Source organism: Prionailurus bengalensis, chromosome D4 (assembly GCF_016509475.1).
Source record: "Prionailurus bengalensis isolate Pbe53 chromosome D4, Fcat_Pben_1.1_paternal_pri, whole genome shotgun sequence".
Lineage (NCBI taxonomy): Eukaryota > Metazoa > Chordata > Mammalia > Carnivora > Felidae > Prionailurus > Prionailurus bengalensis.
Window position 1 is genome coordinate 56,121,718 of NC_057359.1, and position 144,179 is coordinate 56,265,896.

General features: G+C 40.7%; 2 protein-coding genes and 1 long non-coding RNA gene across 5 annotated transcripts in view; 1 reads left to right on the top strand and 2 right to left on the bottom strand.

The window, feature by feature from the left end:
- Positions 1 to 24,741: 24,741 nt before the first annotated feature.
- Positions 24,742 to 25,933, bottom strand: LOC122474901. The gene is made up of 2 exons (XR_006295041.1): positions 25,600 to 25,933; positions 24,742 to 25,167 (listed from the first exon to the last, which is right to left on the bottom strand). It is a non-coding gene; the product is annotated as an uncharacterized LOC122474901 (long non-coding RNA).
- UBAP1 (ubiquitin associated protein 1) lies at positions 25,910 to 87,298 on the top strand. Of its 3 annotated transcripts, XM_043566246.1 has the most exons (8): positions 25,923 to 26,137; positions 28,627 to 28,669; positions 59,481 to 59,521; positions 69,709 to 69,833; positions 74,883 to 75,818; positions 84,591 to 84,773; positions 85,498 to 85,599; positions 86,188 to 87,298. In XM_043566246.1, the coding sequence occupies exons 3-8, from the start codon at positions 59,488 to 59,490 to the stop codon at positions 86,326 to 86,328; spliced, it is 1,521 nt and encodes a 506-aa protein (XP_043422181.1). In that variant the 5' UTR covers positions 25,923 to 26,137; positions 28,627 to 28,669; positions 59,481 to 59,487; the 3' UTR covers positions 86,329 to 87,298. The 3 variants fall into 3 exon arrangements, with proteins under 3 accessions (XP_043422180.1, XP_043422181.1, XP_043422182.1); XM_043566245.1 differs by lacking the exon at positions 28,627 to 28,669 and having other exon boundaries at positions 25,910 to 26,137; XM_043566247.1 differs by lacking the exons at positions 28,627 to 28,669; positions 85,498 to 85,599 and having other exon boundaries at positions 25,942 to 26,137.
- A 949-nt stretch (positions 87,299 to 88,247) lies between these two features.
- Positions 88,248 to 144,179, bottom strand: part of KIF24 (kinesin family member 24) — a 74,939-nt gene continuing 19,007 nt past the window's right edge. The window contains exons 2-13 of the mRNA XM_043566244.1: positions 137,389 to 138,037; positions 131,354 to 131,543; positions 126,254 to 126,351; positions 122,216 to 122,431; positions 118,280 to 118,367; positions 109,567 to 109,688; positions 108,576 to 108,681; positions 100,630 to 100,701; positions 97,815 to 97,924; positions 91,423 to 93,630; positions 90,179 to 90,272; positions 88,248 to 89,206 (exon numbers count right to left, since the gene is read on the bottom strand). Of these exons, the coding sequence (XP_043422179.1) occupies positions 89,066 to 89,206; positions 90,179 to 90,272; positions 91,423 to 93,630; positions 97,815 to 97,924; positions 100,630 to 100,701; positions 108,576 to 108,681; positions 109,567 to 109,688; positions 118,280 to 118,367; positions 122,216 to 122,431; positions 126,254 to 126,351; positions 131,354 to 131,543; positions 137,389 to 138,011 (4,068 nt within the window). The 5' untranslated portion in view covers positions 138,012 to 138,037 and the 3' untranslated portion in view covers positions 88,248 to 89,065. The remainder of the gene's footprint in view (positions 89,207 to 90,178; positions 90,273 to 91,422; positions 93,631 to 97,814; positions 97,925 to 100,629; positions 100,702 to 108,575; positions 108,682 to 109,566; positions 109,689 to 118,279; positions 118,368 to 122,215; positions 122,432 to 126,253; positions 126,352 to 131,353; positions 131,544 to 137,388; positions 138,038 to 144,179) is intronic.

Here is a 144,179-nt window from a genome sequence, read left to right on the forward strand (position 1 = left end):
GAAGGGCAGAGAGAGAGGGAGACACAGAATCGGAAGCAGGCTCCAGGCTCTGAGCCATCAGCCCAGAGCCTGACGCAGGGCTCGAACTCACAGACCGCGAGATCATGACCTGAGCTGAAGTCGGACGCTCAACCGACTGAGCCACCCAGGCGCCCCATGAGAGTCCCTCTTTTTTAAAAATAATTTCTAGGGGCGCCTGGGTGGCTCAGCTGGTTAAGTGTCTGACTTCAGTTTAGGTCATGATCTTAGGGTTCATGAGTTCGAGCCCCGCATCGGGCTCTGTGCAGTCAGCTTGGAGCCTAGAGCCTGCTTCGGATTCTGTGTCTCCCTCTCTTTCTGCCCCTCCCTCTCTCTCTCTCAAAAGTAAATAAACATTAAAAAAAAAACACAATAATAATCTCTAGGCCCAACATAGGACTAGAACTCACAACCCCAAGGTCAAGAGTCTCATGCTCTAAGGACTGAGCTAGCCAGGTGACCCCAGGGAGCCCCCTTATTTACTAGAATAAGCCACAGGTTCAGAGTTCCTGGTTGGTTAGGGCACAAAGTACATTAAGGAGGACCTTGTCCTTCCTTCTGTGTTTTATGAGAAATTCATTTTGTTTCTGAGTGTAATGCCCCCAGGGAATCAGCATGAATTCACAGTTTTTCCTTCCAATTGCTCTCACTAGTTGGAAATGCTCCTCCTTTTCCTGGTAAACCTTCTGGCCTGAGTTACAATCAGGAGAGTCACATTCAGTCACCTAATAACTAGGCTGCTTCTGGGGCCCAGAGGTACAGTGGCAAAGACCTCTATCCTCTGAGGAATTGATGTCTGAAGTACTCTGCAAAGCACTGTACAAATGTTAATTTCAGGTAGTTTTTAGGAAACAATTTGGATAACACAGAATTGAACTCTTTGTGTAACATAGAACTCAGCCCTTTGTCTTGTCAGTGGAAGCAGAAATCAGAGTTAGAAAGGCCTTTCAGAAGTAAGCAAATCTGACTCCCTTGTTATGTCAGTGAGAAAACAGACCACCTCCTCTCACCAAGAGTGGTTGGCAAAGTGAAGGTCCTCTAGCCTCAGTCCAAACACGGCAGGAGAACTCAGTGCAGCATAGTGGTTTAGAACACCAGTTTTGGAATTAGATGGACTTAGGCTTGAAAGCCAGTGATACTGGGCAATAACTTCCATTCTCTAAACCTGTTTCCTTCACTGTACATTTGGGTTAATAATATTGTCTATCTTATGGACTATTAAGGGAATTAAATGCAAAGATGGATATAAAGCACTATGCTTTGAACATATTAAGCATTTGAGGGGTGCCTGGATGGCTCAGTTGGTTAAGCATCCCACTCTTGATTTCAGCTCAGGTGATAATATCAGAGTTGTGGGACTGAGCCCTGAGTCAGGGCTCCAAGCCCAGCTTGGAGCCTGCTTAAAATTCTCTCTCTCCCTCTGTCCCTCTTGTGAGTGTGCTGTCTCTCTCTCAAGAAAAAAAAAAAAAAGAAGAAAAGAAAAGAAAAGAAAACAAAAGAAAAGAAAAGAAAAGAAAAAAAGGAACATGGGGCACCTGGGTGGCTCAGTCGGTCAAGTGTCTGACTCCTGACTTCGGCTCGGGTCATGATCTTACGGTTTGTGAGTTCTAGCCCTGCATTCTGCGCTGATAGTGTGGAGCCTGCTTGGGATTCTGTCTTCCTCTCTCTGCCCCTCCCTCGGTTGCTCTCTATCTCTCTTTCAAAATAAATAACAAAGACAAAAACAAAAAAAGGGAACATATCAAGCGGGTGAAAAATGGCTAATATCTACTTCATCGGACTATTTCTTTTTCTTCTTCTCTTCTAATCAATGATAGAAGAAATAAAGGGAATAGCTAGCCACTCACTTCCAAGAGAGCCCTGGCTACTCTGCAGACCTGTTAGCTTGGATAGCCAAGCCACTCAGGAGACCCAGAGCAAGTAGTTACTTCTTTCTACTCATGGGAAAAGTGAGGAATAGTAGAAATTTAATCTTCTACCCAGTGGAATATTGTGGTGTAACAGAAAGGGCAGGGATTTTGAAAGCAAGATTTTGACCTTAGGTCAAATGCTGGTTATACTGCCTAGTTGCTTCACGAGCTTGGATAAATTACACAATCTCTTTGAGCCTTTCTGAGAGATGTTAGAATCTATCACATAGGGTTATTGTGATGAATAAATGAGACAATGTATGTGTATGCCAAATGCATGCTAAGCTGTGGTGGAACCTACTGTTTTTGCCAGTACTAGTATTGGATTTCCGTCTTCCTAGTAGCATATTTCGATTTTTCCTTTGGGAACTACCTTTCTCCGGCGGCATACTCTAATGGTAGATCTGTCAGTCAAGACGCCTTTCTGTCCTGGTTGAGTGGGCATATGACCCAATTGAGGCTAGCCAGACCATTAATTCCTAAATTTGCATTGTTTGAAGGGTGAATCAGAGATGGACAATGGTTGGAGTTGATTCACGCCAGGAGGCAACCTGAAGAGACCATCCGATAGTTCTTGTCATCTAGATTCCTGAAGCCATCTGGTTCTTGTGTTGTTTAAGGCCTGGTGATTCAGCTGTTCTTTCAAGACTGTCAGCACCTGTGTTTCCTTCCAATGACTTCTTTTTTTGTATCACATTAGACAGAATCAGTTTCCGTTACTTGCAATGTCTGAACACTACCGCACAGATGATACAGAAATGTTAGTTCTCGCTTACATGCCTACCTCCTCCTGGCAATCCCTCATACTCTCATGTTACTAACACATATAAAGTATTCCAGTGCTTCAGGACAACCTAAACTATGGACTTTTGTTGTACTTAGCCTGGAATCAGGTCTACATTGGTTGATTCCAGCTAATGTTTCAAATCTATCAGCAAATCTTACCAGTTTTATAACTATTTTTAATAAATAATTGATTAATTAATTAGTTATTTTAGAGAGAGAGCACAAGTGGGCGGGGAGAGGGGAAGAGGGAGAGAGAGAGAGAGAGAGAATCTTTTGGTTTTTTTTAATGTTTATTTATTTTCAAGAGGAAGAGAGAGAGACAGAGTGTGAGTAGGGGAAGGGCAGAGAGAGAGGGAGACACATAATCTGAAGCAGGCTTCAGGCTCTGAGCTGTCAGCACAGAGCCCGATACAGGGCTTGAACTCATGAAAATTGAGATCATGACCTGAGCCGAAGTTGGATGCTTAACCAACTGAGCCTCCCAGGTACCCTGAGAGAGAGAGAGAAAGAGAGAGAGAGAGAGAGAGAGAGAGAGAGAGAGAGAGAGAATCTTAAGCAGGCTCTATGCTCAGCACAGAGCCCAACATGGAGCTTGATCCCATGATCCTGGGATCATGACCTGAGTGTCCCAACATCTGACTCTTGATTTCGGCTTAGGCCATGATCCCAGGATCGTGGAATCAAGCCCTATCTCAGGCTCTGTACTGAGTGTGGAACCTGCTTAAGATTGTCTCTTCCTCTCCTCTGTCCCTCTCCCCTGCTTGTGTTCTCTGTCTGTCTCTAAAAAATAAATAAATAAATAAATAAATAAATAAATAAATAAATAAAATAACATCAAAGTCTTTCTATGATCTTACAAGACTCTGCATGATCTCACTCCTGGCCACTTCTTCCATCTCTTCCCTTCCGCTTTCATTTTCCCTCACTGTTTCTCACCAACACTGGCTTTGCTACTCCTTGAACATATTAAGCATATTCTTTTTTTTTAATTAAAAAATGTTTATTTATTTTTGAGCGCGAGAGAGAGAGAGCATGAGCAGGGAAGGGGCAGAGAGAGAGGGAGACAGAGAATCCAAAACAGGCTCTGAGCTGTCAGTGCAAAGCCTGACGTGGGCTTGATCCCATGAAATATGAGATCATGACCTGAGCTGAAGTCTGACGCTCAACTGACTGAGCCACCTGGGGAACCTTCATGTTAAGCATATTCTTGTCTTAGACCTTTTTATATTTGCTGTTCCCTAAGTGTCCTCCCACCCCCATCTACTTGCATCCATCTCTGTGCATAGTGGATAGATAGCAAAAAAAGAAACAAACAAACAAAAAACCTTGTTGAATTAATGAATGTATAGAATTCTGATACATTAATAAAATGGAATACTATGAAACATAAAGAATAAGGTAGAGGTACTTGGGTCTGTCAGTTGGTCAAGTGTCCAATTCTTGATTTTGGCTCAGGTCATGAACTCATGGTTTGTGATTTTGAGCCTAGTCAGGCTCTGCACTGCCAGTGTGGACCCTGCTTGGGATTCTCTCTTTCTCCCTCTCTCTCTTCCCCTCCACCTATTGCTCTCTCTCTCTCTCTCTCTCTCAAATAAGCAAACTTTAAAAATAAATGGGGGAGGGGTGTATGGTAGCTCAGTCAGTTAAGTGACCAGATCTTGATTTTGGCTCAGATCGTGATTTCATGGTTCATGAATTTGAGTCCCAAGTCCAGCTCTATGCTGAATGTGCAGAGCCTGCTTGGGATTCTCTCTCTCCCTCTCTCTCTCTGCCCCTCCCCTGCTCATTCTCTCTCTCTTTCAAAATAAGTACATAAACATTAAAAAAAGAGAGAAAAGAATAAGGTAGAATGTCTTAATATGTAATAACTCTATGATACAATGTAAATTAATAAAACAGAAAGAAAAAATACAGTACATTGTATGTAATAGGCTTTCATTTGTATAAAGTTTACATAAGAGATTTATAATATCTGGGACGCCTGGGTGGCTCAGTTGACTCTTCATTTCAGCCCAGGTCATGATCTCATGGTTCCTGGGTCTGAGCCCCAAATCAGGCTCCGTGCTGACACTGCAGAGCCTGCTTTGAATTCTCTTTCTCTCCATCTCTCACTGCCCCTTCCCCACTTGGGCTCTGTCTCTCTCAAAATAAATAAATTTTATTTTATTTTATTTTTTCTAAAAATTTTTAATTTATTTTTGAGAGAGAGGGAGAGACAGAGTGTGAGCAGGGGAGTGGCAGAGAGAGGCGGAGACACAGAATCCAAAGCAGGCTCCAGGCTCTGAGCTGTCTGCACAGAGCCTGACGCAGGGCTCGAACTCACAAACCGTGAGATCATGACCTGAGCCGAAGTCGGATGCTCAGCCCACTGAGCCACCCAAGTGCCCCAAAATAAATAAATTTTAAAAATTAATAACATCAGTTAACTCTGAGGATTCAGGGGTGTCTGCGGGAAGGAGACTTACTTTTCACTGTATACCATTTTGTACTACGAATTATTTATTTGTTTATTTATTTATTTAAATTTTGAAATGTTCAGTTCTTCTCCCCTGGGAGGATGCTTTTATTGAACAGTAACTTGATCACACCCCTGAGACATTTTCATCAATTCACTTCCATGTAAACACAAAGCACTAGCCATTCATCCCAACTTTTGTACTACAAATTTTTGAAATCAAATTCATGATACAATAACTTCTTCAATAAAATCTAGTAATTAAAAAAAATCAGTAGTGGAGGCAACTGGGTGGTTCAGTCATTAAGTGTCCCATTCTTGGTTTCGGCTCAAGTCATGGTCTCACAGTAGTGAGATCAAGCCGTGATTTGGGCTCTTCAATAACAGTGTGGAGCCTGCTTCTCTCTCTCTCCCTCTGTCTCTGCCCCTCCCCAGTTTGCACACGTGTGCTTTCTTTCTCTCTCTCTCTTAAAATAAATAGATAGACTTTAAAAAAAGAACTAAATTTAAAAAAGATATATACAGTATGACTGTATTTATATAAAGCAAAACTAAATAATATATTACTTAGGAAAACATACCTATGTGGTTAAAAGCATTTTAGAAAGCAATAATAAAAATCTGAACTATAGTTTCATTTTGAAGAGGAGAAGATGAGATTATGGAGGAATATACAAGTGTATTCAAAATTATTGTTTTGTTCTATTTATTAATGTATTTTATTGTACATTTTGTTATTTTTTAAACTGTACAAATATGTCAAATATTCCTCTGTGTACATGATCTATATCTCTAAAATAGAATAAAAACAGAGATTGCCTGAAAAAAAAACAAAACAAAATAAAAACATGTTGACCTATAGCGTTCCTTTCATAACTTTTAGTTCATTTAGATATGGTGAATATTAACCTACAGTGACAATATGGGTCAAAAGTAAATTTAATCAAGAGCACACTTCAGATAAATTTGCATACTTTCATAGTACTTTATTTAATTTAAAATAATAATTTGAAAAGTATAAATTTAATTTTGTAATTTACCACTTTAACCATTTTTTAAAAGTTTTTTATTTTGAGAGAAGGAGAGAGAGAGAGAGTGCAAGTGGGACAGGGGCAGAGAGAGGCAGAGAGAATCCCAAGCAGGCTCTGTGCTGTCAGCTCCAATCTCACGAATCCTGACATCATGACCTGAGCCGAATCCAAGAGTCGATGATTAACAAACTAAGCCACCCAGGGTCCCCACTTTAACCATTCTTTTTTCTTTTCTTTTCCTTTCTTTTCTTTTCTTTTCTTCTTTTCTTTTCTTCCTTCCTTCCTTCCTTCCTTCCTTCCTTCCTTCCTTCCTCCTTCCATCTCTCCCTCTCTCTCTCTTTCTGTTCTCTCCTTTCTTTCTTTTTATTACCCTCACTTGTTAAAGAACCTGGGCCAGTTTACCTGTATATTGTCCCATTTATTGGATTTTTCTGATTGCTTTCAGGAGCTGTATTAAATTTGTTCTTCTATTTCCTATAAGTAGAGGTTAGATGTAAAGGCTTGATTAGTTCAAATTAAGTGTTTTTAAATTTTAAGTGTAATTGACATACAATAGCCATACAGTATTAGTTTCAGGTGTACATCATAGTGATTCAACATTTTTATACATTAAGAAATGACCCCTATGATAAGTCTAGTTAACATCTGTCACCATACAAAGTTGTTATAATATTATTGACTATATTCTTCATGCGGTACTTTGCATTCCCGTGACTTATTTATTGTGTTGTATTTTCACTTGCCCCACTAAGCCATCCCCACTATGGTAACCAATAGTTTGTTTCCTAATCTATGAGTCTGTTTCTGTTTTGTTTGTTCATTTATTTTGTTTCTTAGAGTCCACACAGAAGTGAAATCATAAGGTAATTAGTACTTGCCTTTCTCCAACTGACTTATTTCACTTAAAATAATACCTTCTAGGTCCATCCATGTTATTGCAAATGGCAAGATCCCATTCTTTTTTATGGCTGAGTAATATTCAATGGTATATATATTATATATATATGTATAAATATGTAATATATATACCATTTATTCTCTATCCATTAATCTGTTGATAGATACTTAGGTCAAGTTAAACATTTTTAACCAACATAGTTTATGGGTGATGTTGTGTATTTTCTACCCCCTACCACCTAAGGAAATACATAAGACTGGTTTGTACCACCATTAATGAAGAGTTAGACCTTGCTAATCACTGGACTGAGTGAAATGATAGCTTGATCCCTCTACTGGAAAATTATATTTTTCTTCACCTTGCCACTAGGAAGTCATCTGAGTGGGGTTGCTTTGGACATACAAATGTCCAGTTCCCTATTAACCATTCACTAAATGATTAGTACCAATTAATAATAATTTTTTAATGTTTATTTTGAGGAGAGAGAGCAAGCAAGCAAGCAGGGGAGGGACAGAGAGAGAGGGTGACAGAAGATCCAAAGTGAGCTCTGCAGTGACAGCATCGAGCCTGATGTGGGGCTTGAACTCACGAAATGTGAGATCATCACCTGAGCTGAAGTCTGATCTCAACCAACTGAGCCATCCAGGTCACCCTCCCCAATTAATAATCTTTTAATTAAGTGCTGGAAAATGATAGTTTTTCAACTATTTTCATTATGTATACCTTTATTAGCCAGTCATCTTTGATAAAGAAGAATATTCTCTTCTCAACTTGGGCAATTAAGTTTCTTTCTTTTCTTTCTTGCTTTCTTTCTTTTCTTCTTCTTCTTCTTCTTTTTTTTTTTAATTAAGTAGGCTCCATGTCCAACGTGGAGCTTGAACTCACAACCTTGAGATTAGGAGTCTCATGCTCAGGGCGCTTGAGTGCTCAGCTGGTTAAACCTCCAAGTCTTTTTTTTTTTCTTTTTCTTTTTCTTAATTTCTTTTTGAGAGAGAGAGAAACAGACAGTGTGAGTGTGGGAGGGGCAGACAGAGGGAGACACAGAATCTGAAGCAGGCTCCAGGCTCTGAGCTGTCAGCACAGAGCCCAATTGGGGGCTCCAACCCACGAACCGTGAGATCATGACCTGAGCTGAAGTCGGATGCTAAACCAACTGAGCCACTCAGGCACCCCAAACCTCGCAGTCTTGATCTTGGCTCAGGTCATGATCTCATGAGTTCAGGCTCACATCAGACTCTGCATTGGTACTGCAGAGCCTGCTTGAGATTCTCTCTCTGTCCCTCCTCCACCTGTGTGCATGCACAAATAAATAAATAATAACATTTTTATGTTATTATTTCTCAAAATCAATAAACATTAAAAAATAAATAACATTAAAAAAAAGGGTATTGCATGCACTACTGATTGAGCCAGCCAGGTGACCCTCGGGCAATTTAGTTTCAATGAAATATGGTTCCTAATGAAAAGATAAGATATTTAATTCTTTCTACTTGATTTGTAGCTATTTCAAAAGGTGAAAAATATTTTTTTTCTGGCTTTGTCTCTTTGAATACCATTTGCAGGTATGGGTTTTTAGAGATTTAGTGTGTTTCATTCAGTAGCAATTATCATTTTTTTCAGTTCTCAAGTTGATTTAGCTTGATCGGTAGGAACACCTTCAAGATCAACTTCTGTGAACTTTTGACATAACTTCATCGGTGTTTGAAAGCTTCTTTGATTCTCCACACAACATGCCCTAAGTTCATCTTGTAATCTCCTTGCTACAAAAATTTAATCAGCTATTTTTCTCTGTGTTGTTATGTTTTTTAAACATATTTATAATGGCCACTTTGAAGTCTTTGTTGGTTAAATCTCAAATTTGGCTACTCTCACAGGCAATTTCTGTTCCCTGCTTTTTTCTTTTTTTGGTTCTCTTTCACTATCTCTTTCTCTGATCACACACAGCAATTAAGCTCCACTAATTGTCCACTGATAGCTATATTTTCAACAGTACTAGGGCATAAATTGCCTCACAGAGAAATCAAATCAAATTTGGGCTCCCTGAAGTTATAGTTTCTGAAGTCAGTGTTCTAACCCCAGGAGGGATGGTTCTTTCTTTTTTTTTTTTTTTTTAGTTTATTTGTTTATTGAGAGAGAGTGAGAGAAAGAGAGAATGACTGGAGGAGGGGCAGGGAGAGAAGGGAACAGAGAATTTGAAGCGGGCTCCTTGCCAACAGCAGAGAGCCCAATGTGGGGCTCAAACTCAAAAACCATGAGATCATGATCTGAGACAAAGTCAGATGCTTAGCTAACTAAGCCACCCAGGTGCCCTGAGGAGGGATTGTTCTAGGTATATCTTTCCCTATTTCTCTCTGGCATTATAGCTAGCATATATTTTAGCGTATATTGTCAATGAAACTATCAATCCCCTCTCAGTAGCCTTTTGCCACAACTTCCACTGTTTTTGAGGGTGCTTTTAGGATTCAATTTCTCCATAGTCAGTTGCAAATGAAGTAAATTCCTTCGGGGAATGATTGGAACTCACAGTTCTATAGTTTGCTTCTCCCCTTGTCAAAATCTCTGAGCCATGACTCTGGTGCTGGGGGCAAGCACAGTGGTATACTTCTGAGTGACATCTCCACTTTAAAAGCTGAGTGCTTGGTGGATGAGGGAAGGAAGCAGGCCCACATCTCCTTCATTTGCCTTTCTGCCCAGAACCCCTGTGCATGAGCCACAACGGCAATCTGGGTCCCAGTAGTCTCATCTGTACCAGATCCAAGGAGTGGTGGCTGGGCAGAAGAAGGGAATCCCCCCTCTATTTTCCTGCTCTCACCCAGACCTTAGCACTGGCAACATCTGTTGGGAGCAGAATGAGAAATGCTGGTGTGCTGTCCCTTCCAAGAAGATAGCCCTTTGATTGGGAGCTGGTGTATGAGGGGACCTTTTTGTTCTTGGCTGTACCAGTTTAGAGAAGAGTTTCTGTCTCACTAAGCTGGGAGTGGGGGGACAGAGGGTGAATTTTTTTCTTTCTTTTTTAAACATTTATTTATCTTTGAGAGAGAGTGCACCAGCAGAGGAGGTGCAGAGAGAGAGGGACGGAGGACCTGAAGCAGACTCTGCACTGATCATGACCTGTGAGATCATGACCTGAGCCGAAGTTGGATGCTCAACTGACTGAGCCACCCAGGCGCCCCTCTTTCTCTCTCTTTTTAAAAAATGTTTATTTATTTATTTTGAGAGACAGAGAGAGAGAGAGCACATGAGCAGGGGGAGGGGCAGAGAGAGAGATGAGAGACAATCCCAAGCAGGCTCCAACCGTCAGCTCAGAGCCCTATGTGAACCTTGATCCCACAATCCCACAAATCGTGAGATCATGACCTGAGCTGAAATCAAGAGTCATTTAACCAACTGAGCCACCTTGGTGCCCCGCCCCATCTTGGCTCAAATACCACAGACTGTCACGGTTTATATAGAGTTTTAGCAGATTTTCTTTAATAAATGTTTCTTTGCTTAAGCTCTTACAGCCATTTCCAGAGATTTTAATATTGTTGTTGGTGTTTTAAAATAATTTTCACCAGTTTCCACTGAAATCTTCATGCTTTCATGCCGGAAGTGGAAACTCTAGACCATTAATATTCAATGTAATTACTGATACGGTTTAAACATACCTTATTTCTCTTTGTCCTCTATATTCTCTGTTCTCCTTCTTCATTTCCTTCTCTTCTTTTTTTTATGGTTAGTTTTTAAAAGGTTTTATTTTTAGGTAATCCCTACACTCAACGTGGGGCTTGAATTTACAACCCCAAGATCAAGAGTTACAAGCTCTACCAACTAAGCCAGGTAGGCACCCCTCATTTCCTTTTCTTTTTGTTCTTTCTATTGTTACTATACTACATTTTTTTCTACTTATGTTATAAACTACAAAGTATATCTTTACTGGGGCACGTAGCTTAGTTGGTAGAGCATGTGACTCTTGGTCTCAGGGTGGTGAGTTGAAGCCCCATGTTGGGTGTGGAGTCTACCTAAAAATACATTTCTATATTTTTAAATTTTTTATGAAAAAGTTTATTCGTTTTGAGAGAGACAGAGACAACATGGGAGGGGGAGAGGCAGAGAGAGAGAATCCCAAGCAGGCTCCACAAACCCACAAAACTGTGAGATCATGACCTGAGCTGAAACCAAGAGTTGTATGCTTAACCAACTGAGCCACCCAGGTGTCCCTCTATATTTTTTATTTAAACAGTTAATTATTGGGGATCCTGCTTGGGATTCTCTCTCTCTCCCTCTCTCTCTGCCCCTCTCTTACTCTCTCACATGTGCTTGTGCACACTTTCTCTCTGTCTCTAAAAATGAATAAACACACTTAAAAAAGATAAAATAAGGGGCGCCTGGGTGGCTCAGTTGGGTGAGCATCCAACTTTGGCTGAGGTGATGATCTCGCGGTCTGTGAGTTCGAGCCCTGTGTCAGGCTCTGTGCTGACAGCTTAGAGCCTGGAGCCTGCTTCAGATTCTGTCTCCCTCTCTCTCTGCCCCTCCCCCACTCATGCTCTGTCTCTGTCAAAAATAAACATTAACAAAAATAATAATAAAATAGAATAAAATAAACAATTATCAGGCATCTGGATGGCTCAGTCAATAGAGCATGTGACTCTTTTTTTTCTTTTGTTTTAGAACATGTGACTTGATCTGAAGTGTTGTGAGTTTGAGCCTCATGTTGGATGCAGAGATTACTTAAAAATAAAATGCTAAAAAAAATGAACAATTATCTTTTATTTTTTATTTTTAAGCCAGTTGTCTTTTTAAATTTTTATTATTTTAATTTTTTATTCTTTTGAGAGAGAGAGAACAAGTGTGAGCAGGGGAGAAGGGCAGAGGGAGGGAGAGAGAGAAAAAAAAAAGAATCTCAAGCAGACTCCACGCTCAACACTGAGCCTGATGAGGGGCTCCATCCTATGACTCTGGGATCATGGACTGAGCCAAAATTAAGAGTTAGACACTCAACCAACTGAGCCATCCAGGTGCCCCAACAGTCACTTATCTCTTAAATATATTTATAAATTATGTATCTTTTGTTTTTATCCACATATTTACAATTTCTGGTTCTCTTTTTCATCTGGTATCATCATATTTTTGTCTAAAGAACCTTCCAAAAATAAAGAAATAAAGAACTTTCTTAAACATTTTTTGGGCAGATCTGAGGGTAATAAATCTCTCAGCTTTTGTTTAGCTGAAAAAGTATTTTTTCTTCATTAAAAAAATTTAATTTGGAGTCACCTCGCTGGCTCGTTTGGTTAAACGTCCCACTCTTGATTTTTGCTCAGGTCACAACCTCATGGTTTGTGAGATCAAGCCCCAAGTGGTGCTCTGTGTTGACAGTGTGGAGCCTGCTTGGGATTCTCTCTTTCTCCTTCTCTCTGCCCCTCCCCCAGCTCATGTGAGGAAGCTCTGTCTCTCAAAATAAATAAACTTTAAAAAAATAAATAAAATGCCCATTCACCTCTGTACTGATCAAAGTTGAGTTCAATTCATACTGGATTCTCTTCCTTATTGCAATAGTATATTACTGGTTAAGATCTGTCCTTACCACTTTAACTAGTGTCTGACTTTGTTTGTCTTCGATAAGTTCTTTGACCAGGATCAACCTTCTGGAGTTTCACCCTATTCACATGCAGCTTGAGCCTATCTTCTTTGTTTTCCTACCCTAGGGGTCATAGTCCCACACTGCTTGTTAGTGCAAGGTCTGAAAATAGTTCTTTCATATATTTTGTCCACTTTTCTGGTTCTTTGTCACCAGAAGGCAAGTCCAGTACCATCTATTCCTCTGGTAGAAGTTAGAATCTCTTTTTTGATAAACTCTTTAAAAAATTTTTTTTTAATGTTCATTTTTTTTTAATATTTATTTATTTTTGAGACAGAGACAGAGAGTGAACAGGGGAGGGTCAGAGAGAGAGAGGGAGACACAGAATCTGAAACAGGTTCCAGGCTCTGAGCTGTCAGCACAGAGCCTGACATGGGGCTCGAACTCACAGACCACAAGATCATGACCTGAGCTGAAGTTGGATGCTTAACTGACTGAGCCACCCAGGTGCCCCAATGTTCATTTATTTTTGAGAGAGGGAGACACAGGATCAGAAGCAGGCTCTGCACGGACAGTAGAGAGCCCAATGCAGGGCTTGAATTCTTGAACCATGAAATCATGACCTGAGTTGAAGATGGATGATTAACAGACTGAGCCACTCAGGTGTCTGTAGATAAACTCTTAATCCATTTAATTTAATTAGGTAGGAATAAAAAAAGGAAAAAAAAGACATCATTAAACTTAAAAGGCAAATGATATTTTTTTTTATTGCATTTAACAGATAATTAATGTATAGAATATGTGACAGCTCTTAAAAATCCAGAAGAAAAAGGGGAGGAGCTCTCACTCAGTAGAGCATGTGACTCTTGATCTTGGGGTTGTAAGTTTTAGCCCCACATTGGGTATAGAGATTACTTTAAAAATAAAATCTTGGGGCACCTGGGTGGCTCAGTCGGTTAAGTGTACGACTCTTGGTTTTGGCTCAGGTCATGATCTCATGGTTTCATGAGTTCAAGCTCTTCGTCAGCCTCTGCACTGTAAGCACAGAGCCTGCTTGGGATTCTCTCTCTGCTCCTTCTTCGCTTGTGTTGTCTCTCTCTCTCAAATAAATAAACTTAAAAAAAAAAGAAAGAAAGAAAAAGGGAAACAACTGCATATAAAATGGGCAGGAACAATAGCAAACAATTCACAATTATCAACAAATCAGATGATTAATGTTGTCACCAGCTAGACCCCAAGACCTGACCTTTACTCCCCTTTTGCTTGTACTTACTGACCTTTGCCCCATATTTCTCCTTAAGCTCTTCTTTCCAGCTTATCTTTTAACTCAGGCAAATGGAAAGCAAAAGCACCCTTGAAACAAACCTGACGAGACCTCCAGCTGGCCCAGACCACCCAGACCAGTTTGAACTTAAACCCGGACTCATGCCTGTGCCTGAAGTGTCCTCTAGAATGACTGACAACTACCTTTGTCTCATTATAATACTAAAATCTTTGCAGAAGGAGGGGAGCACAATCCTCATTTACATAGCATACAATGTGTGTATGTTTTCTTAAGGCTCACCTGCAATCTTATGTCTGCCTCTATGTACAGTGACAAGACTTCCCTAAGTAAATAATCATCCTAAGCCTAAGTAAGAGGAACCCATCCACCACTGCTTGGGGAGTCACAGCTTTGGAAGCTATTTCTCATGATCTCATTTGTTGCAAATGAAGTTTGTGTGACAATTCAACCTGGTGCAGTTTCTGACTCACCAAGGAGAGAACTCACTTTGGTTTAGTTACAAATTATAGAATATATGACAGTCTTACAAATCCATAAGGAAAAGGGGAACAATCCCATAGTAATATGGGCAGGAGTAATAGCAAGCAATTCACAAATGGTCAAAAAACGTAAGAAATACAAACACAAGGAAATACAAATTAAAATCCAATAAAGTCATTTATCCCCTCTCTGGCAAAACCTAAAGATTGGTAATTTAAAATGTTGGTAAGAAAAAAACTAAAATGTTGGTAAGAACCTTCATACACATTGGTTTTAGTGTAAATTGATGAAATTTCTTTGACAATTTGGGGAAATGGGAAAAGCTTGGTGAGTGTGAATCTATGCTGTTGGACTCATGAAAAGTCCCACTATGGTTACTTTATGGACCATTGTACCTGCTCTGGAGTGGTCAATGACAGACTGACTTATCAAGTGACTGAGTCATTTTGTTTACTTGGTTGTTCTGTGACTCTTCTGTGGTGTCTCTCTAATATGTATTAACATGTTGTTATGGACTGAACTCCCCCTGCTCCCCCGCCAAGTTTTCCATGTTAAGGCCCTAATCTGCAGTACCATGGAATGTGACTGTATTTGGAGATACGGCCCTCAAAGAGATGATTAAGTTTACAATGAGGCTGTTAGAATGGGCCCTAATCCAATTTGACTGGTGTTCTCATAAGTAGAGAAAATTTACACATACACAGAGACATTAGAGATATCTACGCACAGAGGAAAGGCCATCTGCACGCCAAGGAGAGAGGCCTCGGAAGAAACCAAACCTGAAAACACATTGATCGTAGCCCCTAGACTGTGAGAGAATAAATTTCTGTTGTTTAAGCCATTCAGTCTGTGGTGTTTTGTTATGGCAGCCTAGGAAACTAATACACATGTGATATAAAGATCTTTGTACTTCATTCCCCTTCCCATAGGTCCACCCAAAAGCTTCTCCCTTAGACATTTTTTTTCTTTAAAAAGATTTTATTTTTGAGTAATTTTTACACCCAATATGGGGCTTGAACTCACAACCCTGAGATCAAGAGTCACATGCTCCAAGGGTGCCTGGGTGGCTCAGTCAGTTAAGCATATGACTCTTGACCTCAGTTCAGGTCTTGATCTCAGCTCAGGTCTTGATCTCAGGGTCATGAGTTCAAGCTCCTTGAGGAGTCTACTTAAAAAAAAAAAAAAAGAAAAAAAAAAAAAGAGTCACAATGCTCCAGTTGCTGAGCCAGGCCAGGGCCCTTTTCCTTAGGCCTCCTTATCCCTGATTTACAGTCGTTTTCATTCAAGGTCTCTTACTAGCCAGCAAATGCACTCACAACTATTCATGATTCTGAAACATCTGAACCTCAGACCCTTTCTCTTTTAACCAAAGGAGCTGGTACATCTCACTCTAACTGCAGGACCCTAATGATGCTTTTGATCCCCTATAATCAATTTCATCTCAGACTTCTGAATTCCTGTTGTCTTAAAGTCCTTGAATCCCTTGGATAGGAGGGATTGAAGGAATCATTGCTATCTTGTACTTGCCATGGTGTTATAGGGCCCTTCTTCCTGGAGACCTGGTCTCTCCATTAGTCATTCGTTTCCGGGTCTGGAAGCTGGTTCTAGTCCAGAAGCTGGGCAATAAATCATGACTCAGCCCCTTGATCTCCCCACTTTGATTTATTTTAATTGCTATGTTGGCCATCTTACCTTTAGGAACATTGTGTACTATCAGCCATCTCTCTGCAAGTCAGGCCCTTCTGGCTGCCATTCCAACCTCATAGTTTATTACAATAATTGCATTTACATTGCTTCTGATGGTTAAGCACTACCATCTGGCCTATATTATTTTGCGATCCTATCATTCTCATTTGCTATCAAGGAACCCTATTCTTTTTGAGAGAGAGAGAGAGAGAGAGAGAGAGAGAGAGGAAGAGAGAGGAGAGAGAGAGAGAATCCCAAGCAGGGTCCATGCTGTCGGTGCAGAGCCTTATGTTGGGCTCGAACTCAAGAATAGTGAGATCATAACCTGAACTGAAACCAAGAGTCGGATGCTTAATCAACTGAGCCACCTGGGCATCCCCAGAATGTTTCCCTATTAATAACCTCTCCTTCATCCAATTTTAGGTTCAACTTTGCCCTAGTTAGATCAAGCCTCAGAGTTCTCAGAGTGTAGTCCCATGTATATGCTCCTGGCCTCTGTCAATATATATTGGCTATGTTCTATAGCTCTGTTGGACACAGTTCCTTCCTCCTTTATCATGTCTTGGTCATTCATGTTGTTACTTAATCCCAGTTATTGGTCTAATGGCTAGGTTGAGATGATGGGATCCAGATGGGGAGGCACATTTTTAATAGGAGAGAGAGTTCTCCATCATCTTCAAGCAAGGGGGAAAAGTAATCTTTAACAAGAAGGAGTTGGGGCGCCTGGGTGGGTCAGTCAGTTAAGCATCTGACTCTTGGTTTTGGCTCAGGTCATGATCTCAGAGTCATAAGATCAAGTCCAGAGTCAGGCTCCACACTGGACATGGAGCCTGCTCGAGGTTCTCTCTGTCTCCCTCTACTACTAGTTCTCTCTCTCTCTCTCTTTCTCTCTCTCTCAAAATAAATAAACTTAAAAAAAAAAAAGCCTCAGTCTATTCCACGTAGAGCATTGGAGCTAGGATGGCCCTGCAGAATTGTCCCTATTTGGGGCCAGGGTAATCAGGCCTTTATACTCTTGCACTAATCAGTCTTTGAATGTAAGCTGCCCTGGGGAAGAGGGCATGATTTGAAAGCAAGCAGCTCTTCTCAGGCAAGGTTGCCTGGAGTGCTTAACTGCAAGCTATCAGCCACTAACATTCCCAGCAGCTGGAGAAGTGAATGGTTCAGTTTTGAAGGGTGGAGATCTGGGGAGCACACCACGGCAGTACTAAAATACATCTTCTATCATTTGAACCATTTACAATGGAAAAATATTTATGTGTTTTGTGTAGTAAAAATGTTTTAAAGCATTTTAATTGTTTAAATGTTTATCTATTAAATTTTTTTTAATGTTTATTATTTTTGAGAGACAGAGGGAGACAGTGCAAGTTGGGGGGGGGGGAGGCGGGTTGCAGAGAGAGAGGGAGATACAGAATCTGAAGCAGGCTCTAGGCCCTGAGCTGCCAGCACAGAGCCCAATATGGGGCTCAAACCCAGGAATTGTGACATCATGACCTGAGCTGAAGTCAGACACTTAACGGATCAAGCCACCCAGGCGCCCCTAAAATATTTATTTATTTTTGAGAGAGAGCGGGGGTGGGGGTAGGGTGGGGAGTTGGGGGGTAGGGTGGGGGTAGGGTGGCTGGTCACTTGGGGGGGCAGAGAGAGAGGGGGACAGAAGATCTGAAGTGGGCTCTGTGCTGACAGCAGAGAACCCAACGCAGGGCTCAAACTCATGAACCACAAGATCATGACCTGAGCTGTAGTCAGACATTCAACCGATAGCTACCCGGGTGCTCCTAAAACATTTTTTCTTTAAAGTTTATTTATTTATTTTGAGAGAGAGAGAGAGAGAGAGAGAGAGAGAGAGAGAGAGAACAAGCAGGAGAGGGGCAGAGAGAGAGAGGGAGAGAGAGAAACCCAAGTAGTTTCTGCACTGTCAGTGTGGAGCCTGACACAGGGCTCAAACTCTCCAACCGTGAGATCATGACCTGAGCCAAAATCAAGAATTGAATGCTTAACTGACTGAACTACCCAGGTGCCCCCTAAAGCATTTTTTAAAAGACTTTTAAATTTTAAGTAATCTTTACACCCAACTGTGGGGCTTGAAGTCACAACCCCAAGATCAAGAGTCCCATGCTCTACCAACTGATCCAGCCAGGTTCTCCTAGAGCACTTCTTTTTAAGTTTATCTGTTTATTTTGAGAGAGAGCGAGAGCGAGAACCAGAGTGAGAGTGAGATAGAGTGTGCAAGTGGAGGAGGGGCAGAGAGAGAGAAGGAGAGAAGGAGAATCCCAAAAGGGCTTTGCACCTCGATGCAGGGTTCGGACCCAGGAACCATAAGATCATGACCTGAGCTAAAGTCAGACACTCAACCAACTAAGCCACCCAGGTGTCCCCCACCAGGGCATTTTTAAATAAGCAAACAGAGGGGAGAAATTACAAATTACCCATAAGCCTTCCACCAAGAGTTAACCACTATAATATTTTGGCATATGTCCTTTCAGAATTTCACATTGAAAATTATATTGTGTGTATGTGTATAATTTTACAAAAATGAGACCATATTGAATATATGGTTAGTAGCTCTTTTTAACTTAGCAATGTTTTACAAGCATCTTTTCATATTTACATACTTCTATAACATCCTTTTTTTAGACTTTATTTTTTAGAACTGTTTAAGATTTACAGAAAAAATTGAGCAGATAGTGCAGAGAATTCCCATATTCCCCCAACCCCACCAGCTTCCCCTATTACTAACACCTTGCATTAATGTGGTACATTTGTTACAATTAGTGAAGCAGTATTGATGAATTATCATTAGCAAAGTTCATAGTTTACGTTAAGGTTCGCCCTTTGTATTGTATAGTTCTATAGATTTTGACAAATGTATAAGGTCATGTATTCACCATTATAGTGTCATATAGAATAATTTTAAAGCCCTAAAAAATGCTGTGTATCTCACCTATTTATCCCCCTCCCCTAACTCCTGGTAACCGCTGATCTTACTGTATCTACATAACATCCTTTTATAACATCTTTTTTTAAAATTTATTTATTTGAAAGAGACAAAGACAGCACGAGTGGGGGAGGGGCAGAGAGAGAGAGAGAGAGAGGGAGAGAAAGAGAATCCCAAGCAAGCTCCATGCTGCCAGCACAGAACCCAATGCAGGGCTGGAACTCACGAAACAGTGAGATCATGACCTAAGCTGAAACCAAGAGAAGCTTAACCGACTGAGCCACTCAGGTGCCCCTATAACATCCTTTTTAATGGCTGCATAACATTGTCTCATGTGCATTTATCCAGCCAACCCCCTCTTATGGGACACTGATGCTGTTAAAAGAAAAGACTAGAATGATAACATCACAACAGCAAGTCAAACTTTGCTGACCTGGCACAGGATTCACTTGCCCACATGCTCACAATTAACTCATTCTAATATTTCATTACCTTTGGGCAAAGGAACCTTTTCGATCTCACACACTATCTTGGAAACCAGAAGAAAACATCTGGCATTCACTCTGATGGGGGAACCAAGGCAAAGCTGTAAACACCATCTGTTAATTTTTCCTTCCAAAGGAGTCTTTCCAAATTTCCAGAGGGTTCTCTTTGCAAATTCCTTGTTACAGTTAGTAGCACCAGAAGCAAATGAAATCATTGTGTTTTCTAATGAAGTTCTGGGCTGAGAGGCTGGGCTTCCAGGCCTTCCTGCTGCATAGGTGGGTACACATCCTCACAGGCTGCCTCTGATCTCCTCCATTGGTGCCAGTCTCTACCTCCTTAAGCAGGGCAGCTATGTATGGCTGTGTACTTTGTGCTCATAAAAGTGCTTGGTTGAGGGGTCCAGAGAGGGTTAAAATTCAGCTGCACTCAATTTGCCAAGCTTTATCCCTGGCATAGCATCCACTCAGAAAGGATGATTTTTTTTTTTTTTTTTTTCACAAAGCCAGTTTAGCATAGTGGCTGGTCTTCAAGCTTGCTGACATTATTATAATTGTATGTTTATGATTGTCTTCCTCCAAACATTCTTGATGACTGAAACCTGGTATTATTTAATCTTTGTTCCCACTGTAGCACTGGATTTGGTGTATAGTAGACCTCGGTGTATCAGCTGAATGATTATTAGAGACAGGGCTCTTTTATTTTTATTTATTTATTTATTTATTTATTTATTTATTTATTTATTTAAAATATATGAAATTTATTGTCAAATTGGTTTCCGTACAACACCCAGTGCTCATCCCAACAGGTGAGACAGGGCTCTTTTAACTGAGGGACAGGATGGTCTACTCACACCATTTAAACAAATTTGATACAATTATCTTTTACTATTACCACTTACTATTAAGGAATTGTCTTTTATAACTCTTTCACAGGTGACTCTTACCAGGCTTCTTGCTCTTTTTTACTAGGTTTTCTCTTGCTTTTCATATCTGGTTCTCCATCTCTCTCTTTGATTCTGTGAACCACTCAATAACTTTTTGAGGTTGGTCATTATGTCTCTGTTTTGGGACCCATTCTCTGTTCTGAAAACTACATTTCCCGGCTCCTTTTGCCAGCTGCTAGCTAGATTCCAACGGTGAGAGGCAATGGCAGGAAACTGGAGGGCTGGAGGAAGGGAGAAGTCAGGGCAATTCTTCCTCTCTCTCTCTCACAGCTGTGACTTCTTCCAGTCACATCTTCCAGCAGTGACTGCGACCTTCTCTCTGGTTTCCACTTCCCCCACCTCCTTGTTTCCAAGTCCTGCTGCCCACCCCCTTCAGGCATGTCCTGCTCCCTTCAGAGCCACAATAAGAGTTTGGTGTGTATCTTTGCACTCTGTTATCTATGTTAAAATATCTAAATCTACATTTATTTTTTATTTAAATAAACTCTATGCCACATGTGGCGCTTGAACTCATGACCCCAAGATCAAGAATCACATGCTCCACCAACTGAGCCAGCCAGGCATTCTTCTAAACCTGTACTTATATCTATGTCTATATTTATATCTGTATGTCTAGCTGTTTCTTTTTTTATAAAAATGGATACAATAAGCATTATTCTATAACTGGCTTTTTACTTCACAATGTATTGTGATAGTCATTGCCATGCTGCTCTACAAAAATGGTTTCATCAATTTGTACTGCCCTCAACAGTGTATAAATATGCTTATTTCTCCATCAGTGACAGCACTGGATATAATTAATCCTTTTATCTTTTTCCAATTTGTTAGGTGAAAAATGGGGCCTTTTCCCATTTTTAAAAATTATCAGTCATGTTGGCTATCTTTGTATATGCTCACTAGCTATTTATTTGTTTCTTCTTTAGTGAATTGCTTCTTGACAAGTTATACCCATGTATTTTTTAAAAAACTTTTATTTTGTGAGAGAGAGAGAGTGAGCATGAGTGGGAGAGAGGGGCAGAGGGAGGGAGAGAATCCCAAGTGGTCTCCGAGCAGTCATCGCAGAGCCTGATGCAGGGCTCAAACTCATGAACTGCAAGATCATGACCTGAGCCGAAATCAGGAGTTGGTTGTTTAACCAACTGAGCCACCCAGGTGCCCCTATACCCATGTTTTTCTATTCAACCATTTAATTAATTTATTTATTTGAGAGAGAGAGAGCGAGCAGGGGAGGGGCAGAGGGAGAGGGGCAGAGGAAGAGGGAGAAAGTCCCAAGCAGGTTCCAGGCTGTCAGCCCTGACTTGGGGCTCTATCCTACGAACTGTGAGATCATGACCTGAGCCAAAATTAAAAGTCAGGTGCTTAACTGACTGAGTCACCCAGGTGCCTCAAGATTTTATTTTTAAGTAATTTATACACCTAACATGGGGCTTGAACTCACAACCCCAAGATCATGAGTTGCATGCTTTACTGATTAAGCCAGCCAGGTGCTCCAAGACTTGAGTCCTTAATTGTTATCTTGAGCTTCTAGGGAGGGGCAAAGGGTTTCAACCTGACCCCCATGATTCTAAGGATTTATCCAGACTTTTCTCTTTAATTTCCCAGAAGAAAAGCTTCCAGTGACTTTATTTATAGCCTTAGAACTATTAAACCCAAGCCACGCCTCTTCGTACTTCCTCTCTCCAGCCTTATTTTCCTCTGCTCTCCTACATATACCCATACTGATTCTGAATTTTTGTGGAGCTTTCTTGAATCCATGCCTGTGCCTAAACTGCTTTGTTCTCATTGCTTTGGGCACCCTTCATTCTATCTGTTCTTTAAGGTCTAGCTTAAATCCTTCAATTTTCCATACAGTTCTCCTTTGTTTCTCAAGTCTACTCAGATTCTCTCCCCTCTCTACTTCTGAGGTATGCAATGTACTGCCTTGGGAACTCCATACTTTTCTGCCAGATACTATCATTTTCTGTACACCTGTCTGATTCCTTCACTTGACCTCCTTAAGAGTATCTCTGCAGACTCATGGTGTCTGGCATATGGTCTGACTAAGTAAATTCTGGATGGCTAAAGATTAAGAGCTGGTTGTCTTTCCTGTTTCTGCTCTTAGACATCCCAAAAGCCTCATTTATGAAGTGAAGGAGAAAGAAAAAGAAAAGTGGAAGGAGTGCAAGCTGAGGCCCCTTGGCCTGGAGTGCTGCTTCTAGACAGCGGGTGTGCTGGCACCATCTAGGTGCATTGGGAAGGAAAGACACAGGGCAGGGGGAGTGGAGGACTGGTATCTTATTCAACCTCTTCTGACCCCAAGAGAATTACCATCAGCATTCACACATGGAAATTGTCAAGTATGAGTCACTTCTAGGAAGGTGAAGTATTTGTTTCTCCAGGAAATGTCCTTACTTCATTTCCATTTCTTAAGAAGGGGTTGTGTCTGGGGCACCTTGATGACTCTGTCAGTTGAGTGTCCAACTCTTGATTTCAGCTCAGGTCTTGATCTCAGGGTCATGAATTCAAGCCCTACATTGGGTTCCACGCTGGGTGTGGAGCCTACTTTAAAAAAATAAAATGAGTTGTGTCCATGGGGAACAGGCACAGAGCAGGCTGGCTCAGGAGTAGAACACTGATCAGTGTTTCTCAGGGATCAGAAACCTGATCCCTACTTAAAGCAAGAAGGGAGAGAAGGAAAAATTATTGGATCAGGAGACCTAGGCTGGTGGGGAAATCTCAGGAAGTCCTTATCTGATAGGGGAGGCATGTCTCTGGTCTCAGGGAGTCCTACTGTAAGAGGCACAGGCCCAGACCTCCAAAGGTTCTTCCCTTCCTAATCCTCCATGACACCACAGTCTTTCTTTTCTTTTCTTAGACATTTAAAATTTTTTTTAAAGTTTATGTATTTTGAGAGAGAGAAAGCGTGAGAGAAAGCCTGCACAAATGGGAGAAGGCAAAGAAAAGGAGACACAGAATCCTAAGCAGGCTCCATGCCATCAGCACAGAGCCCAATGGGGGGCTTGTACTCACTAACTGTGAGATCATGACCGGAGTCAAGATTAAGAGTCAGATGCTTAACTAACTAATTTAGCCACTCAGGCACCCGGCACCATAGTCTTCTAATTCCTTTTCTACTCCTCTTGTCACTACTTTTCCAAATCCTTCCCTGCTTCGTCTTCCCATGCCCTGTCAGTGTTCCAAAGGGTCCTATCCTCAGAAATTTTAATTAATCTGATTTTCCATTCTTCTAGCCAAACCTGTAAGAATTTGAGGTCAAAAACCTTAAAGTCATTCTTGAGTCCTTTCATTTCCATCGTGCATCGAATCTGGGAGCAAATTCTTACTGCGCTACCTTCAAAGTGTACCCAGAACCGAACTATTTCTAATCAGTTTCACTACTACTACAACTGTACAGTCCTACTTAGGACTATCATTTCCTGCTTGGAATACTGCGATAATTTTTAAATGGTCTTTCTTCTTACACTCTTGCCCTTCTTTAGCTTATGCTCAGTGAGTAGAGTGATTCTGCTAAAAAGATCATTTCCCTTCTCTGCTCACAACTTTCCAATGGCTTTCAGCTCACTTAGAGTGAAAGCCAAAGTCCTTAAAATGATCTAAAGGACCCTGTGTGATTTAGTCCCCTGTTACCTCTCTGACTTCATCTTCTCTTTGCTTACTCCATTCCAGCTACACTGGGCTGCATACTGTTCCTAGAACATAGAAGGTGAGATTCCACTTCAGGATCTCTTATTTGGTGTTCCCTTCAGTTGGCATTTTCTACTCCTAAATATCTGCAAATCTTTCACTTCCCTCTTTTTAACTCAGATATCACCTTTCCCTGGCCATCCTTTATAAATTTCAACCTTGGATACCTTTTTATCTCCTTTCCTCTGCTTTATTTTTTCTTCTTAACACCTATCACCATTATTATTAGTCATTTTCCTCTCGAATATAAGCTCTGTGAGAGCAGGGATTTTTTGGGGAGGGGTCTCTTTTATACACTGCTCTATCCCCAGTGCATAGAACAGTGCCTGGTATACTGCAGGCAGTCAGGAAATGCTTGTTGAATTATGAGTGAAAAGTTTAATTGCTCAAGAAGTATCAGTATACTACACATATATACTCCTTGCCTCTTTTTAATTTCCAAGTTTACATTCCCTCCTGGACATCTCTCTGGAAAATTTGCCATCATCTTAATTTGGACAGCTGAACTCACTATTATCTCCTCTAGCACTTCAGTAAACCTTACTTTTTTTTTTTTGTTTATGTTTAAAAAAGACCCCCAGAACTTGCTTTTTCTTATGATTTATTCTCCCATGATTTATTCTCCCTCCCATTCTCTACATGGGAGTGTTGTTGAGTTAATCCCTTCAATCTTGGTTCAGTTCATTCCCTGGTCTCCATCCCTGCTGTCTCTGCTTTACTTCAGGTGTGAATCTTTTACTCAGTGCAGAAGTCTGCCCTGTAGTCTGCAGTCCATTTTATTCACTGCTACCATTTAAATTCTCCTGATGAAGAGCTTTGTTCCAGTAGTCTTCCACAAGCCTTCTGTGGCTGCCCATTATTTGTTGAATTAAGTAGGCAAATAATCCAGAATCGACGATTTGCTATTCTCTGCTTATTTTAACTTCCCCCTTCTGGAATGCCCACTTTCTTTCATTGTGAGTTAAAACTGCTGCACCCTTCAAAGTACAAACGGTATCTTCTCTGGAGCTCTGAAGAGAAAACAGGGCTCAAGAATTAGGTATGAGAGCACACACATTCTTTATGTACCCAGAAAGTGTAGAGATGTGAACCTTTTCTGATCCTCCAGCCAAAAGCCATTTTGTCCAGAGCAATTAACGCACCTGTTAGGCCATTATCACTCTCTGATTTTTCCTCGAGTTAACTGTGCTTCTATTTTTCTCACCAAAAAGGAACTTTCGGGAACAAAGATTCATCTCACGCAGTTATGAATCCTCCATGCACCGAATTTCAAGAGACATCCAATAAATGCACAAGGCAGTCAATATTTGGGATTGGATTACCTAGTTTGAATCGTTGAATGTCACAATTGGAGGAAGATTTAGAGGTCATCTTTCAACCCAATCTTTGTAAATGGGGAAAGTGAGGTCCGGAAAGGGTAGGACTTGTACCGGGTCACTGACCTGCGACCAGAAGCCAGACATTCTCATTCCCAAGTAGGTCTCATTGGTAAGTCTTTTTGCGTCCCTTCACGATTCGAGGCTCTCAGATTCCCTCCAGGGCCGCTTCTCCAGCCTCTACGCCTTAACCTCTGAATGACTCCCCCCACCTCCCTTCCCTTTCTCCCTTATGGGTCAGCAAGGTCCACTCGTTCCAACTGCAGCGGTCCAGGCAACTAGAGTTGTTTGGCAGAAGAGAGATTAGTTACGTCACCGTCGACTCCTCCCATTGGCCCAGGGAGGGTGGAGCGCGGCGCCTTGACGTCCGACGCCCAAAGGGGCGGAGTGGTGAGGGGAAGGAGGAGGGAAGTAGGACTTCAACATGGCGGCTGTGGTACTGGCAGTGGCTACGGTGACGGCCTGGCCCCGGGCGGGCAGAGTTGGAGGTGGTGGCGTTCGCTCTCCCTAGAGGCCGTCAGGAGCTCAGCGGGGACCGAGCCTGGGAGGCCGGCCGGCGCCAGCACCTTTCGGCTTCTGGGACGGCGGCGGCAGCGGCGTTCAGGTGAGGGGGGCCTCCCGCTGGGAGAAGGGGAGAGGGGCGGAGTTGGGGGAGGGGACCGGTACCGGGAGACGGATGGGGGAGGGTTCCTTGGGAAGAGGTTGGAGGCCGAGCCGGAAGAAAGGAGCTATAGCTGAGGAGTGGGAGGGAGAAGGGGCTAGAAATTGGTGACTTGGGAGGATTCTGGGAGAAAGGTCGGAGTGAGGGGACCCGAGTTGAAGGGGCGGAAGGCAGATGGGATGCGGAAAATGAGTTCGGATTAAGGGAACTAATACCTTACTGAAAGACAGGCGCAGTAGATGTCTATCTGGCTGGAGTAAGAGCTCTGTGGGAATTAGAGGATGTCGGGGAGGAGGATCCAGGTTTTAGTAAAGAAGGTGAGTGATCTGGAGTTGAGGGTGAGCTGGGGAAGTGAGATGCAGATTTACTTCTCCCTGAGCCGTTGAGATTAGGGAGAAAGGGAGGAAACCAGAGCCTGGGTGAAGGGCCTTTGGGGATATCTTTGACATTGTCTGGTCTTCCCCAGTATATTTGTCTTGCCTCTTTTGTTTATTTCTTGGGTGGAGACTTACCTGTATAGTCCACCTGGGCCTCAGAAACAGTCCCAAATCTTTCCTGTGGAACGTCAAGTTATACTTCATTTATTTGATCTCTGTCAGGGATCTCTGACTTTGGATTGTCTTCACACGTACTTGTTTCCAGGCTGGTCTTTTAAAAGTATGGCTGGGCATGAAAATGCATTTTATATTAAACTGAAGTGAAAATTTGAGAGTTTTAAAATAACATGCAGTGTTAGAAAACCAGATTGGGCAATTTAGTTGACTATTAAATACTTTCTGTTCTAACCCCACTTATTAGTGTTTTCTCTCTTTCCTCAGTTATAATTATTAGCATTTGAGAAATTGGATAGACATGATGGATGTTTCTCTTTGGAATTTTGTCATATTTGATGGTGGGAAAAACAGGGTACTTAGTCTTTAGTGATAGCTAGTTCTTTCTTGTTACTGTCCCAAACTAGTTAAACTGAAAGTTTATGTATTGTGTTATAACAAAAAATGTGAAGTGTTCAAAGTCTAAAAGAATTACATTCTCTGCATTAGCCTATAAAGTGGAATTTTAGAAATTAAATTTTTATTTCTAATCCATTCTATTTAGCTTTTCTGTTATTCATTTAACATTTAATGCGTGCTCTGTGTTGCATTAAGAGTCATTCTCATTATGGAAATGGGAAAATTAATGTTTCTCTAATGATCATCTCTATCACTGCACAGCAAATAACTTACTTGCTATGGCCTCATTGGAAGAAAAGGGTTACTTTAGAAATAAAGACAGTGGAAGAAAATTAAGAAGTTTCTGAATTTTTCTTTGGTTTAGAATTTGACTCATGACCTCATCATGACATTTTGTGTGTATCTGAAAGATTTTATTATTTACATTATTTTTATTGACATAAAAAAATCCTTTTTAAAAGTAGTATCTATGCAAATGTGGGGCTTGAACTCACAACCCTGAGATCAAGAGTCTCATGCTCTACCGACTGAGCCAACCAGGTGCCACTGAAAGATTTTATTTAAAAAAAATTTGTTTTAAAGTTTAATAGAGTGAGCGAGGTGGGGTGGGGCAGGGGGCGGGCAGAGAGAGGGAGAGAGAGAGAGAAAGAGAGAGAGAGAGAGAATTCCAAGCAGGCTCTGCATTTTCAGTGCAGAGCCCAACAGGCTTGAACTCATGAACCATGAGATCATGACATAAGTCAAAACCAAGAGTTGGACGCTCAACTGACTGAGCCACCCAAGCACCCCTGAAAGATTTTATTTTTTATTTTGGTTTTGAAGGAGACAGTATCCTGAAGTGATAATATTAGGTCTGTAGAGAGTCATCACTGGTTATTCCTATTTCTCAGATTGGCAAGTGTTAAGTTTATTTTGTGCATCTTTTTTTTTACATCTTGAATGTGGTAAGGTGTTTAAAATGATGATTCCTGAAATTTAATTCCGTGACTAAAATCCTCTTGGGTATTTTCAGCATTACAAATGTATTTTCATTATCCCAGAGTGTAGATGGCCTGTATTATAAATTTCCCTGATCTCTAATTAAATTGAATAGTTTGAGTTTTTTTTTTTTTTTTTTTAAAGTAAGCTCTATGCTCAAGGTGGGGCTTAAACTTGAACTTGTGACCTTGAGATCTAGAGTTGTGTGCCCTACTGACTGAGTCACTCAGGTGTTGCTGTTTTGAGATTTTCTTTTTTTAAGTTTATTTATTTTGAGAGAAAGTGTGAGTGGGGGAGGAACAGAGAGAGAGGAGAGAGCCAGAATCCCAAGCAGGCTGTGGGCTTTCAGTGTGGAGCCCAGTGTGGGGCTTGACAAATCCATGAACTGGGAGATCGTGACCTGAGCTGAAGTCAGATACTTTAACCAATTGCCACCCTTCTGCCCCTCCTGTTTTGAGATTTTTAACATGTAGATTATTTTAACTGTAAACTTTTTTCCCACAGGCAAACCAAAAAATCCCAATACCATCAATTCATCATTGATCAGGTAATTTTTCTTTAGACAGGCTTTTTCAGGAAATGTAAAAAGTGGTATGTAGTACCTTAAATATTAAATAGCTTTTATTTAGAATCAAAAACTTGAATTAAATCTTAGAAATCAGATGAGTTTATATTTTGACATAACTTGGGAATCCCTGCTTCTATATCATGAAGATAAGTGAAAATCTATTTTTTCCATAATCTAATAAAGGAAAGAGCCTTTCAAAGGTTAAAGGAAGACGTAGGCAGGTATTCCTCTTTTAACCAGTAGTGCACAATTTTGTAATATTGGAAATGATTTGAATTAAGAGTAATATTTTCCTATCAGTTGAGAGTTGTAATTCTAGGTTTTAAAATTTTTAGGTGAGATTAGCAAGATTTATAAAGGGAAGTGTGCTAACACTGGGCCTGTGCTAATGAGGTAGGCATTGTTAAACACTTGACATAATCTCTTAATCTTTGCAATTTGCAATCATCTCTAATCTTTGATTAGGTAGGCAGTTTGTGATACACCTACTTTTTAGGTGTTGAGGAAATTGAGGATCAGTGAAGTTGAGTAATTTAAGGTTACAGCTATAAAATGGTAGAGTCTGGATTTGGACTCAGATTTGTTCAACTTCAATGCCCAAACTACATCTGCTACACTTTCATCCCTCTTAGGCAGTCACAGGGCCATTTCATTTCCTATAAAGTAAATTTAAAGTATAGCCACTATTTTTATTTATTTATTCATTCATTCATTCATTCATTCTTTAAAAAAATTTTTTTAAATGTTTATTTTTGAGAGAGAGAGAGACAGAGGATGAGCGGGGGAGGGGCAGAGAGAATGAGACAAAGAACTCAAAGCTATTTAAAACTACTTGTTCTCTTTGTAGTATAGTGTAACTGGAATGATAAATAGTTCATTAAAATTTTAGTCATTAAGATGTCATTAGTACCTGAGGAGGAAATGAATACTGAATATTTTGTACTTAACGAAATAAACTGGATAAACTGGGTAAGAGGCTAAGTTTTCTTATTTCTATTGTTGTGTCAGGTTGGATTCAGTTCATTAAGGGCCAAAATTTGTATCTGGCAGTAGTCCGCATGTGTTCTCATAATTCTGGATTGGTCATTATCAGTTGCTTAATTGCTTACCAAACACTTTTAATGTTTGAGTCACTGAGTTGGCTCATGGTATTTGTGCATCTTGTGGTTACTGAGTCAAGAGCCAGCAGTATGTGTTTTGGTTTCCTCACTTCCTCCACAACACTTGATATTGTCAGACTTTTAAATTTTTTTCTAATCTGGTGGGTTTGAAATGGTATCTGTTTGGTTTTTATTACGTTTCCTTAAGTTGAGCCTCCTTTCATATATTCATTCATTATTTGTGCTTCTTTCATGAAGTGTGTGTTCAAATTCTTTGCCAATTTCTTGTTTCTCTTTTTCTGATTGACTTTTAAGACTTCTTTATATATGTAATTTTGTATACTAATTATTTGCTAACTACGGGCTACAAATAATCTGTCAATTTGTGACTTTTCATCTCTTTATAGTCTTGGTATTAGAAAAGTTCATAATTTTAATGAATTGAAATTTTCAGCTTTTTATGGTTTGTGCTTTTTATATCATATTTAGGAAACCCTTCTCTGCCAGACATGCTATATGTTTGTAATTTTTTTAAATTTTTTTATTTTAAGTAATCTCTATCCCAGCACGGGGCTCAAACTCATGACCCCTAGATCAAGAATTACATGTTCTACAACCTGAGCCAGTCAGGCACCCTAGTGCCTGAAGTATTTTAAAGCAAATCTCAAACTTTCCTGTAAATACATTGTTACGAACCTTTGTTAAGGCTTTCTTTTAAAAACATAACCATCATGCTATTATCACATTGAACAATTAGTAATTCCTTAATATAATGTCATCTATATTCAGATTTCTCTTATTGTGTTAAAAATGTCACTTTACAGGCAGTTTGTTCCATTCACAGTTCAGATAAGGTCTGTATTTATCACTTATTTGGCTTTCATGTCTAAGGGTTTTTTATTATATGATAATTATCCCCTTTTCATATGATTGATTCATTGGAGAAACCAGGCCATTTGTCCTGTAGGTATCCTATGTACATTCTCGTGTTTCTTTTCACTTGCTCCTCTATTTTTTGTAAACTAATAGAAGCTTGATTTAATTCATGTTTTTTATTTTTATTTATTTATTTAAACAATTCTTTTGTTAAAAAAAATGTTTTTAAATGTTTGTTTATTTTTGAGAGACAGAGCATGAGTAGGGGAGGAGCAGAGAGAGAGAGGGAGACACAGAATCCAAAGCCGGCTCCAGGCTCTGAACTGTCAGCACAGAGGCTGATGCAGGGCTCGAGCCCACAAACTGTGAGATCGTGACCTGAGCTGAAGTTGGATGCTTAACCGACTGAGCCACCCAGGTGCCCCTTTATTTTTATTTTTTGACAGTAAGGGGAACAGCACATAGGTGGTGCTCTGTACTTTCGTTTACATCACACAAGGAGGTATATAATGAATGGTTGTCCCACTTTTAGTGATTTTAGTGGTTTAGTTGTTAGTTGTTCAGATGGTGTCAGTGTGATCCTTATATTATAAAATTCCCTATAAATCTTTACTTAATAGTTTAGAATTCACTGATGATACTTGAATCAGTTATTTAATTAGAAGTTTTGAAATTGTATCATCATGCTATTTCTGTCATATTTATGTTTTTGAAGTATTGTTCTTTTCTAAAGAGCTTTCCCTTAGTAGCAGGCTTATGCTGAAATTTAGTTCCTATCAAAAGGGGTGGATGAGCACACTTACCATGATGAGCACTGAGTAATGTATTGAATTGTTGAGTCACTGTATTGTACACCTGAAACTGATATAGCACTATGTTAACCATACTGGAATTAAAATAAAAACAATAAAAAGAAAAAAATAAAAAGGACAAATGCTTTGTTCTTTTAATTACCAATTTCAGAGTAAAGAGTTAGTATAACAGGGGTGCCTGGGTGGCTCAGTTGGTTAAACCTCTGACTTTGGCTCAGGTCATGATCTTGCAGTCTGTGAGTTCCAGTCCCACGTCGGGCTCTGTGCTGACAGCTGTGAGCCTGGAGCCTGCTTTGGATTCTGTGTCTCCCTCTCTCTCTGCCCCTCCCTCATTCATGCTCGCTCGCTCTTTCTCTCTCTCTCAAAAATAAACATTAAAAAAAGTTAAAAAAAAAAGATTATAACAGTAGTCTCTTACGGTAGGTTATTTTTGGGGTTTTCAATTTTTTTTGACTGTTGGTTTTCTAAGGATCTTTTCTTTGATTATTATAAACTTGGGGATTTATACCATGTGTTTGAAATAGTTATAGTCATTCTTTTTTTTTTTTTCTTAAGATTTTGTTTTTAAGTAATTAAAAAAAAAAGATTTTAAGTAATCTCTATACCTGGTGTGGGATTTGAACCCACAACCCTGAGATCCAGGAGTTGGATATTCTACCTGTAGCCATTTTGATGTACAAGTTGTTTCATCTTTGATCAACCCTAACCATTTCAGGTTGGTGGCTTTTTCATATGAACTGTAATTTTTTTTTTTAAAGTTTTATTTATATAAGTAATCTCTACACCCAACATGGGGCTTGAACTCATGACCCCAGGCGCTTCTGCCTGAACCAACCAGGCGCCCCATGAACTATAAATCTTTGAAAGATAGAGGTGCCTGGTGGCTCTGTCGTTTGGGCGTCCAACTTTGCCTCAGGTCATGGTCTCATGGTTCGTGGGTTCGAGCTAAGGGCTTGACTCTGTGTCAGACTCTGGGCTGACAGGTCAGAGCTTGGAGCCTGCTTTGGATTCTGTGTCTCCCTCTCTCTCTCTCTGCCCCTTCCCCACTCGTGTTCGGTCTCTCTCTCAAAAATAAATAAACATTAAAATATTTGAAAGATGGGGCGCCTGGGTGGCTCAGTCAGTTAAGCGGCCGACTTCGGCTCAGGTCACGATCTCGCGGTCTATGAGTTCGAGCCCCGCGTCGGGCTCTGTGCTGACAGTTGGGAGCCTGGAGCCTGTTTCAGATTCTGTGTCTCCCTCTCTCTGACCCTCCCCCATTCGTGCTCTGTCTCTCTCTGTCTCAAAAATAAATAAACGTTAAAAAAAAAATATTTGAAAGATGTCTTTCATACACAACAGATGACCCAGGTTAATCTTACAAATTCTTCCTGTACATGTGAAAATAACCATTTCTCTAAGAATTAATGCAGAAATGATATTGAGAACTCAAAATGTAGATGCTAGGGATGCTCAACGATAGTGTCTTTTTGCTTCTACATTTTTATTTATTTTGAAGTTAAAAAACTTTATTTTTTTAAGTAGGCTCCACACACTTGAATTTGCAACCCTGAGATCAGGAGTCACATGCTGTACCGACAGAGCCATCCAGGCACCCCTACAGACATTTTTTAAATAACAAGTTTAGGGGCACCTGGGTGGTTCATTTGGTTGAGTGTCTGACTCTTGATTTTGCTCAGGTCATGATCCCAGGGTTGAGCCCATATCCGGCTCCGTGCTGAGTGTGGAACCTGCTTAAGATTCTGTCTCTCTGTCCCTCTCTCTCTCCCCTGCTCCCCCTCTCCCCATCTCTGCCTCTCCCCCCCCCCCCCCCCCCCCCCCCCCCCCCCCCCCCCCCACTCTCCCTCGAATCCGTGAACTGTGAGATGGTGACCTGAGCCAAAGTTGGATGCTTACCCAACTGAACCACTCAGGTGCCCCGTGAGTTCTCTTTATGATGAGGTTGTAAATTACCAATCTAATTTCTTTAATAGGTATAGGGCTATTTTTGTTTCTTTCTTCTGTAGTGATCTTTGGCAGTTTGTGGTTTTTATGAAATTGGTTCATTTCAGCCAGATTGCCAGACTTGGCATAAAATTGTTTTGATATGGTATTCTGTTTTAATCTTTGTAAATGTGTATGGTCTCTTTCATTCTTGATAGCAGTAGTTTTCTTTTTTTTTCTTTTTGCTTTTTTTTTTCTGATAAGCCTTGCCCAGGGGGTTTATCAATTTAATTAACCTTTGTAAAGAATCACCTTTAGGTTTTAGTTTTCTCTTTGTTTTTCTTAGTTTTATTTTAATATTTTTAAGGTTTACCCATTTATTTTTGAGAGAGTGCTTTTGCATTTCAGGGGAGCAGGGCAGAGAGAGAGGGGGACAGTGAATCTGAAGCAGGCTCTGCATTGACAACAGAGACCTTCGTGCTGGCCTTGAATTCAGAAACCACGAGATCATGACCTGAGCCAAAGTCAGACGCTTAACCAACTGAGCCACTAAGCCTTATTTTATTTTATTTTTCTTTGAAAGAGAGAGAGGGGGAATGTGTGAGTGGGGCAAAGGGGGAGAGAGAGAGAAGAGAGCCTTAAGCAGGCTCTACATGCAGCACGGAGTCTGACTCGGGGCTTGATCCCACAACCCTGGGATCATGGCCTGAGCTGAAATCAAGAGTCGGTCATTCAACTGATGGAGCCACCAAGTGCGCTTCTGTTATTTAGAAATGAATTGGTGCTTTCTTTTTTATTTTTTTATTTTTTATTTAAAAAAAAAATTTTTTTTTTATTAACGTTTATTTATTTTTGAGACAGAGAGAGACAGAGCATGAATGGGGGAGGGTCAGAGAGAGGGAGACACAGAATCTGAAACAGGCTCCAGGCTCCGAGCTGTCAGCACAGAGCCCGACGCGGGGCTCGAACTCACAGACCGCGAGATCATGACCGGAGCGGAAGTCGGCCGCCCAACCGACTGAGCCACCCAGGCGCCCCACGGTGCTTTCTTTTTAAAAAAAATCATGTATTTATCTGTTTTGAGAGAAATAGTGAGTGAAGAAGGAGCAGAAGGAGATGGGGAGAGAGAGAAACCCAAGCAGGCTACTGCTGTCAGTGTGGAGCCTGATGTGGGGCTTGGCCTCAGGTTTTAAGGTTTATCCATTTATTTTTGAGAGAGTGCATGAGTGTAGGGGGAGGGCCCAGAGAGAGAGAGCAACAGTGGATATGAAGTGGGCTCTGCCCTGACAATAGAGATCCTAGTGTGGGCCTTGAACTCAGGAACCATGAGGTCATGACCTGAACCAAAGTCAAGAGTCAGATGTTTAACTGACTGAGCCACGCAGGCACCCTGTATTTATTTATTTATTTATTTATTTATTTATTTATTTATTAAAAAAAATTTTTTTTCCAACGTTTATTTATTTTTTGGGGGACAGAGAGAGACAGAGCATGAACAGGGGAGGGGCAGAGAGAGAGGGAGACACAGAATCTGAAACAGGCTCCAGGCTCTGAGCCATCAGCCCAGAGCCTGACGCGGGGCTCGAACTCATGGACCGCGAGATCGTGACCTGGCTGAAGTCGGACGCTTAACCGACTGCGCCATCCAGGCGCCCCACCCTGTATTTATTTTTGAAAGAGAAGTAGAAAGAGCACTCACCAGTGGGAGTTGGGGGAGGGGCAGAGATAGAGGAGAGAGAATCCTAACCCGCCTCTACTCAGGGCTTGATCCCATGAACCATGAGATCATGGCCTTAACTGAAATCAAGAGTTGGATGCTGAACAAACTGAGCCACCCAGGCACCTCAGAATTGATGCTTTCTTATTTGAAGTCAGTGGTGTTCTGAGTTTTAATGTCGGCCTAATCAACTATGGTTTTGTTGTGCTACAAGCAGGTTTCCAAACTGCCTGTGTTGCTTTTGGTGCTAATATTTCCCACATTCCTGGAAATCATATACACCCTTTACATTATAGGTAAGTTAGCTGGATTGTACATAGTTGGATAATTTATGCATTGTGTTAGAGTTGACAAAATTGTTACAGAGGTGAGAAATTTTAAAGATTTATGCTTACATTTATATTGGAAGTAATTCTATACGACATATAGTCCACATGTTGAACTTTCATATTTGGAATGTCTTTTTTTTTTTTTAAGTTTAAAAAATTTTTTAAAAATGTTTATTCATTTTTGAGAGAGGGAAAGAGAGAGAGAGAGTGTGAGCAGCAGAGAAAGAGGGAGATATAGAATCTGAAGCAGGCTCCAGGCTGTGAGCTGTCAGCACAGAGAGCAACATGGGGCTTGAACCTACGGACTGAGAGCCCGACCTGCATGAGCCGAAGTTAGATGCTTAACTGACTGAGCCACCCAGGTGCCCCTTTAATGTTTGTTTATTTTTGAGAGAGAGGGAGGGAGACACAGAATCCGAACCAGGCTCCAGGCTCTAAATTGTCAGCACAGAGCTTGACTCCAGCTCAAACTCTGGAACCGAGAGATCATGACCTGAGCCGAAGTCGGATGCTTAACCAATTGAGCCACCTAGGTGCCCCCTTTTCTTTTCTTTTGAAAACACAGGTTTGCCTATTTTATCTATCTATCTATCTATCTATCTATCAATCAATCAATCAATCAATTACCCAGGCACCTGGGATATTATTAAGTAACTTTGTTCCAGTAATCTGGTAAGATTTGATTCTCTATTTGACATGGATATGAAAAGGTTGTACTGTATATGTATATATTTTAAAATGGACATAGTCCACTATATTGAAGTTTTAGTGATGTGCTGTGATTTTTTTTTTTAGTCTAAATTAGTATATATACCAGTATCTTCATTCTTTTTAAAAGTTTATTCAACTTTTAATGATGGTGGGAGAAGAAACTTAGTGAAATATATTTTTTTAAATGTTTGTTTATTATTTTGAGAGAGAGACACAGAGTGTGAGCAGGGGAGGGGCAGAGAGAGGGAGACACAGAATCCGAAGCAGGCTCCAGGCTCTGAGCTGCCAGCACAGAGCCCGACATGGGGCTTGAACTCATGACCCATGAGATTATGACCTGAGCAGAAGTCAGACGCTGAACAGACTGAGCCACCCTGGCACCCCGGAATATTTTCTTATTATTTGAAGGATGATAGACTTTTGATTATTTTCCAGGAGAGTTGCAAAAGATTTAGTACATAAGTATGCTGAAATCATATATTTAACCTTTATAGAGAATTTTCCATTTGATTGCCAGGGACTCATAAGTCAATATAAAAATAAACGGGTTTGGGGTCACCTGGATGGCTCAGTTGGTTAAGTGTCTGGCTCTTGGTTTCACCTCAGATCGTGATCTGAGTTATGGGTTCAAGCCCCAAGTTGGGCTTTATGCTGGCAGTGTGGAGCTTGCTTGGGATTCTCTCTCCCCCCCCACCCCTTTTTCCTCCCCTCCCCCACTCACGTGCTCTCTTGCAAAAATAAATAAATAAACAAAAATAAATGGGTTTCAAAAAATTTAGAAAAATGAGTTTCTTACTGTAGGTGATGGTCTTTTGGAATCACCTTTCTTTGTTCTATAGAGTAAGTACAAGCCATTGAAATGTGGCTTTATTAAAATAAGATTTAGGAAGGTGAGGAGGTGTCAGTAGACGCTGGTGAGTAACTATTGCTTGTATTATGTTATTTAATCCTTATAATAACCCTCCTTAGATTCACTCCATTGTACTATTTAATTTCTAATATTAGAAATCTTTTTTTTATTTGTAAGAAGAATATGTTAAGTTTTGTTACCAGATAGAAATTACAACCTATTTTGATAACTATAAAGTACCTAAGATTAATGAAAAGATCTGTGTGTTTTTTGTGTCTTTTTATTAGAAATCATTTCAGATTAAGGTTTCTCAGTTGTAAAATAAAGAAGGAAGATTCTGTTGTGTACAGTGGTTTCCTCCCCCACCTGCCATCCACAAGGGGATATGTTCTAAGACCCTCAGTGGATGCCTGAAACTGTGCAGTTGTCCAGTTTATATACAGATGGTCCCCAACTTATAATGGTTTGATTTACAATTTTTTGGTTTTATGATGTGAAAGCAATATGTTTTCAGTAGAAATCATACTTTGAATTTTGAATCGTGATTTTTTTCCCAGGTTGTGGTATGATACTCTCTTATAATGCTGGGCAGTGATAGCCAGCTGCAGCTCTCAGTCAGCCATGTGATCATGAGGGTAAACACCTTATATGCTTATAACCATTTTGTACCCATACAGCTGTTTTTCACTTTCAGTACAGTATTCAATAAATTACATGAGATATTCAACACTTTATTATAAAATAGACTTTGTGTTACATTATTTTGTCCAAGTATATGCTAATGTAAAGTGTCGTGAGCACGTATAAGGTAGGCTCAGCTAAGCTATGGTGTTCAGTAGGTTAGGTGTATTAATTGTATTTGTGACAGGATTTTTTTTTCAATTTATGATGGTTTTATTGAGATGAAACTCCGTAAGTTGAAGAAGATCTGTAGTAAGGTTTTTCTTATACATATATATGTATGACCAATTTTATTTATTTATTCATCTTTTAAAAAATATTTTAAGTTATCTCTACACCCAACTTGGAGCTTGAACTCATAACCCTGGATCAAGAGTTTCATGCTCTACCAACAAAGCCAGCCAGGTGTTCTATGTATCTGGCTAGGTATGATCAGTTTTAATTTATAAATAAGGCACAGTAAGAAATTAACAACAATAATAAAAAATAAAATAGAACAATTATGTGAATGTGGTCTCTCTCTCTCTCAAAGTGTCTTATTGTACTGTACTCCCCCTTCTTGTGATCATGTGAGATGGATAAAATGCGTGATGAAATGAAGGGAGGTAAGTGTCGTAGGCATTGTGACTTACCATTAGGCTACTGATGAGGATCATCTGCTTTTATGAAGTTGTGCCATCTTTATATTGTTTGTTCCTTTGGTACTGCACAATATTCCCTTTGGGGTATAAGTTCTTGAGTTTGGTGAACAGAGCTCTGTTCTTTGTTTCCATGGGAAAAACCTTTCAGATTTCACATGACTCTAACAGAATGATGTAATCCACTGAGTATGAAGACTGTTGGAGGAACAGAAAAATTATGTTTGTGATTATTTCTCTCGGGTCAGATTCATAGCCCATGGTATGATGTTTAGCTTCCTTGTATAAAATACAAGTCAACCAATTATATTGTATTGGCTACTTGTAGAGTGAAATAGGGTTATTAGTGTTAAATAGTAAGCATTTTCTACTTAAAAAAGTGAGTGTGGACTGTGTGTACATACTGAATCATAGGCTCAACAAGTGATTACATGTGTTTATATGCTGTCATAACTAAGAATTTGAATGAAGTCTTGCATTATTTTTATTATAAGAGCATAAAAGCTGCTGAAGTCCATAGTTATAAAAGAATATATCCAGACCCTTAATTCTGAAAAGGTTGTCAGAGATCATTTGTTCCAGGCTTCCTCTTTTTATAGAAGCAGTCCTGAATTCTTCTTTTCCCCCCAAAGATTTTGACAGGCTCTAAACCATCCCAAAGTGATGGAAAAATTAAGGCTAGAACTCATGTTTTTAACTGTCTGGAGTTCTCTTTCTCTCTTACATTCTGGCATGAGTTGTGATACGATTTTTTTTTTTTTTTTCAGAGAGTGTGAGAGGGTGCAAGTGAGAGAATCCCATGAGGGACAGAGAGAGAAAGAGGGAGAGAAGTGGGGCCCACCCAAAGCAGGGCTTGAGAGGGCTCATGGTCACCTGAAGGGGGGCTCGAACTCACCTGATGTGGGAATTGAACTCAAGAACTGTGAAGTCATGACATGAGTCAAAGTCATATGCTTAACCGACTGAGCCAACCAGGCTCTCCGTGATGTGATTTTTGAAAGAGTTGGGGAGGAGATGACATTTTTGCTTCAGTTACTTCTTGAAATTATTTTTTTCCCAATGTTAATTCACAGTTGAAAGAATTGAATTGATAAGTTTGTGGCTGAATTTCCTTTTGGGACATTATACTTTTATTTTCCCCTTTTTTCCTTTTTATATTTTATTATGTAAGTGCACATATATATACGTATATATATTAGGTTCCATGCCCAACGTGGGGCTTGAACTCATGACCTTGAGATCAAGACTAGTATACTCTACTGACTGAGGCAGCCAGGTTCCCCTATTTTTTACATTTTAAAAATTTATTTTTATTTTTAAGTAATCTCTATACCCAGCATGGTGCTTAAACTTATAACTCTGAGATCAGTTGTTGGATGCTCCACTGACTGAGCTAGCGAGGTGCCCCTGCAACATTGTACTTCTACTAAACTCTAAATCATGTTGAAGAAAATGTTAAATGAGGTGTAATGAATTGGTTAAGATACTGATTAAAAATTTCTAATTAGCTAATGCTTTATGTTATGACTCCCCATTCTAACTTGTAACTGTCAGCACTTTCTTGTTCTTACATTATGTTAGTCTCATAGGCCTTATGATTTCAGACTATTGGTGATTCTTAACTTTTTCGTTTTAAGGGCATTGTTTTGTTTACTCATATTTATAAAATACATATTAGTTAGGAATATTATAGAATTATCCTATTTTCAGAAAGTTTAAGGGAAGAGAGCAAGGGGATATGAAAAGGCCTCCCTCCCTGCTAAAGATTAGATATGCTAGATGCTTGTAGAATTAAGAGGAACCCAGAGTTGATTCAGAGTTGAGGAAATCCTTATTTGGATTTTTCCTGACCCATTTTGAAATTAGTTGGAGTTCGTTAATTTTTAATTTTTAATTAATTTTTATTTTAGAGAAAGGAGCAGAGGGAGAGAGGGAATCTTTTTAATTTTTTTATTTTGAGAGAGAGAGTGTGAGGAGGGCAGGAGCAGAGAGAGAGGGAGGGAGAGAGAGAGAATCCCAAGCAGGCTCCGTGTTGTCAGTGCAAAGCCCAATGCAGGGCTTGATCTCATGAACCCTGAGATCATGACCTGAGCCAAAATCAGGAGTCGGACACTTAACCAGCTGAGCCACCCAGGCCCCCAAGAATTAGCTAGAATTCTTAACTGCAGTTCTCATGAAAACAGATTGGGTCAGTAATTTACCTTGACAAATACTATATTTTTATGTACTGCTAATTGCTTTTTAAATTTTAGCAAGTTGATACTCAGCTATAACCAGTTTGTATTAAACTATGTGAAATGAATTTTGTGGGGAGCCTGGATGGCTCGTTTAGTTAAGTGACTGACTCTTGATTTTGGCTCAGGTCATGATCTCAGAATTCATGAGTTTGAACCCTGCATCTGCACTGTCAGTGTGGAGCCTGCTTGGGATTCTCTCTCTCCCCCTCTCTCTCTGCCTTTTCTGTACTTGGACATACACATGCTTGCTCTTTCTCTCAAAATAAACTTACCAAAAAAAAAAAAAAATGAGCTTTGTGTCACTAGGTGCTCTTATAGCCTCAAGTATACCATATGATTAATAATTGGTAAAGCATCATTTTCAAATAATTAGAAAACTTGTACATTACAGCAACCTGTCTTTAAAATAACCTTCATTTTCTGGGGTGCCTGGCTGGCTCAGTTGGAAGAGCATGAGACTCTTGATCTCAGAGTCATGAGTTTGAACCCCATGTTGGATGTTGAGATTACTGAATAAAAAAATAAACAAAAAAATAACCTTCATTTTCTAATTTTTTTTTTTAAATAAGGTAAGCCTTTTGTTGAATTTTGAGTCTCAGAAAGTTATTTTTGCTCTGTACCTTTCTATGTAGAATGAAAATAGGATTGATATATTTGGGTAGTTGCATAATGTTACTACACTTTTGATCTGGAATCTGTTTGGGGATGGAGTATGAGGTGAGCCTCTAACCTTTTTCTAAGTAGCTACCCTGTTGTTACATCACAAGTTTCCTTCCTTCCTTCCTTCCTTCCTTCCTTCCTTCCTTTTGTCACTTTCCTCACTTTCTATTTTTTAAGATTTTATTTTAAGGTTTATTTATTTTTGAGAGAGAGAGAGAGAACAGGGGAGGGGCAGAGAGAGAGAGAGAGAGAGAGAGAGAGAGAGAGAGAGAGAATCCCAAGCAGGCTCCACACTCAAGCAGAAAGCCTGATGCAGGGTTTGAACCTGCAAACTATGAGATCATGACCTGAGCCAAAGTTGGACACTTAACTGACTGAGCCACCCAGGCGCCTCCCAAGATTTTATTTTTAAGTAATTTGTATACCCAACATAGGGCTTGAACTCATGACCCCTTGGGATCAAGAGTTGGACATTCTACTGACTGAGCTGGCTGGCGCCCCCATCATTTCACAAAATTTTAAATGGCAGCTTTATTATATACCACATTTCCAAATTTGGGTATTTTTAGGGATTTCTGTTCTGTTCCACTGATCTCTTTATGTGCCAGTATGGCACAGCTGTAAGTGTTAAATCTTACAATAAATATTTTAATATCTGACTGTCTAGTCTCCATTATTTTCTTCACAGTTTTCTTGGCTGCTGTTACTTATATTATTTCCATATGAAAGTTAGAATCAGCTTTTCTAGTTCATAAAACAGAAGACTCTAGTTTTCACTTTTATCATGACACATTTATAGAGTAGCTTAAGGAGAATCAATCTTAATAATGTAATGTGTCCTATCCAAGATTTAGTATATGCTTTTCCAATTACATAAGTCCTCTTTTCTGTTGCTCAGTAGAGCTTTAGTTTCTTCCTTTGTATCTTAAGTTTATTCTTGCTTCTTACCTCTGTGGCACATTGCATGTTTCAATTATATTTTATCTAGTTATTGTGTATATGAAGGGCATTTGTTTTAGAATATACCTTGGAGATACTTTGGCTTTGGTTTCAGACCACCAAATAAAGTGAACAATGAAGCAAGTCAGATGAACCTTTTGGTTTCCCAGTGCACATGAATGTTATGTTTGTACCGTACTGTAGTCTATTAAGTGTGCAATAGCATTGTGTCTAAAAAAACAATGTACAAGAACAGCTGGGTGGCTCAATTGGGCGTTTGACTTTGGCTCAGGTCATGAACTCGCAGTCTGTGAGTTCGAGCCCTGCTTTGGGCTCTGTGCAGACCGCTCAGAGCCTGGAGCCTGCTTCAGATTCTCTCTTTCTCCCCCCCTCCCCTGCTCACACTCTGTCTCACTCTCAAAAATAAACATTAAAAGCAAAAAAACAATGTAGCAGGGGCACCTGGGTGGCTTAGTTGGTTAAGTGTCTGACTCTTGATTTTGGCTTAGGTCATAATCTCATTGTTTTGACAGCATAGAGCTTGCTTGGGATTTTCTCTCTCCTTCTGTTTCTTTCCTGCTTGTGTGTGCACTCTCTCAAAATAAATAAAAAACCTAAAAAATGAAAAAACAATGTACATACTTTAATTAAAAAGTACTTCATTACTAAAAAATGTTACCCATCATCTGAGCTTTCAGCGATTTGTAATCTTTTTGCTGGTATAGAGTCTTGCCTTGGTGTTGATGGCTGCTGACTGATAAGAGTGTTGGTTTCTGAAGGTTGGGGTAGCTGTGGCAAGTTCTTAAAATAAGAGAAAAGTAAAGTTTGCTGCAATGATTGACTTTTTCTTTTTTTTTTCTTTTTAAAGTTTATTTTGAAAGAGCATGAGTGCGCATGCACAAGCTGGGGAGGGCAGAGAAAGAGCGAGAGAGGGAAAGAGAGAATCCCAAGCAGGCTCTGCTTTGTCAGTGCAGAGCCCAAAGTGGGGCTGGATCTCAGGGACCATGAGATCATGACCTGAGCCGAAATCAAGAGTTGAACACAACCAATTGAGCCACCCAGGCACCCCCCACCCCCCATTGACCTTTTCTTTCATGAACAATTACTCCTTAGCATGAGATGGCTGTTTGATAGCGTTTTACCCATAGCAGAACTTTCAAAATTGGAGTCGGTCCTCCCAGACTCTGCCACTGCTTTATCAAATCACTCTATGTAATTTCTAAATCCTTTGCTGTCAGGGGCGCCTGGGTTGCTCAGTTGGTTAAAGGTCTGACTCTTGATTTCGGTCTGAAGGTCGTGGGCTCAAACCCTACATTGAGCTCTGCACTGAGTGTGGAGCCTGTTTGAGATTCTCTCTCCCTCTCCGCCCCCCCCCCCTTCTCTCTCTCTCTCTCTGCCCCTCTCCCTGGCTCATGCACTCTTTAAAAAAAAAAAAAAGTTTAAATCCTTTCCTGTCATTTCAATAGTTTTCTTAGCATCTCCATCAGGAGTAGATTCCATTTCAAGAAAGCACTTTCTTTGCTCATCCATACGGAGCAACTCTTCATCCATTAAAATTTTATCCTGAGCTTATAGCAATTCAGTCACATCTTCAGACCCCACTCTAATTCTAGTTCCCTTGCTATTTCCACCACATCTGCACTTACTTCTTCCACTGAAGTCTTGAAATTTCAGTATGTAAAAGACAGTGTGCAGTGCAGTAAAGCAAAGCACAGTAAGGCAAAGTATGCCTATATTAATTTTGTATCTAGAAACATTGTATTCCCTTTTATTTGTAATAGTTTTTCAGTTTTGGGGTTTCCCTTGGAAAGCCATTTTTCTAAGTTACTTTTTAAGTTTATGCAATCTCTAGACCTAACATGGGGCTTGAACTCAAGACCCCGAGATCAAGAGCTGCACGCTCAACAGACTGAGCCAGTCAGGTGCCCCTTTTTTCTAACTTTTTATACCTTTTAACTTCTTTCATCCAGTGTTAAATAATAATGTAAACAAATTACAATAATAGTGGACATCTTGTTTTTATGGGAATCCTTTATTTCCCCATTAGTCAACATTCTCTGGCTTTGGTATTGAGAGAGATGGTTTTGTTGTTTTGAGAGAGAGAGAGTGAGAGAGAGAGAGTGCACGCACATGCAGGAGGAACAGAGAGGGAGAGAGAGAATCCCAAGCAGGCTCCACACTGTCATCCAGAGCCCGATGCAGGTCTTGACCCCAGCAACCAAGATATGGACAGACACTTAACCAGTTGAGCCACCCAGATGCCCCTGTTTTTTTTTTTTTTTTTTTAATGTTTATTTTTGAGAGAGAGAGAGGGAGGGAGGGAGGGAGACAGGATCCAAAACAAGCTTGGTATTGTCAGGCAGAGCCCTGTGTAGGGCTCAAAAACACAAACTTTGAGATCATGACCTGAGCCAAAGTCAGATGCTTAACCACTGAGCCACCCAGGTGCCCTCTGTTTTTGTTGTTGTTTTCAATCTCATGTTAAGGAGATGACTATATGATTTTTCTTCTTAGATCTATTAATGAATGGTGAAGTATATCAACAGATTCCTAGTATTGAAGTATCCTGAATGTGTGGGCCAAGTCCCACTTGGATGTGATGTATTCCTATAATCTATTACTAAATTTGGTTTGCATTTTTATTTTGAGGATTTTTTATCTCCATGCATACGTGAGATTTTTTTTTTGTAGTTTTTTCTTTGATATCATCAATATTATGCTTGCTTTGCAAAAAAAAATTAGAAACGTCTTTTCCTGTGTTTTGAAACCATTAAAGTGTCATTGCAGTTAGGTTTCTTTTGGATTGCAAGACCTCTTTGACAGCTTTTTCTGTTTTCCCTGTGGTTAGTGGTCTGGTTAAGATTTCTGCCTCGTGTATAGTTAGTATTGATAAATAGTACTTTCCTAGAAGATCATTTTATCCAGGTTGTCACTTGTATTTGCAAAGAGATGAACAAAGCAGTGTCTTCAGATTATTTTAATTTCCTCTGTTGTGTACACTATTTCTCTCCTTTTTTAAAAAAATGTTCTTTTATTTTACTTTTTGAGAGAGACTCACAGAGTGCGAGAAGGGGAGGGGCAGAGAGAGAGGGAGACAGAATCTGAAGCAGGCTTCAGGCTCCGAGCTGTCAGCACAGAGCACAACGCGGGGCTTGAGCCCATGAACTGTGAGATCATGACCTGAACCATAGTCCGACGCTTAACTGAGTCACCCAGGCACCCCTCTCTCTTCTTTTATTTACATATATATATATATTTGTTTTGTTTTTTTGTTTTATATTTTATATTTGAGAGAGCGAGAGAGAGCGAGCGAGCGCACGGGCAGGGGAGGGGCAGAGAGACAGAGGTAGAATCTGAAGCAGGCTCCAGGCTCCGAGCTGTCAGCACAGTTCAATTCGGGGCTCAAACTCTACAAGCAGTGAGGTCATGACCTGAGCCACCCGGGTGTGCCCCCCCTACCCCTTCCTTTTAAAATTAAGTTAGTTGAATGGTTTATTTTCCAAATTACAGTTCTTGGGTTATTTTGTTAGTTGGTTTTTCTGATTTCTAATGGATTGTTTTGTGCTTATGTCCCTGTTTCCATTCTTGTGTTTTCCTCAGGTGGTTTTTTATATCTTAAGTCATTATGCTGTGAATTTTCTTCTTAGTACTTGAGTGGGCAGTGAATTTTCCCGATTACTGCTTTAGCTGCATGTTGTAGGTTCTTAAATGCAGTATTTTCATTGTCATTGTTTTCTGCAGTTTTATTTTTGGTTTCCTCTTTGATCAAGAGACAGTTTAGCTTTAGGTAGTAGGATTTTTTTTTGTGTTCTGATGTAATTTCTAATCTTTTTGTGTTTTGACTGTTGGCTGTGCTATTTCATTAAAAAATTTTTTTTATTGTTTTTGAGAAAGAGAGCATGAACAGGGGAGGGACAGAGAGAGAGAAAGACTCCTAAGCAGGCTCTGTACTGTCAGTGTGGAACTTGATGCGGGGCTCGAACTCATAAAATGCAAGATCATGACCTGAGATGAAAGTAAGAGTCAGATGCTTAACCAACTGAGCCACCCTGGCACCCTATTTTTTTTTTAATGTTTATTTAATTTTGAGAGAGAGCAAGTGGGGGTGGTGCAGAGAGAGGAGGGGACAGAGGATCTGAAGCAGGCTCTTTTCTGACAGCAGAGAGCCTGATGCAGAGGTCATACTCATGAACTGTGAGATTATGACCTGAGCCAAAGTCGGACGCTCAACCGGCTGAGCCACCCACGTGCCCCAGTTGTGCTATTTCTGATTTTGGATATTTATTAGAATTTTCTTTGTGGCTTAATATTTACTTAGGTTTTTGTAAAGTGTTCTGTGGGTACTGTAGGTATATTCTGCTTTCAGGGTGCTTTTGATATAAGTTATATCTATCTTATTAATTATGTATTTCTACCTAGTTCTTCTGTTGTGTAGTTTTGTGTTTCTTGTTTTTTTAAAATGTTTATTTATTTTGAGAGACAGCCTGTGCTCATGAGTTGGGGAGGGGCAGAGAATGGGAGAGAGAGAGTCCCAAGCAGGTTTTGCACTGTCAGTGAAGAGCCAGAAGGTGGGGCTCAGTCTCATGAACCACGAGATCATGACCTGAGCCAGGATCAAGAATTGGATGCTTAACCAACTGAGCCACCCAGGTGCCCCCCTGTAGTTTTTGTTTTATGAGTGATGATGCAGTGTTATTTGGAGCAATTCGTAAGTTAGCTCTTCATCATGGATTACATCCTTTATTATCAATAAACTGAAACACCTGTTATACGTCCGTGACCATTTACGTGGTCTTAGAAACTACCGATTTATTCTTTTTTTTATTGTATTTCCTCTCTTTGAGGTCAGTCTTTCATTGATTGCATACTGTGTTGTTTCTGTTTAGTCCCCTTATAGGTGTCTGGGGTATTCTTTCCCTCGGTTGCTTCCTAGGTGTGTGTGTGTGTGTGTGTGTGTGTGTGTGTGTATGTATTTATATTTATTTTTTAAATTTACATCCAAGTTAGCATATAGTGCAACAGTGATTTCAGGAGTAGATTCCTTAATGTGCCTTACCCATTTAGCCCATCCCCCCTCCCACACCCCTCCAGTAACCCTCTGTTTGTTCTCCAAATTTAAGAATCTCTTATGCTTTGTCCCCCTCCCTGTTTTTATATTATTTTTGCTTCCCTTCCCTTATGTTCATCTGTTTTGTCTCTTAAAGTCCTCATATGAGTGATGTCATGTGATATTTGTCTTTCTCTAATTTCGCTTAGCATAATACCCTCTAGTTCCATCCATGTAGTTGCAAATGGCAAGATTTCATCCTTTTCGATTGCCAAGTAATACTCCTTTATATATATATATATATATATATATATATACACACACACACACACACACACACACACACACCACATCTTCTTTATCCATTCATCCATTGATGGACATTTGGGCTCTTTCCATATTTTGGCTATTATTGATAGTGCTGCTATAAACATTGGGGTGCATGTGCCCCTTCGGAACAGCATCCCTGTATCCCTTGGATAAATACGTAGTAGTGCAATTGCTGAGTTGTAGGGTAGTTCTATTTTTAATTTTTTGAGGAACCTGCATACTGTTGTGCAGAGTGGCTGCACCCGTTTGCATTCCCATCAGCAGTGCAAAAGAGATCCTTTTTCTCTGCATCCTCGCCAACGTATGTTGTTGCCTGAGTTGTTAATGTTAGCCTTTCTGACAGGTGTGAGGTGGTATCTCATTGTGGTTTTGATTTGTATTTCCCGGGTGATGAGTGGTGATGAGCATTTTTTCATGTGTCATTTGGCCATCTGGATGTCTTCTTTGGAAAAGTGTCTATTCATGTTTTTGGCCCGTTTCTTCACTGGATTGTTTGTTTCTTGGGTGTTGTATTTGATCAGTTCTTTATAGATTTTGGATACTAATCCTTTATCTGATATATCATTTGCAAATATCTTCTCCCATTTTGTCAGTTGCCTTTTAGTTTTGCTGATTGTTTCCTTCGCTGTGCAGAAACTTTTTATTTTGATGAGGTTCCAATAGTTCATTTTTGCTTTCGTTTCCCTTGCCTCCGGAGACGTGTTGAGTAAGAAGTTGCTGCAGCCAAGATCAAAGAGGTTTTTGCCTGCTTTCTCCTCAAGGATTTTGATGGCTTCCTGTCTTATGTTTAGGTCTTTCATCCATTTTGAGTTTATTTTTTGTGTGTGGTGTAAGACAGTGGTTCAGGTTCATTTTTCTGCATGTCGCTGACCAGTTTTCCCAGCACTACTTGCTGAAGAGACTGACTTTATTCCATTGGATATTCTTTCCTGCTTTGTCAAAGATTAGTTGGCCATATGTTTGTGAGTCCTAGGTTTTTTTTCCTAGTTACAAGGTATGTCCATCAAGAGATATGTGCTCCATATAGAAAACCTGGAAAGCAAATAGCACAAAAGAGAAAACCAAGAGCCCCATGTTGTAAACCCATCATCCAAATAGAACCACCATATTTGTTTCTGTATTCACACAAACATATGCTCCTGTTTTCTAAAATGGCAGGGCCTATTAGATTTTGTTTCTGCAGGTTAGTGATTCAAATTTAGGTTTTCCATTTTCACTCTCTGTAAAACAGTGGTTCTCAGGACAAATCTGACTGAACAAGCACTATTCCAGCTGAATTGAAAGTAGAAATTAATGCAAAAAGAAAAACTTACTGGTGTTATTGAAATGCTCCTCAGTATGAATCTGTGTACTGTTGACCTCTATTGTTGGTCTTCCATCTTAAGCCAAATAGGCTGAGGTAAGGGGATTAGTTTTGCAAACACAGAGCTTGTGGACAGTGATAGACCCTGAAAATAATGCCTCTGGCTAATTCTCAGACTTGAAGAAACTGAAAGTAGGGTCTCATAAAAATTCTGTTCAGTGTTCATGGCCATGTTCTTCATCAGAATAAGAGTCTAATATTTTTTTATTTTTTATTTTTTATTTTTAACATCTATTCATCTTTAAGAGACAGAGACAGAGTGCAAGTGGGGAAGGGGCAGAGAGAGAGGGGGAGACACAGAATCTGAAGCAGGCTCCAGGCTCTGAGCTGTCAGCATAGAGCCCGATGCAGGGCTCAAACCCACTAAACATGAGATCATGACCTGAGCTGAAGTGGGATGTTTAACCAACTGAGCCACCCAGGCACCCCAGAATAAGAGTCTAATATTAATATTCAAATAAAAATCTACATTATTGTGTATAGGTACACCAGTTTACTGGTAGGTAGAGTACTTGACAAGTGGTTTACTCTCTTCTAAGTTATATTTTTACCAACCTTTGTTGAGCTCTTTCTCAGTCTCAAGCATTATGCAAAGATATGTTTTTTGTTTTTTTAATAACCATACTCATTTGAGGTTGTTATTTTACATAAAATGGTTTCCAGACTTTTGGGTTTCATGGATCACTGACATTAAAAAGGGGGAGGTGGTATTAACATGGTTGCTAGCTTTTCGTTTTGCCATAGAGACCTCTTTTAAAAGTTACTGTGTATAGTAAATGATGATATCACTTATCCTGAGTACTGAATATTTAATTTTTTTTTAACGTTTATTTATTTTTGAGAGACAGAGCACAAGTGGGGAGGGGCAGAGAGGAAGAAACATACTAAGGAACAGGCTCCAGGCTCTAAGTGGTCAGCACAGAGCCTGATGCGGGGCTCGGACACACAGACTGTAATCATGACCTGAGCTGAAGTCGGATGCCCAACCGACTGAGCCACCCAGGCGCCCCATGAGTACTAAATATTTAATATGGAAACAAATATTTTTGCTTAATTTATTCTACGTGATAGATTTATGGTATGTTTAGGGTTGGCGTATTATTCAATCTACTACCTTTATTTACTATTTTACTGTTGGAACTGAGGCTCCAAAATATCTCTTGAGATCTGTGAAAAAGCTTTTTTCTGATGAATATAGTATAGCCTAGAATTGACATATTAATGGCTTCTACAAGTGTGATTTTTGTCTTATACATATTAGTGTGAATGCTAGTTGTATAGGTGTTAACTTTGTTTTTAGACTTGAAATCTGATGATTTCCAGAAGCTTCTTTTTCTGTAAGTTGGGAGAATTTTCTGGATTAATTTGCATCTTGGGAAATTACTGATTGCATCTCTTGTTGCAGTATAATGTGTGACTGTGATAGCTTACTGAGATACTAAATTGCTGTTGTGTATTAGGAAACTATAGAATGTAATTTCACGTAATAGGAATTTAATGTTCTAAGAAAGGGAAGAAAGAAAATGAGAACATCATTGTAATTGCCCTTGGGCTTTGTCTTCTTTAAGAAAGGGCCTGTGCTTTGGCAGGATGTTTGTATTGTCTTGGTTTCCTACCCCTACACTCCTCACCTTTCCCTTTTTCCATTCCTTATCCCATCTCTTCTGTTTCTTGCACTCTAGCTCCTCTTCTGCATGCAGTTCTCTTCCTTTTACCTATTTCCGCATCTCTTTTTGTTCTCGGATATCTAATTAGTGAGTTAAATTTTAAGTTACCAGGTTTTCTTTCCATAGCATTTGAACTGAAGTGGCACTAAACTGGCAAAAATAGAACATTGCTGTTGGGGTGCCTGGGTGGCTCAGTCGTTTAAGTGTCCAACTATTGATTTTGGCTCATGTCAGGATCCCTTGGGATCGAGACCCACTTTGGGCTCAGCACAGAGTGTAGAGCCTGCTTGGGATTGTCTCTCTCCTCCTTTCTCTGTCCCCCCCCCCCCCCTGCAAATAATAAATAAACTTAAAACAACAACAACATTGCTGTTAAGTTCCTGGGTGCTTCAGGGAGTTCTACATTTTATTAGTGTAAGAGTTTGTCATTTAAGAATGTGTGCTGTTCTTATTTACTTGATACTTTTCCTTTAATATAAGCACTTATATTTATTTTAATGGAAATTTATGATTACTTAGGATTTTTTTTCCCCCTGTGAGCACTTATAATTTTACATTGGGGGCAAATGTATTTTTTTCAGTCTTGTTTTGTATACATTTTTTACATAGTTAAAGTAATTCAGTCCAGCTTGTAAAAACAGTTTAAAACTTACACTTATTTTCAATTATATGCTCTTAATAAGCATTTGTTTTGTTTTACTTTATTTTTGAGAGACAGAGACAGAGCATGAGCTGGGGAGGGACAGAGAGAGAGGGAGACACAAAATCTGAAGCAGACTCCAGGCTCTGAGCTGTCAGCACAGAGCCCGATGTGGGGCTCGAACCTACGAACTATGAGATCATGACCTGAGCTGAAGTTGGATGCTTAACCAACTGAACCACCCAGGCACCCCTAATAAACATTCTTAATTGCATTACCACTTGTCTTTTGAATTTTTCCATAATTTATTTAATCATTTCCCCATAATTAAACATTTAGATTATAGGAAGATGTTATAAGAAATAGTTATAATTAAATAAAATATGGGAAGCTTATAAGGAAATATAAATAGCAATAAATTATCTGTCTCACTTGATTTGTTTCAGATATTCCAGGAAAAAAATATTGACCCAAATAGCTATTAAAATCCTTTTGGTGGGGCGCCTGGGTGGCGTAGTCGGTTAAGCGTCCGACTTCAGCCAGGTCACGATCTCACAGTCCGGGAGTTTGAGCCCCGCGTCAGGCTCTGGGCTGATGGCTCAGAGCCTGGAGCCTGTTTCCGATTCTGTGTCTCCTTCTCTCTCTGCCCCTCCCCTGTTCATGCTCTGTCTCTCTCTGTCCCAAAAATAAATAAATGTTGAAAAAAAAATTTTTTTTTTAAATAAAATCCTTTTGGTTCTTGAGAGACAGTGAAGTTTTACTGCATATCAGACATTAGAAAAATCTTTAATGTAAATGACCAGATATGAATTTCCTGTTTCTTAAGGTTTGTGGAAAATGTAGGAGTTGCATTCAGTGAATTGTTTTACTATTTAAAGAAAACGCCTAGGGGCGCCTGGGTGGCGCAGTCAGTTAGGCGTCCGACTTCAGCCAGGTCACGATCTCGCGGTCCGTGAGTTCGAGCCCCGCGTCGGGCTCTGGGCTGATGGCTCAGAGCCTGGAGCCTGTTTCCGATTCTGTGTCTCCCTCTCTCTCTGCCCCTCCCCCGTTCATGCTCTGTCTCTCTCTGTCCCAAAAATAAATAAACGTTGAAAAAAAAAATTAAAGAAAACGCCTAGAAAATCTACATTTTATCACCTTTAGTGAGGCAAATTTTTAAATAATTTATTTCCTTTTATTTAGTAATAAGGGATACTATATTTTAATTTTCACTTACTATTTTTTAGTAGAGATTTTGCTTTGTTGAAGGTAATATGCATGCTTTAAAATGGGGACTAGGAGGGGCGCCTGGGTGGCTCAGTTGGTTGAGTCTCCAACTTCGGCTCAGGTCATGATCTCGCAGTTCGTGGGTTTGAGCCCTGCGTCGGGCTTTGTGCCGGCAGCTCGGAGCCTGGAGCTGCTTCGGATTCTGTGTCTCCCTCTGTCTCTACCCCTTGCCCGCACACCCTCTGTCTGTCTCTCCCTCTCTCTCAAAAATAAACATTAAAAAAATTTTTTCTAAATGGAGAATAGGAAGCTGAGTTTTTAATTTGCATTTCCCTGACTAATGAATAACGATGTTGAACATCATCTCGTGTGTATATCTTCTTTGAATAATTGACCATTCATATTCTTTTGCCTATTTTCTAGTTGGATTATTTGTCTTTTTATTATTGAGTTGTGGACTTATTTATGTATTCTAGATACAAGCCCCTTCCATTTTGTGGGTTGTGTTTTGGTGGAGCTTTTTTTTTCTTTAAAAAAGCTATTAAGAACCCATTTAGGGGCGTTTTTTTTCTTTAAAAAAGCTATTAAGAATCCATTTAGGGGCATCTAGCTGGCTCAGTCAGTAGAGCATGAGACTCCTTTTTTTTTTTCCTTTCTATTTATTTATTTTTTATAATTTACATCCATGTTAGCACATGGTACAACAATGATTTCAGGAGTACATTCCTTTAAGCCCCTTACCCATTTAACCCATCCCCCCTTCCATAACCCCTCCAGCAACCCTCTGTTTGTTCTCTGTATTTAAGAGTCTCTTATGTTTTGTTCCCCTCCCTGTTTTTATATTATTTTTGCTTCCCTTCCCTTATGTTCATTTGTTTTGTATCTTAAAGTCCTCATATGAGTGAAGTCATGTGATATTTGTCTTTCTCTGACTAATTTTGCTTAGCATAACAGGCTCTAGTTCCATCTACATAGTGGCAAATGGCAAGATTTCATCCTTTTCGATTGCCAAGTAATACTCCATTGTATATATATACACCACATCATCTTTATCCATTCATCTATCGATGGACATTTAGGCTCTTTCCATAGTTTGGCTGTTGTTGATAGTGTTGCTATAAACATTGGGGTGCATGTGCCCCTTTGAAACAGCATCCCTGTATCCCTTGGATAAATACCTAGTAGTGCAATTGCTGAGTTGTAGAGTAGGTCTATTTTTAGTTTTTCGAGGAACCTCCATACTGTTTTCCAGAGTGGCTGCACCAGCTTGCATTCCCACCAACAATGCAAAAGAGATCCTGTTTCTCTGCATCCTTGCCAACATCTGTTGTTGCCTGAGTTGTTAATGTTAGCCCTTCTGATAGGTGTGAGGTGGTATCTCATTGTGGTTTTGATTTGTATTTCCCGGGTGATGAGTGATGTTGAGCATTTTTTCATGGCCTGAGCCGAAATCAAAAGAGTAGTATGCTCAGCTGACTGAGCCACCCAGGCACCCCCTGTTTGCAAAATAATAATAGTAATTATTAATACTTAAGTTTATTTTGAGAAACATGACCAGGGGAGGGTCATGGGGTGGGGGGAGAGAATCCCAATAGGTTCTGCACTGTGAGTGCAGAGCCTGATGTGGGGCTTGATTGAATCCATGAACTGTAAGATGATCTGTGCTGAAGTCAAGAGCCAGATGTTTCACTGACTGGCCACCCAGGGGCCTTGCAAAATTATTTTTTATTTTATTTTATTATTAATAACTTTTTAGGTTTTGGCCTTTAGTCTGAAAAAGTGTTGATTGAAAGTGTACAGTAGAGGTGCCTGGGTGGCTCAGTCGGTTAAGCATCCGACTTCCGCTCAGGTTGTGATCTCACAGTCTGAGTTTGAGCCCCACGTCAGGCTCTGTGCTGATAGCTCACAGCCTGGAGCCTGCTTCAGATTCTGTGTCTCCCTTTCTCTGACCCTCCCCCGTTCATGCTCTGTCTCTCTCTGTCTCAAAAATAAATAAACATTAAAAAAATTTTTTTAAATGAAAAAAAGTGTACAATAGAGTGGGTGCAAGCGGCTGTGGGCCATGTAACTGCCAATAAAAATTATCTTTTATTTTTTTATTTTAATATTTATTTTTTAGAGACAGAGAAAGAGCATGTGTGGGGGAGGGGCAGAGAGCGAGGGAGACACAGAATCTGAAGCAGGTTCCAGGCTCTGAGCTGTCAGCACAGAGCCCGTCAGGGGGCTAGACATGACCTGAGCCGAAGTCAGTTGCTTAACCGACTGAGCCATCCAGACCCTCCATAAAAATTATTTTTGAATCAGAGGCCCAAGCAGCCTCTCCCAAGCCATTTACATCTCAAAACAGCTCCTTCTTGAAACTGCTTATATCCCACAATATTAATAAATATTAGGGACATATAGATGAAAATACTCATTTTCTGTATCTGTTTATGAGCATATTCACAGCTTTCTTTGGTGGATGCTTAAATACTGCTTTTCTCTACAGACACTTAAAAAAACATATTTCTGATATATGTCTGTGTGTGAAGGTTGAGGCTGCCCACATTCTTGCTTATTGGGTTTAGAAGTCTTGGGGCTCCTGGGTGGCTTAGTCAGTTGAGCATCCGACTTCAGCTCGGGTCATGATCTCGTAGCTAGTGAGTTCAAGCCCTGCGTCAAGCTCTGTGCTGACAGCTCGGAGCCTGGAGCCTGCTTTGGATTCTGTGTCTCCTTCTCTGCTTCTAACCCAGTCATATTCTGTCTCCATCTCTCTCAAAAATAAATAAACATTAAAAAAATTTTTTAAAGAAGTCTCACTGTATTGTGGTTTATGTACATTTTGATGACCGTAAAAGCATGTTCGCCAATGAAATGTCTTCTGCGTATGTAAAATGTTTTGATGATCCATGTACTTTATAATTTCAAATCTTCACTAATTAGAATATCAACCAGAATACTTCATCCCCACCTTGTGCTGGAAAACCGAAACTTTTTTTTAATGTTTCTATTTATTTTTGAGAGTGTGCACACACAAGCAAGGCAGGGGCAGAGAGAGAGGGAGGCATTGGGTTCTGCACTGACAGCAGAGAGCCCAATGTGGCGCTCAAACTCAAGAACTGTTGATGATGATGTGAGCTGAAGTCGGATGCTTTAGCAACTGACCAACCCAGGTGCCCCCAAAAAACAGAAAATTTTAAGTAAAACTTTAAAGAAGGTATGACAAAAATTTTTTTAGTTTATTTATTTTGAGAGAGTGAGTGGGTGAAGGGCAAGGAGAGAGAGGGAGGGAGGGAGAATCCCAAGCAGCCTCTGCACTGTCAATGCAGAGCCCGACTTGGGACTCAAACTCACCAGCCATGAGATCATGATCTGAGCCAAAATCAAGAGTCAAATGCTTAATTGACTGAGCCATGCAGGTGTTCCCAAATTTTTAAAAAAAGATTTTTAAAGTAATCTCTACACCCAACATGGGGCTTGAATTGGCAGTCTTAGGATCAGAGTCACACACTCTTCCAACCGAGCCAGCCTGGTGCCCCAGAAATTATGAATTTTATACCTGTTTGCAATAGAATGTTCAGAAACCATAGAGAAATGTCATGAATTATTTCAAGTTCTACCACCTAGAGGATCCACTTTGGTTAAAATATTTTAAAATTTTACTAAAATTTAATTAAAAAACTACTTATTTATACAATATTTATTTTTGAGAGAGAGCATGAACTGGAGAGGGGCAGAGAGAGAGGGGGACAGAGGATCCAAAGTGGGCTCTGTGCTGACAGCAATGAGCCTGATGTGGGGTTTGAACTCACGAACCATGAGATCATGCATGACCTGAGCTGAAGTCGGATGCTCAACCGACTGAGTCACTCAGGTGCTTGTAATTTTATTTTTTAGTTAGTTTTTTTAAATGCTTTTTTTAAAAAAAAATATTTTTGAGAGAGAGACAGAGCGTGAGCAGGGGAGGGGCAGAGAGAGAGAGAGAGAGAGAGAGAGAATATCTGAAGCAGTCTCCAGGCTCCTGTCAGCACAGAGCCCAACGCAGGGCTTGAACTTGTGAACCATGAGATCATGACCTGAGCTGAAGTTGGGTGCTTAACCGACAGAGCCACCCAGGCACCCCTTAGTTTTTTTAAGTAGACTTCATGCCCAGTGTGTAGCCCAGCATGGGGCTTGAACTCACAATCCTGAGACAAGACCTGAGCTGACATCAAGATTCGGATGCTTAACTGACTGAGCCACCCAGGCACCTCTAAATTTTATTAATTTTTAAAAAGATTTTATTTTCGGGGCGCCTGGGTGGTGCAGTCGGTTAAGCGTCCGACTTCAGCCAGGTCACGATCTCGCGGTCCGTGAGTTCGAGCCCCGCGTCGGGCTCTGGGCTAATGGCTCGGAGCCTGGAGCCTGTTTCCAATTCTGTGTCTCCCTCTCTCTCTGCCCCTCCCCCGTTCATGCTCTGTCTCTCTCTGTCCCAAAAATAAATAAACGTTGAAAAAAAAAATAAAAAATAAATAAAAAAAAAAAAAAAAGATTTTATTTTCGAGTAATCTCTACACCCAACACGGGGCTCAAACTTGCAACCTCGGCCAAGATCAAGAGTTGTATGCTGTACGGAATGAGCCAGCCAGGTGCCCCTTACATAATACATTTTATCCTGTATAGTCCCTGGTAGTTAGATTACTTTTTTATTCCTATAGTCTTGACTATTTTTTATTCCTTTTTTTGTTTTTTAAAGAAGCAGTCTCTATTTTATTTATTTTTAATGTTTATTTATTTTTGAGAGAGAGTGCAAACAAGGGAGGCGCAGAGAAAGAAGGACACAGAGGATCTGAAGCAGGCTCTGAACTGTCAGCGCAGAGCCCAATGCAGGGCTCAAACTCACAAACTGTGAGATCATGACCTGAGTTGAAGTCAGATGCTTAACAGACTGAGCCACCCAGGAGCCCTATTTTTTTTTATTCCTATAGTTCATTGTAAGTAGAATCATATAATATGTTACCTTTTGATCCTGGCTTCTTTCATATACCATGATGCATTTGAGATTTGTCTGTGTGGTTGTGGTGTATCAGATACTGTGTATAAGTCACCCTTTTTTTTTTTTTTTTAAAGCACATGTGCTCCTGAAGTGAGCACCATGCATTTTTTTTTAATTAAAAAAATTTTTTTTAATTATAGAGAGACCAGGGGAGAGGGGCAGGAAGAGAGAGAATCTTAAGCAGTCTCCATAATCAATGCAGAGCCCGATACGGGTCTCAATCCCACAACCCTGGGATCATGACCTGAGCCGAAATCAAGAGTCTGATGCTCGATCGACTGAGCCACCCAGGTGCCCCACAGTTCATCCACTTAAAGTATACAGTCTGGGGGCGCCTGGGTGGCTCAGTTGCTTAAGCTTCTGAATTCCAGCTCAGGTCATGTTCTCATGGTTTAGGAAGTTCAAGCCACTCATTGGGCTCTCTGCAGAGCACGCTTCAGATCCTGTCCTCTCTCTCTGCCCCTCGTCCCCTTGCATGTGCGCGCTCTCTCTCTCTCTCTCTCTCTCTCTCTCTCTCTCAAAAACAAACAAAAACCCCCCTATTAAAAAAAAAAGTGTACAATCCAGTCACCACCACAATCAGTCTTAGAACATTTTCATCACTCCAAAAAGAAACCCTGTACCCCTGAGCCATTATCTTCCCATTTCCCTGAATTTTTATATATGATACAAAGTATGGATAAAGGTTTATTTTTTTGCGTATGAATGTCTGGCACCATTTGTTGAGAAGACGATCCTTTCCCCTTTAAGCTTTTGTGCCTTTTTTTGAAAATCAACTGGCTATATGTGTATGGCTGTATTTCTGGACTCTTTTTGGGATGTATGATATCCTTATGCCATTTCCACAATCTTAATTACTGTAGCTTAATAGTAAGCTTTGAAGTCAGGTGATAAGTTCTCCAACTTTTTCTTTTTGAGAATCATTTTGGGTATTCTATTTTCTTTGCCTTTCCGTGTAAATTTTAAAATCCCCTTGTCAATTTCAAAGTAAACAAATATAATAAATCCTGTGCAGATTTTAATTCTATTTTGAATAATTTTCACAAGACAGGTGTAATACACTTGGTTTTTGTTTTGTTTTTTTTACTTTCAGTGAAAATGGATTATTTTCAGTATGATGCTTTTCAGTGTATTGTAATGCAGGTTAATAGACAAAAGACCATAAATTCGTATAGCTAACCTTAATTTTTTTCCTGCTTACGTTTTAGGCAAGTTAAAGGTATAAACATCATGTCAAGGGCAATAAACTTTTAGGTTGAAGAGCTCAGATTATTTGTGTAAGACAGGACTTAATACCTACATATATAGGGGTTGAAAATGCAAAGGTAATATTAAGCTAGATGTGTGGTTTTGATATTTTTCTTTTATTTAGAAAAATTTTATACTAATTAAACTGTACAGAAGATTGTATGTAATTCATTCCCTGCTTAAGAAATTACTGTTAGAGTTAGTTGCCAGCAAAAGGTCTATATTTGCATAACTGAAAAATGCTTTTTTTAATCTATTACTGACATATTTGTAGTTTGTATCAAGAAGGTATATGCTTTGTAATTTTTTCCTTTTGGTAGTCCACATATCAATTGGTCAAAGGTTAGTATGCTTTTCTTCTCATATATTTAGTATATTCAGAACATGCAGTTTTATAAATAGTTAACTTTTCTGTAGAAAACTAGTATCTCTTCCTTTCTGCTTTCTTTTTTGAGACTTTGGGGCTGAGAAATTTGAGGACTGTATCAGTCCTGGAACCTTTTAGTCTTCTGGTTTTTTTTTGTAGTCTCAATATTCTTTTCTTTTTTCTTTTTTCTTTTCTTTTCATGTTTATTTTGAGAGAGAGAGAGAGCACATGCGTGAGTGGGGAAGGGATAGAGAGAGGGAGAGAATCCCATGCAAATCTCTGTCACAAAATTGTGAGATCATGACCTGAGCCGAAATCAAAGAATCGGATCCTTAACCCTGAGCCACCCAGATGCCCCTATAGTCTCAATATTCCTATAATTTGTTTATATCCCTCAGAGTATCATGTGCCTAAAAATATTTCTTTGCTTTTCAGGTTCTAAATGGCTTCTAAGAAGTTGGGTGCAGATTTTCATGGTAAGTGGACTGTTAGATATAATGGTTTAAGTTATGATTTGATTAGAGGATTTGAAATCACTTAGCATTGTTTAAGTAAGTGCCGCTTTTTATTTATTTAAATGGGCAGCTTGAGAAAAAGTTGTACAATAGGGTAGCATATACATTCCAATGGATTTCAGGTAATTTAGTATTTAAGTATTTAAGTAGGTAGTTAAACTTTAGAGTCTCGCTGGTTATTGTACTTAAAATTACCAGGGATGGATAGGGAGCCTATCTATTTTTATTGTTCTTCAGCAGTATTTTGAAGTAGTTACCATTCCCTTTCTTATCCCGTGGTCATAGTTCTTTGCCATCTCAAATGTGAAAAATTCTAAATCTTTAGTTAATACTTAATAATGGTTTGGTTTAGTGTCCATCCCCTCATCCTTCCTGCCCCACAATAATAGGAAGTAATTACTACAAATAAACCATGATCAGTGGATCAGTAATTACAGGAATGTCAGTAGTAGTAATTACAGTTTTGCATTTGAAACTAATCGTTTATCATCTGGGACACCTGGGTGCCTCAGTCAGTTACACATCTGACTTGGGCTCAGATCATGATCTCACGGCTCTTGAGTTTGAGCCCTGTGTCTGGAGCCTGCTTTGGATTCTGTCTCCCTCCCTCTCTGCCCCTTCCCTGCTTGTGTGCACGCTCGCTCGGTCTCTTAAAAATAAATCAACATTAAAAAAAATTTTTAAATATGGGGGTGCCTGGGTGACTCAGTCAGTTGGGCGTCTGACTTCTGCGCAGGTCATGATCTCGCAGTTCGTGGGTTCGCGCCCCACGTCAGGCTTTGTTCTGACAGCACGGAGTCTGGAGTCTGCTTTGAGTTCTGTGTCTCCCTCTCTCTGTGCCCTTCCGCTGTCATGCTCTGTCTCTCTCTCTCTCTCTCAAAAACAAATAAACATTAAAAAAATTTTTTTTTAATTAAAAAGAAACTAATAGTTTATCATTGAAAAAAATTTTTTTTTACGTTTATTTATGATTGAGAGACAGAGACAGAGCATGAGCAGGGGAGGGGCAGAGAGAAAGGGAGACACAGAATCTGAAGCAGGCCCCAGGTTCTGAGCCATCAGCACAGAGCCCGACGTGGGGCTCAAACTCAAAAACCATGAGATCATGACCTGAGCTGAAGTCAGACGCTTAACCGACTGAGCCACCCAGGTGCTCCATAATAGTTTGTTATTTAAAAAAAATTTTTTTTTCTTAATGTTTATTTATTTTTGAGAGAGATACAGAATGTGAGTGGGGGAGGGTTAGAGAGAGAGGGAGACACAGAATCTGAAGAGGGCTCCAGGCTCTGAGCTGTTAGCACAGAGCTTGATGTGGGGCTAGAACCCATGAATGGTGAGATCAGACCTGAGCTGAAGTTGGACACCCAGCCGACTGAGCCACCCAGGTGCCCTTGTCATCCTTTTCTAAGATATGACTTTCCAAAATTGAATACATTAGTAAGCTTTATTATATGCATTTGGGAGGAATAGAGATGCCTAAGAAGTTAAAATTAGACCCTCTTTTCATATAGTAGAATTAAACAACAGAAATATCCAGACAACACCGTTAATTTAAATAGGTTTTTAAAGCTGATTTTCCATTTTTAAAATCATGTCATTGTAAGAATGGTTTGCCAGATGGCATGGCAACATGTGTTGGTATGCTCTTCTGATCTACAAATGGTTGCTTGTTAGTATCAGCTGAGTCAGGGTGCTGGAGCAGTCACTGGGGTTCTAACTTGCTATTATATTTTATACAAGTGTTTAATATTTTGAATTACTATTGTGTTTATCCTTACATGCATCACTTGTATATGTTTTGTTAAATCCTTTTGGAGTTAAGTCATTCTGACTCTGGAATTTGCATTCTGTGTAGCAGGTGGGGCATCAGATCTGCCAGGTAACCTATTTTGTATTATTTAAGGATTATTATGTGGCTCTTTCGTAGTATTTGGATGATAGTAGAGAGGCAGATCTGAAGTTGCTTCTGGATAGCTTTTTTCAAGACAAAAGAGGACAGCAAATGACAGAGGAAAGACCTAGGGGAGAAAATAGCAAAAAAGAAAAATTTTAACTTACCTTATTTCAAAAGACAAGTTACATATCTTGGCTCTTTAGGAAACCCTTTTTGACTAGAGTGAAAATAAGATGGACTCCAGATTATGTGTTTCAGCTAAACAATCCAGAGAGAAGATTCTAATTTTGAAGTTACCTGATCAGTAAAGACTTGTTTTTTAGAAAGTCCTCCATCACCTTGCATTCCTCACCAAAATTTTATTAAGCAAAATATTTGGAATAAAATTTGAGAATAGATTTTCTCTTTCTCTCTTCAGCTTCTTCTGCTTTAAACTGCTGAGTTCCTACCTGAATTTCCATTGCTTTCGTTGAGTTTTTAGAGTAAAGAATCTTATTTTTAGATAGCATATAGTTTAAGGAATAGAAATTAAAGGAAATAGGCAAAAAAAAAAAAAAAGATGGGAGTAGGCAGTCTTGTAGGTAGCTGAGTGTGGGAAATCAAGTTCAGCTTGGCCTTACAAATCAGAAAGCCAGGAAACTAAGGCATCTGCTCCCATCTCTCAGAAGGCTACATAGCCTTTCCTTACTGCTTTTCTCTGCGGGTGTGCTCCATTTTTGTTCTTCTGTTAATAGACTTGCTTTCTTGGCCTACTTGCCTACTTGTATAGAGTGCATAGGACCAAAAATGCACCCCCTCCCCCCATATGGTGTTGCTTGGTACTTGATCTTTCAGTTTAAGCAGCTAGCATCATATAGCTGAAGTTTTTCTGTCTTTTGGCCAAGGGAGAATCTGATTGGCACAGCCTAGCTTATAGGCCTGTGGATTGATTCTCCCTAAGTTAGGTATTATCTGACTGGCCCATTAGGGTTAGTGGGTATATGTGTGTGTGTAATTCTTCCAGGGGCATTTTGGGGTGTGGACAGGAGGTAGCATCTGCTCTTGTGACTGGATATTAAATAGTTTTTTTTTTTCTTTTCAAATATTTGAGTTGACTAGATTTTTTTGCTATGCTGTCTTATGACTGGTATTTAACTTACCTTCAAGTTTGTTTTTTTCAACTGAGGTTGAACTTCTTCCACTGTCATTAATAATTACATATCCCTAAATAACAGAATAAGAGATATAAACAATCCTCAAAGACTTTTAAAACTATTGTTCTTATAGGGGTGCCTGGGTGGCTCAGTTGGTTAAGTGCCCGATTTTAGCACAGGTCATGATCTTGCAATTTGGGAGTTCGAGCCCCACATCACTCTCTCTGCTGTCAGTGCACACAGCCTGCTTCAGATCCTCTGTCTTCCTCTCTCTCTCTGCCCCTCCCCTGCTTGCACACTTTCTCTCAAAAATAAATAAACATTAGGGGTGCCTGGGTGGCTCAGTCGGTTAAGCGTCTGACTTTGGCTCAGGTCATGATCTCAGAGTTCATGGGTTCAAACCCCACATCGGCCTCTGTACTGACAGCTCAGAGCCTGGAGTCTGCTTCAGTTTCTGTGCCTTCCTCTCTCCTCTGCCCCTCCCCCTCTTGAGCTCTGTCTCTCAAAAATAAATAAACGTTAAAAAAAATTAAAAAATACTGTTCTTAGAATATGTAAATTGCAAACCCTTGGGTCAGTGTAAATCAGGCCTTTCCTGGAGCCTGGTGCTTTACAATATTAATCCCCTTTAGTTTTTTTTTTTTTTCAACGTTTATTTATTTTTGGGACAGAGAGAGACAGAGCATGAACGGGCGAGGGGCAGAGAGAGAGGGAGACACAGAATCGGAAACAGGCTCCAGGCTCTGAGCCATCAGCCCAGAGCCCGACGCGGGGCTCGAACTCACAGACCGCAAGATCGTGACCTGGCTGAAGTTGGACGCTTAACCGACTGTGCCACCCAGGCGCCCCAAATCCCCTTTAGTTTTTAACTCATTTTCCACTTGTTTCATCCAAGAAAAAAGTTATTTTCCAGAAACGACTTTTAAAGGGCTTTTAAAAATGTTTCAACAAACAAAAATTATTCTTTTACTATCTGGGAAAATGCCCTGAGATTCTAATTTAGAAAAAAAGAAGTCTGTATAATAAGATATAACTTAATGAAACTAAACTCTCTCCTTTGAAATGCCAGGGTATCCTATTTATGACCATTTACTTAGCTAACTTTGTTTTTTAAAGATTTTATTTTTAAACTCTTTCTGTACCCAATATGGGGCTCAAACTCATAACCTAGAGATCAAGAGTCACAGTGCTCAACTGACTAAGCCAGCTAGGTGCCCTTAGCTAATTTATTTTTCTTTTTTTAAATTAAAAACAATTTTTTTTTCAATCTTTATTTTTGAGAGAGAGAGAGCATGTGTAAGCTGGGGAGGGGCAGAGAGAGAGGGAGACAGAGGATCTGAAGTGGGCTGTGAGCCCGATTCGGGGCTCGAACTCCTGAACTGTGAGATCATGACCTGAGCTGGTCAGAAGCTTAACCGACTGAGCCACCCAGGTGCCCCTAGTTAGCTAATTTTTAAGGGAGGTTCATTTTGCCCTTGGTTTAATTTCTACCAGCATATTGACATCCTTTTCTTGCTGAGGTATAGAGAAAGGTATTTTATTTTAAATTGTTTCAAAAGTTGGGGCGCCTGGGTGGCTCAGTCAGTTAAGTGTCCTACTTTGCTCAGGTCATGATCTCACGGTTCGTGAGTTTGAGCCCCATGTCGGGCTCTGTGCTGACAGCTCAGAGCCTGGAACCTGCTTCAGATTCTGTGTCTCTCTCTCTCTCTGCCCCTCCTCTGCTTGCGCTCTCTCTCTCAAAAATAAATAAACATTAAAAAAAAAAAGATTTAAATTGTTTCAAAAGTTGGTCAGCTATGCTTTACAGTGTAGAGAAATTGGCCATCATTTAATCATTGCTGCTCCCCACCTTCTTTCAAGATTTTCTCTTTGTTTTTAACAATCTGACCATGATGTGCCTTGGTGTGATTTTCTGTGTATTTATCCTGCTTGAAGTTAGCTAAACTTTTTGGATCTGTGGGTGGATGTCTTTTATCACTTTGGGAAAATTTGCAAGCCATTATCTCTTTTAAATTTTTCTGCCCCATTGTTTCTCTCTTACCTTTGAAACTCTAATCATACACATATTAGGCTGTTTGATACTCCTAAAGCTTTCTTAAGGCTTTGTTCCATTTTTTTCTTTTTTCTTTTCCTTTGTGTTTCAATTTGGTTAATTTCTTTTGACCTAACCTCAGGTTCTCTGATTGTTTTCTCTGCTAAGTATTGTCTTCTGATTATCACTGTAGCCTGGTTATGAACTGTCAAAGATTTTCTTTTCTGATACAACATTTTTCATTTCTAGCATTATTGTTTTGTCTCTTTATATTTCTGCCTTTTATTGAAATTCCTCATTTGCTAACACATGTTCACCACCTTTCTGATACTTTCAGTATATTGGCCATCACTCAGTTTGGGTCTGATGACTGGTTCCTCTCTTAATGATGGGTTACATTTTTTGCTTCTTTGTGTGTCTTGTTTTTGATTGAATGCCAGACACTCTGCATTTAAAAGCTGATTTTGTAGGTTGGCTGTTGTTGTTAGGGTGTGAGTAACATTTATTGTGACTTCATATCCTATAGCAGATATCTATATAATTTTAATGTGTGTCTGTATACGTGTGTGTCTATTTATCTGTCCATGTGTCTAATTTTAAAGCCAACTTCACAGCTTTAAGGTAGTGATACCCAGTCATGGAATTGTGTTTTTCACTTAATTTTAAGTTTGGTCTTTAGTGTTCTTTTTCAAAAACTTAAATTTTAATCCTCAATTTGAGTTTACAGTAAGACCTGAATTAAGCATAATCCAGTTTCTATCCTCCATTAAGAATTCATCCCACCTCCTCCCTGGAATTGTAACTTTGTTTCAGGGAAACAGGCAGGTCACAGGATCACCAGTATATCAGCAATTGAGAAAGAAAGAAAACACAATGAAGTCTTCCCAGAATTTATCCTGAGATATACTACATTTTCAGCCCAGTCTCTTCTGTGGCATAATGCAAAGCGATACAGAGCCTGACTTCAGGGAACTGCCACAGCCGCAGTCATCACAGATATACTTAATTTTCTTTTTCTAAACTAAATTTTAAGAAAACAGGCCCAGACATTTTAGAAAGATATTCAGAAAAAGAAAGATATTCAGTAATAAATGCTGAAAGGGGTGCCTAGGTAGCTTAAGTGTGGGACTCTTGGTTTTGGCTCAGGTCATGATTTCACAGTTTATGGGTTTGATCCCCACATTGGAGTCTGTGCTGACGGTGTGGAGCCTGTTTGGGATTCTGTCTCTCCTTCTGTCTCTTCCCCTCCCTTGCTTATGCTCTCTCTCAAAATAAATAAATAAACATAAAAAAAAGACTGAAAGTAAAAAGTATTTGGTGTAAGCTGGAAAATTATTAGTCATAGTGTTTAATTCTCTGTAGTTGAGCTTTTATTGAATCTATTTAAAAAATAAGATGTATTGAGAAATGAGAAATACATATTTTGATATATTCGTTAAAGGGTTGTTTGCTTTGTTGCCATCTCTTTAAATGCCCTTTTAAAAAAATATTTATTTATTTATAAAAAGGTTTCATTAAACAAATTTTTTTTAACGTTTATTCATTTTTGAGAGACAGAGATAGAGCCAACGTGAGCAGGAGTGGGGCAGTAAGAGAGGGAGACAGAGCATCCGAAGCAGGCTCCAGGCATGAGCTGTCAGCACAGAGCCCGATGTGGGGCTCGAACTCAGAAACTGTGAGATCATGACCTGAGCTGAAGTTGGACACTCAACCGACTGAGCCAGCCAGGTGTCTGTAAAAGATTTCATTAAAAAAACATTTTTTTTTTAGAGAGAGAGAGCATGAGCTGGGGAGAGGGACACAGAGGGAGAGAGAGAGAATCCTAAGCAGCCTCCACACTCAACATGGAGCCTAGCTCGGGGCTCAATCCCATGACCCTGGGATCATGACCTGAGCTGAAACCAAGAGTTAGGTGCTCACACAACTGAGCCATCCAGGCACCCCTCAAACGATTTTATTTTTAAGTAATCTCTCCCTTGAGGTCAAGAGTTACACATTACACCGAGCCAGCCAGATGCCCCAACAGAACTGTTCACTTAAGAAAATTTTGTTAGGGGGCGCCTGGGTGGCCTCAGTCAGTTAAGCTTCAGAATTCAGCTCAGGTCATGATCTCACGGTTCATTGGTTCGAGCCCCACATTGGGCTCTGTGCTGACAGCTCAGAGCCTGGAGCCTGCTTTACATTCTGTCTCTGTGTTTCTGCCCCTACCCCGATCACGCACTGTCTCTCTCAAATAGAAGCAAAACATTAAAAAAGAATTTTTTTTGTTACTTTTCGTGTGGATGAGTTTTCTTATATTTATATATCATATATGCTTGTATATTATGGATAGGATTTTTTCAGTGTGTGTGTTATATAATTAACCTACTTGGAATGAATAAACATTCTTTTTTTTTTAATGTTTATTTTTGAGAGAGAGAGAGTGGGGGAGGGGAAGGAAGAAAGGGGGGGCAGAGGATCTGAAGTGGGCTCTGGGGTGCTGACAACAGAGAACCTGATGCAAGACTTGAACTTATGAACTGTGAGATCATGACCTGAGCCGAAGTTGGATACTTTACTGATTGAGCCACCCAGGCTCCCCTGAATGAATAAACATTGTTAAACAAAAGACTTAATTTTGTGATTGTTAGTTTGACTGTAAATCTTTGCAGTGCTTCTTAGAAAACGCTAGTTTCAACTTTGTTTCCAGTTAATCAGGATACTGGCTAAAGTTAAAATTTAACTTTCAGGAAAATTTGAGCACCTGTGTTCATGGAGGGCAGATAAATTTATTATTATTTATTAGAGCAAGCAGGGGAGAGATGCATAGGGGGAGAGAGAGAATCTTAAGCAGGCTCCACATTCCACACACAGTCCCACATGGGCTTGATCATGACCTAAGCTGAAGCCAGGAGTCAACTGGATGAACCACCCAGATGCCCTCCCTCCCAATTTTTGAAATTAGATACAACTTTCCTTTTAATCTCTATAATATAAAGAATTTTGTAAGTGACAGAGTTTTAGTGTTGTAACTAATACTTGGTTTTGTTGGCAAGCTATGATGATACCTGATAGTTTTTTGAGGGGTGGGGGTACCTGGTACATTTCTGTGACTAGCCTTGCCAGTTTTGGTAAATTACTTTGAATTTTAATAAATATTAATTGAATGTGAATTAGCATGGGGGTGAGAATTAAATATGAAAGAAGCATAAGACCATGTATTCTTTGTTTTTTTACTTTATTGAGCATGTCTTCTGCCAGATATTACTCTGAGATTGGGAGGTATAAATTTGAAACATTTTTATCCCTTCTTAGGGGACACTCAGATTCTCACTCACAGTCTCTAGGCGGAATATAAGGAAACTTAACACAGAGTCGTACAACCTGAGGTGCTGGTATAAACTGGGTGTTCTGAGATTGAGAAGGGAGTTGTAAAGCTCATTCTTAAAGGACTAGAAATAATCAAGTAAAAAGGGGTGGGAATGTGACAGGCATTGCCATCTGAGAAAACAGTACTTTTAAAAGTATGACCCACTAGGAAACTATTCCCCAGAAAAATTGTTAAATTGGACACGGTTTTGAATTTAATTTGCTAGCTGAGTGGGAGATAGATAAAATGTTTTAATTCTGGATAGAAGATATGTTAGAAACTCTAGCCCCCAAGGGTGGGAGCAGGGACCTTCTTCCTGATGGAGGGTTTCAGGTGTATCAGAGCAGTATTTACCTGAGGAAATGGGAATGATGACAAGATTACAGCTACATCTTGAGCTTGTTAAGTCTTGAAATCTATCAATTTTTAGAAAGGGAGAGAAGGCATCTTCATGGAAGAGGTGTAATTGTCTTATTCTGTCCATGAGCACTCAAGAAAATACACTAGTGTCTAGTGTGAGGCCCAGAAGCAATCCTTACAGCTACTGATAGTCAAAAAGCAGAATTAATTTTATCAACTGTTTTATTGTCCGTGATGGTTCTGCCAGTAAGTTATCCCCAAACCTGGTCCAGAAAAGAAACCATGTACAATTTGGAGTGTATAGCTAGTGATAGTTACATATAAGAGCTGCTCGCATTTCGTCTGACTCCATAAATCAGTGATAATGTCCTGGTCTTTCTGTATGATTCAGCTATTAGGCAGAGAACCTTTAGGGAGTTAAAGCAGTTCAGTTGTATATGGCTTATGTCTCCTGATAATCCTGTTCTGATTCCCATGGTCTGGTCTGGTTTTCCTTTTTTCATAAGTGTTGTGGTTCTTGAATATTTCCACATCTGCTCCAGAATATAGTCTTAAAAAAATGTAGAGTAATTCCTTGTATTAATTAAAAATGATTCTTTCTGAAGTAGAGATATCTAGTCAAGGAGATTCTTTTGTGGAGGTTCTATCATTAATTCAGTATTTTTGAAGTGCCTAATATGTGTATGTTTTGAGACAATATCAGTGAATAAAATAGACTTACATACTTGCCTGCAAGGAGCTTACTTACATTCCACTGGGCCAGACAGACAATAAATATAATTTAAAAATGAATAATATGTTAGAAGGTACTAAGTGCTGTGGAGGAAAAGATAGATAGTAACATGGGAGTACTGCAGTGAGGGTCATATAGGAACTTTAAATAGGATGGTCAGAGTAAGCGTCACTGAGAAAGTGACATTTGAACAAAGACTTGAAGGAGGCAAAGGAATAAGTCATGTGGATATCTAAGAGAACAGTCCAGATAAAGGGAGCAGTCACTGCAGAATTTTTGAGGTAGATTTGACTCTGTCATGGTTGAGGGACAGAGAATCACCTTGATTTAGTGTAGTTAGAGGCGACAGACAGTTGAGGGCAGAGGGATAGTGGGCTTTGGGGAGGCCTTTTAGGCTTCTGTGAGTACTTTGGCTCTTTCGCTAAGTATAATCGAAAATAAACCCTTATAAGATCAAGTAGGCTCAGGTAGGATTTCCTCCCTGCACGGAGATCTAGGGTCAGGAGAAGGTAAGCAGTCAGAGAAGCAACCCTCTAACTTCTGGTTTTAGGCTAGCATAACTTAATGTTGTATCCTAGATGTAAGAGTATAGCAAAACAAATAATAAAGTTTTTTGCTGATATTTTCTACTTTATTTTTGATTATAGGGACTTTCAGTTACCTTGATGATGTCCCATTTAAGATAGGAGACAAATTCAAAACACCAGCTAAAGTTGGTCTACCTATTGGCTTCTCCTTGCCTGATTGTTTGCAGGTTGTCAGAGAAATACAGGTAAGTGGTAATTTTTAGTTAAAGTTTAGTGCATTTAAAAATTTAAAAAGTAAGAATTTGATGTATAGTGAAATAGGAAAAAAAAACCATTCTCTTATCTCTTATTTGTATTTTTTATAGCAACTGTTACTGCTTGGCTCACATTGTCTCTCTCACACACATACTTACATATGTTTATATGTCTGTTACAGACCTTCTGCAATCTGTTAGACTGTGTATTCCTGGGATTCTGTGCCTTGTCTGAAACAAATCTCCATTGTCCATCTGACTTGCTCATTCGCCTCTTTTCCTTCTCTCTTTTGATGTCCTCATTATCTTCTTGGTCATTCAAATAAGGTGATATTTTTCTCTCTGCTGTGTCTCACCTTTACCATCCAGTTCATCCTTAACCTTATTTTTTCACCTGCACTGTTGCAATAGCCTCTTTAATTGGCTCCTCTTCTTGTAGCATTTTTTTTAATTTTCCATATTGTTTCTGGAATAATACTACTAAGTTAAAGTTTCAAATTGTCACATCCCTGTTAAAAAAAAAACTTACACTGGTTCACCAGTCCTTATTGAATCAAGTGTAGACGTAAGGTGTGGTAAAGCACCTCGGCTCATTATCTCCTCCATGTCTCCTCCATACCAGGTTACTGCCAATTCATTGAATATACCGTGTATATTACCTATCTGTACTGTGTTTTTTCTCATGAGCTGTTACCTCCACTTCGAATATTTTCCTCTTTCTCACTGTACTGAAAGCTGTCTACCTGTTAAAATCTGCTTATTCTTCTAGACTGTGCTTAAATGCCACCTCTTCAATAGCTTCTTAATCCTCTCATCTTTAAAGTGCAGTTATATATAAATGTACAGAATTACTTCTTGAAAGCAGCAAATAGCCTTATGTTTTGTGACTTCCTTTCTTCCTCCAGTACACATTTACTGAATGCCTGCTTTTGAGCAGTGTTCCACTAGGGCTGGGGATAGAGATAAATACCTTAATCACTGTCCTCAAGGAGCTTACAGTTTAGAGAAAGAGTCACATGGGAAAACAGAGTACACTATCCATCAAACACTTCTTCCTGTGACTTAAGATTTAAAAAAATACAGCTTTCTGGCAAAGGAGTTTTGTTTCTGGGAGATTCTCTAAGGCACCAACATGTTACTCTAAGAAATACTTATCTTCCAGTCTAAATGCAGTGAGTAATTATAATGGGAGAACTATAGTTACATTTTTTTAGAATAATAGCTTTATCAAGATATTCATATACCTTGAAATTTGCCTTTTTAGGTTTGCACATAAATGGTTTTTAGTATATTCAGAGTGTATAACTGTTATTACTGTCTTAATTCCTAAGTAGTTTCATCCCCCCAAAAGAAATGCAGTGCCATTAGCAGTCATTCCCTCTCACCCTAGCCCCTCGAAACCACTAAATCTACTTTGTCTTTATGCATTTGCCTATATTGGACATGTCATATAAGTGGAATAATACAGTAGATAGTCTTTTGTGATTGACTCTTTTCCTTTAGCATAATGTTTTCAAGGTTTATCAATGTGTAATGAATGAAGTGTTGGTATGTCATTCATTTTTATGACTTTATAATGTTCTGTTGTATTGATAACACTACGTTTTGTTTTTCCATTCATTGCTTGATGGACATTTTGGTGGTTTTCACTTTTTGTTTATTATGAATAATGGTGACATGAACGTTTGTATATAGGTTTTTGTGTGGACATATTCTTTCAATTTTCTTGGGTGTATAAGTGGAATTGCTGGGTTGTCATATGGTAACTACGTTTAACCTTTTGGGGAACCACTAGACTATTTTCCCAAGTGGCTGCACCATTTTACAATCTATCCACAGTGCGTGAGGGTTTCAGTTTATCCACATCCTTGCCAACTCTTCTAATCTGTCTTTTTGGTTATATACATCCTTGGAGTTTACAGTGGGTCTCTTACTGTGGTTTTGATGTGTATTTCCTTAATTACTAATGATATTTAATATCTTACATATTTTCAAATACTGAATTGCTATCCCTATTGTGTATGGAGAATTTATTGAGCCAGAAGAGACACAGATATCCCATATAAAGTTTTACATTGTTCTCTTTGCCTGGTGACTTTGTAAAAAAAATGCTTTTTTATTTATTTTGAGAGAGAGAGAACGCACATGAGCATGACTCGGGGAGAGGCAGAGAGAGAGGGAGAGAATTCCAAGCAGGCTCTGCACTGTCAGTACCAGAACCCGATGTGGGGGCTCGAACCCATAAACTGTGAGATCATGACCTGAGCAGAAACCAAGAGTTGGACGCTTACCTGACTGAGCCACCCAGGTGCCTTACCTGGTGACTTTTTTATTGGCGATAGCAAGTATTAGTAAATACCTCTCTGTGTGCAGGATACTGTTAACAATAGTGTTAAAAAACATCTCCATTTTCTTTTAATAGTTCTCATATTATTCACTGCTTCATTGATTCATCCAGAAAAATTGTTTTGAATCCAAAATTGCTGCTATTTTAGGCATTGCTGGGAATTTTCTATTTATTTGATCAGCATAAAGCATTAATAAGTGCATGGTGCTGTGCTCACTATATTCATAGCACCCACTAATAACAAAAGAGATATGAGCTCCATTCTTGTGTGGGACAGTTGAAATATTTTTGTTCTGTAATTGCACACAGTACCCTTAAACTTTGACACTCTGGGTCTCCATGGGGGATTTGGTTGTGGTATTGGTACTGGTCTCCTTCCTATTCAGAGAAGAGTCAGACCTAGAGTCCTCGACAGATAGATACCTTGACGCTTCCTGTAACTTTGTCATATTCGCCCATACATGACAGTACAAACTCAATTTTTCAATTAAACATTCATCAAAGTGATCTAGTAAAACATATATAAATAATCCAGGCACCCTGGGTCTAGAAAGCTTTCACTGAAAATCATATTGGTGGTGGTCACAGTAGTGGGGAATGGCTGTCAGTGTTTCGATTTAGAGCAGAATTTGGTATCACTCATTCATGAGCTGGAATTGCCATGTAATAGCTGTGTAATCTTGTACAGATTTCTTACACTTTTCAAGCTTCCGTTTCCTTATCTGTAAAATGGGGATAATTAGCATTTAAGGTTGTTATGAGGATTAAATAAGATAATGCATTTATAATGCGTATTCTGGTTTCTGATACTCCATAAATATTTGATGCTGTTATTATTTATTTGTACACTCAAATCACAGTTTTTCACTGTAATATTTCTACTGTTTTTCCTGTGTTCCAAGTATTCTGTATTTACTATGGTAATTAAAAAATGAAAGTCAATAAAGGTTTTACAAAAAAAGGAGATAAATTTCCAGTTCTTGAGAGTAAAATTTTAGGGACCTATGTTTACAGGCGGTGGGAAGTTGGTTACAGGCTGTATTTGGTGGAAGAAGCCAGGTGCAAAATTGGATTTACTCCACAGTTAGAAGCAGCAGTCTTTGCCCAGTGCTGTTTTTTCACTACCGTTAGTGGTAGAAAGGCAGTACCATGATCACAAGGTGCCTTTCTGGGGCTCAGCAGCTGGCTTAGGGATGTAAATGAACTTTCTTTCTTTTTCTTTTCCTTCCTTCCTTCCTTCCTTCCTTCCTTCCTTCCTTCTTTCCTTTCTTTCTTTTCTTTTTTTTTTCTTTTTTTAAGATTTAAGAGAACAAAATTTTTTAAAGTAACCTCTATACCCAACATGGGGGTTGAGATCAAGAGTCACATGCTTCACTGACTGAGCCTAAACAAACTTCTTGACATGTGCATTTCCAGGCTTCTCTTGTGTTGTTTGAACTGAAAGACTTGGGGATGACCAGAGGCACTTTATTGTGTTTCTTGTACTCTAAAACTCTGATCTGAGCATATAGGCCCCTTTCCTCTCCATCCCACCCCTCCCCCCCACCTTTTTTTTTTTTTTTTTTTTTTAATCTCCGAAGCCTTGAATGTGCACACAGACGTTGTTTAGTTCTGAGGCTTTAGAGTCAACACCAAAAGTTTTGTTTTCTCCTGTCCAAGGTGAATTTTGTTTTATGTAATCATATTTTTTTTCCAAGTATGCAAATGGAAATTCTTGTAAATTGAGATATACTCGAAGGTACTGTTAAGGAACCAACCATGATGTGAATCCTTATGCAGTTTGCACTGTAAAATCCTGATATGAATATTTCTAGATTTCTTATTAAGTTTTCCTGTATTTAGAGTACAATCTGTTCATTATAACTTAATAGGTAGTGGTTTAAGAACATAGAATCTGTAGTCAGTTGCCTGGATTCACATCCAGGCTTTACCACTTACCAGCTTTATGACGTTGGGCAAGCTCTTGTAAAGTGAGGGTAACAATAATACCTACTTTTAGGTAGGTACTTTAAAGGGTTGTTTAAAAGATCCAGAGTTAATACATACAAAGTGCGTAGAATCTTGCATGGTACCTGGTAAGTGCTTTTTAAATGTTAGGGGCTGTTATTATTGAGCAGGATTTATCTAGGGCGTTGTGCTAGATAACAGACTCCAAGAGGGTCTAAAGCCCAGTAGCTGCCCACCAGAGGTTTGTGATATTGTTGGGGACAATGTTTAGGAAAAAATTAAAGATTAAATCTACGTGTGGTCACTTGTGCTTGGCGTCACACGATAGAGACAGATGCTATGTAAGAGTTCAGAGGAAGGAACAGGCCATCAGGAAAGCTTTAGAGGTGGCCACTGAGCTCTGCCTAGGCCACCAATGAAGAATTCTAGAAAGGAAAATGATCTGAGGGGAGAGAAGGAAGGCGGGGAGTACTTGGCAGGGTACCTTTGGCCTGGTATATAGGATTAGAGGTGGTGGGAACTCTAGTTCTTTTCTAGATGTAATCCAGGAGTGTAGTTTGATTAAACCACATAAGGAGATTAGGAAGCCTTAGTTTTCCTGACTGGGGATGGTTCCATACACCTTATATGCTGCCTAGAATGGATCTCGTTTGCTGGTGTGAGGAAGAAGTGAATTCTCTGGCGGAATTGAGTTGGAAGGGCAGTCACGTGGGTTCACACCTCCTTTCTGTGCTATATCTTTGCAGTATGACTTCTCCTTGGAAAAGAAAACTATTGAGTGGGCTGAAGATATTAAGAAAATCCAAGAAGCCCAGCGGGAAGCAGAGCGTAAGGCTGAGGAAGTAGAAACTAAAGTGAATTCTAAGAGTGGCCCAGAGGGCGACAGCAAAATGAGCTTCTCCAAGACTCACAGTACAGCCACAATGCCACCTCCTATTAACCCCATCCTTGCCAGCTTACAGCACAACAGCATCCTCACCCCGACTCGGGTCAGCAGCAGTGCCACGAAACAGAAAGTTCTCAGCCCACCCCACACAAAGGCAGATTTCAATCCTGCTGACTTTGAGTGTGAAGAAGACCCATTTGATAATCTGGAGTTAAAAACTATTGATGAGAAGGAAGAGCTGAGAAACATTCTGGTAGGAACCACTGGACCGATTATGGCTCAGTTATTGGACAATAACTTGCCCAGAGGAGGCTCTGGGTCTGTGTTACAGGATGAGGAGGTCCTGGCATCCCTGGAGCGGGCAACCCTAGATATCAAGCCTCTTCACAAACCCAATGGCTTTATAACCTTACCACAGTTGGGCAACTGTGAAAAGATGTCGCTGTCTTCCAAAGTGTCCCTCCCCCCCATTCCTGCAGTAAGCAATATCAAATCCCTATCGTTTCCCAAACTTGACTCTGATGATAGCAATCAGAAGACAGCCAAGCTGGCAAGCACTTTCCATAGCACATCCTGCCTCCGCAATGGCACCTTCCGGAATTCCCTAAAGCCTTCCACCCAAAGCAGTGCCAGTGAGCTCAATGGGCATCATACTCTTGGGCTTTCAGCTTTGAACTTAGACAGTGGCACAGAGGTGCCAACCCTGACTCCCTCAGATCTGATCTCCCAGATGCCTTCCCTCTCTGTCTTGTCTGTGTGCACAGAAGAATCATCACCTCCAAATACAGGTCCCACGGTAAGCCTTTTAAATCCCTCTTGGGGAAAAAATTCCCTCCGAATTAGAGCTCCAAAGATTTCTAAGTTCTTTTTTTTTTATGTTTATTTTTGAGAGAGAAGGAGAGACAGCATGAGTGGGGGAGGGGCAGAGAGAGGGAGACACAGGGGATTAGAAGTGGGTTCTGCACTGACAGCAGAGAGCCTGATGTGAGGCTCAAACTCATCGCGAAATCACGACCTGAACTGAAGTCAGACGCTCAACTGACTGAGCCACCCAGGAGTCCCCAAAGATTTCTAAATTCTACCTAACAGTTGTCACCTCACATTCTTCTTTTTAAGGTTTAGGATAAGATGGGACGTGGCTGTATGGACTTTGCTTATATATGTTCTGGTTAGTTTCCTGAGGTCAAAGGAGTGTTAGTAACCAGGAGCTAGCCTGGTTAACGTTCGCTTGTTCCTACCTGCATCTTTTTGGTCTTTCCTTCAAAAAGATAATGTATATCATGCATGAATGGTGTTTTTCTGATTACTTTGTTTCTTTCTCTGCTGCCTTTTTAAAAAAAGGCTTTCTTTCTTTGTAACTTTTTATTTACTTTTTCCTACTTTATTCATTTTTTTGAAGGTTGCTTGGTACTCCTCATTGTATCTTGTCCCTGCTTTCCTCTTTCCTTCTCATTCTGCCCAGAAGGTTGGTTCTTGTGTGTACTATAATTTACCTAACTTGGTTATGGTTCTGCAGACTGCGTGGTGCTTTAGTAACTGGGAGATAATTTGAATCAGAAGTCCGAGCAAAAGGTAGAAATTTGTCACTTTTAAACCTGCAGATTTTATTTATTTTTTTATTAGAGAGAGAGAGAGAGCATGAGTTGGGGAGAGGGGCAGAGAAGGGGGGGGGAGAGAGAGAGAGAAAATCTTAAGCAGGCTCCATACTCAGCGTGGAGCCAGACTTGGGGTTCTATCCTACAACCCTGGAATCATGACCTGAGCTGAAGTCGGGTCAGATGCTCGACTGAGCCACTCAGGCGCCCCCAAAACCTTCAGATTTAAATCCTGCAATCCCCTTTTTTTGCTCACTAGTAAGAATCCCTACAAAGGGAGGGAGAGGGGAAGGTTGGAATTCAGATTAATGTTGAAAGATGGATTAATGATAAAAGTTACAACTTGTATTACACTGAAAATCTGATTTTGTCATATTCAAAAAAGTTGTAAGTCCTTTGTCATAAAGGGTAGGCTTTTGATGTGGTTTCAAGCAGCACAGAATAATACATTGCATTCTAGAATAGAAATCCTAGAAGTCCAAGAACTTTTTGCTATACCAGCTCACAGATTTTTAAAATGACAGCATATCAAGAGACTATTTATTTAGAGCCAGAAAGGAGCCTGATTATATTAGTGGGATATCTGTCAGAGACCATAATAAGCCTGGTATTAGCTGGTAGAAAGATGAGCCTTGGGATACTTTACAGTAAGTGCCTAAAGTCCCAGCAGTAGCATTCTTGGTAAATAAATGACTGTCTCTGTGAGTGCTCCCACTGTCATAGAACTCACTTTTGTTTATAAACTTCCACAGACCTTGTCCCAGATAAACTTTTTTTTTTTTTTAAGATTTTATTTTTTAAGTAATTCTCTGTACTCAACGTGGGGTTCAAACCAACAACCCCGAGATCAAGAGTCACATGCTCCACTGACAGCCTGCCAGGCACCCCCTGTCCCAGATAAACTTGATAGTGCATGACACTCTAGTGTTATCTCCTAGGAATGGACTTCATCCTAATTCCTCCTGGTCTGGTTTTAGGCCCTGGTCAGGAGGATACTCTTCATGATTCAATGTATGCTGTGGAGAAATTAAAAGCACTCTGGGAAAGATTAGGGATCCTCAGCCTCAAGTCCCCCACCCCCAACCTCCCTTAAAATTACAGTGACCATTTAGAGACCAAAGCTGATAAACTAAATGGTTCTCAGACCAGAATGCCTGTCATTCTCTGACCCACCTGATTGTGGAGTTTCTTTCGGGCCCATCCATTTCAGGGTGGGAAGGGGACCTGCTTCTTGCTGGCTTGGGATTTTCTGCCTTCAAGGGGCAAATAAACAGAACTGAAGTTCTGGTGTTTTTCTAAGGAAGTCATGGCCCTTATCCCCAAGAAGCAAAGCCTGATTTCCATCCTGGCCCTTGATCTTAGTGTGAGTTTTTGAGGCCCATGGTGAGAACAAAGCACTTCTCTTCAGGATACTTAGTGACTTGAGGATGGGGGAGGGGAGTAAAGGAGTTAACTGGGCTGTATACACTGTTTATATAGGAACTCAGGGAGGTGTTCTTGGAATTTAGTTCTTGTTGGCTATTTTAGGCCTGATGTTTGGGTCTCACTTTTCAGATTCTGATTCCATGTTTTAGTGTTTATATAAACTAATCTTAGAAGTTGAAAAGTCCATGGATTAGCTTTAGAAGAATAATCTTGTAATGCGCCCTTCTTCTGAGACCAGCATAGAACTGCCTGATGTAGCCCTAGCCATGCTTTTCTTACTCTATGTCAGCCTTTTGTGGACCTGGCTCTGCTCACTGGTTAGTCTCACTCTGCCATTGGGGTTCTCTTTCTCTGGGTATGGATACATTTCTTACTCTTACACAGTTGATTCAGCAAAATACTTTGCCTTTTCCTTATACTTCTGAATTTACTAATTTGGCCAGTAAGCATTAGTAGTGCCAGTTTGCTTTGGAAGTGTATTTTATTATTAAAAAAATACATATTTATTTGAGAGTGAGTGTGTATGTGCAGGAGAGGGGTGGAGATAGAGGGGAGAGAGAACTGTGAGATCATGATCTGAGCCAAAAGCAAGAGTCAGATGCTTAACTGACTGAGCCACCCAGGTGCCCTCCAAAAGTGTATTTAAAAATTTTTTTGACATATACTCTCTTAACTTTTATGTGTTCACATCTGTTTATCATTTCTTCTGTTGCCATTGCTTTAATACTTACAAATCCTTCTGTTGTCTCTAGATATTTTTTTTTAATGTTTATTTTTGAGGGGGGAAGAGAGAGACAGAGAGAGAGAGACAGAGAGAGAGAAAGAACACATGAATGGGGATGGGTCAGAGAGGTAGACACAGAATCCGAAACAGTCTCCAGGCTCTGAGCTGTCAGCACAGATCCCAATGTGGGGCTCGAACTCCTAAACCGTGAGATCATGACCTGAGCTGAAGTTGGCCATTTAACCAACTGAGCCACCCAGGCGCCCCTGTATCTCTAGATTTTTTTTAATGAAAATTAAAAAAAAAATTTTTTTTTAATCTTTATTTTTAAGAGAGAGAGAGAGCAAGCGAGCATGAGTGGGGGAGGGACAGAGAGTGAGGGAGACACAGAATCCGAAGCAGGCTCTAAGCTGTCAGCACAGAGCCTGACGCGGGGCTCGAACCCACAAATTGTGAGATCATGACCTGAGCCAAAGTTGGACACCCAACTGATTGAGCCAGCCATGTGCCCCTAAATTTTTTTTAAGTTTTATTTTTGAGGGGGAGAGAGAGAGAGACAGAGACAGAGACAGAGCATGAGTATGAGTGGGGGAGGGGCAGAGACAGAAAGGGAGACATAGAATGTGAAGCAGGCTCCAGGCTCTGAGCTGTCAGCACAGAGCTCGATGTGGCACTTGAACTCATAAACTGTGAGATCATGACCTGAGTTGGATGCTTAATCAGCTGAGCCATCCAAGTGCCCCTCTAGTTTTTTTTTTTTTAACTTTGTTTATTTTGAAAAAGAGAAAGTGCATGTGTGTGCATGAATGAGCCAGAGAGGGGGAGAGAGAGAGGGAGAGAGTGAGAATCCCAAGCATGCTCTATGCTGTCAGTGGGGAGCCTGATGTGGGGCTCGATCTCATGAATTGTGAGATCATGACCTGAGCAGAAATCAAGAGTTGGATGCTTTAACCGACTGAGCCACCCAGGGGCCCCTATTTATTTTAAATTATTTATCTCTGCACCCAATGTAAGGCTTATGACCTTAGGGTCATGAGTCACATGCTCTACTGATTGAGCCAGCCAGGCACCCCAATCAAGTCATATTGAAAAACAGTAGCTCCCTGACTCACCACTCCCCAACTCCAGTTTTGCTTCCTTTAGTTAGGCACTTTGGACTCTTTAAGCTATTTCTGCTGGGATTTATCTATGTATTTCTAGTATATGTGCTGCCGAAGCGAGCACTATCTATGTATTTCTAAATAAAGTGCTTATGTTGCTTTTTCTAAATTAATTTTATTTTACTCTTTCTTTTTAGATGTTTATTTTTGAGAGAGCACAAGTGGGGGAGGGGCAGAGAGAGGGACAGAGGATCTGAAGCCAGCTCTGTGCTGACAGCAGCGAGTCTGATGTGGGGCTCAAACTCATGAACCATGAGATCATGGCCTGAGTCAGATTTGGACCCTCAACTGACTGAGCCACCCAGGTGCCCCCTAAATTTATCAATTTTAGATAGTTTTATACTTTGTTATAGTTGAGGATTTAGCTTTTATAGTAGCTCCTCTACCTCCTTCCTATAGCTTCCATCATAATTATATCACAAAACTTGGTAAATTAATGGTGCTATTCACATTATTATGATTGGGTAAATATTTATTGTCAAATTCAGATACTGTATTGTGATTTTTTTTTTAATTTTGCAGTTTTTTTCCTCATAAATTACTCCATTTAAAAAATTTGCAGTTTGGGGCACCTGGCTTGTTCAGTTGGTGGAGCATGTGACTCGATCTCAGGGTTGTGAGTTCAAGCCCATGTTGGGGGTAGAGGATACTTTAAAAAAAAAAAAAGTCACAAAAATTTTTTTAAATATTTTTTTTTTAAAGTATTCTCTGCCCCCAACATGGGGCTCAAACTCACAACCCCAAGATTGAGTCACATGCACTATGGACAGAGCCAGCCAGGTGCTCCTCTGCATAGTTTCTTTGTATTTGTTTCCAGTTTTGTCCAAATGCTCCAAGAGAGCGATCAGAGACCCAATGATAATTTTCTCATTCTGACACATCCAAACATACTGGGTAACCTGTCAGTTTTGAGTCCTTGAGTGTCCAGAAATGTCTTAATTTTAACCTTATGTGCGAATGATAGTTTGGATGGATTTAGATTTCTTAGTTGAAGATTGTTTCCCTTTAAGAATTTTCAAGACATTGTTCCTTCTCTTTTTAAAGAAACTTTATTGAAGTATAAGCTCCACTGCTTTCTAGCATTCCTGTGCTTCTGTGTTCTTCCAACCACCACCTGCTCAAATAGATTTTGGGATCTTCATTTCTGGAGATTTGAAGTTTACTCATGGTGTGCTGTGCCTTGTTCATTTATTGTGCTACTAGGCCCTCCTAGATCCTTTCATAAGGCTCAGCTCAGTTTTTAAAAAATCTGAGATTTTTTAAAAAATTTAAATCCGAATTAGTTAAGATATAGTGTAATAATGATTTCAGGAATAGAATCTAATGATTCATCACTTTTGTATAACACCCAGTGCTTATCCCAACAAGTACCTTCCTTAATGCCCATCGTGCATCTAAGCCCATCCCCATACCCAACACCCTACCAGCAACCCTCAGTTTGTTCTCTGTATTTAAGAGTCCCTTATGGTTTGTTTCCCTCTCTGTTTTTGTCTTATTTTTGTTTCCCTTCCCCTATGTTCATCTGTTTCATTTCTTAAATTCCACATGAGTGAAATCACATGATATTTGTCTTTCTCTGACTTATTTTGGTTAGCATAATACGCTCTAGTTCCATCCATGTTGTTGCAAATGGTAAGATTTCATTCCTTTTTATCACTAATACTCCATTGAATATATATACCACATCTTCTTTATCCATTCATCAGTCGATGGATATTTGGGCTCTGTCCATACTTTGGCTATTGTCGATAGTGCTGCTATAAACGTTGGGGTGCCCGTGCCCCCTTCGAACCAGCATTTTTGTATCCTTTGGATAAATACCTAGTAGTTCATTTGCTGGGTCATAGGGTAGTTCTACTGTTAATTTTTTTGAGAAACCTCCATACTGTTTTCCAGAGTGGCTGCGCCAGTTTGCATTCTCACCAGCAGTGCAGAAGGGTTCCTCTTTCTCCGCATCCTCACCAACATCTGTTGAGATTTTTTTTCTTTTATTAATATTTTCTGTTTTCTCTTTTTCTGGAATTCCTATAACTGGATATTGGACCTCCTTGACTGTTGTTCTAATGTGCTATCCTTTTGTTTCCTGTCCTTTTCTTTTTCTTTAAAAGAGGAGACTTTAGGTTTTTATTTTTTAAGTAATCTTTACACCCAGTGTGGTGCTCTAACTCATGATCCAGAGATTAAGAGTCACGCGCTACTACTGCCTGAGCCAGCCAGATGCCCCTTATCTTTTTGTCTTTATGTTTTACTTTCTGGATATATCTTTGACTGTCTTATAATCATTTTTTAAAAATCTCACAATCTTTTAAATAAAATTTTACTTTACCATACTTTAAATCCCAAGTGCTTTCTTTGTCTATTCTCTCTCTTGGTTTGGGATCTCTGGCTTTCTATTCACATTTAAGAGCGAGGCACTTAAAAAAAATCAGCAGAGGGGGAAATGTGTGTGTTGGGGTGTACTTGCCAATCACTAAGTTTCACTGTAGGTTGAAGGTTAGTAGGCTTTGGGGGGCTCTGCAAAGTGTCAACATGTGAAGGTTTTGGAGGCTTACGGTTTCACCTGAGAATTCTGCCTGAGGGTTAAGGAAGGTTGGGGAAGTCTGGTGTATAGGATTTTTACTTAAATTCCCCTTTTGTTCTTATAGCTCATTTTGTCATATGCCATCCCTTGTATCCATATTTTAGTCCTAGAGACTGAACTTTCTGCCCCCCTGAAGAGGGTGAGGGTCAGGTGGGGAAGGTTTTCCCTGAGGGTCTTATCGCTCTAATCAATCACTTTGTGTCCTTGCCTCATCACAGCAGTACCTGGTGCTTCCAAATGCTGAACCCCTCTCAGGAGTTTTGAAGGGCTGGTGGACTGACTCTTCTTTCTCCCACTTACTTATAACTTCACTGCTTCTGCTAGCATTCCATGTTCTAATATTTCATTGAAATATATTGTCCACTGCTGTTCCCTCTTTTTTTGACCTTAAAGATTAATAGTTTTATTATCATTGTAGTGGGTTTTGGGGAGGGAGAATCAGTGTCAATTTGCTGTGTTAAATTAAATTCCCCCTTTGAAATCCTAATAGACCAGAGCACCTGGGTGGCTAAGCATCTGACTTGATTTCAGCTCAGGTCTTGATCTCATGGTTGTGGGATTGAGCCCTGCATCAGGCTCCATGCTTGGAGCCTTTTTAAGATTTTCTTTCTTCCTTTCTTTCTGCTCCTCCCCAACTTGTTCTCAAAAAAAAAAAAAAAAAAAAAAAAAAAAATCCTAATAGACCTCCATTTATTCAACAATTGATGAGCAGGGCCTGTAAACACCAAACCTAAAGCAAGGCCCTGGGGATTCAGAAATACGTGTGACATGGTAGGGTGCTCACATTAGCATACTGTGATGTGAGAAGTACTGTGCCAGCAGTATGATTAATCATATTTGGCTTTTGGTATTCTCAAGCCCAGTTAGACCCTGACCCTGAAGAGAGATTTGTTGGGACCTGCGAAGTACCAGACTGGTTTGATCCAGTCTCTGCCCTGTTGTGACTCCTGTAACTCAATGACTGAGCCCTGTGACTAGGCTGCCAGGGGTGTGCTGTGGGTGAGATGGATAAAAGGAAACAGCTTTAAAGCCTATAGTTTTGGCTTTTCCCAACTGACTTTGAGGAAAGTATCTGGTTATAGCTATTAACTTTGAATGTCTTTCTAGGATGGGGCAGGGGGAGCTGAGTTCCCTGCTTCCTAAGCACACCCTCCCTCCCCCCAAAGGAAGTAAAAGTTCTGTTGAAATACTTTCCCTGGTTCTTGGGAGCTGGGCTAAACTATGACCTTGTTCCATTGTGGTTTGGTCCTTAGGCCTGGGAGTGAGCAGCCTTCATGCCTTGGGCCTGAGTCATTATCAGAAGGGGTAGAAAGAGTTCTACCCATCAATCTGACTGAGGTTAATAGAGTCCTAGGGCATGTAGCAGGCTGCCTGCAGGACAGTAGAGGCAGGGCCCTGGAGTACACATTCCATTTCTTGAGGGCCCAGCCTGGTGTGGCTAATAGTCCTTCAGTATTGGCAGCTGTAGCAGGGAATTGAAGCCTTGTAGCTTGTGGTGCAGGGCAAAGGTGGAGTGCCCTCAAAGCTCTGAGCCACTGAACTGGCCATGCAGGGGAACAGCACTCGCAGTCTCTGCCCAGCCCAGGGATAGAAGCAGGGATAGAGACATTGTTGGGAAAGAGCCCCAGAGTTAGGGGTGTCTGAGGTGAATGAACCTTTTATGACTCTGAAGCATAACCTGTGAAAGGGATAATGGAGCCCAGGAGAGAAATCATAGCAGCCATCTTGCCATCCGTCCCATGGGCAGCCTCAGAACTTATTTCTCCAATTCAAGCCCAAGGGAGTTGAACATAGAAGGGCACGTAGCTCTTGTAGTATTTTCTTATTCTGCAAGCTGGGATGAGGGCAGAGGACAATCCAATTGCAGGTGTCTTCCCAGCTTTTCTTTTCCTCATCTGGTGCTCCCTTACCCATCTTTAGGATGTCTGGCCAGCAATCTGGCCCTTTCTACCAGGCCAACTGTTTGGGAATGTGGTAAGTGTCAGAAATAGCAAGCCCCTGGACTGGGCTACTTAGGGGACATGTCTTCTGGGGCCCCAGTTGTCTTTATTCCTGCCTGATCCTCTGGTTTCTCCACCACCAGGTCACACCTCCTAATTTCTCAATGTCACAAGTGCCCAACACTCCCAGCTGTCCCCAGGCCTATTCTGAACTGCAGACACTGTCCCCCAGTGAGCGGCAGTGTGTGGAGACTGTGGTCAACATGGGCTACTCATATGAGTGTGTCCTGAGAGCCATGAAGAAGAAAGGAGAGAATATTGAGCAGGTGAGTGGTTGGTTGGCTGGGGGTTGGGGTAGGGTGGGTGGTGAGTGGTCAGCCTGGAGAGAGGTCCTAGACCTCTGGGGCTGGAGTATGTCCTGCTTATATCCTAGAGCCCCATCAGACTCCTAGCCCCAGCGTCCTTTCCTGTGAGTTGGCGGGACTCAGGGCAATATTTTTGGAGAAAGTAGCAGCCTCAGCAGCAGTGCTTCTGCTTTGGGGGCTGCCCTGGGACCTACGCTAGAGAAAAGCCTAGAGGAAAGGGTGCATTGGAGCCGTTGGACTGTTCTCTGCCCCTCCTGAGAGGGCACACTAGGCTTGAGATATGGTCTGATGTCTCCTCCCAGAAATGTTTATCCTGTCATAGATGCCCAGAGTGTTCCAAAATAGGGTACTGGAGACCTAAATCTTGGCATTTTGTGATTTGGGCTATTTGTTAGTATATTCTGCCCCGTCTGTGGAGTTGACATTCTGGGAGAGATGAGTCAGCTGTGACAGGAACTCCTTTGAAAAGTGGCTACTCATGTTTAGAAGGGTATGCCTGTCTTTTCAGCAAATAGTCACCGAGGTCCTACTGTGTTGGATGCAGTTCACAATACAAATTCAAGTCCTATCCAGGATCTAATAGCCAGGTGGGAAGCAGACGTCACCCTTACTGGCTTGTCTAAGACTCTTGGGAAACTCAGGCAAGAGTGGTGATTAAGTACTCAAACTTTTTTATTTTTTTAAGATTCTCGACTATCTCTTTGCACATGGACAGCTCTGTGAGAAGGGCTTCGACCCTCTTTTAGTGGAAGAGGCTCTGGAAATGCACCAGTGTTCAGAGGAAAAGGTAGGACCCTTTGTGCCTCAAGAGAACCCTCTGGAAAGGAGGGACAAAGTAGTGTCTCCTGTCCAAGAATCACCTTTTCCTACTAGTGAGTGCAGGCAGAGGTAGTCAAAATACATAATTTCTTAAGTGTCCAGACAGCATTTGGATAGTTTGGGTTGTTAGAGGCTTGATGAAGTATTGGGTTGAAGATTATCTAGAGTCCCAGGGAAGGGAAGGGGAAATGACCTGGGCAAAAAGCCATACTTCTGGATGACTGAGGAGATTGCTAGTCACTTTGCCCAGCCTGCTTCCTGGCTATTTCTGGGTTCAGTATCCTGCCTTGAGTGTGGATTTTGGTTAGTGGGATGCAAATGAGACAGCAGGAGTTGGAACTGGGCATAGTTCCTGAAGGATGATAGGCTGTGGCATCAGCCTATCTGCCTGGCTTCCTCTATAGCCCCCTTGTGCTTGTTGGGGGACCTCAGAGAAACTCATGAGGCTCTGGCAAAAAATGCAGATTCCCCCAAGCAGCCCCCTACATACACATTCCTCTACCCTACTATGTGGCCAGACCCCTTTCTTCAATCTTTCTTCTCTTTTGTCCTTTAGATGATGGAGTTTCTTCAGTTAATGAGCAAATTTAAGGAAATGGGCTTTGAACTGAAAGACATTAAGGAAGTTCTGCTACTACACAACAATGACCAGGACAATGCTTTGGAAGACCTCATGGCTCGGGCAGGAGCCAGCTGAGACCAGGCGCTGCCTAGGCCCTGCCATGGAACCACCCCCGCAGGAGGCCCTGAGGATCCCATGTGTGGGGAAGGAGAAGGGACACACTTCCCGATTTTCTTTTGGGGGTGGAAGGTCAGGCGTGGAGACTGTGCTTGCCAGTCTCTGAGCTGGGGAGAAAGGGAAGATTTGGGCATGTGAATGCCTCCAGAACTGCTCTGGCTCCTTCCATATTAAATGTATTTGTATTTTGAGAAGTGACCTTCCCACCTTGGCCCTCCAGAGAGACTTCCCTGGTCCTTCTGGGGTATGTCCTCAGCTGAAACCTGGCCCAGCTGCCAAAAGGAGTCAGGAAGAAGGGGTGGGAGGGCCAGACTCTGCTGCTTTAGGGCTAGATGCTTCCCTCCCCTGCACTGGTGGACTGAACTCTGATCCAGGTTGAGTGCAATTGAAAGGTTCTTCCAGGGTTTTTGTTTTTTTTTTTTCCAACAAAATCTTAGTGTTACACTGGTTCTGCAATGTCTCTGAGGTGCAAAAAATGCCCTTTTCCCCATGGGGCGCTGAGTTTGCCTCTTCTGCCAGGCAGTTACCATGCTTCCCTGCCCCAGCCTGTTTCTTTTGGCTTGGTTTGGACCACAATCCTCTGCTACCAAGGATTTTAGAGCTCCCTTCTCTCGGAAGCAGTTGTTGGTTTAAGAAATCATTGGCCCCTTCCCAGCACATCGAATGGGGAGAAATAGGCTGCAATTTAGTAGCCCAGCACTAACTCCACCTCAGTTCTCCTTGGAGAACAGCCTCTCCCTCCAGCCCCCTGCTCTAGGATGACACAATGAGTAACACCTAGTCATAGAAATCAGTCTCTTTTGTTTGTTTTGTATTATGTTGTTCATCATTAAAGATCTAAATACAAAGGATATACAGTCTTGAATCTAAAGTAATTTGCTAACTATTTTGATTCTTCAGAGAACTACTAATAAAACTCTAAAAGGTATGTTCTGCTGTGATAATTTATTGCCAAGTGCTGTTTTACTGAGGGGCTGGGGTGGGTGGTGAAGAGGTTCCTGCTTAGATTTGCTGCTCATGAAATAGCTATTTTGTCTTATTAGTACTTTCTTCCCACTGTAGGCCTTTGGTACCCAGAAGCTGGCCCTGCAGTCTGCCCTGGGTTTTGGTTTGCAGAGGCAGACCCAGATGAGGATCTGTTACAAACCTGACGTAGCTCAGTCTCTGGAACAAGGACATATGCCTTCCTGCAAGACTGGAGGTGAGACAGGCTAGGCCTGTGGTGTAGTCACTCAGAAACGAGGAAGTACCTTTTCCTGTGACAAGCATCAGGCGTTTATGTGCTGTGCGCCGCAGGCAGAACTAGATTCAGACTGTTTCACCAGCTCTCAGTGGTGCTGTTGTAGCTGAGAGAACTAGATTCCTCCCTGAAGTTTCTGGTCTTTATACTTAATGCCATCCTGTAGTCCCTACCTTATGCTCATGGCTGGGAATGGGTCTAGTATTTTGAGTGATCATGTGAGGAGAGACTGCAGTCTTTTGGCCAGGAAAGAGGCCGCCCTCTAGTGCTCAGATCAGTTAAAGGGCGGCAGGGCTGCAGTCTTGTTGAAAGCCAGTTAATGCTTCTATTCTCTTAATTAAGCCTTCCGTTTAAAACCTTACAAAGGTATCCTTTCCCTGTAAGAAATTGAAGATTCACACATTATAGTGGGCATCCGGGCCAAGGCTGTGACACATGAATCTGAAGTTTGACCCGGGAGGCCCTAGTAAGTGATGGACCAGTTTGTATTTGTCTTTGTCTTGAGCCTCTTCCTGATGAAAAGATACATAGCAAGGAGGACTCATATGAAGGGGTGTGTAAAAATTCTGCTTCAGATTCTCAAGACTACTGACTGGAGCACTCCTGCCAAGATACTACTAAACACAGGCTCTTGAGGTAGTGGACAGTCAGGGTCATGTTAAAGTTAACACTAGGAGATGGACTTGCCTGAGATCCTCCCCTTCAACTTTGCCACGAGAGGGTGTGACAGGTGAGGACTCAGGAGCCAGGAACTGCCTGCCACAGGAGCATGGGTGCTGTTAGGGCTTATAATAGGCCAGTCATCCCAGCATAAGCAGAGATGGGAAAAGAATAATGCAGTAATATGAACACTCCCTTCTGGGTCTAGATTGCAGGAAGGGAGGGGAACTGGGGGTATAAAGCCTGTCCCACGTATGCAACCTAAAGCCCAAACCAGTCTCCAAGGGCTGATGGGGCAGAGCTCACCCAGCCCCCACTACAAGCCACCAGTGTTTTAGTTTTTGGCTAAGTCTTGAAGAACAGAATTCATCTAACAAATCCCCTGAGTTCAGCATGGTTTCTTCTCCAGCTTGTGGCCTTTGGCATTTACATTACCACTGACCTCATCCTCTGAGCCTTAAATTCAGAAACATCTACAAGGTTATTAGACCCAAGTGTGTTTCCAGACAAGAGGTGAGTAAGACAAATTCTCTTCTAGCCCCAAAGAAAAGGGAGGGCCATATTGTTTTTTTTAGGCTGCTCTGTCCTTCCTTACAGATGGCCTTGTGCTTGAAATTGAGGGACAGAGTCTTGGTCCTGAGAGAGGAGCTGGGGCCCAGTCAAGGCCATGTGTGGCTAGGGAAAGGGTCGCCTGAGAAGGATCAGGGAGTGGGTCTGGTATCTGCAGGGAGGACCTGGCAGAGGCCCCTTCAGCACAGGCTCCTGAGCTGCCATCACCTCATACTGGGTCTTACTCTAAGACACCATTGTTCTCTCAGGGGCGGTGGCTGGCCTGTGGCAGGCCAGATATAGCTGAAGCTGGCTCCTCAGACTCTGGATGCACTTGGATTTCAGAGCCATGATTTCATCCAGCTGGGTCACAAAATCTTCAAAATCCTGAGAAAGGAAACAAAGGACAAATGGAGCTTTTGCTAGCCTTCTCTCAGGATCTGCTTTTCTAGTCCCTTCTCTTGCAAGTTTTCAGAGCCCAGGTCCGTCCTTCAGCTGGAAAATCTGCAGGAGAGTCACTATGGCACAGGGTGAGGCTTATTTCTCTGCATTTGAGAAACTTTTTTAAGATTTTTAAGGGGCACCTGGGTGACCTGGTCCATTATGCATCTGACTTCAGCTCAGGTCATGATCTCAACAGTTTGTGGGTTCGAGCTCCACATCAGGCTTTGTGCTGACAACACAGAGACTGCTTGGGATTCTTTTCTTTTCTACCCCACCCCCCACCCCAAGCTTGCGCGCACTCTCTCAAAATGAATTTTTAAAAAAGGTTTTTATTTTAAAGTAATCTCTACCCAATGTGGGGCTCAAACCCACAACCCCAAGAGTTGCATGCTCCACTGACTGAGCCAGGTAGGCACCCCTGCATTTGAGAAACTTCTATGAGAGGTATTCTGCAGGACAGAGGGTTGTTTTTGTGAAAGTACCCCTGGTTTGCATGCTGTAGGTCACTTACTGTCACAGGGAGGGGCCCTAGCAAGTCAAGAAGAAGGCAGAATGGCAGGCAGAATGGCACAGGATACAGGCTGGAAACATTTTAGCCTGGAAACAGGGAGTGTAGTACCATCTCTCACCTGTCCTTGCGCCCCCCTTGAGCTACGTCAGAGGAATGGCACAAGGCCTGCTAGAGTAGGATAGCAGACCCTTACCCCACATATAACTGCAGCAAACAAGGATGACCATCAAACTACCCACAGGCTGTTTCCGATTCTGTGTCTCCCTCTCTCTCTGCCCCCTCCCCTGTTCATGCTCTGTCTCTCTCTGTCCCAAAAATAAATAAATGTTGAAAAAAAAATTTTTTTTAAACTACCCACAGGCTAATTCCCAAGAGCCCCTGAGGGTCTAGCCAAGGCCACTTACATTAAGAGCCAACTGGCTCATTAGGGTCTCCTCCTTGAAGCCCAGTTTTGCCATTTCATCCAGCTGTTCCTGGTGTGCTCGGATGACCACCTGCCTGGAAACACCAGAGGGGACAGTGTGATCCTCTGGGCCTTCCATCTCTCTTGGGCAACTTTTGGGAGCTGAGAGCCTTATTTCCAGGGAGGAACTGCCTCTGCCCAAAGTGGTCAAAGCTTTGACCAAGGCCAGCTCACCATCACCTCCTCCCCTGTCACCTGTTCTTAGGGCTTATTTAGGCACTAGAGTATACCAAGAAGATACCAGGAAAGAGGCACTTCTCAAGCTGTCCCTGCCTCCCCAGCTACACTGAAGGACAGGGATGAGTGCTCTTTACAGGAGCTGCCCATAGCTTCCCTGCCAAAAGGTTCAAGGCTGTGACCACTGGAGGTGACACACTTGGCACGGGGTAGAGCCTGTTTTGCCTGCCATCATCTATCCTCCCTGGGCGTCCAGGGACCAAAGCAGGGGGTTTGAGCTAGAAACTGGAGGATCTGCCAGGCTCCTCTCACCTGTGCATCCCTGCATGTCCTTTTCTTTGTCCATGGCCTTGGCCTGGAGCCAAAGAGAGCAGCAGGCACACAGCCGGCCTAGATATCAGGAGCCCTAGCAAAGGGCTGTAGCCTCTGTTCCCACACACCCACCCTGCCCTCCATCTCCCAGCCTCTAATGCTGAGAGGGGCCCTGCTTGATCCCTCTGCCTTTTTTTTCCTCTATGCCTCTGTCCCATCTCTTTTTGCTGCACCATCTACAGCATCCTTTGGGGAAACCAGTACAAACCACTAGTCCCTCTGTTTTTGATCAACTTCACCATTTTGGAAGGTGGCCAGCCTGTCTTGGTTCTGCGGGCACAAGGCTACAGCTTTTGCATCTCTGGGCAGCACTTCAGGAATATAGACCCGACAGAATGAAGAGGATTCTGAACTTACCACAGGTGACAGATCCTCCCTTCTCCCACTCAAGTCCCAGCTTTCCCAGACTCAGGGTTCATCCACCCTGGTGGGCCTGCTCCCATACATTTTATTCTTGCTCTCCATGTCAGGTGCATCTAGGCAAGCTCCCTTGAAAAGCTGGACAAAGCCTCTCTAGTTGTAGAATAGCTCTGACACTGAGCCAACAATAGCCATTCCCAGGACAGACAAAACGTTAACCTGGGGTGGAAGTAGGGGTGCCGGAGGGGCTCGAGTCTTGGGGAGTGTCCAACTTACTGTGCATGCCCCAGGGTGAGCTGATGGACTTTTCCTGCCATCTCTGGAGAGCAGCTGGGGATCAGGGGAGAGCCTGGCCTTGCTAAGCATCTTGGGATCAGCCTGTATTTGAGCCATACGACGTCTGTGTTGGAGCAAGACAACTTGATGGGGTCTGTGGACAAACTCAGCTCCTGCCAACCAAGACCTGTTGGATGTTTTCTTTCCTGGGCCCAGGGCTGGTCAGCCATATCACTACTTTCTGTTTGTGGGGTGAATATAGGCCCAGGGTGGGGTCCTCCAGTATGTATGGTGGGGAAGAGCTTTCCTGGGAAACCTTGGGAGCTGTTCAGCTCTGTGTCCTTAGCATCAGCATCATACTGCTGGCTACCCACATGTTCCTGGGAGAAGAGAGCAGTCTCTGTGCTCTCGCAGACCCCTCCTAGGTCGGCCTCACTTGTGGGTAGCTTGTCCGGGGGCTGCTGACGGATGGGTGATGGGGACAGAGCTGGAAGACCACCACTAGGCTTATTGTCAGGGGGAGATGATGAGAGCCACAGGTGCCCACTTGCCGAAGAGATTGGCAGAAGTGCCTTTTGATCATCAGATGACACTGTGTGGTCCACAGCTGGTCCCCCTGTGTCCACTGCCACTAGACTATGCACAGGCCCATCCTGGGCCAGCTGCTCCAAGGAAAGAGAGCCCTCATTGTCTGTGTTCTCCAGGAGGGACACAGTGAGGGGAGCCATCACTCCAGAAGCATATTCAGAGCATGTGCCTGATTCCCCTTTAGAGTCGTCGTCTTGGTATGCGTAACTGTTCTTTGCTGTTGGGCTGTCTTGTCTGACTTCTTTCAGAGGTGTACTGACTGTGTCTCTTTGGTCTGGAGATCTTGCAACTGCAATGTGGGATAGTGAGAAAATGAAACCATCTGCCTCCAGGGATGGTGAAGTACCCTCGGCCTGCCCAGGAACCTCACTTCTGAAGGGATTCTGTCTGAGATCAAAGGCTGGGCTGCCACCTCTTTTCTGGCCATATACAAACTCTACCTGTGAGCAGTAAGGCTTCTCTGCCAGGTTGCCTCTGGGAGAAGGTGCTGAGGAGGTAGAGTCCTCCTCTCTGCTCCAGTCCAAAGGTAACTTACTTGGGCTGTGGCCACGATTAAGTGCTGCTCTTCTGTGGCTTGTGGGGTCCCTGGAGTACATCCAGCTTCCAGTTAGACACTTCTCATCACCATCTGTCCTGGGGTTAAAAAGCAGACTTCGCTGCCTTTCAGCCACCTGCTCCTCAGGTCCTTGTTCCCTCTGATGAAGGAAGAATGAACCTTCGCTATTCTCTAGGGTGTTTCTCTGCTTTGTGGTTCTCTGACTGGAGACATGTGAAAAAGAATCTTCACTGAAATCGCTGTCATCAAGGTCCTCAGTTTGGGCTCCATCCTGGCTCTCAGAGTAAGAACAGGAGGGAGGAGGGGTCTCCTTCTGGAGCTGCCCCTCTAGGGGCCTGTACTGGCATAAAAACCTTTCCAGTGGTTGGTACTTTAACTTCTGCTGGAGGAGAGGCGGCTGCTGGAACTGCTGGTGATAAAAGCGCAAATGTTCCTCCCTCTCCTTCAGGTGTGGAGGGATGTCTGTCCAAGCTTCAGAGGTAGACCTGGCAGGTGTGCTCCCCTTGCTGCCCTGACTGTATTCTGCTAAGTGGTGGAGGTTGCCAGCGGAGAGCTCAACTCGTGACACAAGCTGCTTCTGCACTGGCTGCACAGTCTGCACTTTCTTGCACTTGGAGGGCAGTTTGCCATGCACTGGGTCTTCTCCTGGGCCAGGGGTCCTGCTTCCCCATCTGCGGGCAGCTTTGTGGCTCATTTGAATTTTCTCAGAGCACAATGAGGCAGACCCTTCTCTTTTTTTGACTCCCTTCACAGGACTAGTCTCAATGACCCACTCTTGGTGAAGACTCCCTCTGGATCCACCCTTTTTACTGGGAACTTTAGGTACAGGAGCAAAAGGGATATTGGGTGGGCGGTTTGCCAGAGGATGAGCCTTCCCTCTCGTGGAACCGGGAGCTGCTGTGAATGACTGCTGAAGTCCCAGCTTGACTTTTTTGGGAGAACACTTATCCCCTGGCAGGGCCACAGGGGAGCTCTGGATTCGTTTTGGAGAAGAGTTTCCAGAGGTTCGATTTCGGCTGGTAGCTGAAGCACAACATTTAATGCCTTTCTTTAGTTCTTTGACCCTGTAAATTACCATTTTATGTTAAATGTGTATTCCTGTATGCTCCTTAATTCCTTTTCTATATTTTTCAAAAACGAAACAAAAAGTATTACAAAAAAGACAAGTGTATTCTCTGAGGATATAAGCATATACCTAGCATTCTATGATCAGAAGTTTTGGAAATCACCTCAGTCCCATGGGATAGGCCAGAGGAGCTGGTCTTGGAACTGCACTACATCCATGTAGGGCCCATGCTGTACTTCTTGAAGGTGGACCAACTCAGGAGCCTGGTGTCTACCACTCACCTGCCCACTTTTCCTGCAGCCCATCTCCTTTCAGGCTTCTCTAAGAAAATGAATTCCCTCAAACTTGCTAGAACTCAGGAAGCAAAACCTTCTGGAAATAAGCAGGCTGTGCTAATTCCACTAAAGGAAAAGTGACCTGTCTATTCCTAGGGTTTCTCAACCTTAGCATAGTGGTATTTGGAAAACCAGATAATTCTTTGTTGTGGGGAACTGTCCTGTGTTGTGCCCTATGGGATGTTTAGCAGCATCCTTGGCTTCCACCTACTAAACGTCAGAAGCACTTCTAAGTCATGACAATCAAAAATGTCTGTAGACATTGCTAAATGTCCCGTGGGAGGCAAAGTTGCCTCCTAGGTAGAGAAATAGAGAACCGTGCTCTATTCCACATGGGAATTTTAGAGAAGATGGAAAAGCCAGAATTAGGTCTCTGCTAGGATTTAGTTGTCAAGTTCAGTCTCTTACTCTGTGATATTTAAAAACACTGTAGGAATTTAGAATTACAAGGTGACATCAAGTAAAAATGTGACTCGCCAGTAGTTTGTAGATTCTTCATTAAAATCTCGGGGCGCCTGGGTGGCACAGTCGGTTAAGCGTCCGACTTCAGCCAGGTCACGATCTCGCGGTCCGTGAGTTCAAGCCCCGTGTCAGGCTCTGGGCTGATGGCTCGGAGCCTGGAGCCTGTTTCCGATTCTGTGTCTCCCTCTCTCTCTGCCCCTCCCCGGTTCATGCTCTGTCTCTCTCTATCCCAAAAATAAATAAACGTTGAAAAAAAAAAAAAATTAAAAAAAAAAAAATCCCTTAGGAGGTGGGGTGTCCAGCTGGCTCATTCGGTGGAGCATGCGACTCTTGATATCAGGGTCATGAGTTCAAGCCCCACGTTGGGCATGGAGCCTACTTAATTAAGAAGATATATTTAAAAATCCTCTAGAGGGGCGCCTGGGTGGCTCTCAGTTGGTTAAGCGGCTGAATTCAGCTCAGGTCGTGATCTCATGGTTCGTGAGTTCCAGCCCCGCATCGGGCTCTGTGCTGACAGCTCAGAGCCTGGAGCCTGTTTCAGATTCTGTGTCTCCCTCTCTCTGATCCTCCCCTGTTCATGCTCTGTCTCTCCCTGTCTCAAAAATAAATAAAACGTTAAAAACAAAGAGTGTTTCTTTATTAAAAAAAAAAAAATCCTCTAGAAGGGAGTACTACTTCTACTTGGGGGCTCCCATAAAATGTCTCTTCCATTATTTTAAGTTTATCCATTTATATTGAGAGAGGCCGAGAACATGAGTGGGGGAGGGGCAGAGACAGAGGACTCTGCACTGCCAGCACAGAGCCTGATGCAAGGCTTGAACCCATGAACTGTGAGATCATGACCCGCGCTGAAACCAAAAGTCAGATGATTTAACTGACTGAGCCACCCAGGTGCCCCTCCATTGTTTTGGTTTTACTCCAATCATTACTGGTAGCCAAATGACACCTGGTCATTTCTGAAAACCAAGATCGTAAGTCTGACACTGAGACTTCATTTAAATCTTACCTTTAAGTCTGAGAGCCAAGGAAGACAGGCAACATAGCTAAGCAAAGAGATGTAGGATGTGACTAAAGACACACGAATTGTATCCACAGGCCTTTGTTTAGGTGTTGCAGTAGGACATACAAGCAACGGGCTGAGAGGTGCCATGGTAAGTCTAGATGGTTCCATATTACTTCCTATTATAAAAATCTTAAATATTTTAGTTTAATTAAGAGAGAAACATCAAAATTTCTCACTAGGAGTCACAGTAAATAACTATAGACAGCTGAGTGCCAGAAGGAATCCTACAGGTAATTTGGTCATTGATGCTAACTGCTTCCAGTGTACTTTTCATGTCACCAAAATCACAACTGTCAGTGTGCTCTTCTGATACATCTATTAGAACTATGGAACTTTATTTCTGGACTACTTAGCAACATTCTTCTAGGCCTCATTTAAGCACATAAAATAAATGGCTTTCATTTATTTTTTTATTTTGAGACAGAGCGAGCAAGTGAGCACATTGAGTGAGTGAGGGGCAGAGGTAGAGAGAGAATCCCAAGCCCCCTCCTTGCTCTCAGCACATAGCCTGACTCAGGGCTCTGTTTTATGAAATGTGAGATCATGACCTGAGCTCAAATCTGAGTTGGATGCTTAACTAACTGAGCCACGCAGGTGCTCCTCATTTATTTTCAGTAATGTATTAGACTGCTTCAAATGAAGCGAATTCTATTATACTTTTTCCATTCTCTTTAAAGCCAAAATTATTTCAAATAATTTTGCAATTATACTTAATACATCCCCTATGAGAAAGGGTTATTTTCATCTTCGTTTACTGAGTCACTAAGTGAGGAGATGGTCTTGTTCTCTGCTTCTAGTGATGAAGTTATTAGTCTAAGCAATTGATAACAATGTCTATGATTTGGAGAGTGAGTGGGGTTATGAAACAAGTTCAGCTTACTGTTAATAACTGTTGAAGCTGGGTAATGGATACATGGGGGTAAAGAATTTCCAGCCATACTGGGTTTTTGGAAACAAGTTTGGATCATCTCATATCTTCTATCTGATCTCAGTTCATGAAGTAGCCTTTCCTCTAGCAGTGCTAGTGAGCAGGCATTAGGAAATCATGCAATAAAAGAAACCTATTTTGGGGACCTATTAGTATTACCATTGGTTAAATTAACACATAAATTAAATTAACATATTGAGTAGTCACTATGTGCCCAGCATGTTGGTAAGCCCTTCACACATATTATCCTCACTGATTCCATGTAACTGTTGTAAGATGTAGATGCTAATATCCCCTGTCAGATAAGGAAACTGGACCCAAAACTTACGCCCAAGACCACTCAGCTATTGTGAGGCAGAAGTAGGATATTGGCCCAGATAGTCTGGACTCCAGAGCTCTTGTAACCACTGTGTCAAGTATCTCTCCTATCTAAATGAGATGGTACACAGAGTGCCTCACCCTGACACCCAGGAAGAGTTCCTCCTTTCATTCACAAATATTTATTGTGCGTCTACCAGGTAAAGCACTGTCTGAGCAATAGATACGGTAGAGAAAAAGATAAGGTTTCCTGTTTTCATTGAACTTAAATAATACCTCACTTTTCCTTCCCAATGAATTTCATAAAATGCCATGGATACTAAAGATTCCTCAACAGTAGTAAAAAAAAAAAAAAGAAAAGAAAAAGAAAAGAAAAGAAAAGCTTTCCCTCAAATAGTTTGTTAACCTTGGAGAGGAGACAGCTTCTGGGAGACCACAGAAAAAGATGTAAGACAGGACCAAGCAGCAAAGCAGCCAGAGGAAAGAATGGAAATGGTAGTGTCTTCATCCATGGTAGGAAACATATGCGACCACAGAGTAAGACATGGGGTGGGGTTGGGGGGACCCTGGCAGATATCAAAGTCACCCCAAATAGTCAAAGGTGCTGGCTTTACCACCAATTCCCAATGAGCCCTTTTAAAGTTCCTGCCCTTTTCTGGGCTCAATTTATCCTTCTGTAACATGTTATATCTGGGTTGCTCTCTTCTGGACCTACAAAGTTCTAAGTGTCTCTGCTTTGACAAGTAACATGTATTCTATCCCTTACTATTAGGGCTGAGGCTAGCAGGAAGAAAACCTTGAGCCTTCAACTCCAAAGAAATTTCATTTCCCAATAGCCATTTAAAAATCACCAATGGAGTTGTCTCCTGAACCGGGGAATGTGTCCTCTTCCTCTTGTCACATTCACACTTGTAAAATGGCAAGGCCTACCAGGTCACATTCTTCAAATCACCAACTGCACATTCCCCTTCGGTACTAGGATCACTGCCTCAAGAACAGGCTTCTGGAGCTCAAGATCGGACCCCTATATGTGTATGAGACCTGTACACACGACCTGCTACCTGAGAGCAACTCACCGGTCAGCATAACGCAAGGTATTCAGAGTGTGTTCAGTGGCCACGTGGCTTGGCGAGATGTTGGCAATCATGCATGTTTTGGCATCACCGATGAAAGAATCCTTCAGGACCTGTCCAAAACAGAAGTCAAGTCAACGAAGTCAACTAACAAGGGGCATATTGACTACTAATTGTGGGCAGGACACTGGGCCATAGCTCCCCATCCCCTACAAAAAGGCAGTTTACAAAGAAGAAATACAAATGACCAACCATGTTAAAAAAAAAAAAAAAAAGGTACTCACTTCACCACCAAAGAAATACAAACAAGCCATTAAAAATACTAATATTTTTCACCCATAAGATTAAGACTAATGATGCCTGCCCTAGTGAGGGTCCAGGGAAATGGGTACTTTTCTACATTGCTACACTACTCATGTAGCACCTACCATGAAATGGTACTTCCTTTTGGGAAGGCAGTTTGGCAATATGCATGAAAACATAAAAAAAGTGCACACTTCCAGAATGTTATCCTAAAGAGAACTGTTCAATTAAAAAAAAAAAAAAAAAAATATATATATATATATATATATATAGGATATGCATTACAGCATAATAATAAAAATTGGAAAATCTAGGCATTTTTAAGTAGGGAACAAATCGTTAACTGAATATAATACAACCATTAAAAATAATTATGTGGGGCACTTGGGTGGCTCAGTTGCTTAAGCTTCTAACTCTTGATTTTGGCTCAGGTCATGATCTCACAGTTCGTGAGATCAAGCCTCATGCCAGGCTCTGTGCTGTCAGTACTGAGCCTGCTTGGAATTCTCTCTTCCCACCCCCCTGCCTCTCTGCCCCGTCCCTGCTCGTGCTTGCACTCTCTCTCTCAAAAATAAATGATTAAAAAATTATGTATAGCTGTACTTAGGTACACAGGAAGATCTAAAACTTAATCTGAGTGAAAAGGCATATTACTCCATAACTATGTAAGTAGATCTACATGTAGATATATGGACAGAGAAATGTCTGGAAGGATGTCCACCAAAACATAGCAGTGATTATCACTGGGAGGTGGGATTTTCTGGTACCTCCTACCATCTTCTTTGTACTTGTATATATAGTCTGAATCACTATTATTATTTAAAGATTTTGTTCGTAAATAACCTCTAAACCCAACATGGGGCTTGAACCCACAACCCTGAGATCAAGAGTCACATGCTCTACCAGCTGAGCCAGCCAGATACCCCTGAATTATTTAATTAAGTAGGAACACATTTTCTGGGGATGGTGAACTTGTTTTAAAAAATAACAGAGCCAAGGGGCACCTGGGTGGCTCAGTGAGTTAAACATCTGGTTTCAGCTCAGGTTATGATCTCACAGGACGTGAGTTCGAGCCCCATGTTGGGTTCTGTGCTGACAGCTCAGAGCCTGGATCCTGCTTCAGATTCTGTGTCCTCCTCTCTCTCTGCCCCTCCCCTGCTCACATGGTCTCTTTCTCTCTCAAAAATAAACGTTAAAAAAAATAACTAATGTCAGAATCACCCATAAGAAAGGTTTTCTAAGTTTCTGGCTGAAATGTTTGAGAAGACATCATCTAACCAGTTCCGACTACTAAGGAGTTATGTTATAGGTTCTGCCACAGGCCCTGTGGAGCCATTAGGATAGCTGCACAGACTGAAAACCTCTCCCAAAATACAAAGATCTCATAAACTGCCTTCTACCCTAGTCCATTCTCCACTGGGCACAGGACTTGGTGCAGAAGGGAATCAGAAGCACCCATAACTGCCTTCACAGCAGTTTATATGTAGGCAGACCCCTCCATGGGCCACTTTTGTATAGCTATTACAATGCTGACTTACTAGCATTTTCTGTTAATAAAGCACAGTTTCATGACAGAAAAATGGAGGAAAAAATTACCTATAGTTTTAACACTCAGAATAATCAGTTAATACATGCAGAATTTTTTTGTGTAGTTTTTGTCTCATAACATATTTTTATACTATAGATCTTGGTCATCTTTCCTATCAGAACCTGTCAAAAATCTAGCTCATCCGGGGCACCTGGCTGGCTCAGTTGGTAGAGCATGTGACTCCTGATTTCAGGGTTTTAAGTTCAAGCCCCATGTTGGATATAGACATTACTTAAAAATAATTTTTTTTTTTACTTTTTTTTTTTTTTTTTTAAGAGAGACAGCACACGCACACATGTGAACAGGGGAGAGGAGGAGAAGGAGAGATACAATCTTAAGCAGGCTCCACACTCAGTGCAGAGCCTGATGCGGGGCTTGATCCCACAACCCTGGGATCATGACCTGAACCGAAATCAAGAGTCAGACATTCAAGTGACTGAGCCACCCAGGCGCCCCAAAATAAACTCTTCAAAAATACATCTATCTCATTCTTTTTAACTCCAACTGTTATTTTTTATCTTGAAACACTAGTCTAAGTCTTACAGCTAAGAAAGTACTTAGTACAACTACACCAACCTCCCTTCAAAGGCTCAAGAGACTCCACTAAATAAAAAATATTTCTTTATATTAGAAATTGGCAAAAAGCTGTTGAGTGATGACCAGAAGAGCACCACTGCCCCGAAAATGCCCAGCTGCCTCCCACCACAGGCATCTCTGCCTGAGGATGCCCCTCTCTAGAATGGGCATCCTGGAATGAGCCCATTCCAGGCTCCTGGAAAGAATGAGCTCCTGGAAAGAATGTGACCCTTTCCTTCCCTGGACCCCCAAGCTTAGCATCATGCATTGCTGGCAGTGGATGCTTTGCTGAACGAACAAATGAATGAAAGAACAAGTGAGAACAAACTCAAAGCTCACATTTAACTTTACCTGAGTTAATTTGCTTTGCCTGAAGGGAGTGTGGCTGTGTTCCTGATCCAATGCTCGGATACATTCCTTCAGCTGCAGAGTAGAATAACAACAAACACATCATGTATCACATGCAAAGAGAGAGTTAACAGATCAGACTTTTCTTAAATAAGCCACACTCAGGCAATCCTCCAAAAGGAAGTCAAATGCCCTGGTAGTTTCTTGTCCAACAAGAAGAATCAAGCTAGACTGGGAAACAACATCCTGTGCTGTGTCTAGTTAAGGGCCACCCAACATAAAGGCTGTGATCCTGGAATTAGCCCTGATAGCAGGGAACAGACAAACCAGGTAACTTCCCACAAGGCCCAGAGTCCAAGCTTATGTGGTGGCAGTTCTGGCTTGCCACCTCCCTTTTTCTCATCTCCTCTTATACTATTATCAGCTATGGATGTGCTGAAGTAGAGAGAATATCTACTTGACTCCCTCAACCTCCCTGCTCCCACATGCATACCTATAGGTGTAGATTCAAGTGTAGACTCAGATAAAAGTTTTCTGAGTGGGACAGAAGAAATCCTAGAGTCAGAGCTGGAAAGGAACTGGGAAATCACCTAAGTCTACCTTCTCATTTTATTTTTTACCTTCTTATTTTAAAAAGGCAGGGACTATGTCCCAAAGGCAAGGACGTATCACTTGCTCCTAGACATAAGCCCCTGAAAAAAGTGCACATTTGAACATCACTAGCGCTCAGAGATCCACATATGTAGACCTCCAGGGGTAACATGCTCATCAGAAAGAACAGAACAGCAAGGGTGAGGGGAACAGGAGGAGGGAGAAGAGATCTCCTATTTCTGAGTCATGTATCTAGGTTAAAATAAAGTAAATGTAAAGGAAGGGAGGAAAGAGGATGGAAGGAATCCTTGGAAGTACCCATGCTGGAGTTCACCAAGAACAGGTAATTAGCCTTGAGAGTTTGCTATGGCTGTTCTTAGTGGCAAATATTGAGGTCCACAGCTAACTCCTCTCTATCCAAAAAGCTGCAGTATATAAGAAGGAACAAGTATCCTCCACTTTTTCAAAGTTCAGGTTATGCCATTTCACTTTTATAAAAGGCCTACATTAGTACCTGTCTGTGCTAACTAAAAGAAATTTAAAGAGGATTTTCACTTTTATTTTAAAAGTAAGGGCCCCTGGATGGTTCAGTCAGTTGAGCGTCTGACTTCGGTTCAGGTCATGATCTCAGTTTGAGTTCAAGCCCTGTGTCGGGCTCTTGTGCTGACAGCTTGGAGCCTGGAGCTGCTTCAGATTCTGTCTCCCTCTCTCTCTGCTCCTCCCCCACCCATGCTCACACGCGCTTTCTCTCTCTCTCTCAAAAATAAACATTAAAAAGTAAGGTGAAAAGTAAAAATAGTATTCAGCGTTTATTCTGCAACAAGCCTTTACAGGTGCAGTGCGTGTACCCTGAGCGGCAAGAGTGGTACCGTCCAACTGCTTCCCAGGGAAGTACATTCAACATCTCAGCAGAACTGTATCTCCATCTGTGTTTTATTTATTTAATTTAATTAACTAACTTAGTATTGAGAGAGAGCGAGCGGGCGGGGGAGGGGCAGAGATGGGGAGAGAGAGAATCCCACGCAGGCTCTGTGCTGTCAGCGTAGAGACCAACACAGGGCTGGAATTCAAAAGCTGTGAGATCATAACCTGATCTGAAATCAAGAGTTGGATGCTTAACCAATTGAGGCACCCAGGTGCCCCTTATCTTTTAATAGTTTTTTTTTTTTTAAGTAAACTCTAAGCCCAGTGTGGGCCTTGAACTCACAACCCCAAGATCAAGAGTCACATGCTCCACTGACTAAGCCAGCTAGGCTCCTCCATCTGTGCTTTATTTTGATTTAGTTTGTACACCCATTAGCAAGATGTATCTTAAGGTATCAGAAAAGCCGAAGACAGGCTATTTTTGGCATTTTGGGAATGCACACACTTTTCCCATATAAATTAATGGTAATCACTTCTTTGCCTTATGCCATTTTGGCTTACAAAAGGTTTCATGGGAAAATTCTATTTTCAGATAGAGAAACCTATATAAGGGAATTTCCTCTTTTATTACAAATACCCCAAACTTGAGCACTAGGACAGTTCTCCAAAAGGGACAAACAGGTAGCCAAATCCTGCCCCTGAGTTACACCTGCCCCTTACATACTCAAATCCAAGTGTGGCCACCAATCCCTATGAGTCCTTGAGTCCCTTTAGCCCTGTTGAATCAGAATGGGAAGTATACTTTATTAAACTTATTAAGGGAGAACTAAGGGGAATACCCAAGAAGAAATAAGGTGTACCTTTGTGCACCTTACAAAGCACACGATTTTTCAAAATGTTTTAAAAATGTTTATTTATTTTTGAGAGAGAGAGAGTGCAAAAAGGGGAAGGGCAGAGAGAGGGAGACACAGAATCTGAAGCAGGCTCCAGGCTCCAAGCTGTCAACACAGCCCGACACGGGGCTTGAACCCACAGACCGCGAGATCATGACCTGAACCCAAGATGGATGCTTACCCGACTTGAGTCTCCCAGGCACCCCAAGATTTTTTTAATAAATATTTTTTAAATTTTTATTTATTTTTTTAAATTTTATTTTTTTAGAGAAAGAGAGAGAGCACAAGCAGGAGAGAGGGACAGAGGTAGAGAGAGAAAGCCTCAAGTAGGCTCCAGGCCCAGTGCAAAGCCTGATGTGGGGCTTGATCCCATGACCCTAGGATCATGACCTGAGTTGAAAATAAGAGTCAGATGCTCAACTAACTGAGCCCCCCTGGAGCCCCACAAAGCACAAGATTATGATGCTGTTTTTGAAGGCTTGTTTCTAGGCTCCTTTGCATGCTACTGACCTTGTGAGATAGACATAGTCCAGTCTCAAGAGGTTGTATGACTTCACATGGACTTCTTCCCAGGTTTTATGCTTGATTCCTGGACCATAATTTTACATATGAGAATCACAGATTTGTAGCTAGAGAATATGGACCCCTGGCCAGTTCACTTAATCCATCTGAGTCTTAGAAACTTAACATGTAAATGCTATTGGTTCTGGGGCTCCTTTGAGAAATGGCTGATTACAGGGCTAGGGCAGGGAAAGCATAAAGATGAGTGTGTGACATCTTATAAGGCCAAAAGGCAAGGATATGCTCAAAAATGATGGGGGATGAGGAGCCTGGGTGGCTCAGTCAGAGCCTAAGACTTCGCCTCAGGTCATGATCTCACGGTTTGTGAGCTCGAGCCCCGTGTCAGGTTCTCTGCTGTCAGCCCAGAGCCTACTTCAGATCCTCTGTCCCTCTCTCTCTCTGCCCCCTCCCCTGCTTGTGCTCTCTCTCCCTCTCTCAAAATACATAAACAACAACAAAAAATGATGAGGGCATATATATCAAAATGATACAGGAGCCAACTTGAAAGAGCTCACAATGGCCAAATCTGGGACAATCTGAGCAATAATGATAGAAATGTATTATAATCTAGCAAATAAAAGAAATATCCATTTACTGTTATAATCTAATAAATAAATTGGAGAAGAAGGACAGCTCTTTCTTACAGCAGAATTCCAACTAATTAATGTAAAAAGAGTGATAGGAACAGGAAATCCCACCAGGTAAATACCACAATAATTGTTGCAGATTAAGAATCATCAATGGATGCCAAAATTAGGCAGCAAAAGTGTGATGTAAATAGGATATCTGCATAGTTTCAAAGTATCTCCCCATAAGATATTTATTAATTACAAAAGGAAAAATGGTAACATTACGGTGGAGAAACCTAGCACAAACCACCTTAAGTGATCAAAGTGAACATCACCAGTAGTAAGACATACTGATTTCATGCACCACCTGATATGATCCACCAAGAAGGACACAACTTATGTGTTGTTCTTGCTAAAAATTCTTTACCTTGATCGAATCTGAGAAAACATCAGATAAACCCAAATCCACAGACAATCTGCAAAATAAAAGGCCAGCACTCTTCAAAGGTGTTAAAGTCACAGACAACAAAAACTGAGGAGACTATGAAGACAGAACTAAATGCAATAAAAGGTCCTGGACCCTAAAAAGGACATCAGTGGGACTACTGGTGAAATTAAAACAAGGTCTGTAGATTAGTTAATAGTATTATTACTTTTTTTTAAATATTTAAAACTTTTATTTGAGAGAGAGAAAGAGGCAGGCGGGGGGGTGGGGGAGAGTGAGAGAGAGAATTTCAAGCAGGCACCATGCTCAGCACAGAGTCTGACACAGGACTCGATCCCATGACCCTGGGATGACTGAAATCAACAGTTGGACATTCAACTGACTAAGCCATCTAGGCACCCCTTTAAAATTTTTCTTTTTTGGGGCGCCTGGGTGGCGCAGTCGGTTAAGTGTCCGACTTCAGCCAGGTCACGATCTCGCGGTCTGCGAGTTCGAGCCCCGCGTCAGGCTCTGGGCTGATGGCTCAGAGCCTGGAGCCTGTTTCCGATTCTGTGTCTCCCTCTCTCTCTGCCCCTCCCCCATTCATGCTCTGTCTCTCTCTGTCCCAAAAATAAATACACTTTGAAAAAAAAAATTAAAAAAAAAAATTTTTTTTTTTAGTTAATAGTATTATAACCAATGTTAATTTCCTGATTTAGAGCATTTTATTATGGTCACGTAGGATGTTAATACTATGGATGCTGGGTGAAGGAATGCTGGGCATTTATTTTTGCATCTTTTTGTAAACTTAAAATTATTCAAAAATTAAAAAGATAAAGATAGACGCTCTCTCACCTTTCTAGCCTTGCAATTTATCCTTCATGAGGCCTAGAAATAAAGTACCTAGCTAGAGACTTCATTTCTGGTCAAAAGGACTTAAATAATATGGAGGAGCACAGGCAGCACTGTAGAGCTGCAAAAAGGAATAAGGAAGATCTTTATATAGAACCGTGTAGGGAGCTCCAGGATACTGGTCAGGGAAAAAAGCAAAGTGTTTACAGTATGCTACCCTTTTGCTTCTGAGAACAGCGTTGAATACATATATATTCAATGTACTGAATGTGTGTGTGTGTGTGTGTGTGTGTGTGTGTGTGTGTTTATCAAGTGACTTTGCAACACAATATTAGGACTACACATCCCTAACCAGATACAATTTAAGAGTGAAAAAGAAACTGCAAAGAAATATTAATTTGAATTCAGTAATCATATTATGAGTAGTGTTAGGATTATTTTGAAATGTATACATACTGAAGTAGAGCTAATAAATTAATGTTAGGAACTAAGAATTCTAGCATAGGAGAGAAGGGAAATATAAATTCAAAAAAGTTAACCAAAACCCTTGTAATCTTAATTTTGAATTAATTTATTAGTATGAATCCCTGATCTACCTTCCCTTTCAAAAAAAAATCTATTTCCTAGCTCTGTCTACTAACCCACTTATGGTATAAGCACCCCTAGGGCCCCTTAATGGTCTCTAAATGCCATTTCCTTCTAAAACCAAGGCTTGTTGAAGAACTGGCTGATTCAAGGTCTGGAAAAGGAAACGTACAAGATGAGCCTAGATTATCTCGTCATACCAGAAAGCCAGGAAGCTATTCGAGACTAAGAGGGCTGGTCAAAAAAACAAAGGAACATACTTGAAAAAGCTCCCACTGGCCAAATATGTACAATTTAAATAGCAAAAAAGAATAATGATTATAATGAGTTTATAATAATACAAAAAAAAAGTAAATAACAAACTCATTGGTCATGTTTAGGTTACTAGGACACCAGTCATTCTGCAAAATGGTGAGTAAAGGCAAAGAAGCAAGAATTTATCTGGTCTCTACTGTATGAACTATATTTCAGAATCAGACAGTTGAGGGAAAGTTCTTTCCAGCTAATAAAGAAGGAATATTAGAATATCATCACTTTGGAATCTCTAGTAAAACAGCAGATACAGGCGATGTTCATCAACGGCTGCTAAAACCACTCAATGAAAAAGTCTGATAGGAAACTATAATGGAGGAATTAAGCTGACACTTGAATTTTTCTCAATTCTAAAAAAATCACAAAGAGAGAAAAGCAGACATTCTGTACCTCCTGACATGTTCCTATAGGAAGTCTAAAAACTACCCATGAATTCTTGTCAAAAAACAGAACCTCAATCTCATCAAGCTTCTAGAACAGTGCTTTCCCAATAGAAATGTTAGCCACAAATGCAAATCATACGTGTAATTTAAAATTTCACATTAAAAAAAATGAAATTAATCTTTTTTTTTTCAACGTTTATTTATTTTTGGGACAGAGAGAGACAGAGCATGAACGGGGAAGGTCAGAGAGAGAGGGAGACACAGAATCGGAAACAGGCTCCAGGCTCTGAGCCATCAGCCCAGAGCCCGACGCGGGGCTCGAACTCACGGACCGCGAGATCGTGACCTGGCTGAAGTCGGACGCTTAACCGACTGCGCCACCCAGGCGCCCCGAAATTAATCTTTTTTTAAGTTTATTTATTTATTTGAGAGAGAGAGCGCGCGCGCACATGCGCTCATGAGCAGGAGAGGGGCAGAGAGAATCCCAAACAGGCTCCATGCTGCCAGTGCAGAGCTTGACATGGGGCTCAATTCCACGAACTTCAAGATCATGACCTGAACCAAAACCAAGAGTCCGATGCTTGGCCAAATGAGCCATTCAGGCACTCCAAATTAATCTTAATTACATGTTATGTAATCCAATACATCCAAAATGTTATTTCATTGTGTAATCAATATGAAAAATATTAATGAGATATTATGCCTGCTTCAAGATCCAGGGTGTATCTTACACTTAGAGCATATCTCAGTTCAGACTGGCTACGTTTGAAGTGCTCAATAGCCACATGTGCCGTAGTGGCTACTGTACAGCACAAACACAGACCTTAACCACTTTACAGAAAATAGACAGAACAGAGTGCCATGTTAAACATCAACATGGGGATGCAGTCAACCTAATCCAGAATGCAGGAAATCTTATAGGACAAGTGACCCAGTTTTCTTGAACAAATACATTGATATTAGAGAGAGAGAATGGAAGAACTGATATGGAATAAAAGAGACTATCAGAAATGATCCAAGGGTCCCGTTTGCATCTTGATTTGAACAAACCAACTGTGAAAAGCCATTTATGGGACAACTGGAGGAAGGATAACATTTACTAGATAATAGATAATATAACATAATTATTTCTTTAGGTGTGATAATGGCATTACAGGTATATTTGAGAAAGTATGAGCCCTCATCTCCTTGAGATAATGAAATATTTGTGGAAGACATGACAGGATGACAGGATTTGCTTTACAATAATCCAAGGGAAGGGTTAGTTAGATTTTTCACATGTTGAAGCTGGGTGCAAGTATTTGGGAAGTCATTAAATGATTTATTCTACTTTTGTATGTTTGAAAACTTAATACAATCTAAAAATTTGATGAGAGGGAGAAAGCTTACCTAAGTTAACCATTTAGCAGCTGCAGAAATACTTGTGTGTTCCTTTGCTGAGAATCTGATTGGGCAGCCTCTGCCCAATTCCAACCTTGGAATTCCACTGCCAGACTCTAAGAGCATGCATGCCCTTGCTCTACTGATTCCACCCAGCCACCCTCACCCACTCTGGCTGCATGTAAAGAGGGACAAAATCTCTCAGGAAGGATTTAAAAAAAATTTTTTTAATTGTTTATTTATTTATTTTTGAGAGACAGAGAGAGAGAGAGAGAGAGAGAGAGAGGGAGGGAGGGAGGGAGGGAGGGAAAGAGAGGGAGGGAGGGGCAGGGGCAAGGGCAGGGGCAAAGAGAGTGGGAGACACAAAATCCGAAGCAGGCTCCAGGCTATGAGCTGTCAGCACAGAGCCTGACACGGGGTTCGAACTCATAGACCATGAGATCATAACCTGAACTGAAGTCAGACTCTTAACTGACTGAGCCACCCAGGTGCCCCTCAAGAAGGATTTTTAGATTAAAGTTGTCAAACAACTTACGGCCAGAAGACTCTGGTTTATTTCTGCACCTTCCATCTTTGTCTGTCTATCTGAGTCTCTGGCGTCTGCTGCTCTTTCACTGCCAGCCAAGTCAATAAAAGAGATCCTAGAGAAAAGACACAGCAAAGATAACTTCTTTGGGGCTTTGGTTTATTTTTACAACAGTCAGCATTTTGTGGCGGCAGGAAGAAATTAACACTGGCCCATCCTCAGGAAAGAAAAGACATTACTGTCAGCTTTCCAAAAGTATTTTAAGATCCTGATCTGTCAGCTGTTGATAGCACTGTTCACTCAGACACTTCCATTGGTTTTAATCATTTGTGAGAAAGTATGACTAAAATTAATAAAACATTCTTCCCCCCCCAAAAAAGCCCGCCATTCTTCCCATAAAGCTAAATGACTGCAATGCAAATCACGTATGTGACCACTTAGATAATTAAATAGAAACTTCTGTGGGCTGCTTTCCAGCCAAAAAAAAAAAAAAAAAAAGAAAAGAAAAGAAAGAAAAGTTTAAAGAAAAAAAAAAAAGAAAAGAAAAAGACTCATTACTGAGAGGTGAGATAGGCTCATCCATCAGTGTGGCAGAGTTTGCTAAGATAGCACCAGAGAAGCAATGAATGTACTCAATTGTCTTATGGCTTCTTTCAAGAAGGCTAGATTAATTTTCTCTCCCCCCTCCCCTTTTTTTTTGGCCTGTAAGCTGAGATACATTTCCTACTATTCCTTTGCTGATACTGTGTTTCATGTTAGAAGCAATCAATGTCCCTTTTAATAACTTAGGCTTGACCAACAATAGGTCATTACTTCATGGTTAATCAACTGATGGCACTTTAATACAATGATTTATTTCAGGGCTAACAACTCTACTCTGTATCCCTGATATTTATTAAAAACTCCATGGTGGCAGAGTGTTCTGTTGTTGATAACACATATTTCAAAGTCATGTTACGGAAAGGCAGACAATGCAGTTCCTTGCATATTTCCAGCTCACCTGCCAAATGTCCTCTTGGCTGAATCTTTGATCTGAATTTGGATGATAGCATGGGAGCGGGAGGAGTCTGCATTAACTCCAGTGGCCCCAGTGCTGCGCTCCTTGCTGCCTTTCAGAATCACCTGAAAATAAAATCCATAGGGTGATTTCCCCAAGAAATAAAAAAGCCCTCTGGTTTCTAAGAGTTGGCTAAGAGCAATAGAGACCAGGCATATACCTTTGTCAGTACACTGCAGTCATTTTCCTTCTAAGCAGAAAGCTGCCTAAACATTAAATCATACAGAGTAAATACCCAACAGCAATGCAAACAATGTGGAATACTCACCTTGGGGGAGAACATTTAATAGCTGAAGAGCTAATTTACTTCTTGATCTCATAAGCTCTTTTTTATACCTTTGATAGATTTAGCCTGACTACAATCTCCAGGGCATGACTTGTCTCCAAAGCAAGGTCCCACAGTAGCCACCTATCTTAGTAACTAAAGCAAAGGACAGAAATGTGTATCACAGAATGACTAATACACAGGGAAGAAAAAGAGGGAGAGAGACAGAATCCCAAGCAGGCTCCACACTGTCAGCCTGTCAGCTCAAAGCCTGATGTGGGGCTTGAACTCACAAACCACGAGGTCATGACCTGAAATCCAGAGTTGGCTGCTTACCCTACTGAGCCACCCAAGTGCCCCTAGAATTGTATTTCAGAATCAAATTTAGAATATTTTAGATGCACTCATTTTGTAAATAGCTTGCTACAAGTGTAATAGGTCTATCCGATGAATCTTTTTATAAAGAGAAGAACCTGTTAATTTATAACACTGTACTGTCAACTGCAGAGCTAGTATGTTACTGCTAATTAGAAATCATAAGAGTGACAGTAGTCCCTTACACTGGGTGTGGCAGGTCCCCCTGCCCTGCACTGCTAACTAAGCTCGGATGCTGGCTAGGCTGCTTCAGGCACATCTGTAACTGAACCACCTAGTTCAAATGTACTTCTTTATCCTGGCCTCTCTCCTGTCACTCTGACTTTGTGCGTACATAGACTAATGCAAGGATGATGTGTAATGTTCTTTTTATCAAACTTTTCTTTTTTCTCTATTAGAAAAGAAAGACATGCTTACTGTGGAAAACTTGGAAAATGTAGGAAAACTATCAACAAGAAAATATATACCTCACATAAATCCAGAGTAAACAAGATTCTGGTGTATTTCCTTCTAGTTTTAGGGTTCTCACACCTCTTTTGGTTTTTTGCTTGTTGGTTTTGGTCTTTTACAAGCCCCACGAAGAGACAGGGGAGATCCTTTAAATCTCTACATTTGTATAAACAATATGCTTGATAAGGGAAGAAACAGAGAAGTTAGTGACTTACCCGAGGTCACATAGGTCAAATATCGTCAGGCTAGGGATAGAAGCCAGGTGGCCTCTGCCACGTGAGAGTAATGATGCTAGGGACACACAGCTGAGAAAGGCCTCAAGGCCTGGCTAGGCACAGCGGATACAGCGGATACAGACAGACGCTTAGAGGATGGTTTGTGGTTCACCCCCAGGGAAGTCAAGAAAAGTTGGCTTCTGGGGTTCTGTTATAAAGTTTTACATTTAGTTTTTCATGCACCTTGTCCACCTTATCCATCATGATGCATTAGGTACCTGTGAGTACATCCCAGAAAATCTAATGTGTTGAGGATACCTTTCCTGACTAATGACTTTTAGGGAAGGCATGAAAGATTTCTGGTTCTGGTTCAGTTTCCTCAGCTTCAGAAACAGGCTACAATCACCATGCCTTTCAGAAAGTGAAATAAAGCACCTGGGCTCTGACGAGTAAAAATGACTCTGTTTATAAAGATCATCAGATAGATCAACTTTTTTTAATATTTATTTTTATTTAAAAAAATTTTTTTTTTTTTTTTTTTTTTTTGAGAAAGAGACAGCACAAGCAGGGGAGGGGCAGAGAGGTAAAGAGAGAATCCCAAGCAGGCTCTATGCTGCCAGCACATATAGCCCGACACAGGGCTCGAACCCACAAAACTGTAAGATCATGACCTGAGCTGAAACGAAGAATCAGACACTTAACCACACTGAGCCATCTATGTGTCCCAATGTTTATTTATTTTTGAGAGAGAACAGGAGTGAGGGAGGTGCAGAGAAATGGGGACAGAGAAGTGGGCTTCATGCTGGTAGCAGAGAGCCTGATGTGGGTCTCGAATGCACAGCCCTGAGATCAAGAGTTGCATGCGCCACTGACTGAGCCAGTCAGGTGCCCCAAGAACAAACATTTTTGTGTAAACTTCCAAAACTTTATTTCTTTTCAGAAATGTAAAACAGAGTTTCCTGGGGAAATAGAGCTTTGCAGATCAACATGAGACTCCACGGGCTCCCCAGTACAAGTGAACCAAAAAGAAAAAAGAAGAAGAAAAGGGAAAAACAAAATATTTGGGGGAAAATGCAAGTCTAGGAGCCAAGCAAAAATAGTGCAATCAACTGAAAAATCAGTAGGCTTCCTTTTCCTCTACCACTTCCTCCTTCTTGAATTCTTCCTTCTGTAACTAAAGTCTATTGGGCAAATTTCTAAATCTAGGTCCTTTAGACAAAACATGTTATGTGAGTAGTGAAATGGGGAACTGCCACCAAAGAAACTAAAGACAACTGCTCAATTCTGTTGCCTGGGTAACATTCAGGGACATTATTAATAAAGACAATTAATAAGAACAGATGTGGCGAATTGAACTAGTGTCACACCAACCATTTTCTATATGTTATCTCATTTCCTCCTGTATCATCCAACCCAATCATCTACTATCATCCACATGTTTCAGGCTCAGAAAGGGAAAGGACATGCTGAAGGATACATGGCACCAGGACCCACCTCTGTATGGTTATAAGGCTTTAATCACTAAGGTTTCTGTGCATATACTGAAGGAGGGCTAGGAGCATGTCAGTAGCATAGGCACTGTGTGCACAGTAAGTCTCTACCACTGGCATACAACCGAGGCTCATCTAGGGGAAGCTTTTGCCATGTGGGCCTCCGTTACCAATTGCGATTAGGGCAATGATAAAATATGAGACAGGTTTATGAGAAGTTTGAGAATGGATGCCCATAAGTACATAAAGTGGCTATCGAAATGACTTAAAAATCTGTAAATCTGGGGCGCCTGGGTGGCTCAGTCGGTTAAGCGGCCGACTTCGGCTCAGGTCATGATCTCTCGGTCCGTGAGTTCAAGCCCCGCATCGGGCTCTGTGCTGACAGCTCAGAGCCTGGAGCCTGTTTCAGATTCTGTGTCTCCCTCTCTCTGACCCTCCCCCATTCATGCTCAGTCTCTGTCTCAAAAATAAATAAACATTAAAAAAAATCTGTAAATCTCTACAACTGAAAAAATACTCATCAATTCCCTGACAGAAGAAATCTTGATTCCACAACTGAGAAATGTGAGGAGTCAGTGCGTCCTCGGTAAAGGCAGGGAAGACCTGGTGTCTGCATTGTTAAGACCAGGTAATAAAATACACTTGAAGGAGAGAGTTCCTGGAAGAAGGACAATCTTGTGGGAAAAATATGGCTGCTAGTTGTGCAGGCATGCAAGTGGCCATGCCTGAGTGAACCTGAGGGTGATCTGTGAGGGTGACACTCAAAGATGACACCTGAGGGTGACACTTGAGCAAACAAATGGGTGATACTTGAGCGAGCATGTACAGTAACACCTGAGAAAGTGCAACACCTGAGTTAGCAAGTGCTGTTGTTTCGAGTCAGTAAATGTTCATGAGGGCATCCATAATTTATATCAACTTTCCATCTTGATCTCAGCTGACTTCTTGTAGACTGAGAGTATTGATGGTGATGATATAAAACACTGACTAACAAGAAACTTCTGCTTTTTTTTTTTTTAGTTAATTTTTTGAGAGAGAGAGACAGAGAGAAAAAACAGGGGAGGGGCAGAGAGAGAGGGAGAGAGAGAATCCCAAGCAGGCTCTGTAGTCAGCACACAGCCCGGTACAGGGCTCAAACTCACAAACCATAAGATCGTGACCTGAGCCGAAATCAAGAGTCGGATGCTCAACCAACTGAGCCAACCAGGTGGCTTTTCTTAGGAAAGATATCTTAAGATAGAGCAGTACCATAAACTCTTCCAAAGGTAGTGGGAGTGATATGACACCAGACTGCCCATTAACACAATTATGGCCATAGCTAAGGGAAAGGGACCTCCTCCTAAACATCTCTTCCTTTCCCATTCAGTTGGTTAAATCTTCAGGGATAAAGGCATCATGGGCAGTAACTCTCCTGTCAAATGAAGGAATGGCTGGGGGAGGTGGGGGCAAGAGAACCACAGGGAACAGGAATATAAGAAACAATTTTCTTAGGACTCCACAATGGAGGGCACTCTGGACAGGTTAAGAATGGTCACAATCTTGGGGCACCTGGGTGGCTTAGTCGGTTGGGCAACCAACTTCACTCAGGTCATGCTATCACAGATCGTGAGCTTGAGCCCCGCATCAGGCTATGTGCTGACAGCTCAGAGCCTGGAGCCTGCTTCGGATTCTGTGTCTCCCTTTCTCTCTGCCCCTCCCCCACTCACGTTCTATCTCTCTCCTTCAAGAGTAAAAAAACATTAAAAAAAAAAAAAAAAAAGAATGGTCACAATTTCAGGGCACCTGGGTGGCTCAGCTGGTTAAGTGTCTGACTTTGGCTCAGGTCGTGATCTCATGGTTCATGAGTTCGAGCCCCGCTCAGGCTTTCTGCTGTCAGTGCAGAGTCTGCTTCAGATCCTCTGTCCCCCTCTCTTTACCCTTCCCCTGCTCTCTCTCAAAAATAAACAAACATTGGGAAAAAAAAAAGGGGGCGCCTGGGTGGCTCAGTCAGGTAAGTGTCTGACTTCGGTCTGGGTCTTGCAGTTTGTGAGTTCCAGCCCCATACTGGGCTCTGTGCTGACAGCTCAGAGCCTGGAGCCTGCTTCAGATTCTGTGTCTCCCTCTCTCTGCCCCTCCCCCGCTCATGCTCTGTCTCTGTCTCTCAATAATAAATAAAAGTTAAAAAAAAAAAAAAAAAAGAATGGTCACAATCTCAGGGAAGCCCCTTCAACACATCACACAAACTTTTGTTGCGCACTTGATTTTACAATTCCTAGAAAGGGGCCCTTGGCTCTTAAGTAACTCTAAAATAGCCACACTCATGTGCTATCCTCAGATGTTTTATCCCAGGACTTAAGAATATAATAGTCACACAAATATGAGGTCTCAGCCCTTAAGCAAAATTTACTTATTTGTCCTAGGAAAAAGAAACTGTTAGAAAAAGACATCAGTGGTGGGCCACCCTGCCATTTCATACACCCAAATCCCTGGAAAGGTGTATTGTGAAGCTGTTCTAAAGGAACGTCTGGTCAAGTACTGGCCTGTCCTTCTAGCCTTCTTTCTTTGACTCTAGCCAGGCTTGCTACTAAAAGAATACTGTAAGGATGATTATAATGGCTGCAGGCTGCATGTCAGAATCACGTGGAGAGCATTTAAAATGACATATACCTTCATACATCGCTGCTGGGAATGTAAAATGGTACAGCCACTTTGGAGAACAGTTTGGCAGTTCCTCAAAAAGTATGACCCAGCAATTCCATTCCTAGGCATAGACTCAAGAGAACTGAAGACATACGTCCACACAAAAACTTGTACTATGAATGTTTATAGCAGTATTATTCATAACAGTGCTTCTATAAAAGTAAAAACAACCTCTGTGTCTATTAACTAATGAATGGATGAATAAAATATGAATAATATGGGGCACCTAGGTGGTTCAGTCGATTGAATGTCTGACTCGATTTCAGCTCAGGTCATGATCCCAGGGTCATGGGATCAAGCCCTATGCTGGGGTCTGAGCTAAGCATGGAGACTGTTTGAGATTCTCTCTCCCATTGCCCCTCTCCCCCACTCACAAGCTCGCTCTCTCTTTCCCTCTCTAAAATATATATATATATATATATGAATAATGTATCCATAATAGAATATTATTCAGCCACAAGAATGAATGAAAGTACTTTCATATGCTACAACATGGGTGAGCTTTGAAAATCTGTTAAGTGAAAGAAACCAGAGACAAAAGGTTGCATATTGTAGGATTCCATATATGCTATGGCCAAAATGGGCAAATTCAAAGAGACAGAAATTAGTGGCTGCAAGGTCTGGAGGCAAAGGAAATACGGAGCAACTGCTACTGGTACAGGGTTTCATTCTGAAGTGATGAAAATGTTCTGGAATTAGATAGAGGAGATGGCTGCACAACTTTCTGAATATACTTTAAAAATCACTTAACTGCATATTTTAAAAGGGTGATTATTTTATGTGGATTATATTTTAATAAGAAAATTATATTTAAAAACACTGAAGCATACACTTTAAAAAGGTGAATTTTATGGTATGTGACCAATATTTCAGTTCAGGATAACACTAATATCTACATCTAGGCCTGACTGATTTAAAAGATTCTGATTTCATTGACCTCAGAGTCAAGTAAGCATTTAAAGACACTGCGGTGAAACTAGAAAGGCAAGCCACAGAATGACACAACATGTTTATGACACAAAAAACTAACAAATGACTCACATTTGTATATACACATCAGTAAGAAAAAGAGACAACCCCAAAATGAGGAAAAGACCCTAACTGGCATTCCCCAAAGAGGAAACCCGTAAGATAAATTAAAAATATGAAAAGCTATTCAATTTATTTCTCAATCAGAAAAATGCAAAATAAAACTACAATGAGATACAATTAAACAATTCCAGACTGGCAAAAATTTGAAAATCAACAGGAAGTCTTGGCGAGGATGAAGAACAATGGGATTGCTCATACACCACTTGTGGTAGCATACAGAGCTTTGGAAAGCTAATCAAGTGGAAGATCTGCACGTCCTCACAACTAGAACTGTACCGGAACACAGGTATAAGGACATTTCACAGTTACAATGTTCAGAAGAGCCCCCCAAATAGAAACAACCCCAGCTGTCCATTAACAGAATGGTTAAAAGGTGGTATATTCATATGATTGAACACTATATAGCAAATAAGAACAAAACTACAGCCATGTGCAAAAACATGGACTGAACTCAAAAGCATAATGATGAGCAAAAGAAGACAAATAATATGGTGTGATTCTATTCATAAAAGTTAAAAAACAGGTGCACAATAAGTTATATAGTTAATGGATGAATACATAAGTGGTAAAACTATAACAAAGAACAAGAAAGTGATTTAGCATAAATGTCAGGAGTACAGGGGACTGTGACTGGCAAGTTGTATAGGGGTTTATGGGGTGCTGAAATGTTCTATTTCTTAATCTGGGTAACTGATTATGAAAGTGGTTGTTTCTTTATTCTATACTATACTACACTATACTATACACATTCAGGCTTTAAGCATATTTCTGTATAGGCTATTTTCACAATAAAGTGATCTAAGTGGTTGAGGAGCACTGCATTAAAGGACAATTCAACAAAAATATATTTGTACATAAATAAATTCCCAGAAAAGGAAAAAAAAAATGATTTTAAACCGTTTGAACAGTGGATATCTCAGTGGGGAGTAGGGAGTTTTATACAGTAAGTTGGAAGTGGCCTGTATTCTTCTATCTTCTTACATATTTTTGCAAGGTTTGTATCTAGTAATGAGCAAGTGTTAAAAGGTAACTTTTTAGAAGTTTTTTCAAATTTATTTGAGAGAGAGACAGTGCCCCTAAAAGAACTTTTCATGAAAGATTTGGAAATGTCTTTGGAAGGATATACAAAAAAACGTGCCTCAGTTTTAAAAGGGAATAGAAGGGATATTTTTATTGTACCTCTTGAATTCCGAACCCATGTGAAAATTACTATTAAAAAAAATTTTTTTTAAGTAATTTCTGCACCCAATGTGGGGCTCAAACTCATGACCCAGAGATCAAGAGTCACATGCTCTACTGAGTCAGTCAAGTGCCCCTTACCCATTAAAATTTTTACTTAAAAGTAAGAATATTTCGGGGCACCTGGGTGGCTCAGTCAGTTAAGTGTCCATCTCTTGACTCCAGCTCATGGTCTCACGGTTTGTGAGTTCAAGACCCACATTAGGTTTCTGTGCTGACAATGTGGAGCCTGCTTGGGATTCTCTCCCTCTCCCTCTATCTGCCCCTCCCCTGCTGACTCTCTCTCTCTCAATATAAGTAAATAAACTTAAAAAAAGAATATTTCTCTCCAGTAGCTTTTCCCACTACCATAGATATACACATTAGCAGTCTGTCAAACTAGCACAAGAGTAGCTTCTCATGCACAAGGTTCTCCCACACACTCTGTGGCACTTAGACAACAACCCTGTACAGAAAGGAGCTATCCTCTTAGAAGATTCACATTTTACAAATGTTAGGTAGGGGGCACCTGGGTGGCGCAGTCGGTTAAGCGTCCGACTTCAGCCAGGTTACGATCTCACGGTCCGTGAGTTCGAGCCCCGCGTCAGGCTCTGGGCTGATGGCTCAGAGCCTGGAGCCTGTTTCCGATTCTGTGTCTCCCTCTCTCTCTGCCCCTCCCCCGTTCATGCTCTGGCTCTCTCTGTCCCAAAAATAAATAAACGTTGAAAAAAAAAAAATTAAAAAAAAAAAAAAATGTTAGGTAGCATGCTTGTCATGGCCCTCTGGCTAAATTCCATTATTCTTGCTAGATAGCAAAATGAATTCTTTCCCTGTACTTAGGTTACTATCATGGGGTAGTAAGGAAGAGTTACCTCTAAGAGGAGCTCCACACTGTCCACCTGAAGCTCTTGCAGTCCCACTATCTGTACCACGTGGTTGCTATCTTCTCTTGCAAAGAGCCTGCAGACACAAGAACATGGTTGGTACAGCAGACCTGCTATAATGGACTTTGTTCTTGCCTCCCCAGAAACCTTCCACCATTTCCCTATTAGGTAGCAGTTCTGTTATTTGAGTGAGATTGATGTGTATCCTCCCCGCCCCCCTCACACACCTCCTGATCACAGCCCTGGGCTTCAGAGATGGTCCTTGACTATTGTAAACAAATCAACATCTTTGGCTACAATTAAAAGAATGAACATATAATGCAGACATATGCCAATCAACAGATGGTATATTCCTGGCTTTAGTGATTGGTTCAGGAGTGGATATGGGATCTCTGCTGGTCCAATCAAAATAGTTCTTGTCTCTGGTCGTTAGGTGCCTGGGAATGAGGTGCTGGTGCTCTTTCTGGAAGTGAAAGTATGTGGCCCTGGGAGCAGTGGCAGCCATTCCGTATCTGCTAGAGGGCCAATTTTGAAAGCTAACATCATAGAAGGTAGAGCAGAGAGATGTACAGAAACTGGGTTCTACTCTATTTCCAACATAAGGAGTCTTCATATATCTTCCAAGGGAGGAAGGAAGAGCTGGTGCTATAACTGAATTTCTCAGGCCTATGTATAAGGCTATGGTCTATCATCATCATTAAACCAGATATATCAAGGGGCATATATTGAATCTATCAAAGACTCAAAGATTATTTTTCTCCCTTAATAAGATACTGATTAAGGTTAAGAATGGAATTCCACTTTATACCCAAAAAAGGAAATGATTTTCTCAAAAATGTTTTCTTAGTTTGTTTCACCCCAAATTTCCAAATTTTTACAGAACAACTGGAGAAAAACAGCTTCACCAATCCCCATGACCTATCAGAAACTAATTCTATTAGAACGGTCAGGCTTCTGGAATAAAAGAGGGATCAAGCTTTCAGAGCCCTCAGGTCATTCCTAAACATACAGGCCCTATGCCCTGAGCTCACCCCAGAACAGTTCCTAATGGACAGCCCAAAATGTACTTCTAGCTTTTTAAATTCTATAAGCCAGAAATGTATTTCTATCACTTTTTATGCAAGGCTATAAAAACAATTTATCCTCTACTTTAAGAGTTAATTTGTTGGGGGGGGGGTGGGGGTTGCTGGGGGGCTCAGTCAGTTGGTTTGGCTTCTGACTCTTGATTTCAACTCAGGCCATGATCTCACCATTCGTGAGTTTGAGCCCTGAGTTGGGCTCTGTGCTGACAGTGCAGAGCTTGCTTGGGATTCTCTCTCTCCCTCTCTCTCTGTCCCTCCCCCACCTCTCAAAATAAATAAACTGAAAAGAATGCAAATATACAGGGCAATATATCTGAGTCATTCATTAAAGAACCGCACTCACAAATAACTAGATATCCTGACTGTCCCTTCACCCAAAGAAACCAACAAACCAGACACAGACACACACACACACACACAGCACAACAGCTTTTATCCCCTTGCCGACTGTTCTTTAAACAAAGAGGACTTCAACTTCCTGCATTTTGACCTCAAACTTTCTAAATGATTAAGTTCATTCCAGCGTATCATACTCTTAACTCTGGGAAAAGACCCTGCAGGCAAAGCATCCCCAGAAGGGAACACAAACCACCCCCTCAAGCGATAAAGGACTGTCCCAAGCCAGCAAGACTCTATCCATGATTGGCCCTAAGACAATGATCAACTTGACTTCACTGCCCACCTGCACAAACCCATTGACCTTCGTCCCACTTTCTCCTTATATAAACCTAGAAGTATTTTCGGCACTTTGGAGGCAATCTTTGAAATGTTAGTCCGTTGTCTTCCTGGTGGTAGCCCCAATGAACTAAATTCCTTTCTTGTTTCACCACTACTTGTTTCTCTGCCTTTGGATTTTGTTGGTGGCTAGTGGTTGAACCTGGTCTGTTTGAGACCTCCAGAGCCAGATGCTCTTGCCAGTGTCCAGCTACATTCTGACTGGAAAGGTCTCCTAAGTAATAGTGTTGGGGCCTTGGAAGAGAAGCTGTGATTGAACTAACTTGAGGCTTCAAAAACCAACAGAAGGTAATAAAGAAAAGCAACTCTTCTCTAAACCAAACCTAGAGCAGAACCCTCCTTTATTTGGCAGTTGCTGTGTCAGGACTAAACCCTGAACACCTGTACATCCTCTGAATTGTGGCATACCTAAAGGTCCCCTTTTCTTGGAATAGTCCACAGATGGTGGTCTGCCTAAGCCCAGTTGATGGCTTCTCCAGTTTCACTACTCAATACTCTTATAGGTAACAAAGGCAAGCTGAGAGCATAGTACAAGCTAACACCCCCACCCCCCATCCCCCAGGTGGGATTTGTAAAACATTCCTCAGGCACTCTTGGCTGCCCAAGAACAAAGGAAAGGGAAAAACAAATGGTTAACTGATAGAGATCATCATGCAGGACAAGAGTTTGCATCAGTTTGCAACTGTCTTAATAATTTACAAGTAAAAAGGCAATCTCCAGAAACCTATGGACTCCATTTCCTAGAGCCCTAACCTCATTCTCCCCTCCACAGGACAGAAAATCTTACATAATCAGTCACTCTTCCCAACCCCAGTGCAGCTCTTTCTGCCACGGGTCCTGTCCTCGTGCTTTAATAAAACCACCTTTTTGCACCAAAGACATCTCAAGAGTTCATTCTTGGCCATCTTGGCTCTGGACCCCAATCCTTCAAACATCAGCACCTTTGGCATGGGGGCCTGCCCTATCACACTCTACTGAACTCAGATGCTCTTCTAGCCCAACCCCCATTCCAGTGTTTGCCTGGAATTTGCACATCCTTTTGGACAGCTCTGTAGGGGCTTGGATACCTTTGCTGGGGGCTAGTTTCTGTCACTGATTTAGTTTCCCCAGCCTACCACCATGCTCTGCCCCAATTCCCTTCTCTCCACTTGTGACTGCTCCCAACATGTCACAGTTCTGGTTAATTCGGTTATGACACTCTTTTATCTTTCCACCTCCCCTATTCCATCTCTCCTCATCCTCCCAGTCAGTCGGTACCTTCACAACTTTGTTGTTTCCTGCTCAGTTAAAGTCAGCTCTTTCAACCTAAACAAAACTTTAGGCCAGAAAAATACAATAGGATTTAAATCCATTTCTAAGTTACTGTATTATGTTTCAAGGGCAACAGTTTAAGACTTAGAAGAGTTAGAAGTCTAACGTGAAGAAGAGAGATGTATTAAAAAAAAAAATTTTTTTTTTTTAACGTTTATTTATTTTTGAGACAGAGAGAGACAGAGCATGAACGGGGGAGGGTCAGAGAGAGAGGGAGACACAGAATCTGAAACAGGCTCCAGGCTCTGAGCGGTCAGCACAGCGCCCGATGCGGGGCTCAAACTCACGGATCGCGAGATCATGATCTGAGCCAAAGTCGGACACTTAACTGACTGAGCCACCCAGGCGCCCCGAGATGTATTTTTTTTAACTGATCTCAGAAAATTATCATTAAGTTTACCCTAAGATTATTAAGAAAAAAAAATAAGAGAAAGCAAGAAACATTATTTATAGTTCTTCCAATGTAATAATAGGCAAAAGAATAGGAAGGTATTTAAGTACATGTTGATATCCTGATTTCCTGAAATCATCACCCTTTTGCAGATCAAAGTAAAAGGGATAGTCTTTTGATAAACATACGGATATAGATCACTTAAAAAATACTAATGGAAGGCTAATTTGCATTCTTTTCTAGCTGAACTGATTTAAAAAATATTCATCTAATTCAGGAGACTCATCTCAGAAAAGGGCACTAATATAATAAGACCTTGTATTAAATCCCATGATCATCAATTCTGTGGACCCTCGCTTAAAACAATGATGAACAGATTTGTAGTTTCCCATTCATAACCAGTACCTTTTTCTTCTATTTAAGAGGTCATAAAGCTGTCCACAGTAGATTTCATAGAAGCTGATCCACACAAAGAGGTGCCTTTTTGGCTGGGACACTTCTAGTTGCCTGAAGATCTCTTTGGCAGCCAGAGCATAGAGTCCTGGGTTCTGATGAGTTCCTATCATGGTGTAGGTCTTCCCAGCACCTGTCTGTCCATATGCGAAGCAAGTGGCATTCCCTCTAGGGGAAAAAAATCATTCGTATAACATATACACTAAGAGAAATGTTAATCTACATACAGATTTTTCATGACCAAAGTCAGGTAGAAACAGAATCCTGTTTATAGCTGACAAAATTCAGCTATGAGCATACAATCCTTTAGGGAGAGGAGGGCTTTACATGATAAAAACACAGGAAGAGGAAAAAACATTCTTAAAGCAGCACATGAGTTTTTTAATAGGAATTTTTCATGGAACTGGTTATATGATAAGACAAGTCTGGAAGCAAATAAGAATTCCATGCTAGATGTCCTAGAGAATCTAAGAGATGATTTTGTCTTAATCCGAAAAAGCTTGATGAAAGAAGTAATAGAGAATTAAAATAAATACAAAAATAACAGTAGACCATATGATTAACAGGGTGGTAATGACTACTCATATAAATATTAATGAAGTTTAGATGTGAATAAGCAAGATATTTGAGGAAGGACTCACAGAAGGGTTTTTCTAAGAGCCTCAGTTTTCACTTTCATTAATAAATTAATTAGTTACTTGATTTCTAAGATCCCTTCTAGCTCTGACACCATGTGGTTCTAAGTAAGAATCACTATTCTTGCATGTAGGGTGGGTATGTGCATGGGTATGAGTGTGAAGAACTGCAGAATAAAAGGTGCAGAGGAGAGCTGGGAAACTATCCTGCCAATCACCCCATGTTTTTGGAGGAGCTAGAGGCCAAGATTACCTGAGTATTGGAGGCTCAACTATGTAGTACAGAGTAGAAAATGAACATAATGTTAAGTAATAAGCAGCTATTGCAGACTCTTGAACAGGAAATTGCATGGAGATTAATGATAAAAGTAGCTACTTGTAGTAAGAAAAAAGTCTGTGAATACACAGAAGTAAGGGAACACTGGAGGTGGGCAGAGAGAAGAACATGAAGAAAGAGGCCTGAAGCCACAAAGAAACCCAAGAACCAGTAATAGGACAACAGCAAAGGAACCATATAAGTGTGAGAATAAAGAGATGGTAGCTAATCAGATTTAAGCTGTTTGAGCAGAGACGAGGTACTCCTTGTCTTTTGAATCCAGGTTCCCAGTAGTATGGGCACTTGAATACACTAGCAGAGGCACAGATAGGAAAGGATTAATGGAGGAAAATGTAAACACATTGCAGAGCATTTAGTAGAATGAGGGGCACCTGGGTGGCTCAGTGGATTGAGTGGCTGACTCTTGATTTCTGTTGAAGTCATGATCCCAGGATCAAGCCCTGTGCTGGGGTCCACACTAAGTGTGGAACCTGCTTAAGATTCTCATTCTCTCTCTCTCTCCCTCTCTCCCTCTCTCTCTCCCCCCCTCTCCCCCTCTCCCCCCTGCTCATGCTCTCTCTCTCTAAAATAAAAGAAAAGATTTAGCAGAATGAGAGTAAAGAATAATATCTACCTTATCTTCTGAACATTTTAGTGATGATCTTTTTGAAAAACAACAATATGGGCATGAAAAATCTCTTATTACACTTTGCATAATGGATGCACTTAACTTGTAGCTCTCTTATTTTTTAACTGGTACTGTCCTAACATTCAAATTCTAACTTTACAAACTTGCTCTCTTAAAAAGTACTCCCTAAATTTGATATATAAGAAATCAAACCTGAAAGGCATTTCACTTTTTCAGCCTACTTAGAATTAAAAAAATTTTAATGACTGCTATTAAACAACAATAAAAAGAAAACAGACAAACAAAAAAGGGGCAAATGAAGGTATCTGAATGGCAATAAGCACAGGAAAAGATTCTCAGTATCATTAGGCATTTTGAAATTCAAATTCAAAGCACAATGAGATAAAGTTACATACCTATTAGATTGGCTAAAATAAGACTGACAATACCAAATATGGTGAGGATGTAGAAATGCAGAGAGAGAGGGAGACACAGAAACGGAAACAGGCTCCAGGCACTGAGCCATCAGCCCAGAGCCTGACGCGGGGCTCAAACTCCTGGATGGCGAGATCGTGACCTGGCTGAAGTTGGATGCTTAACCGACTGCTCCACCCAGGCGCCCCTGACACTTTCTTATAAACACACACATATCCTAAGACCCAGAAATTCCATGTCTAGGTTTCACCCAAGATGAATGAAAACATGTCCAAGAATCAAAGACTTGTACAAGAATGTTCATACAGCTTTATTCATAATAGTCCAAAACTGGAAACAACCCAAATATCCATCAACAGGAGAATGGACAAATTATGGTATATTCATAGAAAGGAATATTAGTAATAAAAACTACAGATACATGTACTAATATCAAAAAACATTATGCTAAGCCAAAGAAGCCAAGCATAAAAGAACATATATGGGAATGATTCTATTTCTGTGACATTCTAGAACAGGCGAAACAAATATATAGTGACAGAAAGCAGGTCAGTGGTTATATAAGACCTGAGGGTAGAGGTGGAGGTTAACTAAAAGGGGACACAAGAGAACTTTCTGGGGTAACGGAAATGTTCTGTATCTTGTTCAAGGTATTGGTTACTTGGATATATACAACTACTAAAACTCATGAAACATGAATACTTCTTAAGATCTGTACATCTAACTGTATGTGAATTATACCTCAATATTTTTAAAGTTATAAAAATTATTTTTAAAAAAGTCAAGGGGCACCTGGGTGGCTCAGTTGGTTAAGCATCCAACTTCGGCTCAGGTCATGATCTCAGCGTTCGTGGGTTCGAGCCCCGCACCAGGCTCTGTGCTGACAGCTTAGAGCCTGTAGCCCGCTTTGTATCCTGTGTCTCCCTCTCTCTCTGCCCCTCCCCTGCTTGAGCTCTGTCTCTCAAAAATGAATAATTGTTTAAAAAAAAAAAAAGTCAAAATACTCTGAGGCACCTGGGTGGCTCAGTCAGTTAAGTGTTTGACTCTTGATTTTAGTTCAGGTCATGATCTCATTGTTTATGAGTTGAAGTCCCACATTGGGCTCCATGCTGGCAGTGTGGAGCCTACTTAAAGTTATCTCTCTCCCACTCTCTCTGCCCCTCCCCAGCTTGTGTGCACTTTCTCCCTCTCAAAAAAAAAAAAAAAAAAGTCAACTCATTTAAAAAATAAATAAATAGGGGTGCCTGGGTGGCTCAGTCAGGCGTCCAACTTCAGCTCAGGTCATGATCTCACAGTTGGTGGGTTCGAGCCCTGCATGGGGCTCTGTGCTGACAGCTCAGAGCCTGGAGCCTGCTTCAGGTTCTGTGCCTCCCCCTCTCTCTGCCCTTCCCCCACTCGCACTCTGTCTCTTGAAAATAAATGTTAAAAAAATTTTTTTAAATAAATAAACAAAATTAAAAAGTCAAAATACTCTGGTATCAGTGATTACAGCAGACCATTTGGCATTTTCTATCAATACATGCCTATATTTTGAATATACAACAGGGCTCCCTAATGCTTTTCTATCCCATTTATATGTTTATTTAAAGTGTGATTATTTCAAAATTAAAAAAAATACATCTATAAAGAACAGATGACAGTCACTTACCTATCCCACTCCAATGAAAAAGGTAACTGAACTATATATCCAGAATACATAATTCCTATTATCAAAAGTTCAAACTATAACCACTTAAACCTTTTTATTCTGAGGACTTTGATGAAAGTATATTGCTAACATTTTTCCTGAAAATTTCTAAATGCTTGGTAACTCCTATAGAGATAAGGCACTCTTTAACAGAGTCTAAATTCACCAGATTAAGACACAAATTCATGTTTAATTAAAAAACTGAAAAATGTAAGTGATGTTTATAAAGAAATATGATTATGGAGAAGAGAAAATATGAAGCAAGAGAAGCAAATAATTACTATCATACCCATTGAAAATATGCTGAATGAGTGGGTGAGTAGTCTTCATGTATACATCCCGGTTGGTGCATGCTTCACCAAAGACTTCATCAAAATAAAAAACATGCTGAAAAAGAAATGTGATTTTTATAGAGACATTTCCTGGATTTTCTTCACCACTATTCTAGTTAACACATAAGAAAGGTGCGAATATGTTTTTAACTACTGACTATGACAAATTTAGAGATAAATGAGCAATCAATAACTGTCAAATGACAGGGCCTTCTTTTACTTGAGATCTCTGTAGACATATTCTTATAATGTAAAAACTAAGGCACATAATTTTTGTTCTCTCTTAAGTGAAGTAAACTGATGAGTACAAGAGTAAGCCAATCCTCCTTAGGTCCAGGAGAACTCAATTCTATGGGGATTATCCTCACAGCCTAGCTAGGGCCAGCATATTTGAAATTTAGGGAAATTCTAGAGGAAGGTTTCCATTTCATAGGTTACACAGCTGAGCTTTTAATTCCATAAACATGTATTGCTCAGCTGGTAACATGTGTACCTGTAGTAGGCACTTCAAAGGGCCCAAAGATATTGACATTACCCTACCATTACCCCACTCGACCACCTAAAGGTGTGAATCCAGACAGTATACACATGACTCTAAGCTAGAAAAAATGTGAGAGACAAAGTACATGTAGAATTCAGAACAAAAACATATTCCTTCTAATTAGAAAAGAGATTATGAAAAATACTGTACAGATAAAGGGCCACGGGGGAAGAAGAGGAATTTGAGAGGTATAGATGGAGGCAGGGAAGAGAGTCCAGGCACAAAGAAAACATGAGCAAATAGTCAAAGCAGGAAAACACAAGGAACATTTTAGGGAACAGGGAAGATTCAATGTTGAAATACAGGATTTTGTAGGTAGAAAGGTGAAATAGACGGCTAGAATAATGAGTTAGGACTACGGTGTATGAGTATTGGGACACTAGCCTTAAGGTCAGAATGTTCATATATAATTTAGCAAATAGTGGGAAGACAAAAAACTTTGCAAAGGGAAGGGATGATCCGAGCCATTTTACTGGAAGACTAATCTTACTGCACACTGTGAATGGACTAAGAACAGGGACACTGTTAATCTAGTGGTGAGGTAAGAAGGGTCTAAATTAGATGATGACAATGAAAATAAAGAGGAGATGGACGCATGAAAATTTGGCAACTAATGGCCTGGATTGGTGGGAAGAAAAAGTAGTCCAAGATGATTCCCAAATGAAAAACCATGATAATTTGGAAAAGGATAGATAACCCTATTAAAAGGGGTCTGGAAAGCATTTAATTCAGCAACCATAATCACTTGCAAAATTTAGAGGCTTATTATGTTGGTAGCCCAGCTATCTCTGAGTAAAAGTACTAATTTCAAGCTTGACTGTAGTGTAATAATGGCAGTCCATACACAACAAGGGGGACATGAGGCCCTATCTTCTGCTACCTCTTGGGCCTGCTCTAAATATCCAGTTAAGGAAAAATTGCATGGGAAAACCCAGCAAAGTAAATTGGGGCAATTTATTATAGGTCACTCTACCCACATTTGATTCTGTTTCGTATGCCATTACATTAGAATAGAAATTTGTTAGGGCACCTGAGCAGAAATTGGGGCCACTAAGATGAATTTATCAGTTAGAAGATATCTCCAAAAGTTAGGAGGTGAGAAAATAAGGAATCTGTGCAGCATGATAAAGAAGTCTGTGAACTTTTAGTGGCATAAAATGTGATTAAAAAAAAAATTTTTTTTGGTTTTATTTATTTTTGAGAGAAAGAGAGAGAGAAAGAGCAAGTGAGCATGGGAGGGACAGAGAGAGAGGGACACGCAGAATCCGAAGGCAGGCTCCAGGCTCTGAGCTGTCAGCACAGAGCCCGACGCAGGGCTGAAATCCACGAACTGCGAGATCATGACCTGAGCCGAAGTCAGACGTTTAACCGACTGAGCCACCCAGGTGCCCCAAAATATGTGGTGTTTTTAAGAATAAAATGTTTCTAACTGTTGAATCTGGGTGATAGGTACATAGGGGTTCTTTATATTTTTTAATAAACTTGAAAATGGCGATAATAAAAAGTAAAATATTTTTCTAAAATATATTTTTTGGTGTTTCTCAGGAAAATAAGAAAAAAGTGAAAACAAGTAAACGTGGGAGTTTTAAAAAATTTTCTTTTACTTCATTGAATATATGGCTATTCTTCATCTCCTTCTATGAGTGCTTGTGAATAACTTCAGCTCCTGAGTAAACACCTTAGAAAACACTTATTGATTAAAGGGATTAGTATCTTTCCTTCCAAGAGGATTTAGGTATTGATTTTTCCAGTACTTCTGTAAGTATCCTTAATGAAAGATATATGAACATGCAAGATTATTCTAATTAACATGTTACATATGTTATATATGTTAATTATAATAATGCTATTTTATAAATATAATAAATGCTAGCACAATATATAAATATATATGTAATCCATAATATCCTTTGCATCACAGATACTTTCATTTGATCACACTTTATCAATTAGGTTGGATTAATACTCACTTTAGCCTTGGTATGATCGGAGTTCCATAATTTATTTTTTAAATAAAATTTTTTCAGATTATAAAAGTAACATGTATATTTATAGAATTTCTCTGGAAAGATAGAACAGGTAATAGTGGTTGCCTTCAAGGAGGAAATGGGATTAGCAGGATACTTCACTGCATACCTTTTTGTATGTTTTGATTTTGAAATAGGTGACTCTATCTTACTCAAAGGTTTTTACTTTTTATATAAAAGTAACATGCCGATTATAGAAAATTTTAAAAACATGGAAAACAACAGACAAGAAAATCAAATTGCCTATACATCTTACTACACAGAGAGAGCCACTATTGACTTTTTGATATATTTCAGTACCATCTTTTTTCTATATACGTTTCTTTATTTAAGAAATTGGAATGAAACATATACACATTTGTTTCCTTGTCCTTTCACACATTATGTTGATATAAAATTTAATGGTAAGACAGCACACTACATGTATATGATCATATATACTAAGTAACAAAAGAAGATTTGAAAGGATAGGACATTTAATTAAATGGATACATAAACCTATTGTCTGAATTCCTAAGTAAGCTTAAAAATAAAACCCAAAGAATCTAGGATCAATATTTGTTTGCCATGTTTGCTACGAACCTCCCTTTACTTCTTTCCACTGAAGAAAAGAAAAGGGGGTAAAAGCCCTCCCAACACTTGTATTATAGCATTGATAGGTAAGGATTTTGACCTATGAGAGCAAAGGTCCAAAGTTCAAACTGCAGAGTAAGTGCTATGAAAACTATGGGTATTCAATAAGTATTGACTAATGGTAATGACAAAGAAGGAAGGTTATTGTGTTTGGGGATAATGGAAAAATACAAAAGATAAGCTGATGCTTCTTTGAGGGAATTACCGTGACAAAAGCATCATTAACGATGTCTTGGGTAGATGGTGACTGGACAGGGCTATTACTACAGTTACAAGTAGGTATGGAACTAGATAACCTTATAACTAATTGGCATTTAGACCGTCTTCAAAATAAATATCTCCCATCTAGACCTAATAGATTGTGCATTGATCAGCAGTCAATAAGGCTGTTAAAGTGATTGGGTTGGTTATACAGTGACTTACTAATTTAGTGCCCAGACAAAGAGTCAGTGGATTACTTTGAACGTTGCTGTGAAACTCAATTTTGATAGCCAAAGAAAAAGATGAACAATGCATGTGTAAAAGAGGGGGAAAGTGTTAATTTGACTTCAGCGTTAACGTATTTATTCCAGGAGGGTAAAATCTCAGCTGACTAAAGTGAAATGCTAGCACAACAGATTACTCACCACTTTTTTCTCTCTACCAGTCACTGGGTTTTGAGGCAAGAGAAAGAGAGAAAGAAGAATGAATATAACGTGCATGTTTAGGGAGGCAGATTCAGAGAAAGAGAGACCCAAATTCTCAAATCTTAACATCCGGTAGATTATCCTCTGTTTTATTTACAATTGCTTCATCATTTTAAGAGTACCAAATTATGGTGTCTCCCATCTATGGGCTTGCTGCTTCCATAGGAGACTGGAGAATTACTACAAGGGTATCTATCTACTTTAAGTAAGTTCCCTTCAATACCAAGCCTTTGTCCTTGGACTCTCTGTGATCTTTCTGGCAGGGAGTGAATATTTTTTGTGTCTAAATTACCAGTGTTTTATGTAAATCCTTGTAAGTTACATGTAAAAATCATATCCCTGGATTACATTTACTCACACTATAATCTAACCTTCACCAAGTGGCCTGCTCAAGAGTCCAGTTTCCACCAAATTAAATCTAAGCCCAAAGACAGTTGAGAATTGAAATAAGCAGCTGAGTGGCAATCTGGAACCTTGTTGCTCAAAAACATATCCTCCATCATTAAACTCCAGACACACTCAGCAGAATAAGTTCATACTGTGAGACACAGGCAAGACTTGAGACTAACTATGCAATCATCTCAGAGTCACCCTGGGGCACACCTCAGTGACCTGTCCTATCTACCACCAATTCATTACATTCTTTTTATCCCCTTGGGCCCCACTTTTTGCCGAATAGGTATAATTACCTTCACGTAAAATGTGTTAAGCGAATGTATGATGCAACTCTATTGCCCTAGAGTGCAGAAATTATGTTATTGTTTCCCCCACTGCACTATCTATATATTTAATGAAGGCCCAGGGTATTAACGATTTACATCAAGAATGAATGTGGGGTGCCTGTAGGGCTCAGTCAGTTAAGCGTCTGACTCTCGACTTCGGCTCAGGTCATGGTCTCGCGGTTTGTGAGTTTGAACCCCGCATCAGGCTCTGCGTGGAAAATGCGGAGCCTGCTTGGGATTCTCTCTCTCTTCCTCTCTCTGCCCCTTCCCCGTTCTCTTTCTCAAAATAAATAAATAAACTTAAAAAATTAAAAAAAAAAAAAAAAAAGAATGCCAATACCCAAAGCTAAAACAGGATTTTAGAATTCGTGTGTTGCTATTCAAAGAAAAGCAACAAACTGACACACTTGATAACATTAGTTCCAAACACAAAAGGAAAGCATCATACCTGCAGAATATATTGTGTGAGGTCAACTGCTTCTTTCTTCTCATGAACAAGTAGAGTTTCTTTGTCTTCTACAGTAATAATATTAATTTCTCCACGACGTACCTCCCTTATGCCCAAAGGGCGTTTTCGAACACAAACTCTGATTTTCTCCATCTCAGTCCAAGGATTCTCTTTCTCTGAGGTGTTCTGTCTGATATATATTTGTAAGTGGGCTTTAAGTTTTAGTAATAGGATGACTACTTAAGAGGTCAAAGTATGAGCACATTTTGTTATTTTGTATATACATTATGCCTAATATATATACACACCTTATACATATATATTATATATAAAAAACCTCCTCAGTGTCAACACTTTATTTTTTTAAATTTTTTTGTGTTTGTTTATTTTTGAGAGAGAGACAAAGCGTGAGCGGGAGAGGGGCAGAGAGAGAGGGAGGCACAGAATCTGAAGTAGGCTCCAGGCTCTGAGTTGTCAGCACAGAGCCTGACGTGGGGATCAAACTCACAGACGGCAAGAACATGACCTGAGCCCAAGTAGGACGTTTAACCTACTGAACCCCCCAGGCGCCCTGTCACTCTAATATGTAACATCACACGGGGTGCCTGGGTGGCTTAGTGGGTTAAGCAGCCAACTCTTGGTTTCAGTTCAGGTCATGATATCATTTGTGACTTGGAGCCCGCATTGGTCTGTACTCACAGCGTGGAGCCTGCTTCAGATCCTGTCTCCCTCTCTCTGGTCCTCCCCCCACCTCGCCAAATAAATAAATGTTAAAAATACATGTAATTTTATACATACTATGTGTACAGAAAGTTCTTTTAATAACTAAATCCTCTTGATTATTTCTATCTCTATCCCTACTCCACCCCATCCTTTATCCTGCCGAAAACAACGAACCAACCCCCAAACCTTAAGAACTGCTTTAGCTTTAAGACTGTGTGTCTGACTTCCAGATGTGGTCTTCCAAAAACTTCTAATGATTTTTTTTCTTTTTCTTTTTTTTTTTTTAATCATACCTGGGTTTACTAAATACCTTGAATTAGGTGGTAGGTTTCAATGTACTTTTCCTCTGTTCTTCCCAGGTATATTCTGTACCTCCCTTTGTCTTGCTCTTCCTCTTTTTGTCACCTGATGTGTGTTTGTTAGAAGACAATCCTCTATTTTTTTCTTCCCAGGACAATTTTATGACTGGTGCTGCCCACCACTATCACCCTTCTATTCAGACACATTTCTTTTCTGGCTCTGGCTTCAGTGAACTTATCAACCTTAACAGCTAGAATATTTGATGAAATACTCCTTGAGCTAGGGATACAAAATTCATCATTTTACTTGCTGAGCCTAATGGGGGTATATATGCATATCTCTAAGAACTGACCATTTACCTGTATAGAAATTCCTCTTAACCTAAGTAACAAGAAAATAAAATTCTTGAAAGCAGTTTACAGGATCAATGCCTTTGGTCTATATACTTTAGAATGTCTTGGCAAGACAAATTATTCCCTTCCTTTACACTTTAGAATTTAATTAATAGCTCCTAAAAACCCTTTTATAATTGATTTTACACAGGATATTTCACTATATAACTGTTTCATATCAATTTCAATTTTCTGAGCCCTCCAACTGGCTGGAAAATTATTTTTGGTCAGGATCTAAAATTAATAAAAAGGAACAAATAAAATTTCTAATATTGTGCATGAAAGATAACTCCAAGCTTTTAAAGCATGCTTTGTTTTTTAACCAACATAGAGCAAATTTAAAAAAAAATGTTTTTTTTCAACATTTATTTATTTTTGGGACAGAGAGAGACAGAGCATGAATGGGGGAAGGGCAGAGAGAGAGGGAGACACAGAATCAGAAACAGGCTGCAGGCTCTGAACCATCAGCCCAGAGCTTGACGCGGGGCTCGAACTCACGGACCGCGAGATTGTGACCTGGCTGAAGTCAAACGCTTAACCGACTGCGCCACCCAGGCGCCCTAGAGCAAATTTTTTTAAATGTACCATTTGGGGGCACCTGGGTGGCTCAGTCGATTGAGCAGCTGACTCTTGGTTTCTGCTCAGGTCATGATCTCACAGTTCATGGGTTTGAGCCCTGCATCAGGCTCTGAGCTGACAGCACTGAGCTTGCTTGGGATTCTCTCTCTCCCTCTCTCTGCCCCTCTGCTGCTTGTGCTCTCTCAAAATAAATAAATAAAATAAAATAAAATAGAATAAAACAAAAATGTACTATTTTGAGGTTAAGTGTGGCAAAATCCTGACAACTAAAAGTGGATGATGGGCATATGGGGGATTCACTGTTCTATTCTCCCTTCTGCATATGCTCAATTTTTTTTTAACAAGAAAACCAAAATTTTAATGCATTATTTTTTAACAAGGGCCTGTGTCAAAATCTCTAGTTGTTGGGGGATATTAATAACTTAATCATACAAAGTTAACCAAGGGGAACAGAAAATGTCTTTTTAAAAATTGACTAGGGACTGACAGTGTCTGGGTGGCTGTCGGTTGCGTGCCTGACTTTGGCTCAGGTCGTGATCTCGCAGTTCATGAGTTTGAGCCCTGCGTCGGGCTCTGAGCTGTCAGAGCCTGGAGCCTGTTTCAGGTTCTGTGTCTCCCTCCCTCTCTGCCCCTGCCCTGCTCATTCTCTGTCTCTGTCTATCAAAAATAAATAAAACATTTAAAAATTTTTTAAAAATTGACTAGGGACTCTAGATGGGTCACGTGGTCAAAAACTAGTTTTCAAGTTCAAGGGGCAAAAAGGAATGACTGTTCTCCTAAAATGCTCTGTTTGTTTTTAAATTTTTTTTTAATGTTTATTTTTGAGAGAGAGACAGAGCATGAGTGGGGGAGGAGCAGAGAGGGAGACACAGAATCCAAAGCAGGCTCCAGGCTCTGAGCTGTCAGCACAGAGCCCAACGTAAGTCTTGAACCCACGAACCGTGAGATCATGACCTGAGCCGAAGTCAGACGCTCAACTGACTGAGCCACCCAGGCACCCCTGTTTTTTTAATTTTTGTAATGTTTATTCTTTTTTAAGGGAGAGAGAGACAGAGCTCAAGCAGGGAGGGGCAGAGAGAGAGGGAGACAAAGAATTCGAAGCAGACTCCAGGCTCTGAGCTGTCAGCACGAAGCCCAATGCTGGGCTCAAACTCATGAACTATGAGATCATGACCTGAGCCAAAGATGGATGCTCAACCAATTGAGCCACCCAGGTGCCCCTAAAAGGCTCTGGTTTTTTAATGCCCAGTGTTCCCTAGAAGAAATAAGCTGTATCTATCTGACATGAAAAGAGTTCAGACAGCTGGAGTTAGGCCTATTTAAAATCTTAAATAAGTCAGGGCAACTAGTTTTCTAAATGCATTAAACTTTTATTAAAATTCTGAGACCAGGGGGGCCTGGGTGGTTCAGCTGGTTTAGCATCTGACTCTTGATCTTGGCTCAGATCATGATCTCATGGTTCGTGAGTTTGACCCCTGCATCAGGCTCTGTGCTAACAGCACAGGGCCTGCTTAGGATTCTCTCTCTCCCTTTTTCTCTCTGTCCCTCCTCTGAGTACACACACATACACTCTCTCTCAAAATAAATAAATAAGCTTAAAAAAAAACCTGAGACCAGTAATGTATTCTGAGCTTACTTGATTTGAGGCACCTGAAGAGAATGCTCTTTGGACAAGATGACATCCTAACAGCAAGCCTTAAGTTCATGAGGGAGTTTCTCAGAGTTCTGAAACCCTGACCCCTACTTAGAAACATTTGGGTGAAAAGACAGTATGAGGATTACTGGGTAAAATGTACTTTTTAAAGTCTCTACTTCTCTAATAAAGAGTAGGAAGAGTGATAAAATATAAAATAATGATATATAAAAAGTAAGAAAGCTCAATGGAATAGCTTTTGCTCTGGGTCTGTCATGTATAAACCTCTATAAGAGCACTTATCTCACCGTATGGTTGTTTATATTCCTACTCACCCTGCACCCTAAGAAACTAAGAGCCTCCATATATCCTAATTATCTTTATATCAAGAATCAGGCCTGGAAGAGATGTACTTAATATGAGCCAACTAAATGAAAGAGCCTATTTAAACTAAAATACTCATTTTATCCAAATAAATAATGCAAAGCAGTGTCTTTATTTATAAATAATTCCAACTTAGATCTTTATGTATTGTTCAAAAAAAGACTAACATTCAAGAAAATATCTGTTCTTTCACCTCAGAGCTAACCAATAGGACAGTAATAATCCTGGCTTTGATAGTCATGAACAGTCTAGTTCTCTAACAAAAGAAAAGAGGGACACCTGGGTGGCTCAGTTGGTTAAGTGTGGACTCTTGATTTCAGCTCAGGTCATGATCTCATGGTTTGTGAAATCGAGCCCACACTGGGCTCCATGATGAGTGTGGAGCCTGCTTGGGATTCTCTCTCTCTCCCTCACTCTCTGCCCCACCCCGGCTTGCACGTGCACACATGTGCACAAGCTCTGTCTCTCAAAATAAACCTTAAAAAAAGTTAAAGAGTGCTATATGTTACTCTGTGCTCTGCTAAACCAAATAAAGTTTTCAGAAACACTATAAAATTCATTATGTATTTCAAATTACTAAAAGTACTTTTACCTGTAAAATTGGGTCTTCTATTTTCCTTTGGAATAAAAGAACTGGTTGCTTATGAGATTCTCTGAAAGCTTAGCCAATATAAGGCCAGATCTAAATGTACACCTTCTTTTAAGGTATGAATAATAGCTTGAAGGAAGGAAGGAAGAGAAAAAAAGAGAGAAAGAAAAGAAAAGAAAAGGAAAAGAAAAGGAAAAGAAAAGGAAAGGAAAAGGAAAGGAAAAGGAAAGGAAAAGGAAAAGGAAAGGAAAAGGAAAAGAAAAGAAAGGAAAAGAAAAGAAAAGAAAAGAAAAGAAAAGAAAAAAAAAAAAAAAGAAAAAAGAAAAGAAAAGAAAAGAAAAGAAAAGAAAGAAAGAAAGAAAGAAAGAAAGAAAGAAAGAAAGAAAGAAAGAAAATGTGGCTTAAGAATGTATTTTGTTGGGGGCACCTGGGTGGCTCAGTCAGTTGGGCGTCCAATTTTGGCTCAGGTCATGATGTCACCGTTGCATGGGTTTGAGCCCCATGTTGGGATCTGTGCTGACAGCTCAGAGCCTGGAGCCTGCTTCAGATTCTGTGTTTCCCTGTCTCTCTGCTCCTCCACCACTCTCACTGTGACTCTCTCCAAAATAAATAAACATTAAAAAAAAAAAAAAAAAAAAAAAGAATGTATTTTGTTTCTCTATAACTCCCCATGTGCAACTTTTACAATAACAAAACAACCAAGACATGTTATTTTTAAAAGAATATGTTTTCTATCATACCAATGCTGGTATTAGGGATTAGTCAATATTTTAGCTCTTAGGGACATTTCAACATTTAACTTAAAGCACTAGGTGAAAATAACTTATTGTCACCTTGACTCTCAAAGTTGCAAGTGCATCAATAGTGTCTTACTCTTTTGTAATTACCAAAATCATGTTCTTCCAGGGCTGGAACTGAAGAAAGCACTCAAAATCAGGACCCTATTTCAACGTGTGTAGGTAAGCTAACTGCACCCAAGATCTACTTAATCCAACTACATGCTCTTTGTTTTTAACTAAGCTTTATGTCTCCTGGTTGAAGTGAATTTGATAGCCTTAAAAAAAAAATCCTGTGGAATACACAGACACACACACACACACACACTCTTTCCATTACAGAATGCCAGTTAACTATTTTACCTTCAAAGATGCACTAGATGTATCATGTTACAGTATAATAAACAATAGACATAGGTTTCCTACGGAATAATAGCAGATCCTGGCAAGTAGCAGCTTGAACATAAATGAACAATATCATTTTTCTCCCATCTGGAAAGTCCCAATTCCTCATGAACTTTCCCCCATCAAACTACTTCTATTGTTGCTGCAGAAGTTGTTCACTATAACTTTCTATATCTAAGAAGCTCTCAGTCATGGAGAGGCTTGCCCTTGCCTCTGTCTCCCCCACACCCCCAAAAAAGATAATAAATTATTACCTGATACAGGACTGAGGGATTCCATAGTTATACTCTGAAACATGAGGGACTCTTTGAATAACGGGAATATCATAATCCCCCAGTATTGGAGAAAAGTGATTTGATGAAAAGAGTGAAGTGCTAGTTTCTGTTTGCACATAGGAACCAGCAGCTGTGGCATTCCGAATTCTTGTTTTTGTATGGTGTTGGGAATCAGCCGGCAGCATGCGTTGGAGCACTTTTAGGTAACTAGACTTCTGTTTGTTTATAGAAGAATCTGATAACCTGCACATTTCAAGCCCGTTGTTGCTGGTAGTTCTGTCTTTGTTGTCAGCAGGAGAATCAAAATGCAGTTGTCTGCGAGGGCCAGATCTGGATTCCTGAGGCTTAATGTACAGGCTGTTTGTCTGAAGAGGATGCTCTGGGCTACTGACTGCTTTATCTTCTTCCTGCATAATCTTAATGATTTTGATAAGTTGGAAGAGACGTTTGCGGTCATTCATGTCATGGACTCCCAATCTGGAATAGTCCTTCATTGTAACCTTGGCTAATTCATCTATTTTTTGAAGACCAAGGGCAGTAAAATGAGGATAATACTGTGCAAGTTCAGCTTCACAAAGACATTCATACAACCAAGATGTCATTTTTTGTGAATGAGTTTCTATAACTTCTGAATAGGAAAAGAAAAAAGCCATTCACTTGAAATATTCCTTTAAAAATGAAAATCACAAAACAAACATGCAGAAAATCCATTCTAACATACCAAGTTTTCAATATACATTTTCTTCTGAAATAATTAAACAGCACAGTGCACAAGCAAAGATGCTTATGATGCATTTGTAGTAACAGATGTAATTTATCAAATGGAACTTTAATTGTGTATATACATAGGTACATGCGCACACACACACAAGTCACTTACTTTTTTCTAGGGAGTTCCTTCCAGTCTTGCAATGTCTACTTAACACATGTCACAAACTACTGAAACATTGTTCCCAACCACTGATTGTAGCAAGACTAATTTTAGATGTTCAAGTTAATGTCAAGGCATGTTGCACAACTGTTTCCTATGATTAATGAACAAAGGCTAAGAAGTCCTTCAGAATGGAAAGCAGAATTAAATAGCAAACCACAGAGGATTATAAACTAACATAACTCAGAGGAAATCACATTTGTATCTGCTGGGTACTGGTAAAAGCTAGTTGAATAAAGAGGTAAAAACATCAATTCAGAATCTAATTCAGGGTCTCATCATTCTAAAAGTAAGTAAAGGTAGGTGGTTGTAGATGTCAACTTGTGCAGAATACAAATAAAGTAATTTACCTGAGATTTAAAAAATTGGTCAAGATCTTATAGGTGCATCTGTCTGGCTCAGTTGGTAGAGCACATGACTCTTGACCTTGGGGTTGTGGGTTTGAGCCCCATGCTGTGTGTAGATATTATTTTAAAAAACAGTAATTAGCAAAAAAAAATCAAGTGCTTTAAAAAAATGATTTTATATGGTTGCTGGGGCACCTGGCTGACTCAGTAGGAAGAACATGTGACTCATAATCTCAGGGTTGTGAGTTCATGCCCCACGTGGGTATAGCAATTATTAAAATAAACTTTAAAAAAGGTTTTATATGGTAGAACATTAAAATGCTGAAAAACTTTTAACAGTGAGGTATTTAATACTAACAAATAATGTGTTAATAACACATAATCCACATAATCCTGGTTTATTACTAAAATCAGGATCCTGAGGAATTCTCCACACCACTGTTAGAGAAACAGAGCTCAGGGCCAGGTAATAAAGGTGATTAAATTACAGTGTATAATTAACTTTGGAGGAAATGCTACTTAGGCTACAGAAAAGGCCAAAGAAGCCTAAGTAAGATATCCTAAACTCATCCTGACCTTTTCCATCTGTGGTAGATTTGGGGGAGTCAGGGAAGGCCACAAATTCTTTGCAGGTCCTTTCACATCAAGAGGCAGTGTCTTTTTCCTCCCATTGCATCTAGGTTAGCCTTGTGACTTGTTTTACCTGACAGAATGTGGTAGGGGTGACACTGTGTGACTTCCATACCTAGGCCTCAAGAACCCTTGCAGCTTCTGTTCTCTTGCAACTCTCTGCTGACAGGGGAAGCCCAGCCAACAGTCATCATCAAAGTCAGACATGTGAGAGAAGCCATCTTAGACTATTCTGCCCCAGTGGCACCACGAAATGACTGCAGCCACACGAGTGACTGGCCCAGTGAGACCAGAATTACCTAGCTAAGCCTAGTCCAAACAGAGGACTCAAAGAACCGTGGGCAAATAGTTGTTTCAAATCATTTAATTTTGGGGTAGTTTACTGCACAGCAGTAGATAACTGTAACCATGTTTCTATGCCTTTTTACATGTTGTATCTTTGCTTGAAATGTTCCCAACCCCCCTGCCTAAAATGAGTTATGCACATCCTTTCAAAATAGCTCAATAGCTCTCTGCCCCACCCTCCCATGATGCCTTCTTTCATTTCTCATCCTCTTCTACCATTTTACCACCAAGTACATTATGCAGTAGCCAAATCAGGCTACCAATCCCTTTACAACTGTTTCTTCTAGGTGGAATATCTGTCTTTCCCAAGAGAAATTCTATTCATATTTTTCTTCTGTGACATATGCCCTAGGCAAGGGATAACTGGTATTTCCTCTGTACTTCAGTAATAATAATAATAATAATAATGATAGCAACTAATATTTTTGAGCATTTATTATGTACCAGGCACTGTTCTCAATACCGTTTGTTAACCTTTAATCTTATGAAGTAGATACATGTGTGTCCTTCGGCAAGTTATTTATTTAACATCTATGAAACTCATTTTTCTCAACTGTTAATTTTTTTTTAAGTTTATGTATTTGAGAGAGAGAGAAGCACATGCGTGAGTGGCAGAGGGGCAGAGAGAGAGAATCCCCAGCAGGCTCCACACTGTCAGTGCAGAGTCCAATGTGGGGCTTGAACTCACCACCCGTGAAATCATGATCTGAGCCGAAATCAAGAGTCCGATGCTTAACTGACTGAGCCACCCAGGTGCCCCATCTCAACTGTTAAATAGGAATGTAATAGCCCCTACAGTTCCTAGGATTAGGATTCAATGAGAAAATACTTGGGGCACCTGTGGCTCAGTCAATTGAGTGACCAACTCTTGATTTCTGTTCAGGTCGTGATCCCAGGGTCAAGGGATCAAGTCCCACATCGAGCTCTGTGCTGAGTGTGGAGCCTGCTTAAGATTCTTTCTCTCTCCCCGTCTCCTGCTCGCATGTGAGCATACACTTTGAAAATGAATGAATGAATGAATGAATGAATGAATGAATAAGAAAATACTTGTAAAACTCTCAGCATAATGCCTCGTACATACTCAGTGCCCAATAAGTATTGGTAGTTATTACTACTGTGATTTATTTCTATACTACTAACTTCACTTAGCACAGATGCTAGAACAAAATAAGCCTTCAATGTTCTGTTGTGTTTTAAATTACTTCTAAGCAGTTACATTTCCTACTTGGCTCAGCCTAACCCAGAGCAACAGCTTAAGTGCTATGCAGTCTTCAATTTCCACAGGCTGTACAAAATCGTATATTTCACATACTCATTTCCTTGGTGACATACCAAACTCTGCTAACCATGACTTCTACTGCATCCCTTAATCCGTACTTGAAATACTAACATATTCCTCTTACAATGCTTGCATATCCCATAATACCATGGGAGGGGAAGATGCTGGAGATAGTAGTAATCTGAACATGCAGATTAAAGCAGCCACTGGCATGCTTCTGTATTAACTGGCAGCGTGCTGCCTTTCTGAGCCCCACAGTTAGCCTACATTCTTTTATTTTTTGTGTTTTCTTTTTGCAAAGGAAAAAGGTGTTTTCATTAAAGCACAGGGATGGGACCCATGAGCAGAAAGAGCTGCTCTTTTGTTTTAAAAGTAGATATGCTTTTTTGTACCACATTCCATTTTACAAAGGTCCAACCTCCTCTTCCTTCTGGGGTAAACATCAGAATCACCCTAGGAACTTAAAAATATAAAGATAACTGAACCCCATCCCAGATACATAGAAAAAAAACAAAAAAACAAAAAAACAAAAAAACAAACCTCCCAGGCATTGAGGGGGACAAACCTAACAACACTGACAAAGTCCCCCAGGTGACTATGGTTTTAGTCCACTGATCTATATTTATCAAAATTACAAACCCAAATACACTGACCCAGCAATTCTACTTTTAGGAACCTATCTTACAGATATTGTGTAGAAGTACAAAGTGACATAGGTACAAAGTTATTCATCACAGCACTTTATATAATAACAAAGAATCAGTATAGGAACTGGTTAATAACAACCCATTAAATGGGATACTGTGAAGCAATTACAGAGCGAAAGTAAACTCTCAATTTATTAGTTACATGTTTATTTAAACATTATTTAAGAGAGAGAGAGAGAGCGAGCAAGCACTCAAGCAGGGGGTAAGGCAGAGAGAGAGGAGAGAGAGAATCCTAAGAAGGCTCTGTGCTGTCAGCTCAGAGCCCGATGCAGGGCTTGATCTCACGAGATGAACAACAACTGAACTGTGAGATCATGACCTGAGCCAAATTCAAAAGCTGTTATGTAATAGTCTCCTTCTAACACTAGCCCTCTACCAACTAGTTCCCCTCCCCCAAGGAGGACTATTATATACCAATAAATTCTGGTATCTATTACCTTTCCTATTGTTATTTCTATTTCATTGCTGTCTCCATCACCCAGAGCAGGACCTCTAGAACAGCTGTTTTTAAAATTTTGAAAGTATGCCATTATATCTTCTTTAAAAAATATATTTCTAGGGGCGCCTGGGTGGCGCAGTCGGTTAAGCGTCCGATTTCAGCCAGGTCACGATCTCGCGGCCCGTGAGTTCGAGCCCCGCGTCAGGCTCTGGGCTGATGGCTCAGAGCCTGGAGCCTGTTTCCGATTCTGTGTCTCCCTCTCTCTCTGCCCCTCCCCCGTTCATGCTCTGTCTCTCTCTGTCCCAAAAATAAATAAAAATGTTGAAAAAATATATATATATTTCTAAATCCATCTACCTTCCTCCCTCCCAGCCTTCTCAAATTGACCTGATACAACTACTTGTTACTATTTTGGTGTTTTTCTCCCTGGCCTTTTTTTTTTTTTTAATGCATTTTTTAAACATTGTATATAACATTGTACTCACAACTATATTATAATCCACTTTTTAAATCTATTTACATAAGCATTTTCATATGCTGTTTGTTACAGCCATTAAAAAATTCACACAATTATAAATAATGTTTGCTGAATACATGAATTACCCCAGGGAGATAAGATTTCTCTCTCCAAACTCCTATAGTGTTTTGACTGTAAAACTGATAGGGCACTTATTACAGACTCATATATTTTTTAAATTTATTGCCGGCCTTGTTCCAGAGATGACGTAAGGTGGCTCTGCCTTATACTATAATGTGAATTCTTCAAGAGAAAAGCAGTATGATCTGCTCAGTCTAGCATTTGAGCTAGAAAGGTGCGTAACCAGTATTTGTTGAACGAACACAATCTGCTTAGACAGGACAAAGAACAAAAAGTTTCACCATTTCTATTTTTTAACCAAGGCAACTAAAGGATTACAAGATTGCCTGGGGGCACCTGGGGGGCTCAGTCAGTTAAGCATATGACTTCAGGTCCTGATCTCACAGTTTGTGGGTTGGGGCCTGCTGACAGTGCGGAGCCTGGAGCCTGCTTCAGATTCTGTGTCTCCTTTCTCTCTGTCCCTCCCCCACTCAAGCTCTCACGCTCGCTCTCTCTCGCTCTCTCTCTCAAAAATAAATAAAACATTAAAAAAAAAAAAAAGAATGTATGAAACTTATGTCGTTGGAGCCATTTTCTCTGTTTCCTAACTCTACAAGTCCCATCACCCAAAGTAATGGAGACAACCTCAGAGTCCTTAAAAACTAGAAAAGCCTGATACAATATATTTACCAACGTCACCTTTGCACTTAATATAGTTCAAAAAAAATTTTTATGTAATAAGGCTAATCACATTTTTTCAGCAGATAGTGCACAGTCATACTACTTTGATGATCTGATTAAACTAAAATTTATTGAGTTATATTTTAAAATGTATTGAGTTATATTTTATGCAAAGAATTATGCCTAAGTCCTTTACACAAACTATTCTATTCATCTGGCTAAATCTGAATCCCATTTAAAAATTAAAAAAAATTAGGGCACCTGGGTGGCTCAGTCGGTTGGTCGTCCGACTTCAGCTCAGGTCATGATCTCATGATCTGCGAGTTCGAGCCCCGCGGCGGGCTCTGTGCTGACAGCTGGGAGCCTGGAGCCTGCTTCGGATTCTGTGTTTCCCTCTCTCTCTGTCCCTGCCCCCCTCTGTCTCTGTCAAAAATAAAATAAACATTTAAAAAAATTTTTTTAAATGTAATTTTTTATATTTATTTGTTTTGGGGAGAGCACAAGCGGGGAAGGGGCAGACAGAGGGGGACAGAGGGTCTGAAGTGGGCTCTGCGCTAACAGGCTGACAGCAATGAGCCCAATGTGGGGCTCGAACTCACAAACTGTGAGATCATGACCTGAGCCAAGGTCAGATGCTCAACCAGCTAAGGCCACCCAGGCGCCCCAATGTTTATTTATTTTTGAGAGAGAGACAGAGTGAGAAGGGGGGAGGGGCAGAGAAAGAGGGAGACACAGAATCTGAAATGGGCTCCAGGCTCTGAGCCATCAGCACAGAGCTGGATATGAGGCTTGAAATCACAAACCATGAGATCATGACCTGAGCCAAGTCAGACA

Bases quoted from the DNA above. Each gene is read 5' to 3' on its own strand.
- UBAP1 (XM_043566245.1), top strand. From the start codon at position 59,488: ATGGCTTCTAAGAAGTTGGGTGCAGATTTTCATG. The intron at 75,819-84,590 runs GTAAGCCTTTTA...CTCCACCACCAG, and splicing joins CTCCAAATACAGGTCCCACG to GTCACACCTCCTAATTTCTC. The intron at 85,600-86,187 runs GTAGGACCCTTT...TTTGTCCTTTAG, and splicing joins ACCAGTGTTCAGAGGAAAAG to ATGATGGAGTTTCTTCAGTT.